Below are 144,179 nucleotides of genomic sequence, written 5' to 3'. Positions count from 1 at the left end.
ACTGTAAAATGCTGGGAATCTGAATTCATATGCCACAGGATATCTTTTGCTGTAATAGTTGATACCAAATTACTCCATCCCATTAATAATAAATAAATCTCATAAACTATGTTTTGTCAAATAACTTTTTTATTGTTTCAATAGGTTTTTATTTTGTTTGTTATAGTTATTTTGATTTTATTTTGACATAGGTTCTTGATTGTGAAATGTGTAATTGAAACTGCCCTGAAACATGAAGCATACCAGGCGTGTGTTGTCAACCAGGTGGCTGTTCTCCTGCCTCTCTCTCTCTCAGTTGTGGGATTACAGAAGTGCCCCTACCGCACATAGCCTGGTGGGTTTAAAACTGAAGTCATATTTTAGTTTCTTGCTTGGTTTTTATGAGAGTAGGAAGATTTTTCATATGTGAAAGAACTTTTATAAACAACCTTTTTATATCTTTGACAAATTTTTATGAGTTGTTTTGTAGCAAAATTTGTAAGGTGCTGACTCAGTCTCCACACTGCATTCAAAGTCTAGTTGTTATAGCTATGATATACTTGGCAAATCTGTAAATCAGTTTTATGGTCTTAAAAAATACCAAAACTAACTGAATGGAATTGTTCTGTGAATATCTAAGGGGTGCGAAGCATGTCAAATCACATTCACATCGGATATAGCCTCCAACATTTTTATATATGGTGAGGGGTGTCATTAGTGACACTGGATATTGAACTCTTGTTGAGCATATGCTCTGTTGCTGAGTTTGAATTATCAGTTGAGCCATAGAAAGTATTTTATTACTTTTCCAGTTAAAATTCTAATGGTTTTATATGTTATATTAATGAGGCATATAGACAATCAAAGAGAAAGGTACATTCCATTTCAGAGCACTTATTATTTTCATCGTGTTAAATGGTACTGATTTGTAGAGGAATATGATATGTCTTTCATTTTGTTCAAACATGTGATGGCTCTTCTAGACCCCTATATTCTATATTCAGCTAACTTTATTTTACAGCACTACAGTATTGTTTGTTATTGGTATAAATGAAGTCTTTCTGATTATCTCACCTATCTTGTTGGTGTTTTGTTTGAACAAATAAAGTTCTGATATTCATTCAACTACATTGATTCTACTTAAGAATATTTTATTGTAAATGTCTAAATTGACATTGAATGACATTGCTCAGTATTTTTAAAGTTATTTATAATTGGGTTTTGTTTATATTAATAACTTTTATTTATTTTAGGTAATTTAAATAGAATCATTTTCTTTTAAGTCTATAGCATTTTTGCAAACTGAAATTATCTGAAGGTATTTTAATCATTTTACTATGGAAAATTCCATAAGATGAAATCTTTAAACCTATCAATACATGCCATATCCATAAAAATGTTGGTTTTAGGGCTGGAGAGATGGCTTAGCAGTTAAGCGCTTGCCTGTGAAGCCTAAGGACCCCGGTTCGAGGCTCGGTTCCCCAGGTCCCACGTTAGCCAGATGCACAAGGGGGCGCACGCGTCTGGAATTCGTTTGCAGAGGCTGGAAGCCCTGGGGCGCCCATTCTCTCTCTCCCTCTATCTGTCTTTCTCTCTGTGTCTGTCGCTCTCAAATAAATAAATAAATAAATTTAAAAAAAATGTTGGTTTTAAAATAAAAATAATCTGTTAGGCACACAATATCAGTTGTGCTTTTACAATAATATAAGTATGGAATGTGAAAATACTCATGCTTACTCCTTATGAGGGTACTTCTTAGCTGTGGAATGTTAATCATATGACTTGGTTTATTTTTTTCCCAGTCTTCAGTTAGCCCTGACTGAGCTCATTATTTTTCTCACTTGGTCAGTGTTTATTTACTCATTCCTTTGTGGAAACAGCAAAGTTACTCAGCTTTCTTCTCCATCTTTTGTCAACCTTACAATGCTAACCCAGGCTTGCTCCTATGACTGAGAGGCTGGTCAAAGTAGGTGAGGTTTCTTGAGATAAAATTTTATAGCTGTGGTACATTACACATTTTATTATCAAAACCAGCCTAAATACAAACCAGTGGTGCAATAAACCTGTCTCCTTTGGTAAGAATGGTTATAATGTTGCATTTCTAATGAGAATTGGTATTAATTTTGTAATCAATTCAATGATTTTTTGCACAGGCAAATCTATGCTAAGATCCAGCTAACCACATAAAAATACAAAACTTATCAGAATAATCTTGTAAATGGAAACAAAAGGATCATTTTGCATTTAGTTGGTAGTCAATCAAAGACTTGATGGAAGCTACAGAGGCATTCTTCATGGCAAAGACAAGAGTGGTTAATATTTATGCCCAAAATAGTAAACACAGACATTAAATATACTTATAGCTATTTGCCCTCAGATGAAATTGCCTGTGAATTTCATTTACTTTAAAGCTTATTTCCCCCACTGACCTTCTTATTATATCAAACCCACATATTTAGAGAAAAATACACTTTTATAAGCACCCTGTATGTTTTTGTATTTTTCATACTCTTATTGAACTGTATTCAAAAATTCTCAAAAATCCTAATTTCTCCATTTGTTTCTTATTTAAGGAAAATTCATCACCAAGTTAAGTGCTCTTTTTTAAAAAAGCACCTTCATTTATCATCTGCCTTTACGTACATTCATGGACTGTTGGTTTACATCAATCAGCAGGTTCACATTGAACAGCTTTGCCTCTGTCAAAACAACCAGCATTATCATCTGGATCCACGAGATTTCCAGGCTCAAGCTGGGGCTTCCTCAGCATCTGTAGGTCTTTGGAAAGTCTACTGCTGAGACGATAAACATTGTGAGTCAGGTCTACTATGTTTTCCATGAGACTGATTTACTGTCAAGACATTTTTCTTCACATTTAGATCATGTCCCCCACCATTATCTTCTTGCTTTGAAGGACCTTTAGGTTCTGGTTATCAGAGGTCTCTTCCTGGTGGATTCATTTTTAGTAAATTAAGAATCATGGAGAACAATACACCAGTGCTCTTAACATCTTCATCACAACTATGTTAGGTCAGAGCCTGCTACTTTTGGAAAAGGGACATTTCTTCAAGGATAAGATTCACTCATTTAAACTAACATGGAAGTTTCTGTATGGATCTTTCTCATAATTATTTTGATGTTTATAAATGCAATTTTATTATTCAGGTCAACAAGGCTTACTTAAAAACACACACAAAAACTTTGAGGATACCAGCTACAATTTTGGGTCTACATGACACATGACATCTTCCAGTATCTCTAATATTGAACATGGCTGGCCTGTCCATATCATACAAAGCAAATTGATCTACCTCTTTCTTTTAGGCTAACTTTTTGTGGCCTTTTGTAGTGCACTTATTCTTTCCACTAATGTAGTACTATTTGGAACCAAAAGACTATATTTACTTTTCCTTTTTATAAATTTCAAAACAAAGATATTTATGAAAATTATAACAGTTATAACAATTGATTCTATACATTTGGAATGTGTAACATAATTGGATAAAAATAAAATTTAGGCTTCAGAGATTATTCAGTAGTTAAGACACTTGCCTGCAAAGCACCCTGTATGTTTTTGTATTTTTCATACTCTTATTGAACTGTATTCAAAAATTCTCAAAAATCCTAATTTCTCCATTTGTTTCTTATTTAAGGAAAATTCATCACCAAGTAGCATATGCATAGATGTTATTTCTTGAAAAATAAGACATGCAGATACACATCTACGTGTATCACAAAAATAATAAAAGCCATATATAGCAATTTCTTTTCATATACATTTATGTACAAACATAACCCTGCTCTTCAAAGTTGCCTGGACACCTTCAGGGATCGTGGCCCCGAAGATCCAGGGACCCACAATAGGCGCCTGAACAGGGACCCTCTGAGACGCACTAGGGTAGATGAGTGCTCTCCCAGAGGGACTGGGAGATATCAGCTCGCTGTGGCCTTGCCTCCTCGTTTTTGAGGGCTGACAGGTTTCTCTTTCACCTCCTTTATTTTCAGTTCGTGACATCGAGAGGGACCAGTCACCATGAACTGGCAACTGATAAATCTTGGCAGAGGCCATTCTTCTGCATTGAATTGTCAACCTACTCAGTAAAAAGCATAGTTTTTATTTTTTTTTCTCTCTCTCATCTTTGTCCTCAAAAGCATAAGGCAGATTGCAATGACATTTTAATTTGCTGATTTTCACTGTCACTTCAGAGAACAAGTTTATTTTAAATCAAGTACAAACAGCCTTAATGCAATATGACTTAAATATAGCATTCAGAAGAATGTCTAAAAATGAATGACGGAAGGAAGAATAGCTATAAATTAAAGTCACTATGGGAATTCAGAATTGTAACTGAGAGAAGCAAAGGGAAGTCACTGAATAGGAAAAAGTTCTGACAAGCAAAATATCCTCAACAAAATAATGCAAGTAAAAATATTTGACTTAAAATATGTATAGCCGGGCGTGGTGGCGCACGCCTTTAATCCCAGCACTGGGGAGGCAGAGGTAGGAGGATCACTGAGAGTTCGAGGCCACCCTGAGACTACATAGTGAATTCCAGGTCAGCCTGAGCCAGAGTGAGACCCTACCTCGAAAAACCAAAAAAAATAAATAAATAAAAATATGTATAGTTCATTTTTTTCTGAGTGAATTTATTTCAAAAATGTTATTCATAAAGTATTAAGTGGGTCTCATAATTATGTAAGAATGATAACTATTTGTTATAGTTAGCTTCTTATTGGTGGAATAAAACACCTGGCCAAAAGTATTTTTTCCCCCTTTTGGATTTAGTCTTAAAAGAACGTTCCATGATGTCAAGGGAAAGCATGGCATGAACAGAGGCTGTACAACACCTGTCTCACAGGAGTTGGAAAATAGCAGCAGGAGAGTGAGCCAATGAACACTGACAAACAGGACACCAATAATCCTCAAGGTCTACAACCCAGTGACATGCCTCAAGGTGTACCCACTGTGACACACCTCCTCCAGCAATGCTGCACTGCCAAAATGACTACTAGATGGGGTTCACAAATTCAGAATGCATGATTTTATGGGGGACATCTATTAAAACCATTGCACTATTAATACATGTCTGAGATGTAATTAATAAACTGACACATATTTAAGATTGACAGGTATTATAATTAATGTTTTATATCTACTATCCCCACATTTCATTCTTTTATAGTTCATGCTTCACATTTAGGCAATTAATTCTCTCAGGTAGTGTTGAATTTCTCTTTAAATTTAAAGGAATCTCAATATTATAAAGACATAATATTGCATGGCCAAATCAATCTTCTGTCATATAGTTTATGTAACCAGAAAACAATTGATTGAATCATGAGTCTGTTGTCCTAACAGATGACATATTCTTAAAGAGAAAAATGATCATAGTAAATCCTACAGTTTCTCTAACTAACAGGTTTTATTGTTTGGATACTTTACAAATGCCTCACAAGTAGTAGGCCTAATATATAGGGTTCAGTCTTGCTGACTTGATTGAGTGTGGCGTTACTAGATGAGAGGGAAATCATCAAATAATAGGTAGGTAATACAGTTCACAAGATTCCCAAGGAGATAATTTGTGTTCTTAATTAACATTTGGAAAAACTTAGCAGTATGTGGAGCACCAGTGAGATGCTGAACAAGGGCATTACTGACTGATAGAAATAAAAAGCTCCATGAATAATAGGGTGCTTGGAAGCAAACTTTCATCAAACCTGAAATTGAGCCTTGAAGAACATAAAACAAACAAACAAAAAAAAAACATTAAAAACACAAAAAATTAGCAAACAAATTCTAGATAATAATTCAAGATTTTCATTTAAAAATTTCTAAGCATGCAAAGAAAGCAATGTAACTCATAGCTAATAGGTAGGAGGGAAAAATCAATTAGTAGAAATTGATTAGACCAAAAATGGCAGATATGAAGAAATAAAAGGAATACATAGTCATACTGAATAGTTATTCAAGAACGCTTCATATGTCCATATGGTAGGAGAAAAGATTAAAAAACATACGTATTGACACTTTGAGACAATACACTAATTAAAACTAGATAGACTAAATGGAATCATCAGTTTAAATATTACAGAACAAAATATGAATTTAAAGAAAGGTAGCAAAAATGATACAGAAGAAAAGAAACTAATCAAAGTGTCAGGAAATTATTTAATATACTTCAGCAGTGTAACATTGAAAAAGAATAATTCTAAACACATAATGGACAGGACAAAAATGAAAACAAACTTATTTACAAGATCTATTAAATTCTCTCTAAAATAATCATGGTTATCTGATTGATCTAGGGCTGACTTCACTCTGGAAGTCCATTGGAGAATTTGCTTCTCTTTTTCAGATAGATATAGATTCTGAGGAGTGAATCAACCCATTACACCTCACCAGGGACCAAGCTGAAACCCTAGAGTAATTGGGGAAATGAGCAAGAATGCTGCTTTCTTTTTTAGCCTTGTACCAGCACAAGGGTGAAGGAGATAGACACAGAGAACACTCAACTCCTACCAAACCAGATATCCGGAGACACAGAGGCTCCCAAGACCACAGCACTGAAGCAGACCTAAAACAAACCCAACATGGCTCAGGGAAATCTGCAGAAAAGGGGGCCAAAAGATTGTTAGAGCCACATGGTGGGACATTATGCACAGAAACATTGCCTCTTAGCCATAACTGATGGCCAACCCCACAATGCATGACCACAGTTTGGCAGTGAGGAGGGTCCCTGTGAAGGGGGGAGGACAGGAAGGAGGCTAACGATTGTAGCAACATGGCTGTATACACACTGTGTACATAACCAATAATAATTTAAAAATGTCTCACAAATTATGCAAGTTTGAAGAAAAGACACACACACACACACACACACACACACACACACACACACACACACACTACAGTTCCATGTTCAACAAATTCTCCACTAGAATAAAATGAAAAAAGTTGATGAAGGAGATAGGGTGACAGATGGTTGGATATGTAAAGAGCTCCCAGCACAAGCATGGGGACCTGAGCTCAGCTCCCCAGTGCCCATGTAAAAATCTGAGTGGGTAGCGGTGCTCCTGCTGTTCCAGCACAGGGGAAGCAGAGGCCCACTGATTGCCTTGTTAATCCCAATCAGTGAGCTCTATGCTCAACAAGAGGCCCTGTCAATGAATAAGCTGGAGAATAATTGAGAAAGACATCTGACCTTGACCTCTGACACACATGTATACACATGTGCACATGTACAAACATGCACACATAGAACATGCACACATACACTCACACACATATGGAATGAATACACTAATGCACACAATATACATAGCCACAAGAACTAAGAAAAAAGAAAAGTAACAAAAAATGCATCCTTTAAAAATATTTTTATTTTTATTTATTTATTTGAAGGAGAAAGAGGGAGAGAAAGAGAGAGAGAGAGAGAGAGAGAGAGAGAGAGAGAGAGAGAGAGAGAGAAAGAGAGAGAGAGAGAATGGGCACAGTGCCTCTAGCCACTGCTAATGAATTCCAGAAACACACACACCCTTGTGCATCTGTCTAATGTGGGTTCTAGAGAATTGAACCTTGGTCCTTTGGCTTCTCAGGTAAATGCCTTAATGGCTAAGTCCTCTCTCCAGCCCAGAAAATACATTTTTTTAAAACAGGTATGTGTGCATGTATGTGTACGTGTACAATTATGTGTGAGTATATCTGTGCATGTAGCTATGTATCCATGAGTCTGCATGTGAAGGAATTGTTCCTCAAAAACTGTTCAACATTGTTTGAAGACTAATTTTTCAGTCCATTTGTGGGAAGACTTCAGATCATAGAAAGAAAATGGTAACTTTAGGATTCCTAATAGCTGTTCATACTATATATGTAACTTTCTAGTTCAGAAATAGAAGTTGAATGTAAATGTATTTTGTATTCTGTATGCATCTGTATGTAATCTAAATAAATTCTATTTTCATAGTTGAGAAAAAAATTTAAAAACTGTTCAAGTTTTTGAGATAACATCTTATATTGGCATTGAGCTTGCCAATCAGGATAGACTGGAGGGCCAGTTAGCTACATTTTTCTACCTATCTGCAACCCTCTGCTGGGATTAAAAGTGTATAAAACCATGGTAAACATTTTTTATTAGGGTTCTCACTGCAGCCAAGGCTGACCAGTTCTCTAGAGAGTCTCAAGGTGGCTTCAAACTCATGGCAATCCTCCTACCTTTGCTTACCAAGTCGTGGGACTAAAGTCATATGCCACTATGCCTGGCTTCTGTTTCCTTTTTAAGAATATTTCTTCTATTAACACTTTTAGATAAATTGCTAATTTTTTTTGGCCAATGTCAAAACATATATATTTTTTAGTTTTGTACTCAGTGAATACAGTCAAGTTGGTACCATTGTTAGCCTTCTCTCTGTCCTCCCCTCTCTACAGGGACCCTTCTTGTTGGGGTATATGGGTTGTGCACTGTGGGGTTAGCCATCTGTTATGGATAGGAGGAAATGTCTCTGTGTATCATGACCCAAAGTGTGGCTCTAATATTCTTTCCTCCCTATCTTCCACAAATTTCCTTGAACCATGTTGGATTCATTTTAGGTCTGCTACAGTGATGAGGTCTCGGGAGCTTTTGTGTCTATGGATATCTGGATTGGTAGGAGTTGATTGTTCTGTGTCTATTTCCTTCACTCTTGTGCTGGTACCAGGTTCAACAAGGAAACAGCACTCTTGCTTATTTCACTTAGTTTCAGCTGGAGGGCCTAAACCCATTAAATTCTCACTAAAAAACAGTGGTTATCCCATTTACCTTGTGCTAACTTTACTCTTAATCAGAGAATCTGCTTCTCTTTTACAGATACATGCACACCCTAAGGAGAGAGCCACCCAATCATATCTCAAATATATATTTTATCTTTGGAAAGTCTTAAGATCAGGAAATGACTTTTATAATTATTACCTTTGCTCACATTTTTCTTTAGCATTCTATTTAAAAGTGTTTTTTCCAAATATATGAAATATAAGTAAATATCATGTTACATTTATTACACTCTATACCTTATATACCTTGTTTAAAGCACAAAAATACATTGTTTCATTTACTCATTTATTAATTCATTCATTTTTTATTCCTGTCATGTAATCTTGTGATATTTTTCCTATACAACAGTATATTTCTATGTATGTATGCTGTGTGTGTTTGGATGTTGCTACACATTCAAGCACCCATTTACAAAATGGATATGTTGTGTCCAATTTCCTGACAGTAAATTTATATATATATATATATATATATATATATATATATATATATATATATATATGTTACATATATATATATATATATGTAACAGTGTACACATTGAAATTTTATTATAGACCTTTAAAGTTTAAATATTTAATTAGGAAATTTTTAGTGTATCTAGAACAATAGAAAATTAAAATAATGGTACCTTTCAAAACCATTCATCATGTATGTTAGTGAATAATTTTGGTAATATTTTAGTCCATTGATTACTCTTCTCTATTTTCTCTTCCTTATATTGTTTCTAAATGTTCAGAACTGTGTAATGTGATGGATCTAGTTGCATCCTCACTGGAAAGCAGAGCCCTGTTAGTTACAAGTGACTTGTCTGAGGGCTATATCGGCTATAAATTTATAAATTATATATTTTGGACATTAGTGTGTTCATGCAAAACTTCATATTATGTGTTTATTACTAAATATATATATAAATTACTGCTAATTTTCAAAGTTTTAGAATATACTGTACTGAAAATATTCTGTAAAAATGTTACAAACAATGCTATTCTTTTACCTATTTATATGTAAATAAAACATGAAAATTTGAACTAAGATTGGTATTTGACCATGGAAGGAAGAGGATGAGAATATGAATGTATTTGGAAGGATATATTTCTCACCTTCTATTAGGGACTGATATTTCAAGTTAAGTGCAATATATGAAACTACATACAAAAGAATGCAATGGTAGTCCTATTTGAAGTGTTTTTGAAATCTGTTACTATTCTCTCTCAACTACATAAAACTCAAATGAAGCTGTTCATGGTCGCTCACCCTTTTAATTCTAGAACATCTCTACCTATCTCAAATAAATAAATAAATAAAATATTTGTTAAAAAGCTCAAGACATTCTCTGATTTTATCATTATACATTTTTTTTTTGAGGTATGGTTTCACTGTAGCCCAGGTTGACGTGGAACTAGCTCTGCAGTCCCAGGCTGGCCTTAAATTCACAGCAATCCTCCTATGTCTGAATCTTGAATGCTGTGATAAAAGGTTTGTGTCACCTCACCACACATAGCTTTTGTTGTATAACTTGTATGTTTCTAAATATCATATAATGTTCCATAAGCATTAATTATTAATAGATCTTAATAAAAATTAAAGGAAGATAAACAGAACTTCAACCAGAAAAAAATAAAGAAAATATAAGGACATACATCAACTTGAAATATCTAGAAATCAAGATCAATAGTAAATACTTCATAACATAAACTTAGAGAAATTATATTCATTTAGGTTATGCTATATTTTATTATATAACCATTTTGGGTTTGTGAATTTAAAGAGCTTTAATATGGGTATTTTCTATCTCTTGCTAGTCTACTAGCTTTTGCTAAAGAATGAGAGCATTAAAATAATTATTCTCAATTCATTTTTTCCAGTTAAAAGCTTCCAGTTCATATGTCTGTTACATTAAAAAATAAGACCTATGTTCAATGGTCACATATAAAATGTGTTGGTAAACAAATACTTAACATTGAACTTTTCCATTATAGAGAAAAATAGCTATTTTTGAAGTGTGTGTTTCTAACATGTATAGGTATCACATATTGCTCTTAAATTTTCTTAAGAAAAACAACATAAAACCTTCACTGTATATACTATGATTACTACTTTTTCAATAATCACATTAAAATCACACTTTATGTACTTATGCATATGTCTCATGAATATGAAAGCCATACTTTCTTTCCTCAAAAAATGGGTTAAGAATAATAACATATATAGCATTTTTGTTTCTAGAGTCGTCTTAACTGTAGTATACATGAATCAGTCTCATTTACTAAGGCTATAAAAAATACCTTACAAAAGCAAGTTAAGGAAGAAAGGTTTGTTTGGTTCCACAGTTTGAGGGTACAGTCCAATGTGACAGGTAACACAAGGCTCTTAAAATAGCTCTAGGAATGATGGCAGGCACATGTGATGTCTGATCACATAGCATTCACACTCAAAGCAGATAGATCACTTGCTTTCTCTTTCATGTTCAGTTTAGGATCTTAAGCAATGGAATGGTACCACCCAAATTCAAGGTGCTCCTTCCATCATCAATTATTTCTGGAAATACTCTCATAATCACACTGGACATAAAAAAAACAACACCCCTACATGATGCTAAGTGCCATCAAGATAATGATAAAAAGTAGCCATCACAGTACATCAAGTTTTGTAATTTAAAGAAATGTATTTTCTCATGGCTCTGTATCTAGAAGATACAGAGCATTGTGGCTGTCGTCTATAGGCCTATTTGGCTTCTATGTGGCCACCATTTTATGGTTTCCCCACATAGTCCCACATAGTCTTTACTCATTGTTGTACACATCCTCAGAGTCCTTCTTCAAGACTGAACCTGTTATCCAAAGTAGGTGGTCCTCCTGGTGGTGGAGTTTATCTAAGAAAGCCCTGACAAAAAAAACAGTTCCTTCTTCCCACCTGGCTGAGGGTTCTGTATGATGGTAAGTGCCTTCACTTGCAAGTGCAAATGTTCCTGCTCAGCAATATTTCATCGACATTGGAAACAATTCTTCTCAGCCTTCCAACATGGACTGCAGACCAGAAGTTCTCCAGAAAGCCTCCAGGATTTCATTCCTGGATTTAATCAGCCACATGGACCGAACAACTGCAAGGCTCCTTTACTGTCAAGCCTGAAGACTGCAATTGTTGGACTGCCTGGACTGCTTTATGCTAATATAACAAATTTGCTTTTTTTTTTTTTTTTTACAAGGCTATATGGCTATTTTTTTTTTTTACATTTGATAAAGTATATCTCAATCCAAAGTTAATCAAAAGAGACATAGTGGGGCATTTCACATTAATAAACAATTCTTTAAGAAGAAATAATAATTATAGATATTTATACATAAAATATTTGGGCTTTCATATTGATAAAGCAAATACTAGAAGGCATAAAAGGTCTCTTAAGTCCAGACACAATAACAGCATAATTATTCCATACTAAAAACCAGCAAAGGTACTTTAGAGGTAAGTGATACCATAGACAGATTGAATATAACAGATATCTACAGAAAATTCCATTCCAGAGAATACACATTTCTTATGTTTATTATTATTAATAACAAGATGTTTCATATGGACACATCATGTGTTGGTTCCCTCTTTTCCCTCATCCCTGCCCTCATTCCACTGGGAATGCTCCTCAGGGGAATGAGGGAGAGGAACACAAGTAGGGCTTCCTTGCTGTATCTGATAATCAGTGACAGGGTGAATGAGACAGACCCTGAGGCCACTCAACACCTACCAAAGAAGAGAAGCAGAATCTCCAACGGAGAGAGAAAAGTTATCACAAAGTAGATGTGTTGACCATTGTTTTTTAGAGATAGTTTAGTGGAGAGTGTGTTCATTTTTGGATATGGTTCTGACTTGTGTCCCAGCTCCAGCTATGGGTTCTGTTCCACTAAGTAGATCAGTTAGCCAAATTGAGAGCAGTTGGTTTCCCATCATGGGTATGAGCCACTACTGTACTTGTATGAGCATCACCTCACGTTGTTTGTGGCTAAGTAAGTTAGACCATGTGTTGCTTGGGCAGATATTGGTCGTTATCCCCCACTCACTCATGTAGTGCCTTCTGGCACTAGACATGCTGTCTGGGGACTGACTCTCTTCCAGCTTACAGCCATATCATTCCATGTTACATACCAACAGTGTATGGTGTCTTCAGCAATAGGGTCTTACCACTAACCTATGGTGGCTCATCAAGCACTCTGACATAAATCTGTCTACTTTTGGGAAATGGTCTCTGTGATCAAAAGCTCATTGTGGATGATTACCACCTGCTGGTATCAGGAATTATAGGTTAGCAGTAAAGGACAGAAAATAAAATAGCATAGAATTTTGGAGTTGATTTAAGTGATATAATTTATATAACTCAGTTCTTGGAATTTGTAATGACTTAAAGTTATTCTTCTTTTTAAGCCTCATAGTAAGAGATCAAAATAATATTATATGAGTTGAGAAACAAAAGGAAGAAATACATAATCAATGAGTCTGATGATTCAGATAATATACCCCCTAAATTCCTTATCAGTGTACAGTTCACTCACTGGTCAAAACCATTGATATATATATATAAAGATACTTTCTAATAATTTCCATGTATCCTTGTATAAAAATATTCCACAACCGTCGCTTAGTTGGTTAAAGCGCCTGTCTAGTAAAAATATTCCACAAGTATTAGCTGACATGCTAGTATGGACAGGAAATTACATCATGTATCCCTGTGTGCAAATATTTCAGAAGCATTAGCTGACATGTCAATATGAGCAGTAAATTACATCATGTACTTTAGCAACTATGTTCTAAAATTGAGACATATGAAATTGCAATTCTTAATTTTTCTTTTAGGAAATGTGTGTGTGTCTAATTAAATCTATTGTATGATATTGATAGCAATTAATAGTAGATTATAGCAGGAAACAGGAAGATGTTTTCTGTTTATGTGATTTTTTCCAGAATCAGAGAAAAAAATTAGAGGAACTTCTTTGTTTATTACTAAATTTTCATGGGGAAACAAAACCACAGGAAAAAAACTCCACAAATCACTATCAATATGACTGAGGCAGAATTCCACATTCTTTCATATCAGTGATACATATAGATATCTATATGGCTGTGTGCTCTCATTTACTTCGTTACATTAATTTATATGGTGCCCTTTTATACTACCCAGTATTTGTGAATAACTAAATATTTTACATTACAAAAGCTCATAAATACCATTGTTCAGTATTTAAATCAAGCAATGTAGCAAATATGTAAATATTTATCCCTGTCATAAGGTATGACACTTCATTTGCTTTCATTTAACTTCAAATAAATACACTGAGAGTATCAGAAATAATCTGAGCCATTGTGCTCACTAGATGTAGGCTCAGCCAATACATGAACTTTGTTTCTTTTTTTATTTTTTGGGGGGGGATTTTTATTTATTTATTTGAAAGTGACAGAGAAAGAAAGAGCCAGAGAGAGAGAGAAAGGAATGGGCAGGCCAGGGCCTCCAGCCACTGCAAATGAACTCCAGACGCATGCGCCCCCTTGTGCATCTGGCTAACGTGGGTCCTAGGGAATTGAGCCTCAAACCAGGGTCCTTAGGCTTCACAGACAAGTGCTTAACCACTAAGCCATCTCTCCAGCCCTGAACTTTGTTTTTAATGGAGACTAGTTATTACAGTTAACCATCATGCTAACAGTGAGTGCCCTGTAAAATATAAACTGTCTTGCATATGGGCATTCAAGGGAAATGATTGAAATTCATATATATATGGCATATACGTGTGTGTGAGTGTGTGTGTATGTGTGCCACTGTGACAGATGCTGAAAATATGAACCTCAGAACATCAGTCTTCATTCTCCATCAAAGTCACAGTCAAGGAAGGAGTTTAAGCATGTTAACAACAAGAAATGCAATAAAATCTGAAACTTGATATGATAATAGTGGCTCTTCAGGGAATGCTGGGTAAGTGCCTAAACTTTCAGAAAATACTCCATCAAGAAAAAGTCCAGGCACTTGCATCTTTGAAACAGTATACACTATTCCTGTAGCATTAGTAGGCTTGCATCAAATACAATTCGAGAGGAAGTGGATGGTTTTGCAGGCTATTTAGGATTCTGCTGTGTTAGCTAGCTAAATACTCCAGGAAGTGTTCAGATATGGAGAGGGAAGAGGACATTTGGATGGTGATGATGAATTCTGGAGGATGGTGAGGTCAGGCACAAAAAGTGGGGGGAAAAAAAGCAAGCTTAGAATATCAATGTAATAAGTTAACTGTGAAGCTCCACTTCCCATGCTTTAAAATGTAAATCACCTTTCCCTCTGCATCAAGGTCAGCACATGAGAACATCACCCAAACAATGTCTCACCACATTCATCTCCTTCAAACTCAAGAGGCTGACCTGCTTTATATCTCACTTAGAAAGCCCTGGGATGTCTGTATTGCCTGTGCTATGAGGGCTATTTTCAGAATCTGTTATCTTTGAGAGTATGACAACCCAACAAAATTTGATGACCAGATGAAAAATGGGGTGAAATCTCCTAACCCTCGCAGAATACAAGCTTGACCATAGACATAGTAAGTCTGTATAATTTGTTCAGTATTGATTAGCTTACTTACAACAGCACCTACACCACAATATGCAGGCACTGCGGCAGCCAAGAATTAAGAGCTCTAATTAGAAGTATCCTTGACTCAGCAGTGAGCACACACAACCAAGGGAAATTAATAACGAGAGCAGTTTATTAAGACATAAGTCACTTGTTGACCTGCTTCCAAATATACTCAGGGCTAAGCCATCTAGCAAGTAACGTCCTGACAAAGCAAATCACAGCACTCTCAGGTAGTCAGTTCTAAGCAGAGCTGATTCGAAGCAAGTTCCAAATGAAACAAAGTAGCAGAAAGCTTTGTTAAGACATCATGCAATGAAGCAACTCAAGTCACAGAATTGATCCAGCTTCAATACAAACAACCTTGTAAATAAAGGAGAAAAATGTAAGAAATAATGCATGAAAATATTTTATTTTTGCCAAACTTTGTGAAAAGACAGAGAAAAAAGAATAGAAAAAACAAAATGCCAAAATGTAAAAATATGTTAAGGGACAAAGATAAATTTAAAAGGGGTGTCCGTAAGGAAAGTTCAGAATAAATAAGAACAGGAAAATGCAAAAGAGACGTACTCACAATGTGAAAATTCTCAGCAGTACCTATGATGATCTTAGTCTGTGGTGTGTAAGCAAACATGTTTGTTGTTGACACTTCTGCATTCTTGGCTTCATCAATGTTTAAAGTGAGTTTACTGTCAGTGGGAAAATCATTGAAGAAATCCTTTTTCCTAAACAGTTTTATTTATTTATTACCTTTGTTCTTTTCTCTTTAAAAAAATATTGATGTAAGAGAGCTTGCTTTTGTGAGAAAGCTTTATTTGATATTGGATTTTTTTAAAGTACAGTCTGGGTCTTTCTGCCAGTTCCTGAATCTGTTCTGACTTTCTATTGGGATGAAAGAATAATTTTGAAGACAAGTCAGATTCTCTGATATTTAAATAATAGGTTTTATTGGGTTTAAGGTATACAAAGATTATATTTATATACCTTAAGGTAAAGATACATATATGCATATTAGTTTTAGGAAAGGTCTAACTACTGATTAAACACAAACATATACCATATTTAGCACTATGTAGCATAAAAAAATGATCCCATTTTAGGAGATTAGAGATGATATAAAATAGGTCATTTAATTTCCAGTTTAAAGACAAGGGATTTAGTATTTGACTGGTCTGATTTGACAAAATTAACTATTAGCAAAATATGCTAGACAACTATGATTTGGGCTTAATTATTTTATTGATGTCATCCAGTCTGCAGCCAATGTTAATATTTCATTAATGAAAAGCTATGAAAACTGAGGGAGTATATTTTCTATGCTGTTACCTACATATAATCCATTCTGAATTTTTCTAGTCTTAGCCTTTTTCCAAATAAAACTTTAGGCCATTTTGTTAATCACATTTAAGAGCTTCATGCACAATTATTTACTGAAGTTTTCAAAAAACATTTAACTATTAAAGAATACCTTATGTCAAAAATATCAAACATCCTCATGTTTATATTGTAAACACACCAACCTGTGTATGATTGTGTGTTTTCAAGAACAAAGGTGAAAAATCTTAGCTAAATAGTTTTAAAGCTAGATGATAGATTGCCAAGGTATCACAAATATAAAATGGCACAAATATTTCGCTATTTTAAGGGGAAAAGGGTATCTGGAGGAAAACCTCAACAAACCTTCTAAACTTCAAAGAGAGTGTGGAGGTCATAGTTCTGTGAGCACAATTTCAGTTTGTAATGAGAACTGAAAATTCCAAGGGGCAAATTTTATTGTTGTTTATATTGCGATTGTTTTTGTTTATTTTGCCTTCTCTAAATTAATATTTTATTTGTTAATTTACAAGAGAGAGACAGACAGACAAAGAGGGAGAGAGAAAAAAAGAGGGCGATATGGGTGTGCCAAGGCCTCTAGACACTGCAAACAAACTCCAGATGCAATGCACCACTTTGTGCATCTTGCTTTACATGGGTACTGAGGAATCAGACCTAGGTCAGTGCTAAGCCATCTCTTTCGCTCACATTTTGCCATCTTTTGAGCGATTCAAAACGTACCACAAGGCAAGGGATGACCCAATATAGTGATTTATTCACAAATGGCAGCAGGTCAAATAAGTTGCATTTTTATCAATCTGGAAATGGCAATCCAAAATGAAAACACAAAAGAAAATGAATGATGCAATATACTTTCTTATTTAACCTTATGCAATAAGAAGAATCATGTTTCATTAACTTTATATATGTCACACTGCTCTTTGTCCCATGTTTGTACTTAATACAACAAATAATTATTTTTTTCTATGTACTTTCTATCACAGTGTTCAGTCTAGCACCTGTTTCTTTATATATGTTTAGTTGGCATGGGAGCCCCACAGGAACTTAAATTTAGTTTCTTGTCTAGATTTGCTCAAAGTCCCTTAAACTAATCAAGATTAAAACAAAGCTATTCTTTTAGCACAGAAGGAAAAATTATGTTCTTGGGATACTCTGTGGACTTCCTGACACAGCTGACATTGTTGACTTGGCTGGCTCATGGAATGTCAGATAGGTAGAAAGGTAATCTTGACTTCTCTCTAACAGTATTGCTAAAAGAATTTATCATACAAGTTATATAATGAATAAGTAATATGTCCCCTCAGCAATGTAGGAAGTCAAAATCCCACTTACTGAGGTGTAGTCAACAAAAATGGAAATGCATTGCTGAATCTCAACTTTTAGCAACCCCCCTTCACAGCCTTCAAGATAAAAACAGGTGTCTGGCTATTGGATGGATATTCAACTGTACCATGGGCTTTCTTGGGTATCAAGCCTGAAGATGGCCTAGCATGTTTCATAACCTGTCTAATTATATAAAACAATATCATATGGCCTCATAAGCACTATTTCTTTGTTTTCATTTTGAACATTTTAATAAATTATAACAATATATATAGCAAAAATGTAAAGATAAAAAATTGACAGATTATTTTTTAATTAAATGAACATACCCATTTCATAAGCTATAATATATATTTCTGTCTCTGTATCTCTTTTTCTCAAATATCTTTTGGCTTGTGGGGAGTGTTTTTTGCTAATTAATATCAAATCAAAATGCAAAAACATGAAACACTTGTGGCTTAAGACAATAATCTCAGCTTTATGGAGACCAAGACAGGAGTATTGCTGAACATTTGAGACCTAAGTTGAGAAACATAGTGAGACTGTTCCTCAATATCAAAGCATGTATTTATTATGTATAGTAAATATTAGATGATAAATAAAAATATATCATATTTACATGTGATATTATATATCTAAATATATAAACTAAATATATATTTTATACAATACATTTGAATATATATCAAAGAATTATATGAATGGACTATATAAAATTATATATACATAATCACAGATATATGTATTATGTAAACTATGTATGTAAGATAAACATTATAAATGATATAATTGTGAATATTTATATACAATTATAGATAAGTGCATATTGTATTAATTATGGACAGATATTCATAATTTTAACTGTATACTAAATATTAGAATGTGCCAATGTTATCATTGCAAGTAATTTTGCCAGTTTATCATTATTTGCATCTCAAAGCTATCTTAGTGTCCTTTCATACAACAATAGGTATTGAAATATTGTGAGAAAATTATTGCTTAAAACTAAAATTAAGTAAACCTAGAATATTATAACCAATCTTCAAGTATCTATCACTTTAATATAACCAGAAAGGTCATTAATGTTGGTTTGAAGAAATATTAGTAATCTGATGAAACCCCTATATCAAAGGTAACCAAATATCTTCTCTGATGTACTGTCAGGATTGATTTCATGAATTGTACATAAATCAGCAAACTTTGTGCAAATTTTTATACATAACAGTGAATTTTTAAATTATTGATTGAAAAATGAAGAACTAGAATGTTCATTTCAAATTCTACTTGCATTGCATATGCAGAGAATTTTGTTACATGATTTTAGTTATATGAAAGGTTTTTAAATAAAATGAAAAGTGATCAGAAAAATATATATGAGAGCAAACCTAACCTTGAGAAGTAAAGCGTGTATATATGAGCTTCTTATCCATAGGGGATCATCTCATAAGAGAATTAGTGTCTATAAATCATATAAGATACATGTAAAGCTGTTTTCGTGTTTGCTTTATTACTGGTTTATTTTTCAAAGTATTTAATGTTTCTTGCATTTTAAAATGACAGCAGTCAAGTAATTTATATAATTGTGAGGAAAAAGACACATAAATTTTAATGTTCTGAGAAAAAAAAAAATTGACCAAAACCTTACTTGATTTTAATTCCTTTAACAACAACCTGTTGTCAACATATATTGGACTACAAACATTTTTCTGTCACCCATAATACTAGAAATTGCCATTGTACATTGATTAGAGCCTTCTAATCCATACAATTGCATCACACAGTGGGACTATATGCTCTTAGTTGAAAACAAACCACTGCTAACATCCTATTAAAAGAAAATTAAGACAATTTTTAATCATATTTTTAATGTTTACATTTAATCTGTTTATGTTTTTATACATGCATATCATCTTTTTGTCTTATTCCACTTCAATATCCTCTTGATTCCCTATCTTTACCCATTTTCCTTTCATGCCTTTTCTTTGTTTTTCACCCAGAGCTAATTTTGTGTTCAGGCTTCTAGGTCTATAGACTGTTAATCACCCAGTGGGTTGGAAGAACTTGGGATCAGAGGAGAGATTTTACATGTAAAACAAACCATGAAATATTTTATTGTTAAATCAGTAATGTTTGTTTTGAATGTCCTGTTGATTGTTCTATTCCTTGAACAACTATCTATGACCCTTCTCTATTAGCAAAAATATTTTCTCATTCTATATTCTTGTATTAGTGCATGTATAAGTTGTCAATTTTCACTGTGTTTTTCTAAATATTTCTACTGTTTTCATATAATAATATTTATAGTGGTGCCATTAAATTATTAAAAGTTAAAATTTTAAAAATGTTTAAAAGTATTTACCTTTAACAACTTAATGTGTTTCCTATATGGACCACATATTTTATGCATTTTTAAGTCTATATAAAATGTTACCTTAAAATGTTTCCTATCAGTTTCTAAATTCTTTCACTGTATTACTTAAAAGCACTGGGAGTAATTACAAGTCTGCAAATACTTCAGGCTGAGAATCTAGCTTGGAGGACAAAGCACTTGTCATGCAAGCAGAAGTATTTGAGTTCAGCTTTCAAGAACCCACATAAAGCCAGGTAATTGAGCATAAGCATCTATAAACCCAACATGCTTAGGGTAAAGGGAAAAAGAGACAGGAAACTGCTAAAAGTTCATGGCCAACTCCCCTGATTAGTATCTTAAGAATAAGCAATAAGATACCTTGCCTCAAACAAGTGGGAAGATTGAGAATAACACTGAAAATCATCCTTTGAAATCCACATGGGTGGCACTTGCCACCCACTCAAACAGACATAAACACACACACACACACACACACACACACACACACACACACACACACACACACAATTACATACCAAGAAAAGAGAAAGCAATGACCAGTATATTAGTAGAGAAGAAGGGTATCATGCCACACTTATTTGTTTAATACTTTGGTATGAAGCAAAAACTGCTAACGCATATGTAAACAGATGATGAATGGAAGGATGGATGGGTAGGTATAAATGTACTGGTGACTGACATGATTATAAGTACATGTAATACTATCTAATTTTTGGTGGAAAATAGAGATCATTGTGCTTTTTCTTAAGAAGAAGTAAATGATATTATTACAAGCAAAACAATATAAAAAGAAAAAAGGGCTGGAGAGATGGTTTAGCGGTTAAGCGCTTGCCTTTGAAGCCTAAGGACCCCGGTTCGAGGCTCGGTTCCCCAGGTCCCACATTGGCCAGATGCACAAGGGGGCGCACGCGTCTGGAGTTCGTTTGCAGAGGCTGGAAGCCCTGGCACGCCCATTCTCTCTCTCTCCCTCTGTCTTTCTCTCTGTGTCTGTCGCTCTCAAATAAATAAATAAATAAATAAATAAATAAATAAATAAATAAATAAATAAATAAATTTAAATAAAAAGAAAAGAAAAAAATACGAATTCACTTACTTAGAACTTGGTGAGCTCTTGTTAATGATCATTAAAGTCTCCCAATCTGCTTTACTGTTTTAATTTAAATGTTGGATTTTCTTATTTTATTGACCTGGAGGGAAAAAATTCTACTTATTTTTGCTTTTTATATTGATTTTGTAGCTATTCTTTAAATGTTAGGTTTTATTCTGGATTATTTTACCTGGAAAGGAAGAGCAGTTCTTGGATATAGTATCTACCTTTATGGTTTCAAATGCCTTGTATGCTCTCAAATTTGTCACATTGATCTTTCAGTTCTATTAGAGGCTTCTCTACCCACTTCATTCATTTGAAGACAATCCTTTCCACTGGGGCCAAGTATCTGGTTCATATATTAAAGGAACTATATGGGATAGTTGACATTGACAAAGACATTCACAAAGCCCAGGAACAATATAATATGAATACACCATGTTTTCCCATAGGAAGGTGGAGAGGGTTTGCCAATGCCTTTGGTGAAACACTCACAACATAAAAGCCTGATTACTTATAAAATGAAAAGTGAAACTATATCACTTATATAAATACAGTGGCTGAAATTCAGGGAATGGTAGCATTCAAACATTATTTCCTCTTAACTAAGAAAGAAAATGTGTACATTTCTTCTTATAAACAATGACATAAAACAAAAAGATATTTCTACTCACAGGTGGCTTTTATTGAAGACATTTGAAAATGTTACTTATTTTACTTTTCCATTATAAACATACAAGTTGATATTTATGAGAAATTCCTAAAATTTGATTTAATTAGAATAAAACTAATATATAGTTTTTCAAGATAGGGTCTCACTCTAACCCAGGATGACCTAGAATTCACTCTGTAGTCTCTGGGAAGCCTTGAATGCCCAATAGATTCTCCTACCTATGACTCCCAAGTTCTGGGTTTAAGGTGTGTGCCACCCCACCCAGAAAAAGTATGATTTTATCAGTATGGAATGAAAAAATTTTTAAAGGAAATGGGTGCATTTAAATTTATTTATTTAAGGACTTCAAATAATATTTCGGAATACTTTCTACCTCATCAACATCACGTGTGTGCTCACACACACTCACACACACACACACACACACACACACACACACATAGTTACTATTAACATAAAGTTTCAAAATCTTAGGAATAATTAAAATGCAAACATTTTTTAGAAATTATTGTTTATGGAATTATTGAAATTCATTGTGGAAATAAGTAGCTAACTTATTTTGATCTAAATAAGTTTTCCTGGCTGAAGTCATCTTGACCAGCTTAGTCCATGAAAATATTTTCTGTAGTCACTTAAGAAGGCCTTGTAGAATATTACACCGTAAACCAACATTTTCCCCTTTTTAGTAATGGAAAGGAACCCAAAACATCACACATTCTTTGCAAGTCAGCTACAAACCCAGACCACAAATTTGTTCTTACTGATGGCTAAGATGTGAACATAGAGACTGAGACCCATGGTATAGGAATGGTTTGTAAGATGTTTTATTTTAATTAAAAAAGTGGCGGGGGGATAGATTGATGCTTTAGCGATTAAAGCATTTGCCTGAAAAGCCAAAGGACCCAGGTCCAGTTCCCCAATAATAAGCAAGTTAGCCAGATGCACAAGGGGGCACATGTGTCTAGAGTTCATTTCAGTGGCTGGATGGCCTGGAATGTGAATTCACTCACTCTGTCTCTCTCTCTCCCCTCTCTCCCCTCTCTCCTTCTTTCTTTCTGTCAAATTAGAAAAAAAAAAAAATTCTATAGTCTTGAAAGAATGAAGTTCCAATGTTTCAGTAAGGCCAAAATCTTTGATTGCAAGTAAAATCAGAGAGCAAATTACATACATACACACACATATATATATATATATATATACATACACACACACATGCATATATGTATATATGTATGTATATGTATATATATGTGTATATAGATATATGTATATATATATATATATATGTATATGTATGTGTATTTTACACACACACACACACACACACATATATATATACATACACACATACAAATAGTATTCATACATGTATGTATATATGTATATTTATATATTATGTATGCTAAATATATTGGACACTGAAAGGCCCAGGCGTGAGGCCTAGTGGAACTTCCTGACCTAGCTAAAGTTTGGTGACCTGTCTCTGGCCAGCTATGACTCAGCAATGGTTTCTGGCCTGCCACCTCCGCATGACAATTGTAATTACCATTTCAATAGTTACAGTTTACTATTGGCCCTTACCTCTTCCCCCATCCTAAAATCCCCGCCTTCATCTCCAACATGATAGAGGCACCTGCTCAGAGTAATAAAGCGAATTTTTTTCTGTGAGTTCCTGCGTCGAAAAGACTCCCGACTCACGGTGGTTTTTCTCCAGTGGCCAGGAGAGGTTTCTGAGTCGTCCAACGCTCATCATCCCCTAGGGAGGAACCAGCAGGCCTGGTTCTTCCCTCAGCACTACCTCCCTGACCAGGAACGAGCCCTGCATAAATATACATACAGGTATGTGTGCAAAATTTATATATACATATATACACACACCTATGTGTGAGTGTGTGTATGGGTGTGGGTGTAATTTTGTGGCTAGATAAAAGTTACTATGAGGTATTCTTATAAGGTACTTTTATTTTTGTTAAATGTTGAAACTTGACCTCCTGGTGAATACTTGGGAAGGGAAGATGCATGAAATGGAGAATAGTAAAGGCTAGTGCCACCCATAACCCTGGGCTTATCAACTTAAGAATGTCCTCTGTATAAGACATACATTACCCCACGGGGAAATGTTCTACTTAAAAAAATATTGTATCACATGTATGTGTTCTCAAAACTCTGTAGGAGTTGGAATATCACATGAAGTTAACAGCAATGATATTCTCTTGGATAGTCCCGATGAGAGTATGTCACTCTGACTTTCCTGGCTTCCGGTAATTTTTTTCCTTGGCTTGTTCTTATTTCTTCCATCTTCTCAGCAGTGAGGAATCATCTGATTCCATTCTAATACCTTTTGGGCTACTAGATGAAAATTAGAAAAGTCCATCCAAACAAATGAGGTGAAGTTGGAAACCCAGCTGCTGTCATCCATCAGAACAAGGAGAAATAGAATTTTGAAAAAAGACGCAATTAAAAATGCAAATGCAATTAAAGCATACAGATTTGAAGAAATTTTAGAAAACCACAATCCCTAAGCAAAGCTGTCTCAGCAAGCCTGTTTTAACACCTAGTGGTAATCTCAGCCTCCTAATCACTGGCTGACGTGACAGTGATGACACTCTATTATATCCCATTAGTAGTTTGTTTCATTTTGTTTAATGGATTAGTAGGAAATTTTCAAGTCCCTTGATAATGAGGCCTACTTACCCTATTAAATATAAATATGTAATTATCATGAACATATATGTTATTGCATGCTTTTATTCCTTTTTAAAAATAGTTTAAATAGTTTAATTTATTTGAAGAGAGAAAGAGAGTAAAAGATTATGTTTCCAGGGCTTCCTGCCACTGTAAATGGAAGAGAGACATGTGCCACTTTAGTTTCTAGCTTTACATGGGTGCTAGGAATTTAACTGGGAATGGCATGCTTTGCAAAAAAAAGTACCTTTAACCACTGTGTCATCCAGTCCAAATAAACAACATACACATGCACCATTTTGTGCATCTTCTATTATGTGGGTATTGGGAACTGAACCTGGGCTAGCAGTTTTTACAAGCAAGTACATATGCTTTTAAAAACACCCCAGTTACTAATTAATATTTCACTGTTATGATTTAGTTCTGAAATTTCCCTGTGTTGAAGGCTTATTCCCTTATATAGAAGTTGACTGTCACTATTGGATTATGAGAGGTCTGATTTCATTAAGGGTTTTTTCCATTGGTGGGTTATTATTTGCTTAGACTATTAGGAGATGAGAAAAAAATGGAACACACCTTTAATCCCAGCACTGAGAGGACAAAGGTAGAAGGATAACCATGAGTTAGAGGCCACTAAGGGAATACAGCAGGAGTTGTAGTTCTAGATTATCCTGAGATAGAGTGAAACTTTACCTCAAAACAAATTTTAAAAAGGAAAAAATAGAAAGGAGGAAAGTATGGTGGCACATGTCTTTAATTCTAGCACAGGGAGGCAGAGGTAAGATGATTGCTGTGAGTTTTAGGCCAGCCTAGAACTATAGAGTGAGTTCCAGATAAATATGGGCTAGAGCAAAATCCTACCTTTGAATAACCTCCCTCCTCCCCCAAAAAATAAGAAAAGGAAAGATAGAAATGAGGCCTACTTGGGGCAGTATGTGGGTATGAGAGGGTAGATATACTGCACTGCACAGTCCTTTTCTCTCTGCTTTCTGGCCTTATTCAATTACACTTCGCATTCTGGTGTTTTGCTTCAGTATAGACCTATAACTTTACAACCAAATATCATGCATTGAAACTGTGACTTTGTGAGCCAAAATAAACCTTTCCTTCACCCTGGTTTTCCAGATATTTTTTCACTGCTTAAAAAAAAAGCTATGTCTTGATAATCTTTTTGCCAGAACTTGTGATATAGAGAAGAATCAAGTGACTTGTTATAATGTTTTGAGGATTAGACATGATTTTTTTTTCTGGTATCTTCAAAACATATTAGGCTATTGGGGACATCCCACATTCACACTACTATATTTTGCCCATATTTCCCATAGACTCATGACAATCTCATGATGCAAATGTATTTGATCCCATTTATATGGCCCATAGTTTTCTTTAATCAACCCAGTACTATTCAAAAGTTCAAAGTCTTGGCTGGGCATGGTGGCATACACCTTTAATCCCAGCACTTGGGAGGCAGAGGTAGGTGGATCACCATGAGTTTGAGGCCACTCTTTGACTACATAGTGAGTTCCAGCTCAACCTGGACTACAGTGAGACCCTACCTCAAAACAACAACAACAACAAAAAGCTCAAATTCTAAAGTCTAATCTGAGATAAATCGCAAGTCTTTCAGCACATAATGATGGTGCAGAGTAAATACTGCAACTGCAAAACTAAGGCACAGCAGGAAAAAAATGGACCAATGAAAGATTTAAACAAGCAGGGCCTACCCTCATATCCTGCAGTTCCATGTCTGGCACCTGTGAAATTGACATAATCTCTGTGTTCCAAATTCAATCTTGTAGCTTCTTTGTTTTCTTGGGAGATCCACCTGATACAGGGAAACCAGCTCTCCTTGGTGGTTGTCCCATAGTCCTGACAGCTCCAAAATCCTGGGTCTACACTGTAATTCACAGTTCCATGCCATGATCCCATGCATTGGCCTTACAGAGTCTTCATGCAGGGACTTCAATCACACTCCCTTACCTCACCAGATGACCATCTCCAACAAACCATATTATAAATCCAATGTCCCTTGTTTACCTTCATTTTTCTTACCTTCCAAACCAATCTTACTTCCAGGTGGCCTATGGGACCAAGTTGTTAATATAGGAAGGGAAGGAAACTGATCTTCAACACCTTACTTTAGGTACTCTCCTTTCAAAGGAAGGGTACCAGCACTCTTTAAGCACTTTCCTTCTAAGAAGACTTGGGCCAGTCTCCATGGTGGTCATCTCTCCAACATTTGCAGCTAAGCTGGGATTTATTCTTTTGCCTAAATCCTTATTTCTGGGTATGCCAAGCTAAAATCATTCATATCTTTCTGCTCTATGTTTCACCTAATACAAAAGTTCATTACTTTAAATTATGATTTTGCCTTAGCTCTCAAGACATAGGAAAAAACCACTCAGCCTTTCTCATAAACTGCCTATAGTACAGTCCACACAAAGTGCTTCTTCCTTTCATATACCAACCCACCATAGTCCAGTTTTAATCAATATTTATTAGACAATCTAATACCAATGTCTAATTTGAGTTCCTTGGGATATCAAGATAATTACTGGTAAAAATTAATCATGTTTTCTCAAATGCTTATTTTGTTTTGATTCATATATAACCTATTAATAATTTCACAAGAAAAAAATATTATAACACAATCATAATTTTCCTCTACATAGTCATATGACTCCCCTTTTCAATAAATTTAGATTTTTTTTAACCTATGCTCAATTCCACTAATCCTTTAATCTACAGCAATATACATATTGCCATAACTTCTTCATGTTATACAAATACTAAGCAAACTATGAATTTTGATAATAGTGCTAATTTTTTCCATTTATTTCTTTACCCCCTCCTGAAAGACCATGACTATCTCCATGTCAGGGTGCATTGTATTTATTTTTCTTATTCTATTTCTAGAGGTTATGTTATTGTATCCACACATAAACTAAATTTTTATAAAATATTTTAAATATATTATTTTAATATTTGTGCACTTATAGTACATCAAAATAGACTTGATGACTGACTTGGTGTGATGTATCTCAAAATACAGACTAAAATTACTCTGTACAATTATTCTTCAGGGAAGCATCAGTTTATATGAAACAAATGGTTTTCATGTTTAAATATGATTAATTGAATTAACAAAACTTACATGATTAATAGCTCATCTTCTAGGTTTTTGGTGTTTTATAATGGAGCTATTTACATTTCTTTGGCCATTATATATTAATTGGTTTAATTAAATATTTCAAATACAAAATACTTTTATAATTTAATTAACCATACATTAATTTTACTAGTAATATTTTTTTGCTTTTCCAAAATGATCTGACACATTTTGTTATTAAAACTCATAATCCTCATTATACTTTGCAATATGTTTTTATTACTTCTTTGTGCAAAAAATTCTTTTGATTTGTGTATCAGTTATGCTTCCTATTCATGTGTTTTTGTATTTTTGGTCTTAGACAAAGCCTTCCTTTCATCACACGTCAATTTTCACATAGGATATAGGAGTAGTAAAATGTGATTTTATATATTACTATATTGACATCAATAATAATTTAATATAGTTTCCCTTGGCTAACATTTAAAGTATAAGGCTATATTTTACTTCTATATCATCTATTCAATTTATCAGAATGTTTAAAATTGAAATAATATTTAGAATCATAGAAATTCACTATATTAGTAAATAAACAAATACATTTTATTAATAAATAAACACATTAAATATATGGTGCAAGGGAAAATGGGAATTGATGTCACTTCAATATTTAAAAAAATATTTTATTTAGTTATTTATTAGAGGGAGGATAGAGGGTGAGAGAGAATGGTTGCTCCAGGGCCTCTAGCAGCTGCCAATGAACTCCAGACACATGCATCACTCTGTGTATCCGGCTTTATGTGGGTCCCTGGGAATGGAACCTGGTTCCCTTGGCTCTGCAGGCAAGTGCCTTAAGTGCTAAGCTATCTCTGCAGCCCAACTTCAATAATTTTATTGAAAAATTTGTAAGCCACATTAGAAGAATGATCTAGTGCATGAGAAGAACAGCTTGTTGCTGCCTCTGACTTTGTTTTTGTCTAGTTTATAATTTAAATTGGTCACATTATGAGCCACAAAGGTTCCCTGTTCTTTTTCATGAAATATATATATATATATATATATATATATATATATATATATATATATATTAGAAATAGTGCCTTATGTTTTGACTGCTGGCATTGAATAAATCAGGATGTCTACCATGTACAAACTGAAATGATGTTTTTTTTATCTTTTGAATTTATTCAAACAGTTGCTTCAGGCAACAGATATATAGAATCTTACTAATGCTTTAACACAGAGAAGGTTCTTACCTCAATTCTTTTCTTAAGCCTGCATATCCTTTTATTTATTTAACAGAAGGACTGATCCCTGTTTCCCTCAGCATTTTACCTCAATTTAGTAGTATCTAACATAGTTCCATCGCAGATGGACATTTGCCTGAGATTGCACTGTTCCTAATTTCACTTTGCTTATTCTGCACAGTCACTAGAAACATTCAATCTGCCATTAGTCCCTTCTGTTTGAATCTAGGAATTACTGCATAATAACTGTAACTGTAGCACATTAGAGATTTCTGACTTACCCAAATCTATACTCTTCCAAATTTGTTTGCAAATTAGACACATCAATGTGGAGAAAATTTTTCATCGTGGCACTTGGATTAAACTCACAGAAAAGGGGCCAGGCTTGTTGGGGCATTCCTTTAATCCTAACCCTCTTTGTCTGTCAAATTAATAAATAAAACTGAAATTTTAAAAAATAATGCTTTATTAAGCTGAGCATGGTGGCTCACACCTTTAGTCCTAGCACTGAGTGGGCAAGGTAAGAAGATTGATCTGAATTTGAAGCCACAGTAGGACTACATAGTGAATGCTAGCTCAGCCTGGGCTACAGAGAGACTCTACCTTGAAAAATAAATGCTTTTATAAATGGAGTTGTGTTTACTACCATAAAAGAAATTTTAGAAGAAAATACTCATGAGTATGAAAACAGAAATAAGTTCTGATTGCATGCAACATTCAAATTAAAATCTCAAAATAATGAAATTTCAATGTTTGAATGTTTTCTCCCAAAATGTGTGCAGATACATATTGTGAAGAATTATTCATCTAAACATTTAGACACAAATAAAGAAAATATATGAAGAAAACAAATATAGTGAAATTAAATTATTTATTTACAAGCAGCAAAACATGATACATTATGATATATGATGTATAGATATAGATGATAAATAGATACATACATACATACATAGAGGGATGATAGATAATAAATGATAGATGATAGATAGGGAATGGGACCACCAGAGTCTGTAGCCACTGGTAACAAACTCCTGATATATATACCACTTTGGGCATCTGGCTTTTTGTGCCTACTGGGGAGTCAAATCTGGGTCCTTAAGTATTGTAGGCAAGCAGCTTAACCATCTCACAAGCCCCTGAAATCAAATTTAAGTATGTAGATTAGAGCATTCTCTTTCTCAGTTTATATCTCTCACCTCCATATCTTTCTTCTCATACACAAAAATGCTCTTAATTTAAACATTAATCTTTGAGACCACCTTAAATATACCTCAGAAGATATTTGGGAATAGCAAGTAGCCTGCAAGAAAGAAATTAGTTCAAGAATCTTTTTGTTTCTGTTTTTCAGAAGTTTTACAAAATTATTCTTTCCATGCTTTTCAACATTCCTTCCAGAATCTTAGTGGGATGCCTTCGCTAATTTGGCTGTCACTCAAAATGAAACTCTTCTCTGGATTGTGATGGATGCTTGTGGATGGAGGCCATGGAAGCCAAAGCAGGAACAAAACAGCTATTTAGAGGAACCAGATCCTGTATACTGCCCACATTCCAGAAGATGATTCTTTGTCAAGTGTGATTTAACTTAAAAAGACATCAAAATAATCTGTACATCTTTATTTTTCTTTTCAGACATACAGTAGATATGTTCGATTATTATGCTTCTATCCTTTCAGCGCAGCAGTATCTAAAACTATATGAATGCGTCAAGAATCTGTATGAATTGGAAGACTTCCTAGTGTGTTCCAAAGTTAAAACTGTATGATCTAACTGTAAATAATGATTACTTCTTAATGATTGTTGTGGTCTGAATGTTAAATGTCCAATAGTTCATGTGTTTGCATATTTGATCCTTAAATAATGGTGACATTTGAGGAGGCTGGGGAACTTGTTTTGTGGTAGGGCCTACATAGACATACTGTGTTGTTATGGACAGGCATTGAAGATTATAGTCAAACCCTGTTTGTGAGTCAAGATGTCTGCTCTTCCTGCTCATCTAGGATTGAACAAGCAGGGCTGCATACTCTCACAACCTTGTAGCCAGCAGCAGCGGCCACCATCCCTGCCCTGCCTTGGTGGGCTGTGTATACTCTGAACTACTAGGCAATGTGTGTCACTGCATGGAAAAAAGCAACTTATACAGCCACAGACTATAGAGGGATTGCCTGTGGTCTCAGCATACAGAATGCATATACAAACTGCACCTGTAAATAAAAATTTAATAAAGTAAGAAAATGAATAGAGTCTAATTTATTTTAAACTTCACAACATAATTATTGTTTTAAGGTCTCTGTGTTGTCTCCATAAAGAAGACAGTCGTAATAGTTAGTATTGTGATCTCACAATAGAACCCACAGAAAAATAAAATTTAATTTTAAGTACATGAGTGTGTAGGATAATATGTTTATACATAACCAAAAATGTAGTTATGGTTTCTGAAGTATTCTTAAAACTTGAAACATTTTGTCAAATATTTCCATGTTTGACTTTAATTTATTAAGAAACACAAGATTTTTTTTCACAACATCATGTTTTTTTTTTTAATTTTTATTTGTTTACTTATTTTCAAGCAGAGAAAGAATTAGTTCTTTATATATCTTAGAATTTTATAACAGCTAGGGTTTAGTCAGATAAAGATATTAATCAGTTTGTCATGTATGGGTAAAATATTTATGCAAACATACAGACACAGTAAAATAAAAGAAAATGAAAGGGATTATTTTACCTTTTCTGATAAATGTTGTGATAGCAAATTTAGGGTTCTATTTAGCTAACTGATGTGACTTGTATGTCATCAGAGTAATTTTTGAAAGAAATAGTTATTTCTAATTTAATTAAGTTTAATTAAGTTCATCACAGTTTTAATTTCAGAGCATGTGTTAATTTTTAGACAATTATATCAATTTTATAAACATTAAATTAAATGGAAATTATCTGTAACATGTTTTTTCATTCTATAGCAACTTTAGCTCGATCCCCTACAAAATGAATGAAAACTTCTCAGAATGCTTTCTCTGTGACACTTTAGGAAATGTGCTAGATCAGAGAAAAAATTTGTTTATATAAGTATCTTGATATGGACATGTCAATCTCAAAATGCTTTATAATAATTTATTATATTTCTTTAAGAGGAAAATGAATAAATTTTCTCACTATTTTTTGTATTTTTAAATTTTGTAGTCTTAACTGTTGTGTTTTTTCAATTGTGGATTCTTAAATTTATTGGTGAATTGACAATATTTTAATTAAAAATAAAATTAGCTTAGAAACAACCACAAATATTTAAAATCCAATGTGCATATTTGTTAGTAAATACATTTGACACTCTGTTACTATACTAACTTTAAGTGAATCATGCATAACTTTGCATACGATGATATGATTTATTATTTTCATGAATGCTTGTTTCTTAAATTTCATTTTCAAAAATTTTATGTAAAGCAGATATTGTCTAATCTACTTTATAGATCCTTATTACAGGGAGGTTTTTTTTCTTCTGTCATCAAGAAACATCTCTTCATGAGAGTCCTAACAGCTTCCAAAAATCTACATCTGATCTCTTAAATATTTCCATATTCTGTTTCAAACGTTTAGCATCTGTGGCCATAATTAACAATTATTTTCTCATAGTGACATGTTTTTATGTCATTAACATTTATCTATTATATTTTCTCCGCCCATTAATGTGTCAAATTTGTTACACTCATTTCAAATGTCTTTTGGTTATGCGCTAATATAAAAGTGAATTTTCCTCTTTATGTTATTAGCTTTACTCCTATTTTTTGTCCTTATCAAATCTACATTCTATTAGCATTTGATCTAAGACAAAGTATTTCCAATGTGAGTATTTATCCTGCAATCATATACAGAAAAAACAGTACTCATTCACTCAGACTGTGACAACCAAAATTCCTTTCACTTACTTCTTGGGGAATTTGTCTTATTCCTTAAACATTTGATTAAGACTTTCATATTTCAGGATAATTCACTCAATTTTATTTTAACTGGCTCTAGCTCCTCCATCAGATTATAGTATTTTTTTATTTTAATTTTATGTCATTTACTTATAAATTAACTCTGCCTTAAGAGTCATCATTCTGTAATTAATTGGGCTTGCTTTGCCTGCTGGCCTGCTTGAGTTTAGGCTCCACTGGCCCATCTGCCCAACACAAACACACCACCCATCTCCAGTTGTGCAAGCTTAGCCTGCCCTGCCTATTTGCCTACTTAGTGCTCCGACCGCCAGCTCTCCATGTGTGAGCTCAGGCCCATTCCACCTGCCCAAGCGAACTCAGGCTTACTTTGCCTGTCTGCCCATACCAGCTCAGGCACAATCCCCTGCCTGTCTGTGCTGCTCTTTGCCTACCAGTGCCCTCTTGAGTGGGAGCTCAGACTGCTTCTGTGTTCCAGTGTCCCACCACATGCGAGTTTAGGCTGATTCAGTGCTTGGTGCTTCAAAGACCCTCCACATGCAAGCTCAGACTGCTTTAGCACATCACCATGTGAGAGCTCAGTCAACTTTGGTGCCCCTGCCACGCAGGAGCTCAGACTGTTTCAGCATCCAGCTTCAGTCTGCTTCAGCTTCCTCCTGTGTGTGAGCTCAGGCTGATCCACCCACCCACGTGTAAGCTCAGGACCACTCTGCCCATTTACTTGCCTGCTGGCCAGCTCAGGTCAGCTTCCCCAAGAGGCACCACTTCCCCTGCCCATCAAAACCACAGTCCTACTCTCCCTGCCCATACACTGTGATGGGCAGACCACAGCACAAAAGAAATAACATGAAAAATCAAATTCAAGTAAATCCAGTAAGATCACCCAGTCCTACAATGAACATCTCTAATCAAAACATAGATAAGACATTAGAATCAGAATAACAAAATGAAACTATGAGCAATGCAATTCTGACCAAGCTCCTGGTAAAACTTGCATAAAAGCAAAGACGGACTGTTAATCCTGTGGATGCTGCCATCACTAGAGTAGACCTAATCAATAAGGAAATGGAAGGAGTTCAAAGACAGTTAAGAGATATGAAGGGCAGTGAAAAAAAGAGGACCTCAAAAATCAGCTGGTGATGCTAAATGAAGATATAAAGAAATGCAAAGATGAATTCCAAGAAGCATCAAGAAAATCAGAAAATTATGTGAAAAGAGAGCTTGACAGAGGGATGGAAATTATACATAAATAAGTAGTAGAAAATGCAAACTTCATTGAAAAGGTCCAAAACTCTCTAGAAGCTCTCAAGAATAGAGTCAGCCATGTGGAGGATAGTAATATTGATCTGGAAGACAAGACAGAAGAAACAGTGCAAGAGTTCAAAAGTTTCAGTAAGTTTAAATTTTTCTGTGAACAGAACACGAGGGAACTGTGGGATATCCTTAAATGTCCTAATATCCAGATGATGGAAATACCAGAAAGGGAAGAAATTCAGACCAAAGGCATGGGGAAATTATTTAATAAAATAATCAAAGAAAACTTCCCCACTCTCTCAAAAGAAAGGCCCATCAAGATACAAGAAGCTAACAGAACTCCAAACATATTGGACCAAAGTAGAAACTCTCCAAGATATATTGTCATTAAGACACTAAATATTGACACCAAAGAGAAAATCCTAAAAGCAACTAGGGAAAAACAGCACATCATTTTTATAGGTTACCCCATCAGAATTACTTCAGACTTCTCAATGGAAGCCCTGAAACCCAGAAGGGCCTGGTATGAAACATTGAAAGTCTAAGAACCTATGGCTTCAAACACAAACTATTTTACCTAGCAAAAGTATCCTTCATAATAGATGGTGAAAGAAAAACTTTCCATGACAAAACTCAGCTTTACAATTATAAGAACATAAAACCAAACTTTCAGAGAGCATTTCAGAAAATTCTCCACCCAGAAGAATCAAATAATCAACTTCAAAAGCCTACAAGAAGCAGATCACAATAACCAAACTCAGAGAAGGCACAAAAAACTTCAAAGTCCATGGAAACACCAAACCACATGTACCAATACAATATGGCAGGGATCAACACACACCTCACAGTCATTTACCCTAAATATTAATGTCCTTAAGTTACCCATCAAGAGACAGAAGCTAAGAGGATGGACCAGAAAATTAGACCCCTCAATCTGTTGTCTTTAATAAACCCATCTCACCACTAAAGTCAGACACCTCCTAAGGATGAAAGGGTGGAAAACAATATTCCAAGCAAACAGGAATAAGAAACAAGCAGGCTTAGCTATATTAATATTGGATAAAATAGAGTTACAACCAAAAATAATCAAAAAAGACAAAGAAGTCCACTTCATACTTATCAAGGGAACGATCCATCAAGAGGATATCACATTCATAAATATGTATGCACCGAACACAGGAGCACCACAGTTCATAACAATAAAACAGAACCATCAACACCATCTTAGCTGGGGAATCCAATACACTATTATCAGTAATAGACAGATCATTTAAACAAACTCAAAAAGGAAGCAAGAGAGTTCAACAAAACATAGATCACTTAGACCTAATGGACATCTATAGAATATCCCATCTTAAATCCACATACTACACATTCTTCTCAGCACCCATGGAACATTCTCTAAAATAGATCATATACTGGGTCACAAAGCCTGCCTCCATATATTTAGGAAGATTTGCATAATTCCCTGCATGATGTCAGATCACAATGCCATATTGCTAGAAATTAACAACAAAAGACCCACCAAGAATCGAATCAGTTCAATGGCTAGAAACTGAGCAGCATATTTTTAAACAATAAAGGATAGTAGAAGAAATATAAAATGATGTTGTGAATTTCTAGAAATGAATGATGATGAGAACACATCATACCAAAATTTATGGGACAGAATGAATGTGGGCATCAGGGGAAAATTCATAGCACTAAGTGACTTCATAACAAAGACAGAGGGATACCAAATCAATAACCTAACCATCCTCCAAAAGGCACTGGAAAAGCAAGAAAAAAATCCAACCCAAAAAGCTCCAGAAGAAAAGAAATAATTAAGATCATAGCAGAAATTAGTGAACTGGAAACTAAGAAAGCTATTAAGAAAATTGACAAAACAAAGAGCTGGTTCTTAGGAAAAACAAAAAGATTGTAAAACCCCTGACCAATTTTATCAAGCAAAAAGAAAGCAACACTTCAAATTAACAAAATTCAAAATGAAAAAGGAGAGATCACAACAGACATAAGTGCAATTGGGAGAATCATAAGAGCCTTATTTCAATATACAGATTTAATGCAATTACAATTAAAATCCCAGCATTGTTCTTCAGAGGTAGAAAATATGATCTCAAACTTCATATGGAAATGCAGAAGGCCTCAGATATCGAAGCAAATCCTCAGCAAAAGAAATACCTCTGGAGGCATCACCATACATGATCTAAAGCTATATTATGAACCATAGTAATAAAAACAACATGGTACTATCACAAAAACAGGAGTATAGACCAATGGAATAGAATTGAGGATGGGGACTTTGGGTCAAGCAACTCTAGCTACTGGGTATTTGACAAAGGCCCTAACAATATAGGCTGGAAAAAAGACAGCATCTTCAACAAATGGTGCTGAACAAACAGGATAACCATATGCAGGAAACTGAAACTCAATTCACACATCTTGCCATGCACAACACTCAAGTCCAAATGGATCAAAGACCTCAATTTAAGACCAGAAACTTAGCTACTATTGGAAGAAAATATAGTAGGAACTTTCTATAATATAGGAATGGAAAAAAAAAAGACTTCCTGAATAAAGCCCCAGTAGCACAGGATCTTAAACAGCCAGTCAACCAATGGGATCACATGAAATGAGGAGTTTCTTCACAGACAAATATACAATAAGCAAAGCCAATGGATTACCCACAGAATGGGAGAAAATATGTGCTGAATATCCAACTGACATAGGCCTAATGTCTAGAGTCTACAAAGAACTCAAAAACCTAAACAATAAAAAGATAGACAACCCACTCACAAAATGGGGCAAAGAGCTGGACAGGCAGTTTACAAAGGAAGAAATGCAAATGGCAAAAACACACTTAAGAAAATGTTCATCATCTCTAATCATCAGGGAAATGCAAATTAAAACAACAATGAGATTCCACCTTACCCCAATAAGGATAGCAAATGAAAATAAATGCTGTCAAGGATGTGGAGAACCCTCATCCACATTTGGTGGGAATGTAAGATGGTACAACCGCTTTGGAAAGCAATATGGAGACCCCTACAACAGATGACTATAGAGGTACCAAGAGACCCAATTATTCCTGTACTATGCCTATACCCTAAAACCTTTAAACCTCAGTCCAGAGGGATTTGCTCAACCATGTTTATAGTGGCTCAATTCATAATAGCTACCAGCTGTAATCAACCCAGATGTCTATCACTAGAAGAATGAATAACTAAGATGTGGTATAACTACACAATGGAATTCTACATAACAGTAAGAAAAAAATGACACAATGAAATTTGAAGGAAAGTGGTTGAACCTGGAACAGATCATTCTCAGTGAAGTTACCTAATGATAGCAAGATAATCGCTGCATAGTATTACTCATCTACAGCACCTAACCTGAATCTACCCAAGATGCTGACATACCCAGCAAGCAGCCAATAGGGTGGGTGGGGAGGGAGAGGAAGACAAGGGAGGGGATATGGTACACAAATCTAGACCCAAACAGCAATAGTACCATAAAATTCTACATCGTAAAAGGCAGATAAAATGGTTGAACCTTCACCAGGCCCTTACAGGGAACACCTGAGTCACAGGGCACTGGATAGGGTACAATGAAGACTGACATTAATCTTCTACAGGTTCACTCTCTCTCTTCTCTGTAACTCTTTTATATTAGTTATCCTTTTCTTCCTTCACTTAGTTGGCACTGACCTGTAACTCCAAGTACCAGCAGGCAGCTATCATCCACAATGAGCTTTTGATCAGAGAGACCTACAATGTTTCCTAAAAGAATGATAGATTTCTGTCAGAGTACTTGATGATCCACCAAAGTTTAGTGGTAAAACCCTACTACTGAAAACAATATATGCAATTGACATGTAAAATGGATTGACATGGCTGGAAGCTAGAAGAGAGTCAGTCCCCAGACAGACAGCGCATCTATTGCCAGAAGTTGCTACATGGGCGACTGGGGGAAAATGAACAATATCTCTTCAAGCAACTCATGGTCAAACCTTTTTAGCAGCAAATAACGTGTCATTATGCAAATACAAGTGCAATAGTGGCACACAGCCATGGTGGGAAACCAACTGATCTTGACTTGGCTAACTGATCAGCTCAGTGGAACTTGACCCATAGCTGGAGCTGGGAAAGAAGTCAAAACCATATCCAAAAATGAGCTTTTTCTTCCTTATCTAGATGCCACCAATCATGGGCTATAAGAGGGCCTACACCTATTAAACACTCTATTCAAAAATAAGGGTTATCTCATTTGTCTGGTGCTAACTTTACTCTCCATTGGAGAATCTGCTTCTCTTTTTCAGATAGATGCAGACCCTAAGGAGAGAACCACCTCATCATACATCAGAAGGGCCCCAACTGAAGCTAAGAATAATTGGCAAAATAAGCAAGGTTGCTGTTTTCTAGGTGATCCAGGTACCAGCACAAGGGTGAAGGAAATTGACACAGAGAACAATAAACTCCTACCAATCAGATATCCAGAGACACAGAGGCTCCCAACACCTCATTACTGAAGCAGACCCAAAATGAACCCAACATGGCTCAGGGAAATTTTGTGGAAGAGGGGGTGGAAAGAATGTCAGAGCCACACATTGGGCCATGATAGGCAGAGACATTTCTCCTACCCATAACTGTGGGCTAACTCCACAATGCACGACCCATATATCTCAACAAGGAGGGGCCAGGGGTAGGACATGAACGAGCCTAACAATGGCACCAACTTGACTGTGTTCACTGAGTACAAAACTAATTAATAAAATAAATATATAAATAGGAAAAAGAAAACTAGGTGGAACTGAAACAGCAAGCTGGCACTAAGAAAAAAAGCAGTATCATTCATAAAAAAATTACAGTAAATCAAGACACCCCAAAAGCCACTTAGAACAGGAGACATACTTGTCATAATTGATATCTAATTGAAATTAATGCCAATATATACATTACTTTAAAATATATAGAAATATAATAAACACATATTAAACGAGAAATATAAAAGTGTAGGGACATTGCATGACTGAAAAAATAGAACACAGATATGCCTGATAAATATTAACACAAAAGTAGTCTAGCCCTCAAAAGAGACAGAAATGCTTTCAAGGTAACAAAAAGTGTTGGCAGGCAAAAGGAAAATAATTTAATACTTCTAAAACTTCCAAATCAAATCAAAATGTAACATATAATAACATATACCATGAATGTGTACAAATATCCATATAAAGAATTAATATGTTCAGAAATAATGAACAAAATAATAATTAGGTTAGCACATAGAGATGGAAATTTGGTGACAAATATTCCTTGTATCTGAATAGCAAGTATTCATAATATCATTGTTACATGAGTAATTTCTAAACTATACATATTATGAATATATACAGGATATTATTCTCAGATAATTGGGGCATATATATTTTCTCTCTAAACAAAATTATAGGACTTATTAACAAATATTACCAAATTAAAATAAAAGTATTCTCAATATGAATTGCTATAATTAACATATTAATATTAAATTTAAAAATTAATAATTAAAGCAAAGTATAAAGCCAGAAAGACATAATAATTTTTTTATGATGAAAGAGCAAACTTTTATTCTAAAAATGAGAAAATTTAAATTGGACCTAAGGTGACAATAAAAAATCACCAGAGTATGACTGAAAAATATGAAACATTAGCACAGTTTGGAATATTTTTAGACCTAAGGTGAACCCAACATGGCTCAGGGAAATTTGCAGAAGAAGCAGCCAAAAGTATGCTAGAGCCACATATTGGATCATGACACATAGAGACATTTCCTCCTACCCAAAACTAAAGGCTAACCCCACAATGCACGACCCATATGCTCCAACAAATAGGGTTCCTGTGGAGGGGGGGGGGACAGGGAGGAGGCTAAAAATGGTGCCACTTGACTGTATTCACTGACTACCAAAAAAAAAAAAAAAAAAATTCCAGGCACATGCACCACCTTGTGCATCCGGCTTTCACAGGTACTGGAGAATCAAACTTGAGCCCTTAGGCTTTGTAGGCAAATGGCTTAACCACTAATCCATCTCTCCAGCCCAAGAATAACTCGAATTTTTAATACTAATAATACATAATTTTGGTTAGGATGTGGAGAAAGGAGACTATTCAGTAAGTGTAAAGTGATGAGAGTGCAAAATATATTTCAGAAAACTTGAAAAAATGGCAGTTTCTTACAAAATTAAATATATTCTTAAAATTTGAAAAAAATAATAAAAAACAAGCCAAAATAACAAATAAATAAATAAATAATTTAATCAGTTGTCTGCTATATCTTTTATTTTTTTAATGAAACAGAGCAGGTGTGAGACATTTATCTTTTTATCATATGTAACCTCTAAGCAGAGACAAAAAGCTGTAAAAAAAAACAACAACCCTAAAATCCATACATTTAATGATAAAATTGAAAGCAAATGATATGATGATTTGATTTATTAATTCTATCAAGCAAGTTGGAAGTAACAAAGGCCAGGCAACATTCAACATCCCTTCAATCCAATCTACACAAGCATCCCATATTTTTCTTCAGATAAAACTAGCATATCATGAAGTAATGGCAAGTAACAGGACTAGTGAAGGAAATAAACACTATGGACCCTAAGCTTTGTATAATGTCAAGAAGTAGCAAAGCACTGCTAACTATGAAAACAAATACATCACTGTATACGTCAAAGAGAGTACTAGCCAAATAGGGGAGCTCACTGTGCAGGACTGGAGCCAGTTGAACAACACCCTGCTCCCAACTGTAAAAATAATTGTCTTGAATCCATACTTACAAGAAATGATTGAATAAACAGATGGACGCAAAAACAGAAAAGCAAATAAATCTCCCATGAGGAAGAATTGATAATTGTTAGTGCAGACTCTCCACCCTCAATGGCAGGTAGCATAATTTCCCACATTTAAAGTGTGGCCTGTGTCTAGAGCTGTTTTTTCAAAAAGAATATCTTGCCAAGCAAGTGTAACTGTGCAAGGTTAATTTGGATACAATCCAGTTCAGTCAGGCCACAGGGCCTGAGTCACCAGTTACAAGTCATGCATACATCTCAGGAACAGTGAGAAAGATAGGGACTTTACCTTTCTGGTCTTCTTCCTGTAATCTCAAGTCGAAACATATATATATATATATATATATATATATATATATATATATATATATATATATATATATATAAAGTATCTGATAAACAGCACTAAAAGAGGATTTTTCAATTTTATCTCAATAGCATCCCTAAAAATATCAAGTTAACCAGAAATAGTCAAAAGAAATCTAAGGCAACATGGTTACAAAGAATACCAGGTACAGAATGTAATAGAAGAATTGAAAAGGACATTAGGGTGAGATTAGAAATCTCAGTGGTGGCTGGAGGGATAGCTTAGTGGTTAAGGTGATTACCTGCAAAGCCAAAGGACCCAGATTTGATTCCCCATGTAAGTCAGATGTACAAGGTGGCACATGTGTTTGGAGTTTGTTTACAGTGGCTGAAAACTCTAGTTCACCCATTTTCCTTTCTTTCTCTCTGCCTCTTTCTCTCTCTCAAATTAATTAAAAAAATTTAAAAGAACTCAGTGAACTCTACATATTAGTTACTAATTATATAAAAATATTTGTCTATTAGGTATAAAAATAAGCCATACTGATGGAAAATTTTGACTGTGGAAACCATGTATCTATGTGTTAACTACATTTCTCTATAAGTCTGAGACTATTCTAAAGAGTAAATCTGATTTAAATACTTGCCCAAGTAAGATTTCCATTTTCTTTTTCTTTCCTTTTCCTTTTCTTCTTTTTTTTTTTTTCAAAGTAGGGTCTCACTCTAGCCCAGGCTGACCTGGAACTCACTATGTAGTCTCAAGGTGGCCTCAAACTCATGACAATCTTCCTACCTTTGCCTCCCAATTGCTAGGATTAAATGTGCGAGCCATCACACCTGGAAAAGGCTTCCATATTATTTTATTTATCTTTATTTTTTAATATTTTAATAAACTATTTTGAGAAAGATAATATGGGCATACCAAGAACAAATAAACAACAGATGCATATATTACTTTTATATGGTACTGGGGAAATGAAACTCAAGTAAGCAGGTATTGCAAGCAAGTGACTTTAATGACTGAACCATCTTCCCCCAGACCTCTTTTACTGTTTTTAACTTTTATTTTAGTGTAGAACTTCATGATGGAAGAATACATTTGAAAATCTTGTAGCATTTCTAAACTTGACATATTCAGATTTAAAAATGGGTTGTGAAGAAGGATTGTATAACTCAGAGATATATGACTGACAGAAGTGCAAGAAATTAATTTATCATGTGACTTTCAGATCAATCTTTTGACAAAAAGACACCATGATTTTATAATTCCCTTTCCCAAGTAAACATATGGCTTCAAATATCCTTTTAAAATAGCATCCACACTTGTGTGTCTGGCTTCTTAAGGCTTGTCCTTTTATGATTCGTATCTCAAACCAGTTTCTTATATCTTACATCACAGACTTTTTCAAATGAAGCTGTCTACTCATACTTCCATAAAGAAAAAAAAAAGTACATAGAAAGGAAAACCTTTCGGGCTGGAGAGATGGCTTAGCGGTTAAGCGCTTGCCTGTGAAGCCTAAGGACCCTGGTTCAAGGCTCGGTTCCCCAGGTCCCACGTTAGCCAGATGCACAAGGGGGCGCACGCCTCTGGAGGTTCGTTTGCAGAGACTGGAAGCCCTGGCGCGCCCATTCTCTCTCTCTCTCCCTCTACCTGTCTTTCTCTCTGTGTCTGTCACTCTCAAATAAATAAATAAATAAAAATATTAAAAAAAAAAAGAAAGGAAAACCTTTCAACAGAAAGTTTGTCTGCTTTATAAACTTTTAGTAGGGTAATTTTTTAAATGTATGCTCTCTTTTTTATTAGTTATGTACACAGTGTGCATACAGCCATGTTGGTACCATCATGAGCCTCCTCCCTGTCCTCTCCCCTCCACAGGGACCCTTTTCATTGGGGAAAGTGAGTCATGCATTGTGGGGTTAGCCATCAGTTATGGGTAGGATCCAACATTTGGTGAGTCATCAAGTACTCTGACAGAAATCTCTCTTCTTTTGGGAAACCTTGTAGGCCTCTCTGATAAATAGCTCACTGTGGATGTTAACTACATGCTAGTTCTGGGAGTTATAGGCCAGCACCAAGGAAAAGAAGGAAGAAATGATAGTTAATATAAAAGAGATAGAGAGAAGGAGAGAGAGAGAGAGAAGATTAAGGTTAGTCTTCATCATACCTTCTCCAAGGCCCTGTGATTCAGGTGTTCCCTTTAAGGGCCTGATGAAGGTTCAACCATTTAGTCTGTCTTTTAGGATGTAGAATTTTATGGTACCATTGCCATTTGGGTCTAGTTTTGTGTCCCTCACCCCACCCTTATCCTCCCCTCCCACCCCACCCTCTCTGTTGTCCAATCCTGAAGATGCTTGCTTATTAGGTATGCCAACATCTTGGGCAGATTCAGACAATAAAAGAGTATTTATATCCTAACCTGAATCTACACTCTTTTATTGTTGACATTCTGCCCGTTTTTTATGGCCCAAGACAGAATACACAGATAATCTCATGAGTTTTCTCATAGTATTAACTTTTGATAGTATTAATTTAGAATTCAATTTCTTCCTGCTTAAGTCCACATTTCTTCTCATTGTGTCATTATTTTGTACTATTTCAAAATTTATTAATTTTGAGTTATATCTCACATAGGTAACAGAGGAGTTAAGCTTACAGCATTTTACTAATGAAAATTAAAAGGATACAGTGGAAAAAACAATATCTGTGAAATTTAGTTCTGAGAGACATGGACTTGGGAGACTTTAGCACTATCAGGAACAAATAAGTTGGATCATGAAGACTTGGGTGAAGAGTGCTAGGTGGATATTACTGGTTAGAAAGGTGAGATTTGACAATAAGGAGAGCACTGGCAGTTGAGAAGGTAGACCCAACAGGGCCAAGGTTCATATTAATTAATTAATTTATTTATTAATTTTAATTTATTTATTTATTAGACAGAGGCACTCTAGGCACTTCAAATGAACTCCAGATGCATACACTGCCTTGTGCATCTGGCCTACTTGGGTACTGGGGAACTGAACCTGGGTCCATAGTCTTAGCAGACAAGCACCTTAGTGACTAAGCCATCTATCTAGTCCAAATGTCCAGATTTTAGTAAACACCACTCAGTTCACAGTTCAAAGGAATTTACTTGAAAGCCCAAAATACAGACTGATGTTTGTATACTTTTCTAAATCTGTACAAACATGAAATTTATAGAGTTCACAGTCATGTTTCTGTGTTGCTAGATTTGCATAAAGTATTATGAATATGTATAGATTTCTAGCTTTTGAAAATATGTGTAAAATGCAAATGTTATAAATGTTTGCATTTTAAATACTTGATGTGTCCATTTGCCCCTATCTGCCACCATTAGTATCATCCATCTTCAGAACAACTTCATCTTGAATAAATTTTTTCCCATTAAACAATAATTCATTTTCCCTTCTTTCATCTTCTGGCAATTGTTATTTATCACAATGTTCCAGGAATTTGACCTTTGTATCTGGTTTATTACCTTAAGCCCAAGAACTTCAAAATTTTTCTTGAGGTATGCATTACACATTCATTCCTTTCAAGGCTAACTAATATGTCATCATATACTATGTTTATCCATTCTCTGGTCACTGGACTTTGAGGTACCAGATTGCTAGGATTATAAGCAAGTGCCCCTAAACCCTTCTCTGTTGTCTAATTTTTATGAATCTTTCATCTCTTCTGATAGGTAATATGGTATAAAATTTGTTGTCCATGAAATTATTTTATGTGCATATCTAGGATATCCAATACAACTTAGAGACTACACTGCCTTTTACCCCATTGAATAGTCATGGAAACTTTATGTAAGTACCTTGAATCGGGGTCATTTATAAGCTCTGTATACTGTGTCACTTTTCTATGTTTGCATTGATTCAAGGATCATATTTTTTTAAAATATGTTATTTATTTATTTATTTATTTATTTGAGAGAGAGAGAGAGAGAGAGAGAGAGAGAGAGAGAGAGAGAGAGAGAGGAATATAGAGAAAGGGAGAGAGAGAGAGAGAGAATGGGTGTGCCAGGACCTCCAGCCACTGCAAACGAACTCCAGATACGTGCACCTCCTTGTGCATCTGGCTAACATGCGTCCTGGGGTATCAAACAGGGTTCCTTTGTCTTTGCAGGCCAATGCCTTAACTACAAAGCCATTTCTCAAGCCTGAGAAACATATTTTCTAATCATAGCATTGAAATAAAATTTGAAATAAAATGTGAAACATCTCTAACTTAATTATTTGTATAGTTTATTTGCTTTTAGATATTTTGCATTTTCTCCTTGATATTCTACATTCATAAGTGATACTAATCTTTACCATTTACTTACCAACAATTAATATATTTGTCTTATATTTTTAGCTATTGTGTACCTGATAGCATAGATTTATAGTTACTTTATGAATAATGAATTTTATTTTATATTCTATAAGGTATAGTGGAGTTATTACTGCAAATCAAAATAGTACAAATTTTCTTAATCCCATGTATTTATCCATATTAAATATTGCTAAGTCTTATGACTTGATATCCCCATTTTTTATCCTTTCATTTTTAAACAGAGGGACTTTTCTTGCCATAGATATAAATGTTGAACATGAAAAATAATCACTTGTTTATTCAGGCATGAAATTGTTATTTGGAATTAAATGATACAACCAATTGATAGTGAAGTTAGAACAACCTTATCTTGTTTTAAATATATATGGTATAATTTAATATATACTTTCTGTGTACTTAAATCGTTAGGTTTTTGTGCCACTACTACATGGATGTGAAAAAGCATCTACATAAAAACATAGATTGAATGTATTTTTTAAAAAATTGATATGCACACATATTAAAATAGATATGCATTGTTGCAGTCACGTTTGCATTGCTCATAGAAATCACCCAATCAAGGGTAGCTTCTGGAAAATGAGGTTTATTTTGTCTCACAGGCTCAAGGGGAAGCTCCATGATGGCATGAGCAGAGGGTGGACATCACCCCCTGGCCAACATGAGGTGGACAATAGCAACAGGAGAGTGTGCCAAACACTGGCAAGTGGGAACTGGCTATAACACCCCTAAGCCCACCCCCAGCAATACGTCATCTTTAGGAGGCTTTAATTTCCAAACTACATCAGCTGGGAACATAGCATTCAGAACAACTAAGTTTATGGGGCACACCTGAATCAAACCACCACATTCCGTCCCTGGCCCCCACAAACTGATATCCATATATGATATAAAATACAATGCATTCAGTCCAACTTTAAAAGCATCCATAGTTTCTATCAATCCAAATGATGTTCAAACATCCCCATAGTTCAAGGTCTTTTAACTGAGCCATAATATCAAAAAGGCCATAATAGCACAGAATTAACATTCACACTGCAAAAGATAGCACTGGGCATAGCAGAGAAATATTCAGCCAATACATGATCTAAAACAACAGGGCAGACATCAAACTCTGTAGCTTCAACTCCAACAACTCTCGTTAGTGACATATCTCCAAGTATGATAATTCTAACCAGCAACAAGTCTCTAGCATTCCAATACTTCCCCTCCAGCTAGGCTACTCACATTCCAGGAAAACTTCATTGGACCAGCAGCTCCTTAGCAGCCATCTTGTGGTCCAGCATCTCCACTGGGTCTCCACTGCAATCCACAGTTCATCCTCATGGTTCCATGGGGTCTCCATGCAGGCAACCAGCAAACCTGCTTCACACTGCCCATGGCCATTTCCAAAACACAAGACTGTGTTGCAAGCTCAATGACACTGTTTCCTGCATTTCTTATACTCCACAATACCAGGCAAGGTGCCAATTTGCTAATCGAGGGGAAATAAAACAGACTTTGAAGAACAGGACATTCCTTGAGCACTTCAAAAGAATCTACATTCTTCCTGTTGGCCTAGTGCAGGTCAGCTGGCCCAAGTCTCAAAGGTAGTAATATCTCCATTGCAGCTGAATGGGCAGCAGTTCACCCCATTTTTTTTTTTTTGTGCCATGTCCCTCTGCTCACATCAGTTCATTTTTATGTAAAGTAACCCTGCTCAACCTCTCAGGACATGGGCATAAGAGCAAGCTTCTCACATAAACTGCCAGCTCGTTCCAAGCAAAGCTCTTTCTCACCCTCATAAGACAAACCTCACAGTCCATAGTTCTTACTGAATTCAGGTCTCTCAACTCTGACCAGAATCGTCCATCAAGCTGTACTTACAGCACTTCAAGTGGTCTCTTAGGCCAAGGTTTCCAATCCTTCCACATTCCTCTTGAAAATAAGTTCCAAAAGGCCAAAGCCACACAGTCGGGTGTCTAGCAGCAATCCCACTCCTTGGTACCACTTTACTATTGCAGTCAGGTTCGCATTGCTGGTAGAAATCACCCAACCAAGAGTGGCTTCTGGGAAAAAGAGGTTTATTTTGGCTTACAGGCTGGCGAGGAAGTTCCATGATGGCAGAGGAAACGATGGCATGAGCAGAGGGTGGACATCACACCCTGGCCAACATAAGGTGGACAATAGCAACAGGAGACTGTGCCAAACACTGGCAAAGCAAAACTGTCTATAACACCCATAAGCCTACCCCCAACAACACTCCACATCCAGGAGGCTTTAATTTCCAATTTCCATCAGCTGGGAACCTAGCATTCAGAACAACCAAGTTTATGGGGGACACCTGAATCAAACAACTACATATGAAGATTTGTTTAAAAATATACATGACAAGGTTGGAGAGATGGCTTAGCAGTTAAGGCATTTGTCTACAAAGCCAAAGGACCCAGGTTCAACTCCCCAGGACCCACATAAGTCAAATGCACAAGGGAGGGCTCATGTATCTGGAGTTCATATGCAGTGACTTGTGGCCCTGGCACACCCATTCTCTCTCTCTCTCTCCCTCTCTCTCTCTCTCTCTCTCTCCCTATCTACATATATATATATATATATATATATATATGAAATAAATAAAAATAATTTAAAAATGTACATGACAGTCTTCTTCACTCAATCAATGAGTTAATTTTTAGAATATAAGTAAAATAGCACTTCCTCAAAATCTATTCTACAAGGGGGATATAAATTATCTATAAGACTACTATTTAAATAGTGATAAATATTTATTAATGAACAAATTGACTTGACAGTAAGTGCTTGTTTGTATGTTAAATTCATCCCAAGAAATGTGTATCAGATTTTACCATCCACTCCATATTTAAATTTTAGTGCTGTTTTTCATAAAAAATGATAAGATATGAAAATATGATCCTATGTCACCATTTCCTTGAAATTCTCATTATATATGCACTTGTGAATAAAAGATCTCTAAGTTTTTGTTCCAGCTGAACAGGATGGTTGAGATTGCATGTGTGTCACTGATTATTTGTGAAATGTTCTATTGCTAATGAAATAAAATGCCACCTTGGCTGTCTTCCAAAGCCGCATATTCAGAAGCACCTATTATGCCCAATATTGACAAGGCAGGAAGTACACTTGAACTTACCCTCAAGGAACAAGGAAGGAAAATTCTCATAGCTGTACAATACTCTAATGAGCTGCTGAACTCCATGCTGACTCTAGTTACTACCAGAATTAGAAACAAGACATCACTTACCTCTGTTAAGGAAAAAAAATGCTGAAAACTGTCAGCAACTATGTCTGCCTGACTTGTCAAGCACATTTATAAGTAGAAAATGTATCAATTACCCATAATAAAGTAATATAATGATGTTCTTGACAGAAGTATTTGTTTATGTTATGCCCACTATTTTAGTTCTATTTTTCTTTGCATATTTACTGTACTATATTTAATATAAATTATCACAATGCTTTTGAATACACACACATGCACACGTGTTCTCTCTTTCTCTCACACACACAAATGTATGAAATGCATGAATAGGCCAGAGGTCTCTGTCTGCCTTACTCAATTGCTTTCTACCTTTTTCTCGCTCACCCCAGAGCTCACTGATATGTTTAGACAAATTAACCAGCAACCCTAAGGACTCCTCCTAATCATGCGTTTCCAGCACTGAAATCACAGCACACACCGCCAAGCTTTGCATTTTATGTGGGTTCTTGTGCTTTGTGCCCAAGTCCTCATGCCTTCGTGGCTAGTCCTATATTCACTGAGCAATCTTGCCAACTCCATCACAGTATCTTAAGTATGAAATTTAACTGAAGTTTTAGAATTACTTTATTTTTGTGTTTTATTTATTTATTTGCAAGAAGAGAAAGACAAAGAGGAGACAGAGAGAAAGAGATTGAATGTGAATGCCAAGGCCTCTAGCCACTGCAAAAAAAAAAAAAAAAACCAAAAAACAAAAACAAAACAAAACAAAAAAAACTCCAGACACATGTGCCACTTTGTACATCTGGCTTTACGTGGGTACTGGGGAATCAAACCTGGGTCTTAGGTTTTTCAGGGAAGCACCTTAACCACTGAGCCATCTCTCCAGCCCATATTTTTTCTTTCTTTTTTTCTATTTTACTTAATTATTTTTTAGTTATTTATTTACAAGCAGAGAGCTATAGTGAGAAGAAAGACAGAGGGAGAGAGAAAATGGGCTGAAGTTATTAGAATTTAAAGGAACTTATTTCTTGCTCTTTCACTGCATTGTTTGTATATATATGAAAACAAGACTAAGGATTACATTTCACAGAGATTTTAAAGTACAGGAGTGTTTTTGTCATTACATGTGTGTGTTCTTCTAGCATTTATTTGTTCAAAGATATGTTCTCAGGGTGTAAGACCTTTAAGAGGTAACTGGATTATGCGGACAGGTCTCTCAGGTAGAATTAGTGCCCATATGAGACAAGCCAGGAGAATACATGCTTCTGGTGATTTATATTTCTGTTGTGAAGTGTCAGTGAACTGCAGTCACCTGCCAGCCAGGAAGAATCTCAAACAGAAACCAGCTGTGCAGGCCCCTTAGCCGAGCACTTTCTCACTTCCAGAATTGGCAGGCATGGTCAATCAAATCAGTACCCACTTTGAATATTTGTTGTTTAAATTATCCATAGCAAGTATGTGGTGATTTCATTATATAAGGCAAATTTGCTAGAACTTTTTGGTTTGAAGTATAAAATATTTTGTGTGGCTGTAATTTATGGACCTGTTTGTGCACTAATGTATTTACCTTGTAAGTGCATTATTTTCTTGAGACAGTAACCAGGAGCTGACATTTTTTCTTTTTTGTCAAGGTGGGCTGACCAATGATCATAAGATTACTAGTTGCCTAAGGCTTTTTAAAATAAAAATTATTGTGAATTCAAGCCTCAACAAACTCCATCTATTATATCTTGCTGTTCTATATGTCCATTACAGCATGGCTCAGTTCTTTGTTCAGAAATTCACAAGTCTAAATTCATGGTAACAATTTGTTTTTTATCTCATTTGAGGTTCACAACCTGTTTCCAGTCCATTGTTATGGCTTAGGGTTTAATTGTGTACCTACAGAGTTCATGGTTCATAGGATGGTGGTATTGGGAGAAGACAGGAATTTTAAGAGTTGAATCTAAGTAGGATGTGCGTAAAACCTTGAGTGTGGTACATTCAATAGGAATAATGTGGATCATCTGGTGTCCTTCAGAAGTTCTGTAAGAAAAGTTGTTGTGAAAACTCAAATCCTTGTATCTCTGACTTCCTGTTTCAAGATGTTCTGTTTCTCCTCCTGTCTTATTGTCTATTTGATATGGAAAAATCTTCAAACATGTACCATGCCATTTACCCTTTTCAGTATCTAAACAACACCCCTTTTCATTGTCCCAGACATTTTATAATAATTAAGTTAGCCAGATGATGCATTTACTTATAGAGACTAATTTACTCAAATCAGAGGTTTCAGCCTTGGGGGTGAAATATATATAATTTTTTTTTTTTGAGGTAGGGTCTCACTCTAACCCAGGCTGTCCTGGAATTCATTATGTAGTCTCAGAGTAGCTTCAACCTCACAGCAATTCTCCTATCACTGCCTCAAATGTGCTGTGATTAAAGGTATACACCAACATGCTCAGCTTGAGGTATACATAACCAATTTCAGTACTGACTATGCCATCATATTGTTAATTCATAATCAATTCAAGAAGATTATTCAATATTAATTGAGGTTCTTTGTAGAATTATGCCTGTCATAATAGTCATGCATCTTGGCTTTTAACATATTTAAATGAAAATTAAATGATATAGAAAATATGTTTTTCTTAATAATGACTGGCATTTAATTTCATAATATTTATCTAGTGTGATTTAGAGAGTAAAAAGCTAGAGAGTATGAATTTTTTTTCTTTTTTTCTTTTATATAATCTCTTCACTTGCTCTTCCCTTAAATCAGTGAGTAATCAGCCTTTCTTGACTATGGCAAACACCTGAGTTGGTTAATATTGGTAAAGAATAATTTTGACTTACAACTTTAGTGGTTTTAATCTATGGGCAAGTGACCTGTAGCTTTTCAAACTGTGGTAAGGCATTATAGTGGGAACACAATGCAAAGAAGTGCTGGTGCTGGCCTTAGGATTTAGGAAGTACAAAGAGAAAACAGGGGCCTGAATCCCAATATTCACTTCAAGGACAAATCCCCAGTGATAAAACTTCCTTCCCATCAGCCCTCATATCCTACATGTTCCATCACCTCCTAACAGCCTTGCTAAATACAAGATCCTGTGGTGCTGATCTAATATCCAAAGGAAAGGACCCAATGTTCTCCCTCTCTCATATCTTCAGGTCTTTCTACTCCAGTTTATTGTTGTTTGTGGTCATATTTAACCTTTGCAGAAATGTAATTCTTGACCTTCTTAGTTTGCAAGTACGTTCAACTATTTCATATTAAACCGTTTTAGAAGACATGACCAGTTATGGGATTTTTGTTTTTTGTTTTTTGTTTTTTGTTTTTGTTTTCCAAGGTAGGGTCTCACTCTAGCTCAGGCTGACCTGGAATTCACTATGTAATCTCAGGGTGGCTTCAAACTCACAGTGATCCTCCTATCTCTGTCTCCTGAGTGATGGGATTAAAGGCATGCACGACCATGCCTGCCTCTGTGATATGGTTTTTGACTGAGCTGATAGACATTTTATTTCCTGTATTCCACATTGAGAGTTATTAGTTTTTTATTACTACATATACAAGCACAGAAAATATCTTGCATCTACTATGTCATAAGGAATATTCATTATTCTGGTTGACTTATTATAGTCCATGTTACAATTAAGATGAAATCCTTTTTTCATAATATGGCAAAATATTGCAAGGCTTCTTTAAAAGGGAAGTGATATCACAATATCAAATTTAATAAGTAAGCAACAAAAAATTATGTTTATTTTCTGCATTATCATTGAGATTTATATTATTTATAAGGCAAGGAAAAGGATATTTAGTGACAATTGATAGTTATTATAAAACAACTTTGAAAACTAGTTTACAATGCATAATAAAGCTAAGTTTATAATTGATTTGTTCCTATTTATAAATGCATCAATAATTTTGTGCTTAAAATATCAGTTATAAATATATTTATTTAAATCGATGCAATGGTTTAAGTATCAAAAGTGTATGTTAACTAGCATTTTAAGCAGCAAATCTGTTAGCAATACACACATACCAAAAATGCCATAAGTGATGTGTGTCTTCAAAGAACCTGGTGCTTCTTTGAATAAAAGTCCTGTCTCAGAAGACCTGGAAAGACCATGATTTTGTTGCAGAATAAGTACCACAGGAAGATTAGCTGTTAGCTTGTTCCTATAAGTGTGTATAGAAAACCTTAAAACCCATTCTCCAACCTAATGCACACAGTGTAAATTTCCATACAATAACCATTTACATGTTCCTGTTAAGCAATTAAAAATCTGATCAGTATTTAATGGGTGACAAAGTGATCAAAATTTAGAGCACACTGAGAATGTGTTTCCAAAAGTAGCATAGATAAACACTGTTGGGACCAAAATCTTTTTTATTTTTTTTCATCTGTTTTTGAGGTAGTATCTCACTTTGTAGTCCACAGTGATCTGGAATTCATTGTATCGCCAAAGATAGACGTGATTTCATGGCAAACCTCTTGCCCTAATATCCCACATGGTGAAAGGTATCCACCATGTCTGGCTATGAAAAAAGTCTTTAAGAGATACAATTATCCAAAGAAACATATTAAACAGAGACAGAGCAAGAGAGGGAGAGATTTTAGGAATTATCTCACACAATTTGTAAAATTAAAGACTCAGGAAACCAGTAATGATAAACTCTACAAGTCAAGCAGGCAGGTTGGACTCTTAGGAAAGAGTTGCAATCTGCAGGTAGAATTTCTCTGAGTAGGTCAGTTTTATATTATTAATGTCTTTGACTGGAGAAAGTTTACCCATAATGTGGGAAGTTATTTCCTTTATTAAATTTTAAATATAATGGTATTGAAGATCATGTTAAATCATTCAAATTAATATTTGGCTAAGTATCTGATCACTGTGAGACAGGAAAATTAAAATACAAAATTAAATATGGCATGGAGCATTAAATATTCAGGGGAAGTACATAGGTAAATACTAATGCTCCTGTGGGGATTAATGAAGAAGCTGTGTTTAGAAGCTAAGGCAGCTGGCTTTGCTCATCCAGCATAGGATTATTTCAACACGTCTTTCTTCCTAAATACAGGGTAGGGCTTTCTTTTTAAAAATGAGAGGTATACTTTTATTCAGCAAGGTCTATATTTTGTAGGTAAAATGAAATAAAATTGTATATCTATGTAACCAAAGGTTAAGCAGAACAAAAATGCCCTTACAAGTCAGCAAGTCATAGAAGAGCATTTAGAAGTTACCATGTGTTATGAAACACACTGCTCATGGTGTTGTCACGTCAGAAGTAGAACTCCTAAGCATCATGCTGACAAACATTTTATCTAATTTATTCCTAAATTTGGGAACTATGGTCATCACATACTGTCAAGAAATGGCTATATGTTTAACTAATACCCAAACATGTACTATGTTGTATTTGATAATTGCACATATCAGAGAAAGAAATGTTTACATGATAGAGAAGTGATAGAATCACTTATGTGTTTGAGTCAAAATGTTGAGCATATAATATTGCCTAACATGGATTATGTAAAGTTAAAAAATAAATAAAGGAGGCAGGTTTATTGGAAAACATACTTATTTAATTTATAGAGATTACTGAGCATGAAGGAAATATGATGCCATTCAAGGTGTTATACTTTACTAAAGTCTGTTTTAAGTAATTATAAATACAAAGGTAAATAGTTTAACAAGGTTTCTGTAGGTGAACCTGCGGAAGGATCATTAACGCGAGAGCGGTGACATCTGGCGCCCACCCGCCAAGTCCAGAGAATGGGGCTGGCGGGTCAGGTCTGTCAGCTGTCCAGCGTTGTTGCGCATGCAGCGGTCGGGCCGGCGCATGGAGTCGGGCAAGGAGAGAGCATTGAGGTAATTTCAGCTGCTGTCAGTTTAAAAAACAATGCATATATGAGTACTAATGGTAATATAGTTTGTGCTAATATTGAGTGAAATTTTAAGATAGTGAAAACATATAAATAAATCCAGGTTGGAATAAATGCAGAATTTTTTTTATATTTGTCTGATAATAAGAAGAAAGGAAACAAAGTTAATTCCCATAGTTTATTTTCCTTTTTTTTAAAAAAAAATTAAGAACAAGCTTTGTATGGATACTTCATATGTTGGTACCAACTTTTCTTTCCTCCCTGCTCCCATTCCACTAGGTGACCCTCTTTAGTGGGGTTGCAGGTATTCCCCAAAGGGTCCTGGGTTATGCATTGAGGGAGCAGCAGTCAGTTGCTAGGAGGAGGCAATGCCACTGGGCATGACATTCCAAACTGTGGCTCTTACAATATTTCTGCCATCTCTTTCATAAATGTCCCTGGGCCCTGGGTACATGTTTTAAGTCTACTTCACTGATGAGCTCCTAGGAGCCTTTGGATTTCTATTTTTGTATGTGTTGAGTAGCCTAAGGGTCTGTCTCTGACATGCTGGCACTGATTGCCAGGTACAAAAAGTTCATCTTCCCAATTCCTCTAGAGTTTCTCCTGGGCCAGGGCTCAGATGTCATGGGTGGTTATCTTCTCTGGCCTTGCAAACTTCTGAAAAATAAAAACGGATTCTCCAATGTACTGTGAACTCAACATAGGTTAAGTTGGATAAGCATTATTAATTTATGGAGATTTTGATATAAGTAGCCCCTCTTTTAGCCAAAGACTATGGAGGGGTTGACATTGGAGAACATAAACTTTGTCTCCATTGAGTGGATCTCTTAGCCAATCAGAAGGCCACTGGTAAGCCACCAAGGCTGTGTGCTAGCATTGCACTGGTATGAGCTTCTTGTCAAGCTGAATACTTCAGTTCTCTATCCAATTATTTGAGTGAGTTTTTTGACAATTACATTGTTTACTTTTGTTTGTTTGTTTGTAGATTCTAGATATTTAGGCTTCTGTTTTTCATTTGATCATGTCTTCATGAAACTTAATCATCTGGTTATTGAGATCCTCTAGTTGTTGTCTCACCTTCAATTCATTTATTGCTCTTTTGAGGTCTCTCTGTGTTTGTTCAATTAAGTTAAGCCTAGTGACAAAACCTGTGTGCTCTAAGAGATGATTCTGCTCAATTTCATTTGTGTCATTCTTGGTTTGGGGGATGACTTGCTTCAAGTTCAGTAGATCAGGATCACTATCTTGTTGTGTTTTCATTTTGAGATTCAATTTCAGTTGTATTTTCTATGTTTTCATTGGAGCTTTCCATTGTGGAGTCTATTATTTCTCTACATTTGGGGACCTAGGGGCAGTTTTATCTGGAAGGCAAAGTAAGAGGCCTGCTTCTGCAGCACACACGCAGGGTTCACACCTCCACAATCCAGGAGTATGGGTACTGAGGCCAGGGAACTAGGAGGTGGGGAATAAACCAAGAGTTCTCTTCTACTCTCTCTGCATGGATCCTGAAGTTGGGGACCCAGATGCAGGTCAGTCAGGAAGGCAGAGTGAATTGCCTACTTATTCAGCACACAGACAGAATCTAGGCCACCCTAAGCCAACCAACATCAGTGGTACCAAGACCAGGGAATTAGGAGGTGGAGAACAAACTGCGAGCTCTGGCCTACTCACTGTACATGTACCCCCATAGTTTATTTATATAATTTTCCCTACATGTAACAAACACAGAAGTATATTTCTCACAAGGTACCGCCATTTTTAACAAAGTGACAATGTTAATGATAACTTACATCTATGAGATAGTCTAGGTTGAATTAAGTAGCAAGCACAAGAAATTTTAGCACTTAAATAATGATTGACATCAAGAGAAACAAAAGCTGAAAGTAACAAAACACTTGAAAAATATGGGTGAATAATATGGCAACTTATGATAATAAATATGTGATATATTTATGAAAGCATTGCTTTATAAGAACTCAGTCAATCATTAGTATCTTAAGAAGAAAGACAGGCAATAAACCATTTTCAGTATGCATCCTGTATGCTGGCCCTGATATTTATCTCATAAAAATATTCAGATTCTTAAGTGTGGGCTAAATGTAGGGACTTCTATCTACTGATGTAACACAGTTGTCCAAACATAATACTGGACTTCAAGTCTGAAAATTCCTGTGGTGTCACCTTAGGGCACATTCTCTCAGATAATGTTCTCTGAGAGAGGATTATGGTCATAGTTGTGAGGTGCCCTATACAAAGGATTTCACTAGTGGCAGGCTGAAGGCTTCAACTAATACCTTGGAGAAGCTAATTACTACACCCAAACATATGATGGACTTTGAAGTAGGTCCATCTGTAATCATACCTTCAGGTGACTACACAACCATGACACCATCTTAATTGCAACTGCCTTCGAATCTCTTCCCACAAACAACAAGGCTTCAGTTTTCCCTCATAACAAAACTATTTTCTATTGTCTTGAGCCAGTATATCTTATCTTATAATTAATCAGCTATGTGAGTAAAACTCTACCAGCTAATTAAATTAAGAAGAAATAGCAGAGGATGAAGCAAAGTCATAATATGAGTATAGTAGACATTTACAGATAGAACAGTTTATGATGGTGGTGTAAATATTTGATGCCTGCATTGCAAGAAAGGTTATCAGGCACTGCCATTATAACTAAGATGTCAAGTCTAGTACTGCAATGGGGTTAGGTGGAGGGAACTACCTAACATCTGCTTCTGAATGCACCACAGCATAGAGCATTCAGAGGCACCTTAGATGCGTGTTTGTCATGGGTATTTCATTAGCATCTTGGGGAAACTTAAGAGCTAATTCCTCACTGTAGGAGACACACAGTTTGGAAAGAAGATGAAAGACCTGTGTTGCAGCTTCTTCCTCTCTGTGCTCACCAGCCACAAGGAAAGGATTGTTGTTTCTCTTGGCTTAGTATAAATCCACATATGCTTTTATGAAGAAATCATTCTGGAAAAGGCTGATATTGGAGTTTCTCCTCCAGCTACTTCTTCACTTTTGAGGGCTAATTTCACTTAAGAACTCTTACTTATAGCTATAGATCAATATCATGCCTCAGATAACTTCTTTAAAGGCTTGTATGTGACCTTTCTTCCCTGAAATCTGTTTGTTTTGAGGCCACTTTGGCAATAGTCACACTTTTTTAAAGTGTGTCTCTATTCATGCACTAAGCAAATACATGCTGTAAAGGTTTAAAGAATGTTCTTATTTCTGGAAAGATAGGACTTAATTGGAAATTTCTAAAACATTCCCGGATTTGACATGAATCTCATCATCCCCCCTTCCACAATGGAATGTTTGACTGTGGGAGGTCATTTACTACAACTTATTAAATGTAAGGAAAAAGTTCTTTTTATTTCAAAGTAACTCAAGGTCATATATGGAGAGTTTTATTGGCATACTATGACAAGCCATGATGGAGTTGGAAATAACATGTATACACACTACAGAGCAAACTTTGGCAGCTTGAGGGGGCCACAGATTATTGCAAATCACCATATTTCTAGAGGCTTTAGCAGAAGGACCCATGGACAGAGAGAGTGTGAAAATGCTTGTGCTTCATTATGAGCTTTACTCCTGTCTTGAGAGGAAGCACATCCAAAAGTCCAATAAGGTGAGGCCTGAAGCTTGAGATGAACTGGTTACATCAGCGCAATCATAGGTGATATTATGAAAAGCAATTTCTTTTTCTAGGGCCAAGGTTTCTATGTGCCAGTTGGTTCATCACAGTTATGCATTAGAAATTTCTAGCTCTTCATTAACTTCTATTTAAGAAGAGAACTCTCTTACTGCTAATTTTCTCAGTTTCTCTGGCTCATATCTATCATTTTACTTTACCTTTGATATTAACTTACCTATAGTCATCAGCAACTATTTTTTCTAAAACATAGTGCTTAAATTTCATTAATTTTGGCTGATGGACCAGCTGCCACAATACAGCTCAACCTGTAAGAGGGCCAATAAATCTGAAATTTCATAGTACAATACTGGCAGGGTATATTCTGCTGTATTCAAGTATGCCTTATTTATATATCTTTTCCAGGGACTACAAAATAATTATCAGAAAATAATCTGCCGACTCCAGTTTACTGTCAATTGTTCCTAACTTGAATGATACAGGATTTTAGAAAGGTCATATTGATATAGTTACTGGTTTCCAATTTCTCAACCATTCAAATCAGTGTTCCCTTCTCATGAGCATCCAAGTTGACCTAATATGAACTTCAGACATAGCATTACAATTTATATTATATTATAAATTTATTTTATGTCAATATGTATTTTTCATATTAGACTAAATATAGCAGGACCATTAAGTAATTTCCCATAGGAGAGAAAACAAATTCATTCTCAGACATGCTCTTCATGCTTTATGATGAATGTTCCTTAAATGATAAAGCACAAAAATTAATATGAAATGCAATAATAGTAATTAACATTATAGAGATAGACCAAAATATGGACATTTTATTTAATGTGGACAAATAGTAATATTGTAGAAGAAACCTGAAGGCAAAACAAAATGTCCCCTGAGAAGTCACTTTTCCCAGGGAAAGTCTGGACATGTTCTGAGGTAAAAAAAAAAGTAATCCTGAACGCATGCTCTACAAATGCAAAGGAACCAATCCATGATTTTCTGGCTTAGCAAGCAAATGGAATATGAAAGAGTGCATGCCTTCATTATAAACTTTGAGCAAGTGACTAGTGATGATCTGATTTACCTTTTAAAAATAACTTTTGCCTGAGAAAAAAGGCAGGTACACTGGACAATGTATTTCAATTTTTAATGTAAATTTAAAATTTTTGAAAGCCACTGATTTACATAATTCAATGAAGTTCCATACCTACAACAGAATAACTTATGGTATAATGTTACATTTACAAAAATTTAACAATTTAAGTTACTATGGCAAGTTTTGGGGACAGATGAAATTAGATATGTTTGTGACCTGAAGTAAATTATTTAAAATATTTGAGTCTTCATTATTCTACTTGAAAAATTAGGTGAGAATTATTGGGCTGTAGGGACAGTTTAGTGGTTAAGGTGCTTGCCTGCAAAGCCTAACAACCCAAGTTCAGTTCCTCAGTGTCCACATAAAGCTAGATGCACAAGGTCATGTATCTGGAGTTTGTTTATAGGAGCTGAAGGCCCTGGCATGCCCATCCCATCTGTCTTACTTCTCTCTCTTTTTCCTTGCAAATAAATAGGGAAATATTTTAAAAATGAATTATCTTCTAAATTTCCATAAATCTTTGGGTTATGCTCATTGTACCTCATCCAGAAGTAGAATACATAAATGTCTCTTGTTATCATGATGTATCTCAGTGTGCTGGATGAAAGAGATTTGACAATGATTTTGAACTTAATTTTGAAGGCCTTTGTTAAGAGTCACAGACCTCTACATTCCTTAGCTGATTTTAATTCCGGATAATCAGACATAAATTATTCATGGTAGGATATATAGTCAGATATAAGAAAATGCATACAAGGACAAGGGAAAAATGCAACCATATGGCTGGTCAGGAATTGAGATATTTATCTCATTACCAGAAGAGAAAATCTGTCTGTTCATGTCCATGTAATACCATTATGTAAAATAAAGTTAATCTCTTCATCCTTGCAAGAAATTAATGAATGTGTTATAAGACAACTCAAGGTAACTCAGTTCCAAAATTATTTTCAAGTGTCGTAACTATTTAACTGAGGGAAACCAGTTTGGTTTTGCTTCAATTAGCCTGTTAAATGCCCGTAGTTTGTACTTTACTTTGCTTCTATTGACATCAACTCAGACTTGTAACTCACAGTTTTGTATCTCTGTGTCCTCCTTTGTGTCTGTGCTGAGGATGCAACCTCTTCCCTCACTGCGCCATTGTTCTTTTCCATGCCATTGATTTTCCCCTGTGGATCTAATTGGGCTTAAGCTTGCTCATGTTCATTTGTTTTCTGTTTGCCACTAGTAACCCTGGTGATGCAGTCTTGTTCTCAAAATAGAACATTTACTGAAGACTTATTGTTAGAGACACAAGTAAAGAAATGATGCATTTCAAATATAAGCAAGCCAGGGAGAGTAGGACAGAGGATAGGAAAGGAAGGGAGGGGGAAGGACGCAGAAAATTTTAAAACAGAGCAGGAAACTTGCAAAGATTTGGCTATAGCCTATTGTTTAAATATGGCACTTAATTGTAAAATAAAAGAAAGAGAATAGCAGGTGGTAGCTAGTGGATAATTTTGGAATCTGAAATAAATTTTGCAGTATACCTTATGTCAGATATTATAATATTTTATGTAGCAATCATAGTAATTAATAAACTAAAATAATTTCAAAATTTCACTCTAAAAATATCCTTTGCAGGTTGGAGAGATGGTTCAGTGATAAAGGGACTTGACTACAAAACATAATGATCCAGATTCAATCCCCCAGTACCCACCTAAAGCTATATGGACATTGGTGCATGCATCTTGGGTTTATTTGAAGTGGCACTATGCACTGGTACACTCATTCTCTTTCTGCATTTATATTTGTTTATATCTCTATCTCTGCTTGCAAATAAATAAATAAAATATTTTTAAAAGTCCTTTGCAAGAGCTAGAGTGATGGCTTAGCAGTTAAGACACTTGCTTGTGAAACCTAAGGACCCAGGTTCAATTCACCAGTGCCCACGTAAGCCAGATGCAGAAGGTGGCACATGCATGTAGTTTGTTTACAGTGCCTTGAGACTATGGCATGACTATACTCTGTCTTTATCTCTCACTGTCTCACTCTCTGTCTCTCAAACAAACAAACAAACAAATAAATAAATTTAAAAGATGCCCTGCAAAAGCCATGCCTAATGTTGTTAGTGAATGTGAAAACACCTTTGTTTATTTCTTTGTGTGTGCATGTATGTGTTGGTGTGTGTGTGTGCACACACGTGTTTGCATGCACACATCTACATGTCGTGGCATATAACCCATAGAGGAGAACATTTCATAATATTTTTACTATAGTGCTATGGCATCACTAAGTTAATATTTATTTGATTGGATGATTCATTAAATGTTCAACAGATTCCAAATGTATATCATTATGTGGTTAGAGGAACACTGCCTGAAAGCTTTACTATAGAATCCTAGTCTAACAATTTGGCTCACCAACATGCCCTATGACCAGTTGCATTTGAGTATATATGTCTTTCTTTAAGTTTAATAAAACATAAAATGTTCACATTACTTAAAAAGTCATTTTGAAAGATTACAAGGTTATTTCCAATATTTACTAGTCAAAGAAAATAATATCAGAAGTCATTTTTAAAGAAGACTATCATGACAATGAAAATAATTTCAGTAGGTTTCATATCAAAGGACTAATTTTCTTTTAGTAGCTATTCGTGAGGTGAGAAGAATCCTTCTACGCCACAAAATTCCACGGTTACTGAGTTTTGTGTAGAGAAGAACACAGAGTGGCTGCCAGCAGGTTATCTAGCTAAATTCTGGTATGATGAGAACAGAGACTGCTACCTTACCATCCTTGCTCATGTTGATTGACTACCCTGCTTTATTATTGGTATGTGTGTGTGAGTTTGTGTGTGTGTGAAAGAGAGAAATGTTCTTTTCATGGGACCATGTGTGCCATAGCACATGTGTGGAGGGCTTAGGACTGTTGTTGTCTCTGTCTAACTTCTTTGAGGCAGGGCATCTCTAGTTATTTTACCAGACTTGCTGGTGCATGTGCTTTAGAATTCTCCTGACATTGCTATAAGCACATTGGGATTAAGGACACATGTGCAAGTTAGGATCCTGCTGTGCATAGGTTCTAAAGACCTGAACTCTATCTAGTCAGCAGGCTTTCAGGGGTCCTGTCTTTAACCACTAAGTGATCTTCCCAGACAGATTGGGCCCCTTTTCATTGGTTGTTATGAGTCTCTGGATATTTTGTAAACCTCACTAATTTATAACTTGGTGTGGTTATGGGGTGCCTACCATGAATAAGTCTATCAAAGTCCAGTCTATTAGATCCCAGTGTAGATTCTCATTACAAATGATAAATTCTCGCAAGACATATTTAATCATTCTGATGTAGTTAGTACTTTCTTGATAGGAGGAGGGTTGGTTTCATGAGTTTCTGTCATATACTACGGTTTTTCCAGTCCTAGAGCTCATGATTATTTTTAAAGTCTCTAATGCCCCATATCTCTGAGATATTACAATCCCATTGATGATATAGTAATTATTCTATAACATGATAGCAATTATTCCTAAAAAGAGATTTAAAGATGGATACTGTAAGGAATAAGGATGCTGGGAATCCAAAGACTAAGTCAGTATAGAAAATCAGTGGTCACTGGCATAAAAAATCAGTAGACTAATATAAAGCAGATATAGTTACTATTGAAATGTGACCCATATTTTATTTAGCAAACAAAAACTAGCAGTTTCTATATTCTGAAAACCTGAACACAATAAGAGCAGCAGCATTCTGCTCCCTTGGGCTCCCATGATAAGAAATGCAAATCTTGGGCTGGAGAGATGGCTTAGCGGTTAAGCGCTTGCCTGTGAAGCCTAAGGACCCTGGTTCAAGGCTCGGTTCTCCAGGTCCCACGTTAGCCAGATGCACAAGGGGGCGCACACGTCTGGAGTTCATTTGCAGAGGCTGGAAGCCCTGGGGCGCCCATTCTCTCTCTCTTCTTCTATCTGTCTTTCTCTCTGTGTCTATCGCTCTCAAATAAATAAATTAAAAAAATTAAAAATTAAAAAAAAAGAAATGCAAATCTCCACATGGATCTGAGATGGTTAGATAATGAGGAACAGGCTGAGTGAAGGACCCAAATCAATCATGCTGTGATCTGCTGGAACTGCATTTTCTGGACTAGAGACAGGACATTGTTGATCTGATTATAGCACCTAGGTACTGAGGGAAGTAGAACTCTGAAGTAAATTCATGATGACTACAGTCCTCTCCCCATGGAGAGATTTGCATCATGAAATACCCTCATCACTGCTCTTGACACTGATCAAATAGCTGGTATCAGTATAGAAAACAAGGGTTCAATGACTCAGAACAATATACTTGTGGTATGCTTTTATTCTGACTAGGAATTTGAATTTTTTAAAAACGAGCAAAAATATTACACATCTTAATATTATCATTTATATTGGAAGCTGCATTCAGCATCACATTTTTTCAGCTGTCCAGATAATTTTGTTTTTGTACACATATTGCTGAAAACATGCCTATCGATTATCTTTTTGACACATCTGAATATGGCTTTAAATTGATATCATTACTTTTCTATAGTTGATGAATCCACATTAATAATGTGATACAAAACTTAATTAAATAAAGGATTTTTGTTAACTCCTTTATATATGTAAAATCCTATAGAATATGTACAAACTTGATATTATAATCATGTTCCTTTGACAGCATGGAAAACAGGCTTATAAGCTATTGTACTTAATTTGTCAGAAACATACTATTTCTTTATACTTTTGCCATTCACATGATATATTTGCAATAAATGAAAGCTTTAAAGATGTTTACATTGGGATACACTGTTGTTCCTTACCCATTCATTTCTGCAGTTTTACATTTAGGTACAGCATACAAATAGACCTGTTTCACACAGGAGAGGAACTGTGATCAATTATAGAAAAGAACCTGAATTGCATGGTCACTGTAATTTACTTGTGATTACCCTGAAAATGAATATGTGAATACTTGACAAGTGATTTCCAAAAGTTCTATTTTAGTAAATGTCAAGGAATTTTTTTTCCCTTTAGTATTCCTAAAATTTGGGAGTTGGTCTTAACTATATTTCTCCTAAATTACATGTTTGGTTTGGCAACAATTGTTTAGCTGAGCAGAATGAACATTCCATTAAATCCTTTTCTCTTTTACTATATTTTTATTTATGTGAATTTTCTGTTAATTTTTTTAAAGATTATTTGCCATTTTGTAGAGAAAGTTAGAACAAGAATTCTTTTTCACTTCATTGGGTTAAAAAAAAAACAAGGTTCATTGCATTCATCAGGTATTTTAGCACAAGAAAATAGGTAAAAACAAAATCATTACAAGAATGTTTATGTTTCCTAACAATGAAGAGGAGACAGAACCTTCAACACAATGATAGGACCCAATACAGAACCAGGTGTTCTCTCCTACCATGAAAGAATGGGCTGGCATATAGGAGAAGAGACCGCTACCTGTAGAAAGGGTCATGAAAGTTAAGAGACAGAGTGAGCTATACAAAATATTTGCTCTTATTCTTATTGGTATATTGCAAGACCATTTTCAATTTTCTTTTCCATTAGATGAAGATTAGATACACTATCAACATACAAGTACTCTGGAAGTTCAAATGTTAAGCAAATAACAAATAATTCTTACTGAGTTTATCCTAGGAGTGTTTAAAAACAAAACAAATGAAAGCTGCTCTCCTCCAGAACTCCTACAGGACCAGGGTAGAGAAAGCATTGTAGAACAGTAACAGTCCCACAGAACTGCTTACATCAGAATAGGCTGGGGCTCTGTATATGTTCATGTGATAGGAAACAGACACTCTTTTTTAAGAAATTGGGAGAGAAATGGGTTGACAAAATTTTCCTGCTTCCTTAAGTTCAATATGTGATATTTTTATTGTTGCTATGCCAAAAGAGTTTTAGTTGACAAGTTAATAATGGTTATCCCATTTAACTGGTGATGACTTCACTCTCCACACTCTCCACACTCTCCACTGGAGAAGCTGCTTCTGTCTTTCAGATGGGAGCTGGACCGGAGGAGATAAATGACCCAGTGCACTCCACCCCGGCCCCACCTGAAACCACAGAGGAATTGGGGAAATGAGCAAGAGTGCTGCTCTCTTAGTGAATCTGATATTAGCACAAGGGTGATGGAAATAGACACTGAGGACACTGAACACCTATCAAACGAGAGATCCAGAGGCTCCTAAGTGCCCATCACTGAAGTAGACTTTAAATGCTCCCAGCATGGCTCAGGGAATTTTGTGGAGTAGGGGTGGGGGGATTGTTAGAGCCACAAGTTGGGACATTTTGCAGAGACGTTGCCTCTCTCTCCCCAACCCATAATGCATGACAATCTCTATGGGGTTGACATAAAGAAAATATGTCCCTATCTAATAAAAGTAAATAAAATAAAATAAAAAGATTTTTAATTGTGTCTGGTCATAAAATTGTAATGCATTATTCTAAAGAAATCAAAACATGCTCAATAATTAACATGAAGAAATAGGAATCATCAGTTTAAATATGGATGCTAACATAGTAACATAATCTTAATTCTTCAAATCTGGTCATTTCCAGATACTTGTGATTCTGTAAAGAAGTATGACATTTTGTTTAGGGATCACTTATGTATATATGCAAAAATTAAATTGATGCATTTAATGTTTTACTCTCACCTCTTAATTTTAAGTTGCTTTATTTTTTTCTGCCATTGTTAGTGCAATGTTGACCAAGAATGATACCCTATTTGTTGCAGGCAACCTCACGTTGCTAGGATAAACTTATAAATCAAGCACAGTTATGGAGGAAGGGATATTTATTAGAGCTTATAGACCCAGGGGAAGTTCCATAATGGCAGGAGAACCTGGTCTGTTTTCACAAAACAAGGAGAGAGATAGAAAGAGGGAGAGAGAGAGAGAGAAAAAAAAAGAGAGAGAGAAAGAGACAGAGAGAAGCCACAAGCCAAAACCAAAAGCTACCTCACACAGCACACTTAGGAATTCCAGGCAAAGCTCAGACACTTCACATATCTTTAGAACAGAATTCCAAATTTACCTCCACATCTTAGAACTGGAACCTAGCATCCAGATCTGCCCAGTGACACCTCCTCCAGCCAGGTGGCTGCAGACCTAAATTATAAACTTTATTAAAATCCTGAAGATATTGGGGACCATCCATTCAAACTGCCACACCATTTGTTGTGGGCTTCCAGATGAGATTGGGTGCATTCAGGGTGTATGACCACAGACCCATTGTGGATTTCCAGAAGGAAGAAACTTCCACAGCTTCCAGCAAGCCTCCCTTGAGAGTTAGACAGCTAGACAATGGTTGCTAAAATGTCCCAAGACAATGGTTCTGGAGTTTGTTGTCTCCCACTGATATGGAATGGTTAAAAAACAGAAGAGAGGGGGATGGAGAGGTTGCCTGGTGGTTAAGACACTTGTCTGCAAAGTCAAAGGACCCAGGTTAAATTCCCCTGGACCCATATAAGCCAGGATCACAAGGTGGCACATGCATGTTGAGTTCGTTTCCAGTAGCTAGCAACCATGGTGTCCCTATTCTCTCTTTCTCTCTCTCTCTCCTTCTTTCTCTCTCTATCAAATAAACAAATAAGTAAATATTAATAAAAGGACAGAGAGGCTGCTGGCGCACTGGCTGTGCTGGGCCTGGGCCGTGTCCACCATCTAGTGCTCAAAGATGCCGCGAGACATAAAATTCAGCTAAACACCTTAAGCTCCTTCAAGGATGGGTACATGGTGGGTAATGTCAGCAGCCTGTAGGTGAATGAGCTAGAAGGAGCCACAGATGACACCATGATTGGGTTCAGCCTAGATCGAACAAAGAATGATGGCTTTGCTTCTTATCTGTATGAAGACATGAATTACTCTATCCTAGGGAAGAAGTCTCTGCCTGTCATCCTTCTAGTCCTGGACATCTCCAAAAGCAAGGTAAAATTCAGATCTCTGCCAGAAGCTGGTAACCTGTTACCAAAGATCATCTTCAACAAGGTTGGGAAAGTCCCTGGCCAGAGCCATGAGGGCAACACCAGCTTGCTCCCCACAGGCAGCCAGTCACAGAGACCATAAGAAAGTGAAAAGTCTGAAAGAACTGCTGTGGATACAGAGGAAGCAGGAGAGAAATCATTTTCAATTAGTAATAATGACGGGGCAGTTTCATTTCAGTTTTTCTTTAACATCAACACCAATGATCAAGAAGGCTTTTATAGTCTTTATTTCCACAAATCCACAAACAGTGACTTGCAATCCAGTGACAGGTTTTCATTCAGCCTTGATACTGCGATCACAGAGAAGAATCCTGACAGCTACCTCTCAGCAGAGGAAATCCCTCTCCCCAAATTATACATTTCTATGGCCTTTTTTTTTTTTCTTCCTTTCTGGGACCATATGGATTACCATCCTTCGAAAATGATGGAATGATCTGTTTAAAATTCACTGCTTGGGGCTGGAGAGATGGCTTAGCGGTTAAGCGCTTGCCTATGAAGCCTAAGGACCCCGGTTCGAGGCTCGGTTCCCCAGGTCCCACGTTAGCCAGATGCACAAGGGGGCGCACGCGTCTGGAGTTGGTTTGCAGAGGCTGGAAGCCCTGGCGTGCCCATTCTCTCTCTCTCCCTCTATCTGTCTTTCTCTCTGTGTCTGTCGCTCTCAAATAAATAAATAAAATTAAAAAAAAAAATTCACTGCTTGATTGCGGCCCTTCCTTTCACCAAGTGTCTTTCTTTGGTATTTCATGCAATGGACTACCACTACATCTCCTCACAGAGCTTTCCAATTGAAGGCCTTCTGAAGGGAGTGCTGCTATTTATCACCATCACACTCATTGGCACCGGCTGGGCCTTCATCAAAGACATTCTGTCCGACAAAGATAAGAAGACCTTCATGACTGTCATCCCGCTCCAGATGCTGGCAAATGTGTCTTACATCATCATAGAGTCCACCAAGGAGGGTCAAGTGAGTATGGTTTGTGGAAGGACTCTCTGTTCCTGGTTGACCTGCTGTGCTGTGGTGCTATCCTCTTCCCCATGGTGTGGTTAATCAGACATTTGCAGGAAGCCTCAGCCACAGATGGAAAAGGGGCTATTAACCTAGCAAAGCTAAAGCTTTTCAGGCATAAGTATGTCCTGATTGTATGCAACATAGACTTCACCAGGATCATTGCATTTCTTCTTAAATTTGCTGTTCCATTTCAGTGGAAGTGGCTCTACCAGCTACAGGACAAAGCAGCCACACGGGTCTTCTTTATCTTGACGGGGTATAAGTTCTGCTTGGCTTCAGATAACCCCTACCTACAACTGTCTCAGAAGGAAGATGACCTGTAAATAAAATCTTCAGTGACAACATCAGGGGTGATGGAAAATATGAAGAATGTCAAGAAGGTGACCGATGGTGCTGTAGAGCCTCGGGGTGACTGGGAAGGCACTGCGTGACAGAGCCAACTCTAAGGATACACTGTCAGAAAACTAACTTATTGTAGTCCCATTGGTGAACAAGAATGTCCCTCCAGAGAACTATGGGCACATCCCGACAGTGACACCACAGAGCTCATGGCTGGAGCAAAATCCATAGACACCTCCTCTTATGCTCCTAGGGATCCTGGGTCTGTGGCTGGCCACAGGCAGCTGAGACTGTCTCACAGGAGGACGGAAGGTGGGAAGAGAAAAGGAGAGATGTCCTAGACTTACATTGTTAGTTTGGAGTCTAGAATCTGTGCAGTGGAGCCCCTGGTGGCTGCCTTGGTCACGGGGGACAGCAGGTCAATTGCCAGTCACAGCACAAAGTACTTGCTTTGGGAAGTAGTTAGGTGTCTTATCAAGAAGGGAAAGAGAGTTTCACTATGTTTTTGGAGAACAAAAAAATAAAAGAAATATATTTTAGAAATCAAAGGCAAAACCCAATATAGTGTGTACATTGCTCTCCACAGGCTCCTGGCCCCAAGCACCACCCCAGACTTTATTCCAGCTCCTGATAGTGCCTGGGAACTGCCTGGCCAGAGGCCACCTGTACTTCCTCAAGGGATCCATTCTCAGAGAGCTGACATGTCACTGCCTGACCATGGCCGGGGAAATGGGTTTCTCCATAAGATGTGTTCTGCATTGCCTGTGGAAGGAGAGAAGGATCTTTGGGCTCCAAAGGCCTACTGGCTTGCTTGGCACCTGCTTTCCTGCCTGCCGGAGCAGTACTTCCTGACTACTACTTATGGCTTGCATCATGTTTGTATGACCAAAATCAAGGCCAAAATGGGGAATTTTAAAAATTTTCCTTAAGGAACAGCTAGGGGCAAAAAAGGTAGCTCACATTAAAACTTACATACAGGCAAATTAAATGGGAATCCTTCAGAAGCCTGCCCTGAGGCCAGGCAGGAGTTCTAAGCAAAGGAATTAAGTAGTTGGTCCCAGTATTCCAAGAGTACATAGGAAGGGAAGAAGTGGTTAAATAGCAGTTCACTCTCAGAGTGTATGGTGAGGTTTCAAAGAAACTCAGTGTAGGTGCTGCAGACCTTAGACAAAATTGTTGGTGGCTGCATGCAGGGAGTAGTGTTGGAGCTGGGTGAAAGTCATTGTCATGGAACAAGCTCAGAAGGTCCAGTGTGATGTAGGGCTTGATGGAAAGCTGCTTAATGCTAGGGGGTTTTGAGGGAGGCAGGACAAGGAGACTTGGTTCTAGAGGCCTCAGCCCAACCCTGGCCCTGGGATTATTGGCAAATCATACATGCAAGGGATGACAGTCACACTCCAGTACAGAACTCAGTCAGAAGCCATAAGTGGGTGTGGGGGCTCTAGAAGTCTTTCCTGTTGCCACATTAGTCATTGTGTCTCCCTCGCCCCCACTACTTCCACATCTAAGCCATTGGTGAGGAAGCACCTGCACTCTGTGCCATCCAGGTCCCACCAGAGTCACTGTGGCAGGAGTTCAGGGGAGCATCTGTGCACCTCCCATCTCAGGCAGAAGGGTAGGCAGGCCTGAGGGATTCATTTAATGAAACCTTGGTTTGGTTTGGTTTCTTTGCTAGAAGTTAAGTTGAGCCTATTCAATAGGAAGGAAGGTACATGGAAGATTTTTAACACTTTGTCCTGCACATAATCACAGTGACAGCACTGAGAAAATGTGCTCACGCTGTGACCCTTAGAGGGACCCAGTCGCTGTTCCCGTCAGCAGATTCTGCTGTTGACCAGGCGCTAGACTTCTGACAAGAACAGAGTGTGCTGGAGCCTTCCTTCTAGGAGGGCTCTCGGTGGAGGTGGCCTCATTTCACACGCTGGGATTTTAAGACAAGGCAGCGGGTATGTGGAAGGTGTGTGGGCCAGTGCCCAGACCACACCTACATCTGGGCTCTTGGTATGACGCTGGAGTGGCAGGTGACAAACCATCCTTCTGGAGCAGGGCACATAAGCATGCAAGATAGACCCTTGTTCTGCTGTGTTACTGCTTAGAGGTGGGAAGTCAGAGGAATGAATGTTAGAAACTTAAGTCTGGAAGGACAAGCATGGCAGGGACAAGGAGACGGTACTTCAATTTCCACCCTGTTCTTTAAATGTGTCTTCTCTGCGTGTGTCACTTAAAAGCTGTGGCCCAGTGTTCAGCTACATCCTTAGGTATGGGAGCCTGACCGGGACCCAGAGCCACGTAGTCACACCAGTAACAAACACATCCTGCAGCCTGATTTTCACAGGCCCAGGCTCTTCACAGCAGCGTTGGAGCAGGGAGCCCCTGTACTGTCTCAGGGGCTGGGCAAAAGGATGGGATGCTCATTGCATAGCCACTGGTATATTTATGGCCTGGCTTTTTATTCTTCCAGTTTATGCCTGCATGCACACAATGCCCATGTTTCTGTTGAGCATCTATATTGGACTGGAAGCGCTGCTGGCTTTGACATTTAATAAATTGTGTATTTTGCTAGAAAATTTAAAAAGAAAAAGGACAGAGGGCATGCAAAAAAGGCCATATAGGCAAAGTTCGTTAAAAAGAGAGAACTTAACTCCTCATGGTGGGAAAGGGTTACTAGTAAAAGAGTGATAGGCCAGCACTCTTTACTACAGCCACTTTAGCAGGGTTAGAAAAGTCCCAGTGTTGATTCACATGGAAATCGGGCATGAAACAGGTGGCACAGCTACTTACACCCAGAAATCACTTCGTGGTGAAGAGGTAAGATGAGATCACACCACTCAAGAGAAGAGGTCAAAATTCTAATGAGGTTGAGGAGAATCAGGAAAGCATGGGAGGAGAGAAGTAGGCAAAGCTTGTGTTCCGGACAGCGGGCATCCTGATGAGTCAGCAGCTACCAGCTGGATCGACAGGAATTTTCTTATTATTTTAGCCCCCTAACTGGCTTTATTGTCACATTACTTAGGATTTCAGGACAGATAGCTGCTTACAACTCCTAGAGTGCCTATAATCCTGACTAATCTGTCTATACACAAGCTATCTGGCTTCTTTTCTCTGTCACACTCATTGGTTTGTTTCTGTTGATTATATGCAAGCAATTTTAGGGCTGTTCCCTGAAATAGATTGATGATGAAGAAATAATGTTGGAAAGGAGATAGGAAGAAGAAATTTTCCTTGCCATAGAGTCAACTGTTTTATATCCTATGCTAAATGAACACAGAAAATGTGGACAACCAATTTAATATTTCTTTAATCCTTTTTTTTATTAAATGGTGGCAGGTACTTAAATTTTGCTATAATGTTGGGGTAGTTATATAGATTTGTGATGTATATACTTTCAAGTATATTGTGGGTACTCAATAAATATTGTTTTATTTTCGGCTTTCATTAGGCCCATTTCTAAAACTTCCCAAGAAGGGAACAGTGCATGATACATAATCCCAAGGACCTGAATTTGATACCCAGAACCCATTTTCAAAAATGAATGTGGCCACACACACTATTAACCATAGCACCATGGTACATAGAGCAAGGTTGGTGGTGTTTGTTGACAAGTCAGTAAGTTTAAACAAGAAACAGCTCTAGTTTCCTTGAGAGAGTTTATTGTAAGGAAACGAGCCAGAACAATGTCAGAAGAGCATATTTGAAATCCTCCTCTGGCTTCTATGCTATGTTAGCATCCCCACATGTGAAACAGAAACATGAGCCCTCTTATTTGATATTAGCTATGACTACGGATTAAGTCAAAGACTTCTAAAGGTAAGAAATGTTTTCTAAGCAACATGACATCCATAGATAGATATCTGACATTATTAGTCTAGTGGGTGGCATCCCTTCCCTTAAATTATATAATTACATGGTGTATTAGTCAGGGTTCTCTAGAGGAACAAAACTGCTAGAATGAATTATTTTAAAAAGAAAATTTGTTGGATTAGCTTACAGTAGTCCAATAGCAGTTGCAGGCTCGAGAATCAAGGAACCTAGCAGCTGCTCAGTTCACAGGGCCAGAGGCCTCAGCAGTCCTGACCTGGCACTGCAGATGGTGCCAAAAAGCCTGAGGCTTCCTGAGGAGCTGCTGGGTTTCGATCCATGTGGCTCTTCAGTTGACGCTGGTCTTCAGTCCGCGCTGTTCTTCAATACACGCTGGAAGGCAGCAACAGCTCAGGCAGCCAAATGGAAGGAAGGAATGGGCTCTTTTCACACAGAGCTTCCCTATATGAAGTCTCTTTCTAAGTGGGTCTGCCTGCTCTGGAGGAAAGACTTGCTCCTTTAGTTGATCCTTCCTGGAAGCAAATTTAGAGACCCACCCGAAAGGGATTTCTGTGGATTACTAAACAGATCAAGTTCACAACACCTTAACTATCACACATGGCATTTACTTAGCAAAGTAATTAATGAAGTTAAATATTATTTTTGAAACCAAGTATGTCTTTGAAATATATATATATATATAAATATTTATATAATATATATGTACATATATATTATATATGTATATATATTCCCTTCCTCCTGTAATTTTAGTTAACTCTTGTATTGTGTTTTGTAGGATAAGGTAAGAAATATCATTTGATCCATAAATAAAAAAAATAAGAGTTAAACATAACATTTGTTTGCATCAGAATCTCTCAGCAAGAAAGAGCACATTTAAATATGAAATGTGTCATAATGTCTTTTTACTTTTCTAATAGTCTCATATAAATAGACATGGACTATATTGACATATTTCACTTAGAATCATGCTTTCCTGTAATTCTTTCTAGATTTTTAGAATGGACAAAACCTCACATTGTCAAATTATACAAATTGTCCTTTTGAATCCATATGGAGAGAGTGACTCATATAGGCATACCGGCCGTGATTCCAAATGCAATCTACACATTTCTATACCTATAGCATGTAAAGGATGGAAAAGGTTTATACTTTCTTTCTCTCTCTTATATTAAGGATAAAACAGTACAGAGCTACATGAATGAATCCCTATCTCTATAAGCTTACACATGTATTTCAGTATTCTGTGTTATTAATTTCAGATACACTGGAAGTACTCAACTTTATTTACTTATTCATTTATTGGTTTATTTAGGCAAGCTCAACAGACTGGCCTCTTTTATAAGAGCAAGTGAGAGAGAGAGAAGGAATTGCTGCTCCAGGACCTCCAGCCAATAAAGGCAAGAAGTGCGCACCACCTTGTGCACATGTGCAATATTGCTCATGCATCATCTTGTGTATCTGGCTTATGTGGGATCTGGGGAGTCAGACATGGATCTTAGGCTTTGCAGGCAAGTGCCTTAACCACTAAGTGATATCTCCAGCATGAACTCAATTTTTAAAAAGATTTTCATAATTTAGAAATCATATATATGTGTGTATATATATATGTGTGTGTATATATATATATATATACATATGTATGCACATAGATATATATACATATATACACATATATATACATACATATGTACTTACATATATATACATACATATATATATACATATGTATGTACATGTGTATGTATATATATACACACATATATATGCATATAAATGCACACACATATATATACATATATATATATATATATTTATTTATTTATTTATTTCCTTCATACATTCTGTCCTTAGTCAAAAGTAGAAGTCACATTTATATTTATATCCCTGAAATGTAATGACATTGTACAAAAATATCTATGATAGTATTTGACAAATGAAAATTAAAAATAGAAAAAGTGTGCATGTACACAAATAATATTCTATTCATATATAAAACTTATATCTGCAATTAATTATAACCTCTAATACATTTCTAACTATACACATGCTCACACATGTTAAGGCAGAATGGAGAGCCATCTGTTAATTTTATCATGACCAATCAATTTCTAAGATTTTCTAAGTCCATGCCAAATTACTTTTTTATTCAGATTATCCAAACTCAAAATAGGTGCATTTCAATAATGCGCATTGTAGTATTACTCATTGTTTTCATTTATGTTATTGATATACGTGAAATAATTCCTGCCTGACAGGTTGTAGTAATGGATAAATAAAAGTGAATCACTAAAAATGATAGTGGGCTGCTTACTTAATAAAACACATGTGCACAACAGCCCATGCTATTCCCATGGTTCTACTCACCAAAACCACTTGCCTAGGTTATCATTCCGCATACACTTTCCACATGCATATAGACAGTCTGCTCTCAACAGTACATTCAGTCATCCTGGAAAATGCAGAGCCATCAAATGTCCCACAACTCAGAATTTGAGAAAGTGTGTCTTCTAGGAATACTTTGCAAGATCTTGCATGGTCTCCTATTGCATGCAAAGACCCTTTGCTCTCCTGATCTCATTCTCTGTCCTCCACTTTATTTGAGGATGGTGCGCTTCTTGACTTTCCTCTGTACACTGTCAGGTCAGCTGCTCTCTTTCCCTAGATACATTCATGACACTGGCTTCTTGAGGACTTTGTCATCTTGCTGAAATATAGACTGTTAACAACTATCTCCACCTACAGGTCCCTCTTTCTGCATGTTCTGAGTAATATTTCCCTTAGTTACAAGCACTTAGTTCTTTAGCAGTTGATGAATGGCTCAAGCTTTGTGATAGCACCTGTTGCCCTGGGCGTTGGAGGCAGAAGATAAGTAGGTTGAGTCCAGAAAGTGTGAAAACAATCTGACATCATAGCAATATTTGAACTCAGAAAAATGCAATTATTTATCCTATTTCTTGTCTATTTCCTCTTGCGACAAAATATTTTTGAGGAAAGATTTGAGTTTCTTCTACCTAAAGATATACTACCACCTATTAGAACTGAGCTTGCCTAATACATATGTTTTAAGGAACAGATGAATATCATTACCCTCATTACAAATGTTTCCTTTGTGATACTTGGGAGGGTGGACTGTCTTAAATATCACCTTCTATTCTTACCTCTAAATATTATTACTTCTAATGCAATGCTTAATTTTCTTCCCTAGTGTTTGATTTTGAAGGTTTGGCAATTATTTCTCGTGAATGTCCACCATCAGTCCATGTACCTCAGTTCTTCTCCCCAGAGATGTATAGTCACTCTCTCAACTTATTCAGAAATGATCAACAAGGCTCCAGTTCACTTTGCTAAGAGTTTCTAATGATGAAAACAATTGATCAAAGTAATAAAGTAGCCACTTGAATGCAGAATCTAGCACCACAACTTGGTATTTTAACAGCATTTTACAAGCCCCATCAACCTCAGGGTTTATTGTCTGATCTCCTTTCTAGAGTATGTAGTCTCTGGCAAATACTGAATACAAACATTTTGATTTAGTGGCTAAATGAGTAAATTACTAAATTATACTATTCAAAGTATATGTTATTAATTTCACAGTAATAATTATGCAAGTCAGAATTCCACCATTCATTGCTAATGAATCCTCTTGTATTATCATGTAATGAGTTATTCTCAGCCCTCTTTGTCATATGAATGGCTATAGCATTCACTTATGGAAGGATCACTCTTTTCCTATTGCAATAAAAAGCATCACAGAATGCTTACTCTGTATCTCTAAGAGTCCTATCCATGGACTTTGGCTGCCTCAGTTCTTAAACCTCAACAGATTACCAAACTTATTTGGTAAATTTATTGATCCATCAAATGCAAAGCATCAAACCATTCTTTCATCTCTTCTCTCTTCATCTCCAACTACCATATGTTAACCAACATATTACCTTTAATTGAAATCATAAAAGTTGTGAACACAAATAAAATCTGCTTAATAACAAACAAAATTGTATTACATGCTATAACTTTAAGAATATGAAACAGATCACTACTGTTTTACATATGTAACATACTGTTCAGCCATTGCCCTGGTTGGCATTACCACCTCTGATCATTATTTCATGCTATACATTATGATTTTGTAAAAGGTCATTATGCTTCAGGTACACATGTATTGCTTGATAAATTAATATGACTGAAAGATATAAGCTAGCTAGCTTGTTGCAGTACCTTACTATAAGAGGACACTATACAGATTGTCTTACTTGTGGAAGATGACAGTTTTCAAAGCAGATAATACAGGAAATTATGACATTATTTGTAGCTCATATCTTCTTGTTTAATATGCTATACTTTCAATAATTACTAACTAGTCTGTAATTCCTTTCATTTTTGGCTAATTTTGTGGAAAGTGTCTAAAGAAACAGGGAAGGTTAAAGTTTAACCTTATTGAAGATTTGTTACTTTTGAAATGTGTTTAAGAAAATACGTATTGAAAAATTCTCCAAAATATAGGTTTCAGAAATTTGCTCATCTTAAAATTTCATTTAACACACAACACCAGTGTTGGACCTTGAGAGGCCCAGGCGTGAGGCCTAGTGGAACTTCCTGAGCCTAGCTAAAGTTTGGTGATCTGCCTCAGGCCAGCTACGCCTAATGGCCTCCTGCCTGCTACTTCCACATAGGAGCTGGAATTCCCGTGCCGCACTTGGGCCCAATCATCTCAAAGGTTGCTGTTCACTATTGGCCCTTACCTCTCCCCCCATCCTAGAATCCTCGCCTTTGATCTCAACATTATGTAGGCAACTGTTTGTAACAATAAAGCGAGTTCCTGCTTCAACAAGACTCCTGATTCAGTGTGGTTTTCTCCAGTGACTAGGAGAGGTTCTGAGTAGACTGATGTTCATTCCTTCTTCCTCAACCCCTTGGGAGGAACCAGTGGGCCTCGTTCCCCCTCATATTTCACTGGTGAACAACAGAAAGAAGCTGACTCAGCAACACTTGAGTTACCCAGTGCATATTTGTAGTTGCCCCAAGAAATTCTCATAACACTCCAGTTTTATTAGTGACTGATAGATGAGGCTTTGGGCGGGGGGGAGGTAGAGTCAAAGCTTCCTGTATTGAAACAAACCATTTCACCATTTGTATATATGTCCACCACCATTGCAATTGATAATGTCCTCATATATTATATAAATAATGTGTATTTCAAAGAATTTAGAAGATGACAGAATTGGGTCAAATACATAGGTAAGCAAAGCTTTAAAGCATTGGCTAGTGGAGACATCTGAGGAAACAAAGCAGTCATGTCAGATGTGATGGTATTCCATCAACTCTTCCCTTATTGTTGACTTTCAGTATATTACCATCTATCTAGTGTCTCTTGGATCCTGGTTATTTTAAGCCTGTCCTGACTTTTTATTAGTTTTATTAGCTACATGATATTGCTTCAGTACTTGTCTCTAAAGCTGACATTCACCAAAATAGTTACTATCACCTGCAACACAAATTATTCCTAAACCAAAATGCTTATGGTTTCAGTGTTTTAAATTTAGGCTTCCATACACTGTATATTTAAGTCCAACATTCTTTAAATATTTAAAAACTAGTTTCTGTTCTTCCCTTCTATACTTTGCCAAAACTAAGAGAAATTATTCATAATATTAGTCATATTCACCATAGATACATAAGTAGTTCTGTATAGAAATAGAAAAAAAAAAACAGGATATCCTATGTGGTATTTTGAATAGATGATGCTTAATAGGCTTAGGAGTTTGTTAAAGCTTTAGATTTCTGGCCACCTGGCTGGAGAAGGTGTCAGGGCAAATCCTAGGATCCAGCCATAAGGTGTTACTGGGGGCAGATTTGATTTCCAGCCTAAGGTATGCAGAGTGCTTGAGCTCTGCCTGGGGGTCTTGGAGTGTATTGGCATATGGTGCTTCTGATGGTATTTCTCTCTGTGTGAACCTGTGGAAGGGGGCCAGATTCTTCTGCCCTTATGGGACTTCCCCTGGATCAGTAAGCTTCAATAAATTCTGTTCCTCCTACAAACTGTGCCTGGTTTGAAAGTTAATCCAAGGAATATGAAGCTGATTGTGACATTCTAACTCTATTAGTTTTTTCAGTATTCTACATAGGCTTAAGTGCTTTGTTTCTCATTTTTTAATGAGATTCTCCACTAACCATGTACATGCAGAGGTTGACTAGGCTAAGAGTTGTTTATTGTGTTAATGTTTGGAGCTTCAGCATCCTTGGCTTATCAAATCTAGCATTTAGGCAAGTACAGAAGAGACCTTTCATAAGGTAGCTGAAAACCCATGATGTAGTTAGATAGATAGATAGACAGACAGATAAATAGGCTGCCATAACAGCTCTACTAATTTCAATTTATGATATACAGTATTCACAGTGTTGCACATAGATAAATTTCCTGAGTTCATTATATAATTTGAGAGCAAGAATATAATACTTATAAGAAAATGAACATATGATATGACTTAACTACGATACAATAATAATATGTTTAAGGAAGTAAGCTGTTCCTTTTTTCATCAGTTTTATGAAGTGCCATGGTTATTCATGGTTAGTCAGTGCTTATTATTTATAGGTTTCTGGTTAGTTTCTGAGGTATAAAATTCAAGAGTGAGATTAGATACTCATTGTTAACTTCTAAAATACTGTATAATAATTTAAGCTTCTGAACCAGGTTTCAAGAATTTTATTCTATTTATTCTACTTTAGTTTGTTCTAACAAATATACTAACCAGGGGAAACACTATAATTTAGAAGTTTTAATAAGCCATGGGATGATCAGAAGATTAAACTTTTTGAAGAACTCTAAAAAAAATTAAAAATAGTCACCAATATCCTCTTGTTGCATGGTTCATTTGGTGAGTATAAAGTATACTTCTTTATCTCTTTTGCTTACTTTTGGATTGAAGTCTATTCTGTGAAATTAATATAGGCACCCCTTCTAGTTTCTTATTCCCAATAACTTGTAATAACTTTTCCCATCCTTCAACCTAAGGTGGTATCTATCCTTATTGGTGAGATGGATTTCCTGTAGATAGTGAATGGATGGATCCATTGATCTGATGCAGCATTTAAGCCTGTGTCTTTTGATTGGGGCATTGACACCATTGATTTTTAGAATTGTAACTGTGAGGTGCAAATTAATCCCAGTCAAGTTGGAAGCTTTGTGGAGTTTGGTATTTTATTGGACTTTATGTTTTCATTTCTGTTCAACTCATGCTTGTTACTTTTCCCTCTTGTAGACTCTAGAGTGATTGTTCATCTCTTCAGTTTGAGCTATTCTATGCAGTACTCTCTATAGGACTGGTTTTGTCTTCATATAATTATATAGCTTGTTTTTTATCATGGAAAGTTTTTCTTTCACCTCCAGTTATTAGTATGGCTCTGGCAGATTTCCCCAGGGCAAGATTTGGATTCCCTGCTACAGTGAGTTATTGATCAAGAAGACACAAAGTCCACAAAATAATATAGGCCTTTGCCAAAACACTTGGTTACTTGCAAGGCTTAAAAGGTGAGTCCCAGGCTGAAGAGATGGCTTAGCGGTTAAGTGCTTGCCTGTGAAGACTAAGGACCCCAGTTCGAGGCTCGATTATCCAGGACCCACATTAGCCAGATGCACAAGGGGGCACATGTGTCTGGAGTTCCTTTGCAGTGACTGGAAGCCATGGCACACCCATTCTCTCTCTCTCTCTCTCTCTCTCTCTCTCTCTCTCTCTCTCTCTCTCTCCCTCTTTCTCTCTGTGTCACTCTCAAATAAATACATAAAAATGAACAAAAATTTTAATAAAAGGTGAGTCCCCATTGCCCAAGAAACTACTGGGAGTGGCCACAGGATATCAATTGACCTTGCTAGACCTAAGTGGGACTCCAGTTGAGTCCTGTCTAGCAGTTATCATGATGAAAATTTCCATGACTGTGGCTAGAGAACAATTGTGAAATGACTGAATAAAAAGGTGATTCTGCTAGTTATAATATCAACCAGCCAAACAAGAAGAATATACTTGTGCAATAGTGGCATACAGCTGATGTAGGTAACTAGCTGCTCATGGATTGGACATGGGACTTGCTAAAGTCAGGAGAATTCATATCTGGTTCTAAGAACCTAGACACAGTCCCTAGACAAGGAAAACAATGGGCTCTAAAATAAACCTCCAATGTTATTTAACTAATAACATATATATATATATATATATATATATATATATATATATATATATATGTTATTATATATATATGTATGTGTATGTGTGTGTGTATATATATATATATATATATAGATAGATATATATACATATATCTATCTATCTATCTATCTATATATATATATATATATATATATATATATATATATATATGGTGCAGAATAAGTTGTATCTTACAGATGGAGAAAAATACCGAGAAGAACAAGTATACATCAGTGCATCAAGGTGAGACAGCCACCTGTGTGCCAGGAGATGTGTCATATCCATTACATCTGCCTGAGCCCAGATGTCATTACAGAGGAAACAGTGACAAGAATGGCTCCATGCCTAGTTTGAATTCCAGTTCCAAGGACATGGTGGCAGACACTTTGGTTGCTCAAACAACATCAAAACGCATATACACACCGTACAGAGCAACATTGTGAAAGATGGCCATAAAGATTGTAGGAGCCTGAGGGCAGATAGGAATAGACTGGGGCACCATGCTTTCCCCATCCCTGTGCAGACTGACACTACTTGGTCCCCACAATGAATACCAATAACACCACCACAGAAGGGGTATAAAGGTTACAAATGTTTTATAAAACGTAATAAAAACAATAACAGCAAACAAAATAAGATCAACATGAATTTATATTATACTTTGGACAATTTGGAAGGAGACATTGAGGACACTGTAATGGGCACTAGCAGTTTTCTGTGTATCTGCCTCATTTGATAGGGACTTCAATGACTATTAGCATATTTAAATTGACACTGTAGCTAAAGGATATTTAACAAATCTATTAAGATGTAACATTAGAATATTTATAATCAAGTCCTTAGGTTATGTCTGAAAGTGTGTGTTGCAGTCAGGTATGCATTGCTGGAAGAAATCATCTGACCAAGAGCAAATAGGGGAGGGGGTATTTTGGCTTACAGTTTTGAGGGGAAGCTCCATGATGGCAGAAGAAAATGACACCATGAGCAGAGGGTGGACATTATGTTTTGACCAAAATCAGGTGGGCAATGGTAGCAGGATAGTGTGCCAAGCACTGGCAAGGGGAAACTGGATTAAATACCCATAAGCAAATCCCCAACAATACACTGCCTCCAGGAGGTATTATTTCCAAAATCTCCCATCAGGTGAAAACCTAGCATTCAGAAAAAGGACACTTAAGTTTAATTTATGGGGGACACCTGAAACAAACCACCACATGCCACCCCTGGCCACCACAAACTGATAACCATCATGCTAAAAAATGCAATTTATTCAGTCCATCTTTAAAAGTCTCCATAGTGTTTGTCAATCTTAATGATGTTCAAACATTCCCATAATCCGAGATCTTTTATCTGAGGCATAATACCAAAAAAAGGAAAAACAAGTACCCCCCACACCCACAATAGCACTCACACTGAAAGAGATGGCATTGGGCATAGCAAAGAAATATTTGACTGACACAATGTTTAAAACAACCGGGACAAACATCAAATTCTGGAGCTCCAAGTCCAACAACTCTACTCAGTGACTCATCTCCAAATCCAATAATTCTAACCTTCAACAAGTCTCTGGAATTCCAGTTCTGCCCCTGTAGATAGGCTACTCACAGTGCTGAAAAACTTCGCCCAGGGCAGGCAGCTTTCCTAAGCGGCCCTCTTGTGGTCCTGGCATCTCCACTGGGTCAGTACTGCAACCCAGGGTTCATTCTCATAGCTCCATCAGGTGTCCATGCAGACACTCAGCAAACTTGCTTCATACTGCCCATTGCTATTTTCAAAACACAAAACCATGTTGCAAATTCAATGAATCTCTCTTTCCTGCATTTCTGTACTTCATAATACCAGTTAGAGTGACAATTTGTTAATAAAAGAGGGGATAAAGAAAACTTTGAAGACTGGGGCACTCCTTTAACATGCAAGCCCCTTCAAAAGACTGCATTCTTCCTATGTAGGTCAGCTTGCCCAATTTCAAAGGTTGTAATCTGTCTTACAATTGTTGACTGGGCAGAAGTTTTGGGCCAAATATTTCATGTTTTCTGTGCCATATCCCTCTGCTCTCATCAATCTGTTTCTATGCAAAACAACCCTTCACAAGTTCTGGGAATATGAGCATAACAGCAAGCCTTTCACACAAACTGCTTCTAGCCCAGTCCTGGCAAAGCTCTTTCTCACCCTCACAAACCAAACCCCATAGTCCATAGTTCTTATTGTATTTAGGTCATGCAACTCTAACCAGAATAGTCCACCAAGCTGAATTTATAGCACTGCAAGGCTTCTCTTATGCCAAGGTTTCAAATCCTTCCACATTCCTCTGAAAATCAGCTTCAATAGGCCAAAGTCACATGGCCAGGTGTCTAGCAGCAATTCCAGTCCTCTGGCACAAACTTTACTATCACAGTCAGGTTTGATTTCTGGTAGAAATCACCACAAGAAGATTGTGAGAAAAATGTAGGGTTTTTTTTTTTTTTTTGGTGGTGGGGGGGCACTTTTTTGACTTACAGACTTGAGGGGATGCTCCATGATGGCTGGGGAAAATGCCAGCATGAGCAGAGGGTGGACATCACCTCCTGGCCAACATCAGGTGACCAACAGCAACAGGAAAGTATGCCAAACACTGGCAAGGGGAATGTGGCTATAATCTCCATAAGTCTGCCCCCAATAATACACTACTTCCAGGAGGCATTAATTCCAAAATCTCCATCAACTGGGAACCTAGCATTTAGAACATCTAAATTCATACTGGACACCTGATTCAAACCACCAGTTTGTTTAAAGATGTTTTTGTTGGTTCTTAGAAACTTTCATTATCTTCAGCTAAAAATTATATGAATTATACATAAAATGGTACTATAATATTATATTGCACTGGCATCTGTATATGTTTAACAAGACATTTTTTATTATTTTATCTGCTTCTAAGTTTCTAAATATCTTTGAAGATGCATGTCCACAAAAAACAATAGACAGAGGTAATACAAATTGTATTTCTCATTTCCAGTTTAAGACTGGAGATACCATTTTCACTGTAGGTCTATGTAAGAGAGAAGTTTGCCATCATTCATAAAAGTATGGACTGGAGAAATTTTTCAGTGGTTAAGGCATTTGCCTGGAAAGCCCAATGACCTGAGTTTGATTCCTCAGTACCAATGTAAGCCAGATGCACAAAGTGGTGCATGAGTCTGGTATTTATCAGCAGTAGCTAAAGGTCCTTGTTTACCCATTCCCCCCCCCCTCTCTCTGTGTGTGTGTGTGTGTCTGTGATAAAAATTAATTTATTTTAAAAATTTAAAAATCAAGAGTAAAGTATTATATATCTTTCTCTTCCTCTACTGATAAATTTTGTGTCATCCTGAACTATGAAAAGTGAATGATGCCACAGGAAGCAACTTATTCAATTTTATGTACTCACAAGAAAAACTTTGCCAACAAAGTCAGAAGAAAAAATTATGAAATGGACAATGACATTTGTGTATTTGCTTCTGATGTTACCACTAGCTAGTATATCCAAATGTAAGTATCCTGATAAATTACTTATTAGAAGAGGCTTAGAGAATAAAGGGTACCTTTCTTAAAGTAGAAAGTTACATTTACCCTTGCCCCAAAAAGTCTGTGTATACAACTGGAAGAACTTAAGTGCATGGGTAGTATCTGCCAGTTAGATATTTTGACAGTTGTTTTGAAAAAGGTAGGTAAAAAGAAAAGCTTATTTGTGAAGTCCAGGAGGCCAACAGTCATAATTAGCTGAAGAAAGTAATTTCTATCTATGCTGTAAAGTATCCTAAATTGTATTATATCTTTGTTATTGATACTGACAATTAAGTTACATATTGCTAGATTTGCATGTGAAATAGTACAATAATTATGCATATTTCTTTTCCAATTCCACTTAGATTTTAAGGTTTAATTTTAAGTAGTAATCCTAAGTTTTTAGCATATATATTTTTTAGAGGAATGAAAGATATTGTTTAAAAGCATGATTCCAAACTTAGAATTCCCCCAGTTCGGCAAATTCATATTCAATATGAATCACATAGTCATGTACAACTTAACAAAACGTTGATTTTTATGTGAATCATAGTCTTACTTTTCATGTAAGATGGTAGGACTGACTCTTAGGTTTTATAATTATTAAAAAAATATATATATCGGGCTGGAGAGATGGCTTAGCGGTTAAGTGCTTGCCTGTGAAGACTAAGGACCCTGGTTTGAAGCTTTATTCCTCAGGACCCACATTAGCCAGATGCACAAGGGGGCGCATGCGTCTGGAGTTCGTTTGCAGTGGCTGGAGGCCCTGGCATGCCCATTCTCTCTCTCTCTCTCTCTCTCTCTCTCTCTCTCTCTCTCTCTCTCTCTCTCTCTCCCTCCCTCCTCTCCCTCCCTCCTTCCCTCCCTCTTTCTCTGTCTGTCACTCTCAAATAAATAAATAAATAATAAAAATATTAAAAATTATCTGCTTCAAAGAAATTTCTGATGAAAAATATCAAACATAAGTTAATTTCTTAATGATCTGAATTCTAGTAGTTAGCACAATAATCTTAAATGCATCTCAAATTCATTAATCATTTTCAATAATACAATTAAAGAAATTATTTCTTCAGTACTCAGTATATTAACTCATAGCTCATAGAAATTGTACATATCTGGCTATCAAAACAAGTGTCTTATGTTGAATATCATTAAAAGGAGCTATGTTATATGATCATTGCTTTTAAAATATCAAAACCAGACTTATACAATCAGAAAAATAATCCTCTGCATGCTGGTTGTGACATGGTCAGTGCCTACTGGCCTTGACTCAGACAAGCTTGTACTACCTTGTCAAGTTTCAAATAGAAAAATGAGGCAGCAAATAGTGTATCAGATACCAGAGAAAGCACTGAAACATGCAATTAATTCCAAAAATTTCCCCAAACTCCCAAATACAGCAAAAAAGCATGACTATAATGCAAGAAATATGATACTAGTATATTATTAAGTGCATACAATATAAATATAAGTGTTTCAGATGCTAAAAGTGAACAGAGAAATAAAATATATGTAAAGAGTTTTTTTCAAATAAGATAAGAATATCTAAAATCTTCTAACATTCTGTAGAATAGTCATATAACATTGGTTGACAGCAAGTTACTGAGTATTTCAAACTAGTTATTTTTCAGAAGTTGGAAAGTTAACAATATGAAGAAATTAATTTCTTGTAAAAATTATCCTAATGCAATTATAAATAATTTTTTGAAATGTAAAGCTGTTCCCCTTAAAAATATATAATTATCATATGCTAATAAAAATAAATAGATGTTAAAATAATGTGGAAAGAACTTTTTTCTTACTTTTTGTACATTTCAAATATTGATAATTTGTATACCATTAAGAATATTATTCTAAACCTAGTTTTGTAAATGTATACTTACATGACAATTTTGGGTCATTGACAAGTAAAAGCTTAATTCACTCATAGATTATAATTTCAAAAATTCATCAATCCCCATAATCAATATTTTTAATTGCACATTGATGTTTCTTCCATTTGAGACAATTTGGCATACTAAAATGATCAACATATTTTTATTTAGTAAAATACTGTTTTACCTTAAAATTTAGACCATAATTGTGGAATGTCTACTTTCTCTCTTTCTGACTCATCTCACTCTTTATGAAAGAAATTAGGACTACTTAATCTCACTAGAATTTGCACATTTCATGTAAAAGAGTTCTCTATTGTTTGAACAAAAATTGCATAGCATTTCAAAGTGATATTATATTATTATTTATACAATTACATCTGAATATAGAAAAATCATAAGACTATCCTTCATAATTGCCTCAGTATTTAATTTTATACTGTTTTAAAGTAATATAGTACACACATATAACCAAAAGGTAATGTACTTTAGATCAGAGCAATAATTGCAATATGTAATTACATTATTTATAGTTAAGAACATTAGTAAATTTATCTATATGATTATTCCATGCATTCTACTAAACATGCATTTCTTATCAGTCCATTAAGTGAAAAAATAAAAATAAATAAAATAGATAAGCCATTTTGTTTTAGACTTTGACAAAAGATCTCTAATAAGAATGCAAATGAGTCAAAGAAGTTTGTAATTCTATGTAATAATGTGATTTTTTTCCTATTTACATGAAAGTGCATTTATAAACATGATGTTTAATGTAGACATGAACTAATAAGTTAATTTTTAAAACTTGGAATAAATATTATTTGAGAAAGAATTCATGGAAGAAAATCACCTAATAATGTAATATGTTTTAATGAAAAACTATGTTTCACTACTTGAACTTCATAATAAGATGAGCATGTAGTCCTTCAAAAATATAATTTGAAAAGATAAGGACTGTAAAAGTTAGTTAAGTATTATTCACTAAGTATTACTAGGAATTTTTGGTACTAGGAATTTTTGGTACATAGTCAATTATTGATATAGCCTCTATAGATTTCAGATTTTTGTTTCTTACACTCGGAAGGCCCAGTGAAGCATCCAATTTTGCCATTTTTAAGTTAATTATTATGCAATTATGAATATTTTACATTTTTATTTTAGTTGACAAATGTCATAAAAACCTGCTGCTAGTCAATTGAATGCCATTAAAATAATGAGCTCATTTCACTCATTTACACAAAATATTAGTAAAAATTTAAAAAGTCTGAAAACAAAATCATAATCACAAAGGACCACTTGTAGGAGTTGAAAGGGAAAAAAAAAAGAATAATTCTGCTTGAATGAGGCAAATATCTATCTATAGTCACAAATTTTAAGGTGATATATATAATCACACATTTTCCCCTATATTATATCATAAGGATAAAGAGAGTGTGTGAACTATCAGTTGTTGAAAACTCAGTGCTTTATATTTTGTGGAAAAATTGAAAACCACTAAACCTACTACCATGATCTGAAGCACAAAGAACTTATATGTGATGAATGAAGATTAATCAGTCCCTTATATATACTTTGTGATATCAGTGTTCATGTAGTTTCCTTCTGTAATGCAGGTCTGGCAGATTAAAGAAAGAAAAGAAACCAATGTTAGCTGCCAGACACTTGATTTTCTTCACTAAACCAAGGAAAGCCAGAAGCAAGGTCCAAAAAAGTTTCCAAACATTTTCTTATATGAAACCTTTGGTTATGAATTTTGAGAATTTAGATAGCCTAGAGGCACTAAGCTATCTGTTGGTAGTTATCTGTATTCATTCAGACAGATGGACAGGAAGAAGGAGGTATGGGCAGAAAAAGTTACTACATCATTGAAAGAGATAGGCTAAAAATAACATTACCAATTGTTCTGAAAGGGCTCTTACCAATTATGTTTGCTGTGGGAAATGTGCTAACCCAACTATTTCTTAACATTTTTCTTGCCTGAAAATTGCAATGTAAAGAAATGGATACCCCAAGTACACATACTTTCATGAATCCCACTTGGTATGAAGCCATTGTTGATGAGGAATGAAGGTTTTGAAGTGCTTATCAAAGTCATTGTGATTATCAGTAGTGTAACTGGGTATTGAGATGGGAATGTTACTGATAGGTTCTACAACTTTTCTGTAGTCTGTAGCAAATGGCCACAGCCATATTTCATAAAACACCACATGGTGCCCCCTTTTCTCTTGATTCTATTTCAGTAAGGCACCTCTAATGTAACAGATAATACTATTTACTTTGATGTAATATGGACTGAAACCATTTTATCATTGTGATGATTGCCACATCAGTTTCACGGACCAGAATATAAAACAGGACAAAGAAAGATTGAGAGTTTATTAAGAATGAGGGGCATGAAAGTAAAAAGACATTGAATTCTTGGAAAGTGTTAAGGATGTCACCAATTTTGAAGAATAACAATGCAAAGAACTAGAGAATCCAGACATTAAAGCAAGTATTTGAACAGACATTTGAGGCAACAGAAGTAAGGCAGAGGTGGGGAAGGACAGGCTTCGTACCCAGAGGAACACAATGCACTCCAGTCATGTCTGGTGTCTCCCTAAATTCTCTTGGGAATGCTTGAGCAATATTCATCCAGTGAGATACATTTTAAGCTCAGTAATCTGGTTCCCCTGTTGGAACAGATTTTTACATTTTTACTTGTCTTGTCAATCCCTGGCTTCCTTCACATTGGTAGGTACTTCCACACCAATACTCATATTTCTTTCCTCTGAAAATGTCATTTATCTTTGTTTCTCCACACCCTATTCTCTGTCATGTGTCTTTGATTTTCAAATCAAATTGTTTAACACAAATGGATGTGTCATTAATGGAGAAATTTGCTTCCATTTTCTAGCTGAGCTAACAATGGGTATTCCCATAAAGTATATAGTATAGCATGTCATAAGGCCGTAGCTATGTAAGTACAACCAAATGAAATTCGATTTGAATATGAAAAGAAAGCCGGACCAGTGGGAAAAAATGAAATTCTACAAAAAGGCTAAATTTAATGTCTTTTTCCAGTGAGTATTTTTATAATGTTGATGTTTAATTATATAACATATATGAAGTTAAAATGCAATATCCATGAGTCATTATTCACAAATTTTGTTCTCCTAATGTATTCATTAGGCCTTGATTATATTATTTTTAATCTTTTTAATTGCTATTATTAACAACATATTTCATGTGGATACATCATTTGTTTTATTTTTATTAATTTATTTGATAAAAAGAAAGACAGGGGAGTGAACTCTAGACGTTTGCACCACCTTGTGCATCTGGCTTACATGGGTCCTGGGGAACCAACCTAGGTCCTTTGGCTTTGCAGGCAAGTGCCTTAACCACTAATCCATCTGTCCACCCTGGTACCCTCTTTTTCCATTGTCTCTGCCCGCATTCCATTGGAGACTGTCCTCAGTGGGGTTGCAGGTATGTCCTATGGGGTTGTGGTTTATGTGTTGTGGCAGCAGTAGTTAGTTATTTTGAGGGGGAGAGGGACTACCTCTGGGCATGATGTTTTAACATGTGGTTCCTACCATCTTTCTGCCCCCTCCTCTGCAAAATTTCCTGAGCCATGATGGCTGAGTTTTAAGTCCACTTCAATTAACTACATTTTGCTAAACACAGTTGGAAAATAGCCTCAAGTATGAATTATATGATTGCCTACAATCTAAATTTTCTTTCAGGCTAATCCTTTAGGTGGTCTACAGAAAATTACAATAAATAAATTCATCAAGCAAAAGGATAAAACTATAATAAATGTATCAGAATATATAACAATATTGGTTGTAATCAAAGAATGAAAAGGAAGGAGCTACAATAACATTGTATTGAATGACAAAGCCATGGTTGTAGTAATATAAAAAGTCACTTAATCTTCCAAGAACTATAAGAAAGCATATTAAAAATGTATGTGAATTTTAGTTGTGTTAAGTGAAATAAACATTATAAGTACATGACAGCTTATATGTAAACAAATCTGTAGAGTGATAATATATGAAGTACAAATAAATTATACATTTACATGTATAATTTACATACGTATACATACATATATAGATTGATAAGTATATGAAGTACATATGTAGAGATTTTATATATATATGTATATATATATATATATGTGTGTGTGTGTGTGTGTGTAAATAAAGTTTATATATATATATATATATATATATATATATATATATATATATATATGGCTATTACTCAAATGGATTAGGAGAGTTGAGAAAGAACAAGAAGAGAGGTAGACAGGGAACAACCACAAGGTAATTGAACATTATAAATGAAAAAGAAATTAAGGAATAAAAAGCAGGTCATCTAGGTATAGTAGTACATACCTTTATTTCTAGCACTCAGAAGGCTGAGGTTGGAGGATGGCTGTGAGTTTGAGGCCATACTAAGACTACATAGTGAATTCAAGGTCAGCCTTGGCTAGCACAAGACTCTACCTCAAAAGTGGGGGGGCAGAGAGATATCTTAGTGGTCTAAGCAATTGCCTATGATGCTTGAGGATCTAGGTTCATATCCCCAGTATCCATGTAAGCCAGATGCCTGGTGGTGCATGTGTCTGGAGTTTGTTTGATGTAGCTAGAGGCCCTGGTTCATCCTTTCTTTTCCCTCTGTCTTTCTCACTAATAAATAAAAATAAAATATATTTTAAAAAACAACAGCAAATCAGGCTAGTTATAGTTAAATAAACACATGAAGAGAATATACACACATTAAAAATATGTCAGAGCCAAAAAATTTAAGTCCCTATTCTGAATGTGCTCTTTAATCTACAAAGATTAGTGATGCATGAGTAATGAAATACATAGATAGATAATAGATAATAGGTGATAAATAAAGGATAGATAATCATCCACATAACACAAGATTTCAGTCAGAGATGCCCTAGCTAGTATATTTATGAACCTTTTGATAGCTTTAAGCAAATACTAATGAGATCACCTTGCTATAATTGGATAACTTTACACATAAAGTACAGTTTTATATTTTTATAATATTGCTCATATGAAGAAATTGACACCTTGCTTTCTTTTTCTTACAACTTCTCCTTAAGATTTAACCCAAAATCATTTTCTTTCATAGATTGCCATAGATTGAATGCTTATACCTCTACCACCTTCCACCCAAGTGTTCAGGTTGAAAACCTCAGTTCTCAAGACATGGTACTAGAAAGCGGATTGTGGGAGGTCCATATCTCATGACTCTGAGTGACTGAAATTAGTTACACTGCATTCCTATTTGAATTATTTCCTTGAAAACATCTTCTCTAACTCACATTCAATATAGTCTGTTTCGGTTGCTCTTCAAGAATGCCATTCGTAAGTATCAGTAGCATATATAACACACATTCTACTTTAATTTTCACATAAGTCATTCTCTAACAACCATGTGCACATTCCTGGAAGTTGAAAATATGTTTGACTCTTATCTTAGTTTTTACTCTCTGTTTAGTATATGGTATATATTATGAACTGAAGGAGCAAAGAAAAAAATCTATGCTGCACAAGGCCTACACAGCATTGGGTGCATCTTCACATCTGCATGGGTGGCAGAAATGGGCAAAAAAGAAAAAAAGCAAGTCACCAGAACATAATGGGAACATTTGGAAGTAATAAGGGTCATAGTGATATGGAGGTGGCATTACTAGGTGAAAAGTTGATTTCTTAACATACCAAAAAATATTAATTAATTAACTTTTTAAAAAAGAATTAAATTGCTTGCTCTTCCAAATAAGAAAATTGGGAGTTAAAATGTGAACAACTCTAATAGAATCTTTGTCATACACCTGGGAAGTATTGGTAATCCCTGATTATGGAATAAAGTGTCAGAGACCATGACCTGACCGCCCTAGGACAAAAGAAGAACTAACAGCCTTCATATGGCCCCTCACTGCCCTGAGGACAAAAGAGAACTAGCAGCCCTCATGCAGCCCCTCCCCCGAGAACAAACAGCTGCTCTGGGAGACATCACAAGAGAGATTCCGAGAAGATGTTCCAGAAGATTACAGCCAGGTGGCCCTACTTCCTCCTTCCTTGTGCCCCCTCCCCCTTTTTTCCCTCCTTATTGCCCTACCTGCTGACTGATTATAAAAAGGCTAAAAAATCCAACATTAAAGAGACCTTGACAAAACCTCTGCTTGGTCTCCTTCTTCTTTCCTGCCCGTTCTTTCAGGTTGCAGCCCTCCTCGACCACCCCACGTAACATTGGCCCCGCAGGTCGGGGGCAATAAAGAATTTGGAGCAATTTACTGTGAGAGCAGATTATGTGAAGAAGAAACAGTGGCTGGTTCTGAAATGTACAACTGTGTGAAGCATGAGCCCTGGAATGAGGAATACACTTATCAAAACATTCAAACACACTTGCAGACACCAAACTCAGCAATTTGTACATCTCTTTTCCTGCATGCTCAGCTACTTCTCCTCCTGAGAAAGAACATGTGAAAAAAGCATGTGAAGCAGACAAGGTTTAGGTACGGCATATGTATGTAAATCAGTTAATAGACAAACGCACAAATTTTGACATATTCCGAGTCACCTGCTATGACAAATTGTATCAATTTTATTTTGAAATATTTATTTTGCTACATGCAATGTTGGCTTACATGAGAATTAAGAATTATATTTTATAATTGCAGATATATATTAAATATTCTATTAAATAATATATCATATAAATATATTAATTATATGTAAATTTTCAAAAAACAATTTATTATGAATATTTATAAAAGCTCAATAATTTGTAATATTTATATAATGGATCATTTTTTATATTTTTATCCTATTGCTCATATGTTATTCACTTAATAAGCAAAATGTATTCAATTGAATACATATATATAACTTACCTATATAAGAGCATAATATTAAATTCAAGTAGTAAACTAAAATTTAAGTTACTTTGAATGCATTTTAAGAAATCATCCTGATATGTCAGCATTTTACTGCTTATTTGTAGGAAATTTGGCTTCCCTTAAAGACACATTCATAAAAAAAAAAAATTTAAACTTATCAAGTTCCATTTTTGTGTAGACTGGTGAGTGAAGAAAGGTGCTCTGTCTGGATATTGCTGTCATTGGGTAATAGAGAGACTGTCACTGTATGTTACTGTACAGGTTGGTCTCATGTGGATGTGAGGATGTCTTGGGATATTTATCACATTATTTTACCATAAAATCAGACTGAACTCAGGAAATCCTTGAGTAAAAATGTAAAGCAACCTTCTGTTAATCATAAATCATAATTTGTGTTCATTATGTGTGAACATAAGGTGTAGGTAAACAAATCAATTTATGAATTAGTTATTTTTCCTCTAAGTTCTCTATCATCACAGGATCTCCTTGTGTAGCTGTTATTGATCTATTTTTCAATCTGAAATCTCTCCCACCCCTCAGGATGGCTAACTCATTGAAACTGGCATCCAAATATCTAAATGATATTTCATTTACTTTTCTGTGGTGTTATACTTGATATGTTTATTTTAATGCCTGAGTATATGCAATACATATGGGCTATTTGAAATACATGTAAAGTATATATAACACATATAATTTTATTTTTTGGCTGTTTTAAATTATTTCTTTTCACTTTTTTATTTACCTGTTTTAGTCATTTCCCTATGTTAGTGATCTAATCCATAGTAAGAAGGGCTGCACCACTGAGCTTTGTTGACAGACATTTATTTATTTACTTAGTTACTTGTTTATTACCCAAGGTGATCCTCCTGCCCCAGCTTAATGTGAACACAGTTGTACTGCACCTGGTCTGCTGTTATTTTTCTCTATAACTGTATTTTCAAAAGACAGCTAGAGCTGGAGAGATGGGTCAGTGCTCTAAGGCACTTGCTTGAGAAGCCTAGTGATAGGGTTTGATTTACCAATATCCATGTGTGATGGTTAAGTTTGTGTCAAAATGATCTGTGTAGGAATCCACAGGCATTACACGTAAGTGGGTCTCTGAGGTTGCTTCCAGGAAGGATTAACTAAAGGGGGAATCCTTTCCTCAGGGTGAGCCCTTCCCCTAGAGTAGCTGGCCAGACCCTCTCTGAGGGGTGGCTTTATCTAAAGAAGCTCTGGGAAAGAAAGTAGCTCCTCCTCCCACCTGGCTGCCTGTACAGCTTGCTGCTTTCTAGTGTGGACTGAAGAGCAGCGCCAGTCTCTCCAAGACACCTCCAGGCCTTTAGTGCCAGATTGGGACTGCTGAAGCATCCTGCCTGGGGGATTGAGCAGCTACTGGTTCCTTGACTTACAGCCTGTAGTCTGCTATTGTTGGACTGCCATAAACTAATCCAATAAATTTCCTTTTGTTTATTTTTGTTTATTTATTTGAGAGCGACAGACAGAGAGAGAAAGAGGCAGAGACAGAGAGAGGAGATTGGGCGTGCCAGGGCCTCCAGCCACTGCAAACGAACTCCAGACGGGTGCGCCCCTTTGTGCATCTGGCTAACGTGGGTCCTGGGGAATCGAGCCTTTAACCGGAGTCCTTTGGCTTCACAGGCAAGCGCTTAACCGCCAAGCCATCTCTCCAGCCCTAAATTTCCTTTCAATACAATTCATTCCATTGCTTCTGTTCCTCTAGAAAACCCTGACTAATATATCATGTAAGCCAAATACACAAAGTGACACATGCCTCTGTAGTTATTTGCAATGGCAAGAGATTCTTGCCTGCCCATCCCCACCTCTCTGTGTGAGTGTTGGTGGTAGTGCTATTTTTCAACCTGTATATTGTTTTACATACTTTCTACACTAATTTACATTATAAAAGGCTGTACATATGCACACTATATTTCTGTCATTTCAAAAAAAGAGTAGATGAAAACTTATGGATTTTAAGTGATTTCAATTAAAAACTCAAAGTGAAAGTTTCCTATCTTGTACTTTTTCATAGGACAAAAGTGTTAGCATTTAATCCATACATTATTATTTACAATTCTACTTTTTAAAATTATATTAAGTTGTATTTTATAAGACTATGAAATCACAGTTTTAAAATAAAATATAGTCATAGCATTTTAATCTTGACATTTTAACATTCAACATATTTTGTTAGCTTAGACTTTAAATATTACTAATCATTCACTTGCATTATTATATTCACCTTATATATTAAATATAAGTTTTTGGATTTTTGAAGATAACTACAGGTATCTGAATTTTTACTCATTTTCTTTATGCATTTAGGGGGAATCATCTGTTAACATAAGAGAGAGAGAGAAAGGCAGAGAGAGAATGGAAACACTAATGCATCTAGCCACTGTAAACAAACCTTATATATATGGTTTACATGAGTCCTAAGGAATAGAACCTGGATCCTTTGGTTTCACAGGTAAGTGCCTTGATTACTTAGCCATCTCTCCAGCCCTCATTATACTTTTTTATGAATATTTTATTTCATCATTATTTTAAAGTTTATTTATATTACATTGTTTCATTTATTCACAATTTATAGTTGATTAATAAAATCATTTGGCTGAGTTAACTATAAGCAAAAAACATACTTTAAATGTGTTAAACTTTTCAAATATGCTGAAAATGATTATAGTTCTTTAAGTGACAATTTTTTAAATTTTTTCCATCAATATTAGATGTTTCAACCTTGTGCCTATTAAGCTAATTTCGTTATCATGTTTTTTGATCTTATACAACTTAACATTATTTTCACATACTGAAATTTATATGCCAAAGTCTCCACCTTATGATTGAAAATTCTAAATTACTTCTTTAATGTTATTTCATTTTCATTATTTCTTTTGTGTTGACATTATCTCTTATACAAATTTATGGTTGCGAATCAGCAGGTAGCTTTTCCATTTAATCTTTTAGCACCTACTATTCTCTTTATGGCTATTTCTTGCCTTAAAATTCCTTCCACATGAGCTAAATGACTAGCTTAGTTTTCTTTTAGAACTAACTCTTACATGCCCATGTTATTTGTTATTTATACAATTCTGATTTTTTTTCTTTAAAATATCAATGTTACTACTTTCTGGTACTTTTTTTTTTCATTTTTGTTGTATGAAAAATCTGGCCTCTGAGCATGCAAAGGTGTGGTTGCTACCACTGGAAAGAAAATGGTTTCTTCATGTGGATAATAAAGTAATATTATTGCTATTAACATTGCATTTTGTTCTTCCATGTATTTCTAATAGTATGATGCCTCTACTCAACACCAATAATTATCAATATGAATTGGCAATATGAGTTTTGCCTATTTTTATCATTAATGAGCTCCTTTTCCCACCCTTCTCTCTCTCTCTCTCTCTCCCTCTCTCCTCTCTCTCTCTCTCTCTCTCTCTCTCTCTCTCTCTCTCTCTCTCTCTCTTTCTCTCTCTACTCTCTCTCTCCCCCGGTTTCAAGTGATACTTTCCCAGCCATTCACATAGCTAGAGCATGGAATGAAACGATTATGGGCACAAGCAACTGTGCTGATTTGGCTTTGCAAAATTTATGAAAGAATCACATCTACTGGATCTTTTAAAAATTTTACTTTCGGGCTGGAGAGATGGCTTAGCGGTTAAGCACTTGTCTGTGAAGCCTAAGGACCCCGGTTCAAGGCTCGGTTCCCCAGGTCCCACGTTAGCTAGATGCACAAGGGGGCGCACGCATCTGGAGTTCGTTTGCAGAGGCTGGAAGCCCTGGCGCGCCCATTCTCTCTCTCTCCCTCTCTCTGTCTTTCTCTCTGTGTCTGTCGCTCTCAAATAAATAAATTTAAAAAAAATTTAAAAAAAAAATGTTTACTTTCAATCTGGAAACATGGCTTAGCATTTAAGGCACTTGTTTGCAAAGCCAAAGGACTCAGGTTTGATTCCATAGGACCCAAATAAAACCAGATGCACAAGATGTCATATGCATCTAGAGTTAGTTTGCAGTGGCTACAGGCCCATATTTTCTCACTAACTCCCTATATGCCTCTCTCTCTTTCAAATACATAAATAAAATATTAAGCAAGGCATGGTGGTGCACGTTTTTAATCCCAACACTTGGGAGGCAGAGGTAGAAAGATTGCTGTGAGTTCGAGGCTACATGGTGACTACAAAGTGAATTCCAGGTCAAGTTGGACTATAGGGAGACACTACCTCCAAAAACCAAAATAAATAAATACATAAATAAATAAATACTTGAAATGCTTACTTTCTTTAATTTACATGGGTCATATGACTGTTGATGAACAGTGCCCATGAAACCCATTTCTCTTTGATTTGGTATACTTTACTGACTGACTTTTAGAATTTGACATTTGGAATCTTCCCGTTCTATATATTTCCTATTGTAGTTAGTTTACATAGCTGGAAATTAACCCTATACTGCTTATCCTGTTTTGACCTCTAGTAATATTCTTTAAATTAACATTGACACATATCCCATAGATATAAATTTTGTGATCCTTTAACCAGTTTTTCCTTTATAGATCTAAATACTGCAGTATACTTACCCTTTTCTCTCTCTGCGCATATAAATTATAGCTACAGTTATTGTTACAGTATAATTCTTTTGAGGAACTATATAGGCCTTCTTGGAAATGTGAATTTAGATTAGAACACAGGGACTATATGATGGTTTTAGAGAAATATTTTCCAGTAAGAAACATAATTGAAAGAAACATGTCCTTGTAACTGTTACCACTGGACAGGAAAGATGTTCCACTCCTGGTTTTCCTCAATGAGAGCATGAGATGACTATTTGATGATCTCGTGGTCAACTACACTCACATTAGAAAAACCTATCAATATTATTGAATTTCTTGATACATATTGATGTTTGCAGAAAGAAACCAGCAAGCTTGTACCAGAACAATCAAGTCCAGAGTTGCTCAGATACTTGGAAATAATAACATGAGCACAGCCACATCAACATAAGTTATTATTACTTTAAAACTTGAATTTCATCCTGTTGCCAGTGTTAAAACTGGACTAATTTTCCTTAAACCCATAGCTTCACATAAAACTGACATAGGACCTTAATATAATAAGCAGCTGCGAGTACAGTCTAAGATCAATTTTATTTTCTCTTCTTGTTTTCCTCATTGCTGCCAAAGATCCGCTCATTCTGCTCCCATTGCCCCAGATAAACCCTTACTCTCTGCAGTGTTCATTAATCTAGGATGGAATAGAACTGTACATAGGCCTGATACAGATGATTTTTGTATTACTATTAGTAACAATTGTTTATCATATGATTATTAATTATTTTGGCTCTGTAAAGACACCTGCATGAATTGTCTTCAGACAGACCTTATCTTTATGTGTGCTGGACTCTCCTGGATAGAGTGAGCCCCTCCCAGGCCTGCCGGCATTGACACCCGTACAAAGCCTCCATCAGCTGGGGAGGGAACATGAGGCTTAACCAAAACCAAATGAGGTCATGGGGAACATTTAACATTCAAACATCCATGTAGAATATTTAAAAAATCATATTATACTTATGTCCATCCAATAGGTTCATTTTAAATCACAAGATATCAATCCTCATGCTATATTTAAAGACTTGCTGAGGCAGCCTTCACAATTTCCTTCTCCCTACATGCTGCTGTCGTTTTCTACATAGCTGAGCAGAGGTACATTGTGACACATAAGGATTTCGAGATTGATTTCACTTTCTATTATGTAAACAGGGTTAAAATCCCTGTGGAAGAAGGAACAATCCACAGTGATTATTAGTTATGAGTATATAAGTAAAAGAAAAAACATTTGTACTCAAAACATTTGCTACACTGTGAATGTTGGGTCACCATTTTTTGGCAAAAATGGTAAAAGACTATTTTGTTGTTGTTTTTTTGTTTGTTTTGTTTTTGTTTTTGTTTTTTTTTGGTTTTTTTTTTTTGGTTTTTCGAGGTAGGGTCTCACTGTGGTCCAGGCTGACCTGGAATTAACTCTGTCATCTCAGGGTGGCCTTGAACTCATGGCAATCCTCCTACCTCTGCCTCCCGAGTGCTGGGATTAAAGGAAGACTATTTTGTGTTTGGAGTCTGGCTTCAACATTGGCTCAAGGCAAGGTGCTTCACCTTTATTAAGGCCTAATTTACTTATGTTTTAAAAGGGATATAGCATTTTCTAATTAGATATGTTTGCAAAAAAATTAGTAGCATATTTTTCATCTTTAGTATGCATTATTATATTTAATAATTTGGGATAATACAAACACATACACCTCCTTTATAAAGGATTTTTTGTTTTGTTTTGTGGGTTTTTTTTTGTGGTAGGGTATCCCTCTAGCCCAGACTGACCTGGAATTTACTGTGTATTCTCAGGGTGCCCTCAAACTCACAGTGATCCTCGTAGTTCTTCCTACCAAGTACTGGGATTAAAGGCATGCGCCACCAGGCTTGGAGAGAAATTTTTAGTACCATGTAAGATGTAAAAATAAGTTTATATAATTTTTTTCAGAAGGCAGGGTTGCTATTGTACACATATGGACTCAGGAATTGGCACCTGAGAGAAGGGTAACAAATGGTCCTAAGGGAGCATGGGAATTTACATCTTCCAAGTAGGAAACAAAGCAAGTGCATGGGGTCAAAGAGTGGATTTGTTAAAACATAATATGACTCTAGTATGCTTTATTATTCGAAAGTATATATATATATATATATATATATATATATATATATATATATATATATAGTCACTCAACCATTTTAATTTTGAGAAATCATCAAAGTTGAGTCATTATATCTTCAATGACTTAATGTTCTTCACTTACCAACAGGCCAGTAACAGAATTATCTGATATTGTTTTCCTACTTTAATAGGAAATGCACTTTTTTAATGAATATAACTTTCCTCCTTGGAAGATGGAGGAGCCTCTGTTCAATTTATCATCTGCAATCACTGCCATATTGATTGCATGTGTAAGCCAACCAGATGCCAAACCAATTGTATCTTCCTGAAGGACATGTTGGTACCATCCTTACCTTCATCTCTATCCCCCCTTTGAAGGGACCCACCTAGTAGGGGATGCCACTTATCTCCATGGCAATTGAGGGTTGTTATGGGGTAGGCATCAGTTATGGGGAAGAGGCAATGTCTCCGTGTGTAATGTCCCAACTTGTGGCTCTAACAATCTTTTTGCCCCCTCTTCCACAAATTTCCCTGAGCATTTTAGGTTTACTTCAGTGATGGGCTCTTGGGAACCTCTGTGTCTCTGTGACTCTGTTTGGTAGGAGTTGAGTGTCATCTGTATCTATCTCCTTCACCATTTTGCTGACATCATGTTCACAGAGAAAGCAGTGCCATTGCTTTTTTATCCAATTGCTCTATGGTTTCAGCTGGGGTCCTGGTGAAGTGCAATAGGCTTCTTCTCTCCTCAGGTCCTGCATCCATCTGAAAAAGAGAAACAGATTCTCCAACAGAGAGTGAGGTCAGCACATGTTAAATGGGATAATCGTTGTTAGTCTGGAGAGAAGTTAATAGGTGTAGGCCTCCTTGTAGCCCAAGACTGGTGGGATCTTAATAATAGAGAGTGAACTTATTATCTGGATATGATTCTGACTTGATTCCTAGTTCCGGATAGGGGTTCCTTTCTACTGAGTGGCTCTGTTAGCCAATCTGAAAGTAGTTGGTTACTCACCATGGCTGTGTGCCACTATTATACTTGTGTGAGCTTCACACCAGGTTGTTTGCTTCTGAGTAGCTTAGACCTCAAGTTGCTAGGACAGATGTTGGCCACTTTCCCCCAGTAGTTCATGTAGCACCTTCTGGCACTAGACAGGCTAACTGTCTGGGGACTGGCTCTCTTCCAGATTCCAGCCAGATCTCTCCATGTTTGGTACCAATAGCATATGGCATCTTCAGCAGTAGGTCTTACCATTAAACTATGGTGGGTAGTCAAGTGTTCTGACAGAGGCATGTCTTCTTTTGGGAAACGTGAGTATCTCTGATCAACAGCTCATTGTGGGTGTTAACTACATCCTGGTACTGGGAGTTACAGGCCAGTACCAAGGGAAAAGAAAGAAAATATAAAACAGAAAGAGAGAAACAGAAGAAAATTAAAATTCTCTCACCCTCTCCAGAGCCCTTTGATTCCAATTTGCCCACCTAAGGTCCTCATAAGGGTTCAACCTTTTAGTCTTTCTTCCAGGATATAGGCTTTAATGGTACCAGTTCCATTTGGGTCCAGTTTTGTGCCATCCCACCCTTACCCTAACTTCCCTATTGCCCAGTACTCAAAATGCCTATTACGTATTTCATTGTGTTGGACTGATCCAGGTTAGGAGCCACAGATGAGAAAGACCATGTGATGACTATCTTTCTGTGATTGGGTGAGTTTGCTGAGTATGATCTGTTCCAACTTGGACCATTTTTCTCCTAATTTCATTGTGACATTTTTATCTAACTGCTGAGTAGAATCCTATTGTGTGTATACCACATATTGGTAATCCATTCATCCACTGATGGGCATCTGGGTTGACTGCAGTTCTTAGGTACTATGAATTGAGCAGCTATAAACATGATTGATCAAATATCTTTAAATTGAGGCATAGAGCTTTTACAGTAAATTGGGTCTGTTGGTAACTCTGTAGTTTACTTTTTTAGAAGCCTCCATATTGCTTTCCATGGTGATTGTACTAGCTTACATTCCCACAAAGAGTGAATGAAGGTTCCTATTTCTCCACATCCTTGCCAACATTTGTTTTTATTTGATTCTTTAATGATTGTTATACTTACTGGTGTAAAGGGGAATCTCATAGTTGTTTTAATTTGCATTTCCTTGATGGTTAGGGACATTGGACATTTTCTTAAGTGTGTGCTTATCATTCATATTTCTTCCTCTGAGAACTCCATGCTCAGTTTTCTACTCCACTTTGTCAGTGGGTTGCTTGATTTTTATTTATTTTTATTGTTTAGGTTTTTGAATTCTTTGTAGATTCTAGAAATTAGGCCTCTGTCAGTTGTATAGCCAGGAAAATTTTCTCCCATTCTATGGGTAATCTATTGGCTCTGATTATTGTATATTTGTCTGTGAGAAAAAAAAAAAAAAAAAAAAAAAACTTTTCAGCATCATGAGATCCCAACAGTTGAGAGATTGTTTAAGTTCCTGAGCTACTGGGGTTTTGTTAAAGAAGTCTTTCCCCACTCCTATATTGTACAAAGTTCCTCCTATTTTATCTTCTAGTAGCATCAGCTTCCAGTCTTATATTGAGGTCTTGATACATTTGGACTTGATTATTGTGCATGATGAGATGTGTGGGTATAGTTTCATTTTCCTGCATATAGTTATCCAGCTTATCCAGCACCATTTGTTGAAGATGGTGTTTTTTCTCCAGTCTACATTATCATGGTCTTTATTGAAGGTCAAGTAGCTATAGTTACTTGATCAAAATTCAGATCATCAATTCTGTTCCATTGGTGTATAATCCTGTTTTTATGCCAGGACCATGCTGTTTTTATAACTGTGCCTTTGTAATAATAGCTTTGTATCAGGTGTGGTCATGCCTCCAGAGGTGTTTATTTTGATGAAGATATGCTTGTATATCTGAGACCTGCTGCCATTCCATACGAATTTTTAAATTCTTTTTTCTATCTGTGTGAAGAATAATGCTTGGATTTTATTGTTATTGCATTAAATCAGCATATTGCTTTTTGAAAGATTATCATTTTCACAATGTTAATTCTGTCTATCCAGGAGCATGGGAGGTCTTCCCATCTTCTCAAGTCCTCTTCAATTTCTTCCTTGAGTGTTTTTATGTTTTCAGTAAATATAAAGTCTTTCCAAATCCTTGGTTAGTGTTATTACAAAGTACTTTTTTCATTGTTTCTGCTATTGCAAATGCAACAGTATTACTAATTTCTTTCTCTTTCTCTTTGTCCTTTGCATATAGAAAGGCTACTGAGTTTTATGTGTTGATTTTGTATCCTGATACTTTGCTGAAGGAATTAAACACCTTTAAGAGTTTTGAGTTGGAGTCTCTCAGGTCACTTAAGTACAAAATCTGTTGTCTGCAAATAGGGCTAAGTTAACTTGTTCCTTTGCAACTTGCATACCTTTTATTTCTTTGTCCTGTCTTATTGTTTGGGCTAGGATTTCTAGTACTATGTTGAAGAACAGAGGTGAGAGTGGCCACCCCTGTCTTGTTTCTGATTTCAATAGGAATTTATTAAGTCTTTCCTCATTAAGTATTATTTGGGCTCTAGGTACTTTATGTATAGCCTTTATTATGTTGAGATATGAACTACCCATGCCTATTCTCTTCAATTTTTTTGTTTTGTTTTGTTTTGGTTATTTTGGTTTTTCAAGGTAGCGTCTCATTCTAGCTCAAGATGACCTGGAATTCACTATGTAGTCCCAGGGTGGCCTTGAACTCACAGCAGTCCTTCTACCTCTGCCTCCCAAGTGCTGGGATTAAAGGTATGCACCACAAAGCCTAGCTCTTTCCGATGTTTTGATCATGAAGTGATGTAGTTTTTCAAAGGCGTTTTCTACATCTACTGAAATGATCATTTGCTTGTTATGAGTAAGCTTATTTTTGTGTTGTCTTACATTGATCTATTTCCATATGTTGACCCAACCCTGTGTTCCTGGGATAAAGCCTACTTAATTTTATTTGCATTGTTTTTCTAGAGACAAGAGTCAAACACTATGTTTACCACTCCACTGTCAAACTTTTCTGCTTTTCTACATCAACATTACAAAGTAATAACAATGACAATCAATAATATTTGCCATACATCTTTTGAACATTATGTCTAAGCACCACAGGTATCTAGGGCTACATGCCTTTAAAATAACAGAGTATTTTTTCTCACTGTGTTGGAAGTTGGAAAGTCAAAGATGAAGACAGCTTTCTCCTTAATAAGGACTTAACTTCTGGCTATTGATGGCATCTTTTGGTGTTTCCTCGCACAATGGAAAGATAGTTCCTCCTAAATTCCCTTGTGTAAAGACACTATTCCGACTTAGTAGGACAATGTTTCTGTAACAGAATCATTTCTCAGATCAGTGACTGAAGTTTAGATTTTCAATACATGAATTGGAGGGAGACATATTCCTTATCCATGCCTTAGAAGTATATCCAATGGTTCATTGTTTACTTGTTAATTATATGATAGTATTCTAGTCTGACAGTGTATTGTGTTACATTAAAAGGTTTACACTGAGATATTAGAAACAACAATCTATAGGAATTTAGAGATCTGGAAGATGCATGTAAAATTATAATATTCACCAAACACATTTTAGGTTGTGAAAATAATCACTATTCAATTTAACTGGCTTTCCAAACATTTTGGAAAACCACGTATATTTTGAAAAAGCAATAACATAAAAGCTTTCCTGTGGCCAGAATCTATCCAAAGGTCATATCTAATCTAATCATACAATTATAATCAGCACTTCTCTCCATCTAAAAGAATGGAGTTGAAAGGAACTGATTCTAGGACTTTTTTAATTGCTTAAGGGAAAATGAAAGTATATGTATGCAGATTAGATAAATAGATTTAAATTATCATAAAACATGATAATCAAACTCATACATAATCAAATGTTTGCATGGCTTATAATCAAACTCAGAGCATACATTTCTAAACAAAGACCACATAGTTATCATTCCAGACTTTAAAATTATTGTTTCTTAATTATACATGGTAGAATGTTTCATTTTTCCCCACTCTTATTTCTAATTACTCTAAAGACTAAGGCATTAAGAAATAAGACACAAATGTCTCTATAGTCTTCAGCCTTTATGATTTCATTTTACTTACCACAAGTGTATAATAACAAATATAGTAAAAGGGCTCAAATTCCTTTTTAACTTGAACAAGAAATATTAACTCTCAGCCCCCAAATAAGTATATAATAGTGTATAACTCATCCTGAGGATATAGCTGAGTTTTTAAAGCTTGTGTCTTGCAATCATTAGGACCAGAGATCAATCCACAAGACACATGCAAAATACTCAGTATGTGGGTTATATCTGTAACCCCAATGATTGAGAAGTGAAAATAGGTGACTCTCTAAAGCATGTTAGCAGCCTTCTAAAGCCTAAAGGGTATGCTTCAGGGAAGTGAGACTTCCATCCTCAAAGAAGGTGGATAATGCCTGAAGACTGATATCTGAAATGATTTTCTGGCATCTACACATACACAATAACAGGGCCATCTTTTCCATGTTCAGCTGAACTTTTTTTTTTTGACAAATTATACTCATGAGGATAATGAAAAGTAATAAAACCAGATCCATTCAAAATGAAGAGAACTGGATAGTATGAGAATATGGAGCAATGTTTACATTTATTAGGAAGCAAAAGGAAGGAACATGACTTAAAACAAAAAGAAAGGCTATCTTTAGGTGTGGGTTTGCTCTAATTTTTAATTAAATTTACCAACTAGAAAATTTACAAGTAATTTAACTGCAAGTCCTTCCTTCCCTTCTTTCATTCTTCCTTCTTTCCTTGCTTTTCTTCAATTGGGTCTTACTTTGCAATCCAGACTGGTTAAAAATTTGTAATCCTCTTGCCTTAGTTGAACCAGTGCATGCATTATACTTGTGCAGTGACACCATATTTAGCTTCCAGTATTAAGTTCTTAACACAAATTTATTGATAAATTATGATATCTAATATTCAGATAGTTATACTTATTTTTTTATAATTTTATTTTTTATAATAAATAAAGTTTTGTATGGAAATGTCATATTTTGGTACCACAATTTCCCTCCTCCCTGCAGTCAGTCCACTGAGGGCTTTCCTTAGTAGTATTTCTGGTATTCATTCATGGAGTTGTGGGTTAATAGCTGTGAGCAACAATCTGTCATTGTGGGGAGCTCAATATCTCCGGATGTCACCTCCCACCTGTGGCTCTTACAATCTTTCTGCTACCTATTCTGCAAACTTACCTGAATTATGATGGGTGTGTTTAAGTCTACGTTAGTGTAGATGTCTCAACAGCTTCTGGATTTATGCTTTAGTGCTTTTGAAGTATCCTCAGCATCAGTCTCCATCAACCTAGCCCAGACTGTCAGACTTGCAATGAAAGCAGCACTCTCGCTCATCTTGTCGGTCCTCTGCAGTTTCACATGAGACCTAGCTGCTATGTGAAGGGTGGTTCACCTCCTGACAGGGCATCAGTTATTTATTCTTGTTTGGCCTAAAGAAAAAAAAAAAAAAAAAAGGAACCAACCAAACAAGCAAGAAACACAGATTTTCCAGTGGAGAGTGTGATCAGGATAGATTATTTAAGGGATAAGCTTTAGTGTGAGCTTCTAATTGGGGTCCATATTCTTGGTATACATAAGGTTCTGACTTGATTCCTTGTTCTTGTTATGGGTTCCTTTCCACTGAGGGGATCTCAAAGTCAATCAGAGAGCCATTGGTTACCTGCCTAGACAACATAATAGCATATCTTGTGTTGTACCTATGATAAATTTAGCAGTTTTTATCACTTTGATTCCTGTCCTGTAATTTTATCTGAGTGATAGTTGTAATTATCCTTCTTCATTTTTATTCAACCTGTTTCTTCTAACTGTCAGGATCAATGGAAGGAGAAACACCACAAAATAAGTAAAAATACAGCCACACACCTGTATAATGGTCCTATGCTCAAAAAATATGTAGTAATGATTTTGAAATCATACTTGAAAATGATGAATTGGATTTGAAATGTAAAGCACATCTCACAGAAAAAGAAAGAGGTAAGCATTTAAGGCTTTATAGAATTTGAAAGTGAAAGTATATGTTTTAGATTATCTATGTGAGAATAAAGATTCATAAGTACATTGCTGCTTCACCCACATGTGCTGCCATGGACTACTCTGGCTCTTCCCTCTTGTATTTTATATCACAAATTTTCTAATTTCTCAGGTTGAATAGTCATTCTTAAGACATGCTTCCTTTAATTTTAAAATAAAATCTCATCCACAATGGAAATAAAACCACTCCAAGACCACTGCTCCTTCAAAAAAAAAAAATCAAAAACAAACAAAAAGATACAAAAAAAATCAGCTGGGTGTTGGTAGATTAATACTAGTACATGATTTCTCTCTTTAGCAAGATTAATATAGAGCCATTCCATTTTAATTTGTCACAATCTCTCTCACCATATACGTTCTTCTGTATCTTTTCTGCAGATCACAAAGAAATGGCCCTCAACTTTCCATGGCTAGACACAATTTTCAACCTGATAATGACGTGAACATTAGGCTCCTCACTTGTAGCTATGGGTTGAATGGGAAAGTCTGATCATTTCCCAGGCTAAGGACCATCAGTACCCTGTGATAGTATGATATTGGGCAGTGGTGAAAACCTGCAGTTCTGAGTCATTCACAAGGTCACAAGGGTCAATGCACCATGGACACTATGCAGTTCACATACAGCATGGCTAAGTTACCATGTTCGGAGGGTTGGGTATATTAAGTGCATTTTTGATTTATGATACTTTCAACTTACGATGAGTTTATCAATATCTAATCTCATAGGTGCTTATTTCACTGGAAAGTGTTTTTTTTTTTTTTTATTTTTCTACTGTATATTTGATTTCAAATGTCAGTTTAGACTCTGAGCATGAAGAAAGGAAGTGTGACTTTGGAGGAGCTTGTGTTTGTTCTATTGATATCATCAATCATAGTGACATGGAACAAGTCTGAACATTTATCTTAAGGCCTGTGAACCTGAGGATAACATAAAATCTCAAAGCTTCTCGAGTGGGTGGTGAGTAGGTGGTGAGAGCAACGCTGCTGACAGCAAGCCCACAAGTGATTGAAACACCAATGTAAGGTGAAGGAAACGAGAAAGGTATCCATGACCTTCCATCTGTACACAAGGGCCAGGCAATAAGACAGTAGAGGCATTGCTATGGTACTGAAATCAATTTATTGTTTCTCTTACTTAAACCAACATTATCTCTGTAAGTGTTACATAGTAACATGAGCCTTAATTAGATGACATACATGTGTATGCACACGTATGAATTCTGTCACATTTTTGTGGCACATTTTGATAAATTCTGAATATATTTTTGGAATGTAAGATGTGGTGAAGAACACAGAAATACTTAAAATATCAATGTAACAGAAAATGTTAAGCAACTACATTGTAGACTTGAATTTTTATCATTCTCATGCTGATGGAGCAACAATTTCTTAACTGGTAAAATCTAAACTCATCTGGTTGCAAAGATTGTTTAAAATCTAAATTATAATATATTATTTTCTCTGATACTTGTAAGGTTATCAGCTACCTGGTGAGATTAAAGGTTCCTGAGGTGATTTATAGACTAAGCCCTCTCTAATGAATTCAAGTACATCCACTTAGGGATTTTAAACTCTACAATGTGTCCAATTCATTAAACTCTAATAATGAATGATAATGACTTATCTACTAAGTGACAATTATATTCTGAGCAGCATGACATGTGCAACTTAGTGAATAGTTAGTTGGATGTTTCCAAATAACTCGGACTAGAACAAGTTTTATTGAAAAAATATAGTATGTTCTACTATTCAAACAAATGAAGATATAAATCTAAGAACATGATTTGTTGACACAGACATTGCTGACAGATTATGAAAAAATAAAAGAAAGTTTTAAAATATTAAATGGTAAAATATATAGTTATCTGGGAATTGTGCCACATGCTTTTAATCCTAGCACCTTGGATGCGGATGTAGGAAGATTTCTGAGTCCCAGGCTAGCCTGAAACTACATAGTGAACTCCAGGTCATTTGGGGCTAGAGGTAAACCCTACATCAAAAACCAGAAAAATAGAGCCATAGAGCCCAGGGATGTGGCACATGCCTTTAATCCCAGTACTCAGGAGGCAGAGGTAGGAGGATCACAGTGAGTTTGAGGGCACCCTGAGACTGCATAGTGAATGCCAGGTCAGCCTGGGCTAGAGTGAGAACCTACCTCAAAAAAAAAAAAAAATTGGGCTGGAGAGATGGCTTAGCGGTTAAGCGCTTGCCTGTGAAGCCTAAGGACCCCGGTTCGAGGCTCGGTTCCCCAGGTCCCACGTTAGCCAGATGCACAAGGGGGCGCACGCATCTGGAGTTCGTTTGCAGAGGCTGGAAGCCCTGGCGCGCCCATTCTCTCTCTCCCTCTATCTGTCTTTCTCTCTGTGTCTGTCGCTCTCAAATAAATAAATTAAAAAAAAATAAATTAATAAATAAAAAATAAAATAAAATGTATCATTTTGAGAGCAATGAAAATTTCAAAACTTAAATAGCTTTTACTGACAAATTCAAATTATATTCATATGATGTCATTAAATTATATTGATATTATTTTTAAAAGTAAGTGGCACTGATACATTGCATCACTAATAAGGTATAAGGAGAATTATGTCTACTTAAATATAAATCTAGGTTTGTCTCCTAGGTGATTCTATATCCTGTCAACTTAACTATCAGTATTAACCACCACACCTCAACCCCTTTTAATTTGACGCCCAAACATAAAACTTTAAAGCCAGGACCTTCTACTCCCTAATCTGCTTAAGTTCATGACCATCTCATAATGAATTAAAACTTTAAAGTCCATATAATTTTTAACAGTTACAACACAGTTTTAAAATGCAAGTGTAGCCAGGAGTGGTGGTACACACCTTTAATCCCAGCACTCCGGAGGCAGAGGCAGGAGGATCATCATGAGTTCAAGAACTTCCTGAGACTACATAGTGAATTCCAGGTCAGCGTGGTCTACAGTGGGACCCTACCTTGAAGTCCCCACTCAAAAAAATTAAAAATAATTTAAAATACAAGTGCAGTCTTCTGAGACTCGGACAATTTCTTAACTAGAAGCCCCTATAAGCATCCAAAAACAAGTTACATACTTTCAACACACAACAGCACAGAGTAAACATTCCCATTTCAAAAGGGAAGAATGAGGGCATAGTATGGAAATACCAGACCGAAATGTGACCAAAACCCAGCAAGGCAGACACCAAGTCCTACAGCTCCATGTGGGGCGTCTGCAGCTCATGGTGGAAACATCCTTCTTGCCCCTTGATTGAGCTGCCTGCAGTCCTCATAGCCTCTTTCTTGGATTGGCTCCCTTCCATGCCCTCAGGTTTCCCATGGTCCTGGTTTCACTATCATCCTGAGGTCTCTATTGTAAGTGTCCCCTTCAGGGTGTTACCTACTGGCCATACTGGTCTTACTGTAGCTAATCTGACTCTGCTCATACTGCTTGGCCTCAATAGCATTCTGGAACCTTGGCACAAGCCTCCATGAACCCGTCACTCTTGCATTTATTATGACCGTAAAACCATGTGCTAATGAGACTACCAAGCACTTCTACCAGTTCAAGATGCAACCTGCCACCTTACAGTACATTTATATTAGCCTCTGTATCTTCCAAACTAATTCTATAGAAACACTTCCCTGTGCAATTGTTTTTAAAGGAACCCCTCAACAGCCTTCTCAAGGTAAGCTTTCTCGAAACTTTCAAGTGAATTTACAGTTTTATAAGATGGAGTCTTCCATGGGCAGGGTCTTTCCCTCAGGTGGTGCCTCTCCTATTATCCCCATGCAGAGCAAGAGGTTGCTCTCTAAAAATACTAATTTAATAATTACAGCTATATCCTCAGCTCCTACTTTGATTACAACTTTCAACTCCCTTATTTCCCTGACATACAGACTATTTTTCTAATTCTTTTCCTCACTACAGACCTAGATAAGAACACTGAGCAGTATCTCTGAAACAGCCCAAATGCTATTCTGTCTTGAGATTTCTTCTGCCAAGCAAGTTAGTCTATGACTTTTGAGATTTTTAGCTTCACTGAAGTTTTCAGGATAAAGGCATGGTATAGCCAGATTCTTTGCCCACATTGCAAAAACTACCTCTAACTGATCCCCAAGCAGAATTGTTCCTTTTGAAAACCTCATAAACTGGGTCTCCACTGTCCATGTTTCTCTTAGCCTTCTGGTTTTCTGTACTCCTACCTAAATGACCTATTTAGCTACTGTCATATAATTTCAGAGCTTTTGTAGCTCAAAGTTCCAATCTCTTTCACAGTCTTCCTGAAAACCAGTCCCAAAAGCCCAAGAACCACATCACCAGCTTCATTACAGCAACATTTCTATTTCTGGGTACCAATTGTGTTTTTATTGTTGTTTTAAATTTCATTTTAATTTTTATGAGAGAGAGAAAGAGAGAGAAGGAGAATGGGCATGCCAGGACATGCAGCTACTGTAAACACACTCAACACATATGCCACCTTATGCATCTAGCTTTATTTGGGTAATGGGGAATTAAACCTGGGTCCTTTGGTTTTGCAGGCAAACACCTTAACCACTAAGCCATTTCTCCAGCCCAGTAATTATTTTTTTAGTCAACTACTTGTCTTCTTGCTATGAAAAAATACCTGACAAAATCAACTAAAGAAAGGAAATAAGATAGGAAGGATTTATGTTGGCTCAAAGTTAGATGTGATGGGAAAGTCGTGACAGCAATAGCATCACATTGTCTACACAGGAAGCAAAAGTGAATGCTGGTGCTCATCTTAATATATATATACATATATATATATATATATATATATATATATATATATATATATACACACACACACACATATTTATATATGTATATATATATATTATATTATATATATATGTATATAATATATATATATGTATGTATGTATGTATGTATGTATTCATTCTACTATTGACAACATCTATATTTACAGACAACAAACCATGGTGTTTCCCTCCCTTCCCCCTTTCCCCTTCATAACTGTGCTTTCCACCATATCCTCCTATCCCCTCCTTCTATCCATTAGTCTCTCTTTTAATTTGATGTCATCTTTTTCTCCTATTATGAGGGTCTTGTGTAGGTATTTCTAGGCACTGAGAGGTCATGGATATTGAGGAAAATTTCTGTCTGGATAGTGGTATGTAAGGAGTGGTGCCCTTCCTTTGGCTCTTATACTCTTTCTGTCACCTCTTCTGCAATGGACCCTGAGCCTTGGAGGGTGTGAGATATCTCAGTGATGGACACTCCTCCTTCTCTTCTTGTCAGCACTATGTTGCCTTTGGGGTCAACCCAGTAGTCATTGCCATCTGAAAAGAGAAGCTTCTCTAACCAGAAGTGAGAGTAACATTAATACATGAATATAACCATGAAGGGTAGTCTTTTCAGGGCAATTTGGTGAGAATAATATATGCATTTATTCAGACAAGAGCGACCTCTAAATCCTTAAGGCTCATGACCTACCCTACCATAGGCATTTGATTAGGTTTCCAGCACCAGGCATGAATTCCCACCGATAGAGTGTGCCTTCAGTCCAATTAAAGAGCAGTTGGTTTTCCCCAGAGTAGTTATGCCACTATTGCATTCGTTCAGTCATGTGGCCTGTCTGGCCAAACTTGAAACATCCAGTGTCCACTGTTTTAACCACTGATGACTTCTGTCTCCCATAAGGCATACAGTGTAGCTTTTTCCAGCTTTCAGTTGGCTGGTCTACACGGAGAAGGTTTTCTACTCAGCATCAGCTTGATTTCTCTGTGGCTTTGCCACTCAGGCATGTGAAGTCTTCAGCAATAGGATCTTACCATCTCTTTCTCATGGGAAACCAAGGGCATTGGCCACAGCCTGTAATGTTTTGGAAGCAACAGTGAGCTCCCTGGCTGTAGCAGACACTTCAGGTTCACTGAGATGAACTTTCAGACCAGGCACAGTTATGGAGGAAGGGATATTTATTGAAGCGTATGGATCCAGGGGAAGTTCCATAAATGGCAGAAGCTGGCCTGCCTTCACAGGACCAAGCAGAGAGAGAGAGAGAAATACAAGCCTAAAGCCAAAAGACACAGCACACTTCAGGAACTCCTGCTAGGCACACTTTGCATATCTTTAGATTGAAATCTGAAACCCACCACCACACCTTAAGATCCACTCAGGGACACTGACTCCAGCCAGGTGGAAGCACATGCAAACTACAAACAATAACAAAACTGAATATATTGGGGGCCATCTATTCAAACTACCACACTGGCCAACAGCTCATGAATGAAAATTTTCTGGTAACAATCTATGGCTTCTGGACGTGCCGTCACTCAAGAAAGTAGATTTTCATGTCTTATCTAGAATACCTTGAATTTTGATTGACCCTCTCCCCCACCCTTCTTTTTTTTTTAATTATTTATTTATTTATTTGAGAGTGACAGACACAGAGAGAAAGGCAGATAGAGGGAGAGAGAGAGAATGGGCGCGCCAGGGCTTCCAGCCTCTGCAAACGAACTCCAGACGCGTGCGCCCCCTTGTGCATCTGGCTGACGTGGGACCTGGGGAACCAAGCCTCGAACCGGTGTCCTTAGGCTTCACAGGCAAGTGCTTAACCGCTAAGCCATCTCTCCAGCCCTCCCCCACCCTTCTTTTATACAATCTCTTCCCCTGACCTTGCTTACACCTTCCCCCTTCTTCTTTGCTGGTAGAGTCTTTAAGGACCTTTATGTATAGAATCATATCATCTGCAAATAATGATAATTTGATTTCTTTCTTTAAATTTGTATCCCTTTTATGAGTATCTCTTGCTGTATTATTATAGCTAAGACTTCCAGTACTATATTAAATAAATGTGGGGACAGTGGACACCCTTGTCTTATTTCTGAATTTAGTGGAAAAGGTTCAGGTTTTTTCCCCATTCAATATTATGTTGGCTGTAGGTTTGTCATAAACAGCTTTTATTATGTTGAGATATGTTCCCTCTATTCCCAGTTTCTGTAATACTTTTACCTTGTACGGATGTTGTATTTTTGCCAAATACCTTTTCTGCATCTATTGAGATGATCATGTGATTTTTTTTTCTTCAGACATTTTATATGCTGTATTACATTTATTGGTTTGCATATGTTTAACTATCCCTGCGTCCCTGAGATATAGCCAACTTGGTTGAGGTGAATTATCTTTTTGATATATTCTTGTATTCTGTTAGCCAATATTTTGTCCAGATTTTTCTCATGTATGTTAATGAGGGTTGGTCTGTAATTTGCTTTTTTTGTTCTGTCTTTGTCTTGTTTTGATATGAGGGTGATCCTGGCTTCATAGGAGTTTGGTAGAATTACTACCTTTACTATTTTATGGAAAAGTTTGAGAAGCAATGGTGTTAGTTCTCCATGAAGGTCTGGTAAAATTCATCAGTGAATCCATCTGGGCCTGGGCTTTTTTTAGTTGGGAGACTTTTTATAACTGTTTGGATCTCCATGTTTTTTATGGGTCTATTTAAATGCTATATCTCATCTTGATTTAATTTGGGTAGGTCACATGAATCAAGGAAATCATCCATTTCTTTCAGATTTTCAAACTTGGAGGTAAATATATTCTTAAAGCATGTTCTTATAATTTTCTGAATGGTTTTGTTAGCTGTTATTGTGGTTTATTTTTCATCTCTAATTTTATTAATTTTTGTCTCTTCTCTGTTTCTTCTGGTCAGATTTGCTTATGGTTTATCAATCATATTTCAAAGAACCAACTCTTTGTTTCATTGATTCTTTGGATTGTTCTTTGGTACCTCTCTCATGAAGTTCTACCATAATCTTTATTATTTTTTCCTGTCCACTGATTTTTAGTTTGCCTTGTTCTTCTTTTCGCAAGGCCTTAAGGTAAAGTGTTATTTTGTTTACTTTTCATCTCTAATTTCTTATTAGAGGCACTTAGAGCTATACATTTCCCTCTTAGGACTGCCTTCATTGTGTCCCAAAGGTTTTGGTATGTTGTATTATCATCATTTCATTCTATGAATTTAATGATTTTCTTTTATGATTTCTTCAGTGACCTATTCATCCTTCAATAGTGTGCTGTTTAGTCTCCATGAATTTCTGTACGCTTTGTAGCTTTTCTTGTAGCTGGTTTGCAGCTTAGTTGAATTGCTGTCATATAGAGTGCAAGTTATTATTTAAATTTTCCTGTATTTGTAGAGATTTGCTTTGTGTCCTAATGTATGGTCTATTTTAATGAATGGTCATTGAGGCCATTGATATTAAGAGTTACTTTTGAAAGGTATGCATTTATTCATGCCATTCTTCTTATTTTGTGGTGTTTCCTGTTTTCCCTTTATTCACTTGTTTTAAATGCTATTTGAGTGTGGTTTATTTTTTCCTATTTCTTGGTGTGTGTTTTTGCTTTTCATTCAGCATGAAGAATTCCTTAACTTATTTTCTGTAGAGCTGGTTTAGTTGTCATAAACTCCCTTAGCCTGTTTTTGTTGCAAAATGTCCTTATTCTTCCATCAATTTGCATAATTAGCTGGGTAAATTAATTTTGGTTGACACTTGTTATCTTTCAGAACTTGGAATACATCATTCCAAGCCCTCCTAGCTTTTTAAGTTTGTGTTGAGTAATCTGCAGTTATTCTGATGGACTTGACTTCATATGTGACTTACTGTTTCTCTCTAACTGCTTTCAGTATATTTTCGTTGGTTTGTGTGTTTAGTAGTTTAACTATAACATGCCAAAGAGAGGCTCTTTCCAGGTTTTGTATGTTTGGTTTTCTAAAAGCTTCTTACATCTGATTTAGCATTTCTTTCCCAATGTGGGGAAAATTATCTTCTATGATTTTTGGTGAAAACACCTACTAAGCTTCTAGATTGAAATTATTCTCCTATTATACCCTCAATTCTTATGTTTGATCTTTTCATAGTGTCCCAGATATCTTGAGATTCCCACTCATCCCTTCTTATTAGCTTGTCTTTGTCTCTGTTGGACTGTATGAGGTGTACCACCTGATTTTCTAGTTTAGATATACTGTTCTCCCCTTCATCCTTTCTACTGTCCTTTCTACTTTCCACAGTGTTTATATTTGACTGACTATGTTGTTCATAGGTAAGATTTCAGCCAGGTTTTTCTTCAGTATTTCTATTTCCTTTATCATGTCTTATAATGTCTTTCTTATTTAATTAAGCTGGTTTCCTGTGTTCTCTTTCAGGAGTTCATTTTCTTCTTTAATTCCTTTGTTTTCTTTTTGATTCCTTTCATGTCTTCTTTGATATCTTTGAGTATAGGTACTGTCATGCTTTTGAAATCTTTATCAGGCATGTAATCTAAAACAGTCTTATTGGTGATCATTTCTGATGGATTTATAATTTTTGGTGGGACTATATTGTCTTGATTCTTTGTGTTTTTTGTATTATAATGTAGCAACGTTTATATACTGAACTGAATTGATGCTATATATTGTTTCAAGATATGAGAAGTTCCATATTCTCTCACCTGCAAATGTGAAATCTAGGAATGCTTGTAAGTTAATTCAGTCCATGCCTACATGGCCAAGGATATGGGAAGCCAAACCTTAAGAGCAACAATCATGACAAGAAATAATCCAGTTAAGCAGGAAGACAAAAACCAAAGGGGATGGATTCCTTTGCTCTGCAGTCTTTTCTAGATAGGCTCCCATGGGATTAACTGATCTCCATCTTCATTGTCAAAGGCAATCTACTTTACTGAGTGTTTTGATTCAAATGCTAATGCTAATCTCTTCTATGACACACACATAGAGAAATAATACTTGGCCTGTGGATCCATGGTCCATAAAGTTGGTATTAAATTAAGCAATGTAGATTCCTTTTGTGATGCATACTGCTAATGAATTGCAAACTCACTAATGATGTAGGATACTTATCAATGTATATGTACTTTTCCCTACATAGTTATTCTATTCATTCTCCTTTCAGTTTTTCTCAATTTGCTTTTTTTTTTTTTTTGCCATAGACTGAGAGAGAAAGAAAGAGGCAGATACAGAGAGAGGAAGAGAATGGGCACTCCAGGGCTTCTAGCTACTGCAAACAAATTCCAGACACATGTGTCACCTTGTGCATCTGGCTTATGTGGGTAGAGAGGAATCAAACCTGGGTCCTTAGGCTTTACATGCAAGTGCCTTAACTGCTAAACCATCACTTCATCCTAAAGCTTTACTCTTCATACACTGTTTGTCTTTATGCTCTTAACTTACCACTACAACAGTCCCAGCATATAGATTTCCTAAAACATGCATATATTTCATTTGGGTATATATTACCTATTCATTTTATTTTTCTTTGCTTTTCCAATTTTCCATTTCTTCTCAGTGCCATCTCCTTTAAGCACATGGTGAAATATATTAGTGCTCAAAATGCCTAGTACTCTTTTTTTTCTTTCTTATTATAAAGTCACATTGTCTTCCTAGAACAATTCAGCTAGGAATTGCAAAAATCCCTGGATCACAGCCTTTAGCAGCATGATACACTCAAGCATCTGATCTACTACTCACAATCTCATTTTTCATCTCTTGGGCACTGTATGATGAAACTAACACCTATTGTTTCTGCCTGTTTTTTCTCTAGCAGCACTTCAGCTACTGCCTTTTTCTGGAAAACTGGTCAACAATTTGGTTACACAAAATAATAAGCTACAAGATTTCTCATTCTTCCACAAATTATAATTTGACACAAAAGTATTTAGCAAATGTAGCTAATTGAAAGCGTATGCACTGCATTTGACTTTCCTGACCAATGACCTAGTTGTGGAGTTTCTCAGCCTTTTAATAAGAAGTGAAACTCTCTTTCCAGATGGTTTTCTTTTTGTTTTACACAAGTAGTTATAATAAATACTTTAATATTTTTAAAAGTTTCTTTAGTTTCAAGGGACCAATTATAATTCATCAGTCATATCAAATTTATTTTTTAAATATCAAAACTTTTTTTCTAAAATTGTGCCTACATTGCATTGCTTTTGGTTTTCAGTTTCTATCAAATATTTTTGAGTGTTGAGTCACAACTGGTTATAGTTATTGATTTTCCTATTAAGTGGCTTTTATTTGTCCCAGCATTATCTAACTTTATTTCAGGCTGTTCTTGTGCACACTTCATTAGGCTGCTTACATTTTATTTAATTCTATATTGCTGCTATGAATATTTATGTTTAATTATTTTAAAATACATTTTTACTTATTTTTTTGAAAGTCAGGGTGAAAGAAAGAGAATGGGAGGAACCAGGGCCATTATAATTAACAATATTGTCATTGTTGACAATGACAACAATGTATTAGCTTTGCTATGACCCAGGGGCTACGCAACATCTTAGATGAGTGCTACACCAGATCATTGAGGAATTATAGTATAAATAAGTTAGGGTGCTTACCTGTGTTTCAAAAGAGGAGGAGACATGCAACCATAATAAGTACACCAGAAATATAATATTTAGTTGTTTAAATACAAAGATGTATGGTGTGAGAAAGGAAAGTGAAATTCAACTTCTAATCAACTTCATTTTCTCTACATTAATATATGTATCTAATCATATGCAGGCCAACCTGGAGAATGTCAATGATTAAACTCCTAATACATAAATAATATTTTTCACAGTTTATAAACTGCAAATCATTCATTTAGCTTAACTTTATTGGCATCTGTGTGTTTCATACTTCCTTACCACCCAGAACAGTGGTTCACATGGGGATAGTGGTCAACAGATACTTATTGAGTAAAGAAAATTCATGACCATATTTATATTATAATCATAGAATAATTATTTATTTGTCTTTAATATTCTTCCTGGCCTTAATTCTTTGTTAAATCAATACAGAGCAAATTTGTGATTTGCATATTAATAAAATTTTATATATTACAATCTGGCCAAAAGGCAGATCTGAGACATTTTCAATTTTTTCTTCCTGTTACAAGTAAAAATATTCCAAAATCCCCTCAAGATTTTTTAAATGGCATATATTTAAGATCTCTCATCAAAATGAGTATCTTTTTATATACTGTCTATTTTATGGTGTGTTTTAGTGTAAGAGAAGCATAATTACTTGACACATGCCAAGTATTGCATAATAGGAATAGCTGCCCCTAATTTCCACTCAAGGCCACAGGCACACTCCAGGAGAATTCCATTTAACTCAATTTAGCACACTTTGATATTTATATTAGTAAATACTATAAAATTCATTAGCATGAAATGTCACATATATAATAAAGCTTTTAGATCACAATGTGTAAATGTTTAGTTGAAATGTAAAAGCAAGAAAAAAATTTGAGCACATTTCCTTACAAGCTAATGGAATAAAGAGGCAATGGATTACATTTGGGATAAGTTGTTAAGGGCATAGAAATTAAGCATTTTTTTTTTACTATAATGTATAAACAGATAAATGGTAAAAAGAGACATGATCAGTTTTAAATTTCATTATATTTTATTACTTTAAGTTCTCTAAGTAAGAAAACAGTTTCATGCCTGCTATAAGAGGTGCTTTTCCTTCCTAAACTATATATGAACCATTTCTGTTGTAATCCTAACAGCAAAAGACTATCATAGTCTCTGGAATATATCAAGATTCTCCCAGTTTGGGAAGCTTTTATTTCCAAGTGAGAGTAGGAGTCTTCCTACTTTCACTGTGAATAAACCATGCCTCTGTTTCATCTTCCCTGTTCTTATTTCAAGCAATCATAATAAAATTGGTCCGTTTTGTTGGCCTCAGTTAATCACTTGGTACATAACTTCTCAAATTCATTTTCCTCAGTCTATTGAATTATTTTTTTTAATTTTTTTAATTTATTTATTTGAGAGAGACAGACACAGAGAGAAAGACAGATAGAGGGAGAGAGGGAGAATAGGTGCGCCAGGGCTTCCAGCCTCTGCAAACGAACTCCAGACGCGTGCACCCCCTTGTGCATCTGGCTAACGTGGGACCTGGGGAACCGAGCCTCGAACCGGGGTTCTTAGGCTTCACAGGCAAGCGCTTAACCACTAAGCCATCTCTCCAGCCCTATTGAATTATTTTTAATCAAAGAGTAATTTTGTAACAAATTTTCCCATATTTAGCCTAAATAAAAGTTAACCCAACTTTTAAAAATTAGCATTGTAGCAAATACATCTATAAATATTTTGTCTTTAAGTGTTTACTATTATATGATATCTTTCAACTTTATCAACATTTGATAATTTGTTGTGTATATATAATTTTATAGAAATAGCCATATAAATTGAAGTGTATAATCCATATACTTTGAAATGAATAATTATCAAGCAAACACATTATCTTAGTATTCTACAATATTAACTGTAACGTTAAAACAGAAACTTTGATAATAATCCCTGTGACAAAAATCCCTGTGATAAAAAACAGCATGATTTTTCTCCTTTAATCTTTAGATAATTTTAAGAATCCATACTATTATTATTATATCTTATGTGAAAACACTGAAGAAGAGATTCCTGAGGCTCATGAGGAAACTTTATTGAAGATAAAATAAGGAAAGGTTTTATATTTAATCTGATATTTTAGGGGAGAGTTAGATGGCCTAAATTTCCAGGCAAATCCAGTTCTCTATGTATGAGTGCAGAATGGCTCTGTTCCAATCCTTAAGTGATTTTGCACATTTTCTGGAAGTTATATATATATATATCTTCAAATTGCACTAAAAAGAAAAAGAACAATACAGAAAACATCTTTGAAACACAATACAACTGGACATAATAGCATTTCAAATAATATGCAAACAAAATTGACTGAAGAATAAAGATCACAGGACTATTTCATACAAAGCAAGACAAAACAAAAAACTACAATGTTAACACATAATTTAAATATATGATATGATTATATATGACGAGAAACTTGTCTATTATGTAAAAGTTTATTTTAAAATTAAAATCAAGGCTAGGATGGTGGCTAAGCAGTTAAAATAACTTGCTAATAATGCTTTGCAACATGAATTCAATAACCCCCCCCCTCCCCAGCAAACCACTTAAAGACAGATGCAAGTGTTGCAAGCATCTGTGATGTGTCTATGCCTGAGACAATTGGAGGCATGGAGAATAATCTGAAGCTGTTTGGTCATCTAGTTCACTATCAGTTTGCAGTGGCAAGACACACGTGTATCTCAATGAAGGCAGAAGAGGACAGACATGTCCTGATTGTTCCTTGTTCACAGGCACGTGTGTATGCATACACATACACAAACACACACTTGTCAATAAATAAATAAAATTTAAAATTGCTAATAAAATGAAAGGTTATATAAAGTATTTATTATGTGGGAAAAAGTTCATTCTTTCTTAATAAAACAATATCAATAAATTTTGTGGAAATATTTGAGAAATCTGTGGCAAAGTGACTTACTAAGCAATCATTATGTGAGATAAACTCATAATTAAACCCCATTTAACTTCACTTATTCCTTCAATATGAGATGGTTAAAATAGTGTTTTAATAGTTATAGGAATTACATGCTACCTAACATGAACATAGTCCCTATGTTTCTTCCTTTCTAACTGATCCCAGCATTAGGGAGGTGGAGGCAGCAGGAATTTTGAGTTTGTGGCCAGTCTGTCTGTACAGGGAATTGAAGATAACTTATGCAATATAAGTTAACATATATACTCACACACACGCACACACACATACATATATGTGTGTGTGCGTGTGTGTGAAGTTAGTCCCTTATTCAAGAAACCAAAGGTAAAGGATATAACTTAGTGGTAGAGTATATGTCCAGCATACAGAAGGCTCAGGGAGTCATCCCTAGCACCATTGATTAATAAATTGAACATAACACAAACAACCACTCTAGAAATAGTGAGAAAAGAAATGTAGCATCTATTTGACCACAAATATAAAGCAAATGCACTTTGAAAACATGGTTTCTTCATGCATAAAAAAATACCTGATCAATTGTCTGTTCATAAATATTTATGATAACACTTGTTCTGAATAATGTGAAGGAAACTCAAATATTTAGACAAAGGAAATGGAAACAAAGAGGACATACATTGTGTTATTATTAATATTAAGGTAGGTTTTATTATTAATATCAATGTATTATTAGTAAAGTGAAAAAAGCATGTAAAGTAAAATCTATTAGACCATAAATTAACTAATAATAGCACAATTGTCTGAACTTATAAATCTTCCTTTTCTTTTACATTAAAAAAAATTGAATTTACATTCTCTCTTCTGAATAAAATGTTCAGCGGCATTTAACTTGACTTTAAAATGGCACATAGTTGATTAGCCCATAGTATGGTATTCTCTAAGAAATATAAAAGAGTATTTTCTATTTCACAGAATCCAACCTTACTATTATTGGTATAAGGAACTTATTTATTATTTATCATGTATCAAGAAAGTCAATTGCACATCTTTTAGTTATCCTTTGACCTTCGTATTTTTGCATTCTTTTTCAGAACCAGAAGTTTTGGTTCTTATTGTATTTAACTTGTGAGAAATTTCCTGCTTTTTTCATAATATTGATTTTTAAAACTGTCTTGTTTCTTTCTTTCTGAGCATAATAGATTTTTGCTTTCATTATAGTTTTCCTTACTTTCTTTTTTTCTCTGTTAACAACAACAATAACAACATCTCTTCTTCACTTATACTTCTCATGTCTTAATATTTGAGTCATCTTTTAAATTATTCAAAATGAATATTATCATCAATATTTATGAGTATAAAAATAAATTCCATTGGTTATATTCTCAATCCTGGAATTATATATTCATAGAGTATTTTGGTAATTTTTTAATACTTTCAGTTATTCATTTGCAAGCAGAGAGAGGTAAAAGAAACATACAAAGAAATAAAGGGCATGCCAGGGCCTCCAGCAACTGCAAACAAACTCTAGATGCATTCACAACTTTGGGCATCCAACTTTTCATGGGTACTGGGGTATCAAACCCAGGTTGTAAAGTTTTGTAGACAAGCACCTTAACCTATGAGTCATCTCTCAAGCTCCCTTTTTATTAGTCAAGTATGTTTTACATTTCTGTCTTTAAAGTATGTATTAGCATGATGTTAGATGATGCAATGATATACTCATTTTTAAAGCATTTATGCATCAATTTCTCAGTCATGAAGACTGAGCAGAGGGGTGGATTCATAGAGCATGGGAGAATTTCCTTGAGACTTGAGCTTTAATTAATACACAATTTCTAGGATTATACACACTATTTTAAAGATTGTTTTACTGAGTGATATTTGTACCAAACAAGAAAGTTTTGGCTCACAACTGAACCACAGGGCCCTGGAAAGGGTGTGATTAAGACCAACCTTTATCTTCTCCTGTTGTCTCTCTCCCTCTTCTCTCTTTCTCTCTTATATAACATACTCACTTCTTCCTTCTTTTCCTTGGTGCTGTACTGTAACTCCCAGTACCAGGATGCGGTTAACATCCACAATGAGCTGTTGATCACAGAGACCTACAAAGTTTCTCAGAAGAAGACAGATTTCTGTCAGAGTACTTGATGACCCACCAAATGTTAGTGGTAAGACCCTACTTGCCAAAGACACCATATGCTGCTGCTACAGAGCATGGAGTCATCTGGCTGGAAACTGGAAGAGAGTCAGTCCCCAGACAGTTAGCTCATCTAGTGCCAGAAGGTGCTACAAGAGGGACTGAGGACATGGCATTCCACCTCTATATACCCTTATGACAAGAGGTCAAGGTGCCAGGTGTATCTCTTGTCCACCAATCAAGCCATAGAAGTAATTCTAGGTATTGAGTTTGCTTGCTAAGCAAGTAGTCTAGTGAACTCGGTGGAATAATTTACTGGCAAATTCTAAAGTTCAACCGAGTAACATACACAATCAATAAAAATTAGCACAAAGTATGCAATTGTGGTGATTAAAAGAAACAGATAGACATATAAGGCCAAAATCCCTAAGGGTGTGTGTTGTTCTACACCCTTACTCTAGTCAGCTGGGAGGTAGTGATTTCTGTTCTGAATTTGGTTCCAGGTCAACCTGGATCTGGATTAAACCCTGCCCCAAATAATGACAGAAGCAAAACACAAAGGTCCTATATATATGAAAGCACCAATGACAATAAAATTCAACTCCCAAGTACAGGTTATTTGAAAATGGTAAAGCCAACCAAGAATATATACCCCATAACCTGCCCTCCTGACAGACAAGTAAAGAGAGATTAGCTCTTGCATGACTCTGTACCTATTTATATATCTATATCTATATCTATATCTATATCTATATCTATATCTATATCTATATCTATCTATATCTATCTATCTATCTATCTATCTATCTATCTATCTATCTATATATATATATATATATAGTCTGTCAGCCTTGTTACCTTTTGGGGTGGCTTCAACAGAAGGAACAATGGGAAGAAATACATACAACATTTCAGATTTTTTTATTCAGAATATAGTCCAGGGAACTCTTCATGCCATACCATTTTGCAGTAGCCAACAAACTAGCAGGGTATGTGTAAATAGCTATGATGGTCATATCTCAAATGATAATTACAGAAATATCCATTTATTTTAAATTTTCCATTCTAGAATGTTATTATTTCTCTCATGCAAATTTTGTTTTTCAAAATAAGATAGTGCCAATTTTTATCATGTATCATTAAATTATCAATATGTCCTAGAATTCACATTTTTACAATAGCTTGGGTAGTCAAGCATTTAAATCAGTGGCATTATTTTAACCCAAAAGATTTCCTATAGTCAAATTTGCTAATTTCAGATTTATCAGAGACTATGACAGCCTAAGTGTTTTCTCCTTGTTTTTAAAAATATTTTATTTAAATAATTTTATTTTTGCTTAAATATATAACTATGAAAATTATTTGCATTTACAGTGTTTGACATTTCAATAGATATAAACACTGTGTGATGTTTGATTCCATCTACTCAACCATTTATAGTTTCTTTTTGTCAGTATTTCTTTTAATTAGCTTACCTGTTACACTTAATATGCACAAAGCAATTGGATTTTCTAACACTGCTCACTAATAATCTGAACCTATATGAATCTAAACTTCTTAAAGCACTGGTAAAAAATTCCATATTTTTTAATGAACATACACATAAGTGAAGTAATTAAAATAATAAAGAAAATGGTTTGTCAGATTATAGGTAGATAACTTTTACTGCTAGGAACCTGTGGGTCTGAAGTTTATACTCACTTAGGTTAAATTTAATTTTTAATGTACTAACAACACTGTATTAGAAAGTTGATTTTTATTTTATATAATGAAGGTGATAGGATATACATACAAACAATAAACCAGCCTTCGTGATAACAAAAGAGTCAATGTTATTAACTATATGGTAAAAGAATCATAACATTTTGAAGTATATTACTTGAAAGGGCATTGAAACAGTATTCAAGTTGCCTATTGAATGTAGCATATCAATGCAGTATACACCTTTGCTTTTGTCATGTCATATAGGGTTTGTGTCTCAGCAAAAAGTAAGAATGCCTTACACAAATGACAAATTCCCTTAGCAAGATTTAATTTATCTAGATTTGTTCTATTTTATTTCACCAAGGTAGTAAGGGACCTCCAAACTATTTTATGAGGACAATACTTGAACAATCTTTTATTAGTAAAATCTGAACAGGGAGAATTTAAACTCTGAAAACTTTTAAAATAACAAGCAATACTCTTTAATGCCAGATCATTACATCCTAGGGAAAACTGTTTGTGTGCACAGTTATGGACAGGAAGCCCCTGTTCCAACTAAGTCTTGGCTCAGTCAACTTATGCCACTTTCTCTGCAGCCACAATCTGCAACTCTGGTTTGATTTTTCATCTGCTCTTACTAAAATGTTGCCAAGAGTTCAAGAAACAGTGTGTGGGGTCTGCAGAGGATCTAAGTGTTGTTTTGGTATATAGAAATTTTTCTGCTTGTGTTTTAGAACACAACACTGATATCAAGGTTTAAATAGACAAGTTGTGTATTTATATTTGCTCTGGAAAAATTGTTTGTGTGAGTATGTGTGTGTGTGTGTGTTTATATGTGTGTGTGTGTGTGTGTGTGTGTGTGTGTGTTTATGTGTGTGTGTGTGTGTGTGTGTGTGTGTCTGTTTCCCAGTAATAATGATGATATTTTGGCCTTCATTAGTTAATTCTTTCTTATATCCATGTGTCTCATATTTTAAAATGTGAATTATGAAGATATGTGTTAATTATTTGGGTGCCTTAAGTTCCTTGATAGTTAGAAGAAATATTTTAAAGAGATCACCTTAATTAGACTTTTCTCATCTATAAATAACATCTGTAGTTCTATAGTAGTTAAGATGTTTTCCAGCTAGAAATATCCATATCAATCCAAGAAATGAGAACAATTCTCAGCAAGGAATGAAGAACAGTATATTCCATTAAAGGAAATCCATAGATAAGATATCTCCAGTCAATAAAGCATATATGTTTGGCATGAGAGCTTGTTAAGATATGAATAAGCAAGCACTATTCTTTTAAAAGTATAAAGGGAGACACTGACAGTAGGCCTACTTGTAATTCATTCTTTCTCATCTCTGTTCACCTTCAGCCATGGTGTGCTCCTGGTTAGCAATGTTTGTAGAAATTCTCAAGGAATGACTGGCTTCTTTGGGAAACATCAATGTCTATTAAATCTTCAAAGTAATTAATGTATACTTTTATTCCTTGTAAGTGATGATTTTTAAACAGATGAAATAATTCTAAATGATATACTTTAATAGAGTTTAATGTTCAGTGATATTTTTTCCCCCTCAATACAAGTCTGGCTCTAGCTTCATGTTCATTATTTTCCCACTCTCAACTCAACTCTTCCTATACCAAAAGCAATCATGACTGCCAGGGAAAAGCAACTTTTTTTTTTTTTTTCCAAAAAGAAGTGGCAGCACTCATGGGGAGGAGGATTCACACAGTTCAAAGACTTATTAAACTGACTTCTGGCACCCTTTAGTTGAAGAACTGTATTATTTCACAGATCATGGAGAAACAGACATAACTAGTTGGTCATCCATAAAATGTATATTTATGTAGGTATTTTGTATAGCACAGTATCTTTGAAGTCAGGTATTTGTTCATTATCATGAATTTGGCTATCAGAAAGTGCCTTATGGAATGTGCTCTTCTCACTAGTCCACTGTATGTATATATGTCCACTATATGTACAGTCCACTGTACAGTATGTCAGGGACTTCGTATTAGCAAACTAATGAGTACCAAGAATAACTTCAGGAAATTATGGTCTTAGATCCTGAGATATGTAGATCTGAGAAGCATCTTATGACTAAGTGAATGGAATCCTATATATTTCATCCAGCTAGACCACTGTGACAAGACACCCATTGTCAGAGAATATCTGACAACTGCATATAGGAACTGCTGGTAACTCAGCTTCTCAGTAAGATGGACTGTGGACAACATTCATCTATAATTTTGAGTTAATTTTCCCCAAAACATATTCTTTTACCTTAATAGTTTTTTTTTCTTCATACAATGGGCCTATCATGCCTGGAACAGTCGTAAAGAATTCAGGTAACTTTTTAAATAGTAATTGGATTGTTAAAATGGGGGAATTATTTTTACATGTACATGCATAAGTAGTACTTAAAAGATTTTATAAATTATTATAGTTGAAGTAATGTAGAGAATGCTCAGTAGTTAAGTGCATGTACTATACAAGCATGAGGGCATGAGGCAGCCTGATGTCACCCTAGTAACCTAAGCAACCACATAAACATCTGGATGTGATCACCTACGTGTGGCTCTATTCCTGTTGGGAGTACAGACCAGAGAATTACTTGGGCTTTCAAAAATATGGCAAGCTCTAGAATAAGTGAGAGATTTGATCTCAAGAAAAAACTGGCAGGTGAGTGATAGAAGAGGACACCCAATATTGTCCACTGACCTCGGCAGGCACGTGGAGAGAGGCCACGTCTGCACAAGGTGCATATACCACACACATCACACCACATACGTTATGCACATATAAACAAATATCATCAATATAAATCAATTTAAATAGCTTTAATATGCATTTTAAAGTTGCAGCAAATAATGAATTGATTGCTATGCTACATTCACAACACATATTATTTTTCATACATACTTGAAAGATAATGAGATACAAAATCTTAAGGATAACTAATACTACATATAACCAAATAGATTTTAATGCCTGAAAAAACTGAAGGTACATTAGGCAGCCTTTCCTGTCTGGGATGAATATGGGAGAAGACCAGTTAAAATGTAGTATTAGTTTGGCTCATGTTTTAGAGGTCAGAGTCAGTGATTTCTTATTCCTTCCTTTTATTACAAGTGTTGAGAACGATGTAGCACCTCTCTTCTCATAAGACAGACTTAGGTCAGGCATTAGAGCTTCAGACTCTAAATGGTCACTAGAACAACCACAAGTGAGTTAGTAGTGTGGCAACAGAAGATGATTGATAGAGGTGCATACAAGGAAGAAGAATACTAAGTTAAACAAGGGTTTGTCAGAAAAGAGAGTAAAAGTAAAGCAGAAAACAAAAGTAACACAAAAGAGTTTCAAAGTTATGAGAAGTCTTGAGAAGGTAGCAGCATAGTTTAGATTACAGCTGTGTATACTCTAGGGGATGTAAATTTATTGAATTTGCATGAATTAGATTGTTTTCTTTTCTTTCCTTTTTTTAAAATGCATGTGAGGGGCTTTAATAGGTTGATGAGTTAGACAAAAGAGTGACTACTTTGTTGGCCAGCTGGCATTCTCTGCTTAGTCAGCATAAAATCAAAGAATTTTGTTTGCTTGTTTGTTTGTTTTTTTTTTTGTTTTTTTTTTGTTTTCCTTTTGGAAGTCAAGGCTTTTTGGATTTCCATTTCCTGTTGTCTTAAAAACCTCTGTGTCTATCTGCTCTATCAGAGCAAAGAGCTTATTTGCTTTTCCAGTTTGGCCCTGATGAACAGATGTCTATAAGTCTGGGACTACCTGACTCCTAATCCTTTTCATTATCACTGTGGCCTGTAGTGAAGCAGAACTCCTCCATGCAGCGGACACAGTAGAGCAGAGCTGCCTGCCTCATGGCTGTTGTTCACCAAAGAGAGTTACAAGAGAGGGCCAAGATAAACCTATGAAAAGCAAGCCCCATGGACCCACTTGTTCAGTCCACCACACTCTCCAGGGCTCTACTCATCTCCAACTGTCTACTCAAACTGTGAATTCTTCAGTACATCAAACTATTGATAAAGGCAGAGCCATCATAACACATAATCTGATCTCTGGAAACTACACTCTCTCACACACACTAGTTGAAATGTGCTTACTCATTCAACAGGTCTTTAGTCTAGTCAGGTTAAAGTTAAACATTACAATCACAAGTGGCTAAATTATAATAAACACTCATGAGTTCATTAATAAATTATATACACTGTGTTAATGTTGAGGAGTTCAAATGATGTAGGTAAAATCACTCATCAAACAAGCCTAGGAATGTACCATTAGCTAGAAATATAAGAATAAAATGAATACTCCTAGTTCTTTTCCTCTACAAATTATAGTACAATAGTTAAAATAAATTACATACATATATTTGTCACTATATATATATATATATATATATATATACACACACACACATATATATATACACATACATATATATATGTATGTATATATATATTTTTTTCATATACATCATTACAATTGTACAAAATATAGTAAAAAATATAGGCTATAGCATTTAACAGATAACCTAATCTTAATGTGTGTTTTCAAATCGTGATTCTCTATTTGAAAGTAATGACAGTACATTTGTGGGAAAGCCTAAAGGAAGAGACTTTCAGAAAGTAAAACTGTGAAAATAAGATTTGAAAGACATTATTGTTCCTTAAGTTACTATATGAATTCTGCCATGCTATCCCTAGCTTATAGTGGCTCAAATGTGAGCTAGCATAGGAATTGTAAAGATGTGGTGTGATTCTCCAGGTGAGTTCTGCAGCAGCAGGACCAAAAGCCTGGGGAAGCTCATTTCCATAAATAGAAGGTTGTAGGATACTTCTGAATTGACAGACAAATATAAATGGTAATGGAAAAGGTAAAATTTTATTTGTTGGGGAAACATGCTGAACTTATTCAATAAAGAATAGTAAAGTTGAGATCGTTTTTGAAAAAAAATGACAACATGTCATAAAACAATCCAAGCATCACACTTGATGTATTACATTCCAAGGGCTATTCCAAGCATGTATACATTCTTAGACCTATCCTTTTTGGTAAGAATTATTTCCATTTTTGACGATGAGAAAATGGGCTGAGAGAAAATGTTTAGCCTTTTATTGACTTGCTATGTCATGTATAAAATTAGTCACCAATGTAAAAGAACCCTTTATCCTCTATTATGATATATAAAGCCAAAACTACAGATCAAAATTATAAAGCATGGATTATAAATTATTGAAATGTATTCTTTAATGTTTCTTTATTAAGACCTAAAATAGAGTTGTGAGCAAGGAAATGGCTAAGAAATCTCACACTCACAAAAACATAAGGTGTTCAGTTATTCTTTTTATTCAGAAATTGAAGCTGATATGAAAAAATGAAAAGCAAGGTCTGACAACAAAGAATAGCTCAGAAATAAATAGTACAATGTGTGATAGCTATAATAACAGAATTATAAAAATGATACTGAAGTGTTTCTTGGGAGGATAGAGTGCAATTTTTGAAATGAAGAAAACAGCAAAGTTGTCACTTACTGTGGACTAACAATGGGTTGACCCCTCTGTATGAATACAAAGAAGGAAATCAATAATCAAAATAAAACTCATTATTCTGAGGTCTTCAGCTATCATTATGGACATCTTTAGCATTAAGTAAACATTGTTTGATATTAATAGCACTGTGGTATGGCTCAGTTTATTTTACTGCAGTTTTATGAAAGTCATAGGCCCTTCCATGCTATTCATGGAGGAACAAAAGATGGACAAGGCGTTGTACAGCTGGGGAAATGATTACACTTTTATGTCACTAGGGTCCTGAATACTGGGTATGATTCAAAATGAGAAACTAATTCTGTCTTTACATTGGTGTTTCCTCACAGTTTATTCACATGTTAGTGTATAACATGGAAAAATATTGTAGATTTTCAGGAAACACTGAAATATAAAGATTATATAGGATGATAAATCTTAAGATGCAAAAATTCTTTATGGAAGAAAACTTTGCTTTCTTAATGATATGCGAAATAAACAAAACAAATGAAAATAGTACAGAATCCTTTGTAGGTAGGTCAGATAGATAACTAGACAGATGATAGATAGATAGATGATAGATGAATAGATGATACATACATAGATAGACAGATGATAGATAGATAGATAGATAGATAGATAGATAGATAGATAGATAGATAGATAGATAGATAGATGACAGATAGATAGATGACAGATAGATAGATGGATGGATGGACTCTGCTTGGAAACAACAAATTCCACTGGATTACATTTCCCTAGCTATAGCTAGTTAACATTTCTCCTGACACTTGTGAGTTAAAATCAGTTGTTATTCTCCATCCACACAAAGAAAATAACAGTGAAGGAAAAATATCCAAATTATGTGTTAACTGGGCCCATAGGGAAGAATATCTATGAATTTCACAACTCTAAGTGAAGGAAGTTCTGTTTATTATCTTACATAGCAACTGTCAGAACCCTGTGATGTGGAACACTTTAGATTATTGCTGACATTTGGAAAAAAATGGAATGTGAATGAATTTCAACTAGTTAAGCAACATATCAAGTTGAAATTGCTGAGCAGCAGTCACTTATTGATAAAATAATTTAGCTATTGCAGAACATTTTTTTGTATCTAAGCTCATGGTAGTTGGGCCTTGAAAAAATTAGAATATCCAGGATGGCAATGGCATTGAACTAATAAATAGATTATATTGTCATAAGCTCTAAACATGAGAAAATATCCATTTCAATGTATGAACTCTCTGATTGGACTAACATAATATGTCTTTTTGGATTATCCGTATTCTTTTTCTCTCTTAATTGTTTCAAAAATGAGAATTTTTTTTCTTATTTATATAAGGAAAAATATTTGAAAAAACACCTTTGAGAGAGATACTAATTATGTTTAGGAATATAATTATTACAAAATTATATATAAAATAATATAATTATTTTGATGCCTGCAAAGTCAGAATATAACCATTCCTAATAACTAAGCAAGTACTTGCTTATATCATTGTTGCTAAGGGAAGTCATTCACCTGGCATTCCTTTGGTAAGGTCCAGCCATTTGTAATTCTTCCTATGAGAATTCCCTATTCAGTTCTCTGCCCTACTTTTAGAGTGGCTTGTTTGATTTTCAATTGTTTAGTTTTGGGGGTTCTTTGTAGATTCTAGATATTAGGCTTCTGTCAGTGGTATAGCTGGCAAAGATCTTCTACCATTCAGTGGGTAATGTATTGGCTCTGCTTATGGTATGTTTGTCTATGCAAAAGCCTTTTAGCTTCATGAGATCACATTCGTTGAGTGCTTTAATTTCTTGGGCCACTAGGGTTTTGTTCAGGAAGTCTTTTCCTAGTCCTATATCATGGAGCCTGCCTCCTATTTTTTCTTCTAGTATTTGAAGAGTTTAAGGTCTTATACTGAGGGCTTTAATCCATTTGAACTTGCTTTTTGTGTATGGAGAAAAGAGCGAGTTTAATTTCATTTTTCTACATACGGTCATCCAATTGGTCCAACACCATTTGTTGAAGATGCTGCCTTCATCCCAGTATACATTATTGTCACCTGCATTTAGTTTTGAATCTGGATGAGACTCTCTTTTGAGATACTCAAAAAAATTTCTCCAATAATTTTGTTGAATATGGTCTCTCTTCCTTTGGCCTAAATATACTCTCCTTCTGGTATACCTGTGATCCAGATGTTTCATCATTTTAGTGTATCCTACAGTTCCCTCTTATTCTGTTCACTTGATTGTTTGAACTTAGCAGTTTTTGGCCTCCTGAATAATTTCTTCTATCTTGTCTTCCAGGTCATATTTTCTGTCTTCCAGGTGAGTAACTCTGTTGATGAGAGGTACTAGAGAAGATTTTGTAATTTCTATTCAAATTTTGTTTTCTGTTGTGTTATTTTGCATCATGCCCATCTCTTTTTTGAGCTACAATCTCAATTCATGTTCTGATTTTCTTCATGCTTACTGGAATTCGTTCTCATGTTTGGTCATGTCTGCATTAAGACTGATCAACCTGTGTTGAAATATTTGATTTTTGGACTCTTCTTCAATTCATTCACATCTCTTCAGAGGGTTCTAACATTATCTTCAATCATCACTAAGCCTACTGTCAAAAGCTGAATGATTCAAGAGATGATTCTGTTCAGTTTCATTGGTAAGATTGTTGGTTTTTGATGGTTTGCTTCCAGTTGATCAAATTCTTTTGTTGATTCTTTTAATCAGGAACTTATTCATTTTATGTTTTAATTTTGGGAATGGAGTTCTGTAGATTTCTCTATGATTCCACTGGAGGCTTCCATTGTAAGATTAGACATCCTTTGTGGAATTCTCTCAGCTTTCTTTTGTTGGATTTTTTTGTTTGGTTGTCTACCCACTTTAGGAAAACTCTTTATTTTATTGAGGAGTAAAGAAGTTTTTGTTCTTTGGCCCATGCACCTTCTGACTCAGGTGAACAGGGAGGCTGGCACCCAGTGGCCAGTCAGGATGCCAGAGTTAAAGGCCTGATTCCACAGCTCACACAGGGACTCAACCTCCCCAAGCAAGGCACAATGGGACCTACCAGGACCAGGGAATTGGGAGGAGCCAGGAAATAGGGATATGGGCTACTCACTCTGCACTGCTGCACCTGCCCACACACAGACCTGTGCAGGGAACCCAGAACAAGGAGCTGAGAGGAGCCTGGAAACAAAGGTCTGGCCTGATCACTCTACACTTCCTCTCCCACCTGCATGCACACCATCCCACCATCTGCCCAGAAACCCAGACCAGGGAGATGGGAGGAGTTAAGAGACAAGTGTCTGGCCTACTCACTGCACTCTGCCTCACCTGTCTGTACACAGAAAGGAGCAGGGTCTTTGTGGTTTTTGACTTAAGAGTGTTTCCATAAATGTTGCACTGACATTTGGAAAGTGCCTAGAATCATTGGTTGAGTTTAATCGAAAACCTAAAAGAGAAGAATCTAAATCTTTCACTGCATATTCCTTCAAAATTTTTAATAAGTTATACATATTTTGAACATTTGATATTTGCCATCAAATATTATGAGTGTTGAAATCTCATGAGGATTTACTACATAATCTATTACTTATAAGTCACAATTTATCTTAATGAAACTTTGTCTTAATAACTTTCAATTTTGAGTTGTACATTATAGGCATTAATGCAGTAAAGGGCCATTACGCAAAATCTCATAAAATTTACTTGCAACACTCATTTTTTTTGTGTGCTTACATACAAATAAACTCTTTATGTTATATAAAAGTAGTACTGACCAAAGTAGAAAAAAAGACCCTTTAAAATAAGAAAGCGACTCATTTTGGTAAAGGGCCTTTCAAGTTGTACTGCATAAAATGGTGTATTGCCAGATCATGTGTTCAAAAACACCCTCAGTAGTCTTAGGCTATAAGTTTTTAAATGGACTGGATATGTACATGTCATTTATTGCATGCCTAGAGCTTTCCACAAACAATCACACATATTCAGAATTTTAAAAATGCTAAGCCATACTGCCTTTAGCTGTGTTTGTTTATATTTTGACATTATAGTGAGCAATTGCTATTATTTTCATTATTTTGTGATGAAAACACCATCACAAATATAAAGTATTTGACCGCAAGTTGAAAATCTGGAATTTGAATTTAGAAAATTGACATGATGACCTATCCACCAAACCAGTAGTTAGTTTCTCATTTGTATAAATTTGATGATCTCATGTTCATTTTGAAGAAATCTATTGATTTTGGCTGTTGTCATTCATTTATTTTTATAGCTTTCATGCACTAAGTCCACACATATCATGTGCTTGGTGTAATATCTTCTGTGTTTCTTTACATACAGCCACTAGCCACTATCACGGAAAACATATAGAACATTTTCTAAAGCTAAAAAAGGCTCTGTTGTCATTGTAGCAGCTAATAATGACCACTCTTTTTATTTTGATCACACAATTAGTGTTCTTATTTTGAGTTTTGCATAAATTATACTGTAGAGAATGCTCAGTTGTTTCATGTGTGAGAAATTCACCAATTTTCTGTATCATCATTTTGTGCACTATCATTCTCTGAAAGTAAGTGAGGCCTTTGACTTTTTATTATTTAATTTATTTTGGAAGTTAATTTCCACATACTTCATTTTTAATGCAAGCTTATGTCTATCATGGAATTAGGCATAGTTAGGTAGAGTTTCTGCCACTAGGCTCATCCTATACATCATTATCATCTTGCTTTAGTGAGCCACATTTATTATAATTGATGAACCATTATTAATAATTATTGTTAACTAATGTCATCTTTGAAGTATGGTTTATTGTATAGTAATGTAAATGTTGATCCTCCAGAATTCACATATCCAACACTACAGTATCATGTAGGCTGTTTTCACTGCCTAAAATATCTCCATTATTTTGAACCCCAGCCCACTCTTTCAGAATCATTTGGAACTACTGATCTTCTTACTCTCTACCTTCATCCTGTCCACAGTTGTATCATTAGAATACTCATTTGCAGCCTTCCATAGTTTCTCCCTTGCCTTAGCAATAAGCATTAAATATTCTCTATGTATTTTCATAAGATTCTTTTTATCACTGAAGACTATTCTTTTCCATTAAAGAACTAGCTATCTAACCATTTACCTACTAAAAGAGAGCTTGTTTGTTGGGTTGAAGAATGATAAGTAAAATTGCTATAAACATTTGTGGGCAATTTTTGTTGTTCCGAATTTATGTGACTTTAGGATGCTATCTAGAAACACAATACAATACATGGTAAGAATACTTTTAGCTTTGTAGTGAGTGACTAAACTGTCTTTCCAATGTGCATGCAATATTTGGCATTCTCATTAGCAAGGTATGTGTTCCATTCTGAATTGCTATCAGTGAACTGACTTGTAAGTATTATAATAGGTAGGACCTTATTATGTAGCCTATTGTACATGGCATAGCCCAATCTGGCCAATAAGTATACAGCAATCCTCCTGCTCCTGCTGGGACTATAGGAATTCATGGCCACCACAGACTTCTCATCTTTGTTTAAATTTGCTTTTACCTAATGCTGCATTATACATAGTATTTTACTATACGATTATTTCTTCTAACTTTATATCTTTTCTACTCGGTGTCTATTAAATTAGCTAGTGGTTTTAATTGGGTTATTTGCTTATATGAGTGCAACCAGCCTTGTACTAAGAAGAAGGTCAGAATTCTATGGCTTAGAAGGTGATAAACCTTAGAGGGATTCTTCTACTGTTCATTGTCTAAAAGGTATAGTTGTGCCCATCAAAAAGTCTTCTATTGGCCGCAGTGAGTTCCGCTGGGTGAAGGGGTCGGGCGCAAAGCATAGGGAGTGGGCACTTGGAGGACGGAGGAGGCTTTTCTGCTGGGTGGGGGTCCGTTTGCGAGGACAGCCGTTGGGTGCGAGGGGTGGTGGGAGAGAAGGGAGGCGGCCCGGGGAGACTGATGCCTTGAGATGGGAGCTCGGGTTTCATGGAGACGAGTCTCTATCTTCTCCGTGTGTGCTTTCCCAAATCACTTATGTGGACGGATTTATAGCAACATCACCAGCTGCTCAACTGTCATCCACAGAACTGACAGAAATGCGGAATGTCTCTTTAATAAAGAGAAAAACAGACAGTTATCATTAACACCCCAAACAGAAAAGATTGAAGTTAAGCATGTTGGGAAAACTGACCCTGGCACTGTCTTTGTGATGAATAAAAACATATCAACTCCTTACAGTTGTGTTGTGCATTTAGATCATCAATCAATTTTAAATTCCTAGATTTGAGTGAGTGGTACTGCAAGAAATCCATTTTGGCTCTTGTGGATGGACAGCCTTGGGACATGTATAAGCCCTTGACCAAGTCCTGTGAAATTAAATTTCTTACCTTCAAAGACCATGATCCAAGAGAAGTGAATAAGGCGTATTGGAGTTCTTGTGCCAGGATGATGGGCTATGTGACAGAAAGGACATTCAAAGATGAGTCAGTTTGGTCAGAGCCCCAGAAGTTCCTGTAATTGCTGGAGCCTTCTGCTATGATGTAGTTTTGGATAAGAAACTGAATGAATGGATGCCAACAAAAGATAACTTACGTTTCTTCACAAAAGATGCTCATACCTTAATTTATAAAGATCTGCCATTTGAAACTCTAGAAGTTGAAGCAAAAGTGGCATTAGAAATAGTTCAAAACAACAAGTATAAAACAGACTTCATAGAAGAGAAGTCATCTCAGAACCCTGAGAGAATAGTCAGGCTACACAGGATTGGTTACTTCATTGATGTAAGTGAAGGCCCTGTCATTCCAAGGACAAGCATTTGTTTCCAGTACGAAGTTAAAGTAGTCCACAGCTTTCAATCTGAGCAACCAAATCTTCTCAGACGATTTCAGGGGTTGTCTTTACCCACCCACTTACGAGCACATTATACAATATGGAATAAACTAGTGGAAGATCTCAGAAAATGGTAACTGAAGATCAAACTAAATCCACAGAGGAAACTGGATCTACATAAAGACTTTCTAACATTTAAATGTGTACAATAAAGTAATAAAAGTTTTATATGAAAAAAAGGCTTCTAAACAAATTGTCATTCACACTACTGATTTTGGAAAAGTCTAAAAAATATTTAAATATTTGGATTTGTTCCCCAGTAGGTAAAATTTAAACAAAATTTGTAATATTTTCCAATAACGTTCATGAATTGCATCTGTTAAATTATCTTCATGTATTCAGGTATTAGAAAATAATCCAGGTAAATGAGTATATGTCATCAAAACTTATATTTATGCAGTTATAAATACTAAAATATGAAATATATCAAAAGCAGATTTTTGTCATTTTAAAAAATATTTCCCCTGGTTCTGGTTCCCTGCATCAGATGGGGGGGGAGGCACAGCAAGCATGGAGTGAGTAGGTAGACCCCTGTTTTGCTGTTCCTCCAAACACCCTGGTCTGGCTTCCCTTCCCAGGAGGGTGCTTAGGTGGATGCAGAGTGAATAGGCCAGGCACCTGTTTCCTGCTCCTCCCAGTTCCCCTGGTCCAGGTTTCCTGCCCCAGACTGTGTGCAGACAGGCATGGTGGTATGGAGTTAGTCAGCCAGATCCCTGTTTCCTAGATCCTTCCAGTTCCCTGGTCCTGGTAAGTCCCATTGTGCCTTGCTTGGGGAGGCCTGGTCCTGTGTGGGCTGTGGAGTTAGGTGTTGGTATTCTGACTGGCAACTGGGTATCAACATCCTTGTTCACCTGAGTCAGAAGGTACATGGACAAGAGGATAAAAACTTGCTTCTTAACCAAGAAAATAAAGAGTCTCCCTAAAATGGGTATATGACAACACAAAAAAGCCAATGAAAGTCAGAAATCTAAGAGATCTCCACCAAGGATGCCTAGTCCCACAATGGGAGCCTTCAGTGAAATCATAGGGATACCAAAAGAAATGCATTTCCAAGATGAAAACACAACAACCGAGACCCTGATCAAAAGAATCACCGAACAGAATATGAAGAAACAGTGGGAACGACCAAATATCCAGATCATGGTATACCAGAAGGAGAGGAAATCCAAACCAGAAACATAGAGAACATACTTAATGTGATTATTAAAGAAATGTTTCTGAATATCTCAGAAGAGAGGCCCATTCAGATACAAGAACCTCCAAAACAACAAACAGACAAGAAAAAGAAGAAACTCTACAAGACACATCATAGTTAAAACTCTTATTAATGGAAACAAAGAGAGAGAGTTAAAGGCAGCAAGAAAGAAACAACACAAAACATACAAAAGCAATCCCATCGAAATTATGTTGGATTTCTCAATGGACACCCTAAAAGCCAGAATAGTCTGGATTGGAACACTTCAAAGTCTAAAAAACTATAGCTTCCAACTTAAGCTATTCTACCCAACATAAGGATTCCTCATAACAGATGGTGAAAGGAAAACTTTCCATGAAAAAAAAGTCAATTCTGTGATTATAAGAACACAAAGCCAAACCTACAGAGAATAATTGAGGGAATACTCCACATACAACAGTCAAACAACAAATCACAAGAGCCAATGAGAAGAATATCACAGGCTGGAGAGATGGCTTAGCAGTTAAGCGCTTGCCTCTGAAGCCTAAGGACCATGGTTTGAGGCTTGATTCCCCAGGACCCACGTTAGCCAGATGCACAAGGGGGCGCACATGTCTGGAGTTCATTTGCAGTGGCTGGATGCCCTGGTGTGCCCATTCTCTCTTCCTCTCTCTATCTGCCTCTTTCTCTCTCTGTCTGTCACTCTCAAATAAATAAATAAAAATAACAAAAAAAGAAGACTATCACAATAAACAAAAATAGACAAGGCTCAAAAAGCTACAAAACACAAGGCAGTATCAATCCCCATACAGCACCTCATCATGGCAGAGATTAATTCTAATCTTACAGTAATAACTCTAAATATTAATGGTCTTAACTCACCCATCAAAAGACAGGTTATCAGGTTGGATCAGAAAATGGGATCCTTCTATCTGTTGTCTTCAAGAAACCCACCTCACCACTGAAGAAAAATACTTCCTTGAGATGAGAGGATGGAAAATTATATTCTTAGCAAATGGAAATAAAAAAAAACAAGCAGGTGCTTCTATATGAATATCTGATAAGATGGACTTCAAACCAAAAGTAATCAAAAAGGACAAAGATGGCCACTGCATATTCATCAAGGGAATGATTCAACATGAGCACACCACAATCATAAATACATATGCACCAAACACAGGTGTACCACAGCTTATCAAAGAAAATCTTCTTGACAATAAAACAGAAATAAACACCAACACTATAAAAGTTGGAGACTTCAATACCCCACTATCATCAAATAGACAGATCATTTAAACAGAAAATCAACAGGGAAATAATAGAGCTCAATGCCATGGATCAACTAGACCTAATGGACATGTACAGAATTTTCCACTCCAATGCTACAGAATATACATTTTTCTCCAAAGCCTGATGAAACCTCTCCAAAATTGACCATATATTAGGGGATAAATCACGCCTCCATAAACTCAGGAAAATTAAAGTAACTTCCTGCATCATATCAGATCACAATGCTTTATAGCTAGAAATTAACAAGTGTGACATCAAGTACTCCATCAGGTCCTGGAGAATAAACAGCATACTTTTAAACAATGGATAGATAATAGAAGATATCAAAAAGGATATTGTAATATACCTAGAATTGAATAATAAAATGAAAACACAACCTACCAAAACTTATGGTACATAAAGAAGGCAGGCCTAAAGGAAATAGTGCTGAATGCCTTCATTACAAAGCCAGAGAGATCCCAAATTAATCACCTAACTTTCTGCCTAAAGGCACTGGAAAACAAACAAGAATCCAACCTAACAAGCTCCAAATGGAAAGAACTAATCAATATTACAGAAGAAATCAATGAATGGCAAACAACAAAAAAAATGTTAAACCAATGAAATTAATAGGTGGTTCTTTGAAAAGTAAACATGATTGACAAACCCCTGGTCAACCTAATCAAGTAAATGAAAAAAGAGAAGATGCAAATTAACAAAAACAGAAATGAAAAAGGACTTATCAAAACAGACATCAGGGGACTTCTGGTCAAGATGGCGACCGCCTAGCTGCACTACAGACAACAAGGGAAAAAAAAAGGCAAGTATTCTAGGGAAATTAAGAACTTTTTGCAAGAGGGAGGGCACACATTGGGGTAACAGAGGGAAGCACACACCCCGCGCCCCACGCCCCTGCACCCCCGCCCCCCCCCCCCGTGCCCCACGCTCCCTATCCACAGGGGGCATACGCACCCTGAGTGCCCCGTGGCATCCCGTGCCCCAGGGGCCCAGGCAGGCCCCGTGCCCCAGCGCCGCCTGCGTGCCCCGAAAACCCTGCTCGCCACCCCATGCGCCTCAAGCCCTCCCCCGTGTGCCCTGCCTACCCCCCCCCCCGTGTCCAGAGCTCCCCGCGGCGTCCCGCGGAGTCTCGCAGCGTCCTGCGCCCCGTCTTACCTCAGCATGCTCCACGCCCCTTGCACGACCCGCGACCCCCACGACACCCTCCTCCATGCGACCCGCCCCTGCCCCACACGTCCCACGAGTCCAGAGCACCCCGCGCCCACCCGAGCGCCCCCCCCAGGGCGCCCCGCTCCCCCCTACCCACGCCTCTCGTCCCCCTGCCGCAAGCGGCCCGCGCGCACCCGCGCACCCGAGCGCGCCCCTGCATGCCCCACGCACCCCCCCGTGTGCCCCGTGCCCCCCCAGCGCCCCCCTTCACCGCCTGTGCCCCGGCTTGCTTCAGCATGCCCTGCACCCCCTCTGTGCCCCACAACACCCGCGCAACCCCCGCACTCCCCCGCGCGTCCAGAGCACCCCGCGGCGCCCCGTGGCATCCTGCACCCCGGTGTGGCCCGCGCCCCCTCCTCCCCCGCACACCCCCGCGCCCCTAGCCCCCCATGCACCGCAGCATCTCACACATCCCGCGCCTCCCGCACGCTCCCCCGTGCCCCCTGCACGCCTCCTGCCCCCCCTGTACCCCCAGGGCGCCACCTGCCACACCCAACCCGCACGCCCCTCGTCCCCCCACTGCACGTGGCCTGCACGCCCCTGCGCGTCCCGAGCGCACCCCTGCATGCCGCAAGCGCCCCCCCCCCGCGCACCCCGCGACCCCCCCAGCCCCCACCACCCCACCGCGCGTCCAGAGCCCCAGCTTGCCTCAGCATGCCCTACACCCCCTCCGCACCCCACGCCCCTTGCCCTCCCCCGACCGACCAGAGCACCCAACACACCCCGCCCCTCCAGGGCACCTCACCCCGCGCTCCCTGAGCCCTGCCGCCTCCCGCACACCCCACCTTGATTGCCTGGTGCCCCGGCGCGCCCCGCTCCTCCCCCGCCACGTGCCCCACTTGCTCCATACACCCCATCGCACCCCGCGCCCCCCATCTGCCCACCTGCCCATGCACCCTCCGCATGTCCTGCGTGGCTGTGCTGTGATCGGGCACCCACCAGTCACGCCTGCCAGCCTGCTGCACTGAAGCTGAGACCTCCTACCTAGCCCTTGTTCTCTGATCCTGCAAGTAGACCAGCCACGTGGTGCTTGGTTCACAGGCCTGTGGGGGCCACCCCTGCTGTGAATAGGTGGCTGCCAGATCCCCTGCTGCTGTGCTCACATCACTTTCCGCCGGTCAGCCTCTGCTGTGTCCTGATTCCATACCCACATCATCTGCCTCTGTACTACAATTGCACATGCAGCAGGCCCACTCCCACAGCAAGAGCCACACAAGTCCACACTGAGTCACTAGCGCCAGCACAGGTGCCATCCCCTACCTGTACATCGCCACCCATCCCCCACTCCCCTGAGCTGGGAGAGCACAGACTGTTTACAGACCCCAGTGTACCCAGCCAGAGTCTGGGCACCTTCAGGGCTTGTTACCTCAGTCCCCTTTCAAGCTCAAAGGCAGGCAGCTTAGGTGCATTACTGGGTGAGAATTCAGGCAACTTTGGCGACCCTGTCAGGCTATAGATAGGCGGCTTTGGCAAGAGTGAGCAAAAACCCAGGCTGCTTGCACCTGCCCCAGGCTGCCTTTGATTCGCATTAAGCTAGATCCCAAGCTGCTCCACCCACCTACCTGCCCATACACTGACATGGGTAGACCACAACGCAAAAGAAATAACACGAAAAATAAAATGCAAGAAAATCCAGACAGATCACCCAGTCCAACAAGGATCACAACTAACCAAAACATAGAAGAGTGTTTAGGATCAGAACATCAAGTGGAAGCAATGAATAATGCAACCCTGACCAAACTACTGCTAGAACTGACAGGAAAGCTACAAAGGATAGATAATCGTATGGATGCTACCATCACTAAGTTAGAGCAATATGATAAGACACTGGAAGGAATTCAAAGAGAGCTAAGAGAGTTGAGGGGGAGTGAAAAAAAAAGAAAGAGGACGTTAAAAATCAGCTGGCCACACTAAATGAAAACATAAAGAAATGCAAGGATGATTTCCAAGAATCATCAAGAAAATCAGAAAATGAGACAAAAAGGGAGCTGGACAAAGTGATGGAAGTGATACATAGGAAAGTAGTAGAAAATGCAAACTTAATTGAACAAGTCCAAAACTCACTAGAGGCTCTCAAGAATAGAGTCAGCGAAGTGGAAGATAGAAACTCTGATCTGGAAGACAGGATGGAAGAAACAGTTCGAGAGTCCAAAAATTTCAGTAAGTTCAAAAGTTCCTGTGAACAGAACATGAGAGAATTGTGGGATACACTTAAACGTCCTAATATCAGAATCATTGGAATACCAGAAGGAGAAGAATTTCAGACCAAAGGCATGGAGAACTTATTTAACACAATAATTGAAGAAAACTTCCCCCGTCTCTTAAAAGAAAGGCCCATCAAGATTCAAGAAGCAAACAGAACTCCTAACCAACTAGAACAAAGGAGAAACTCTCCAAGACATATTATCATTAAGACTCTATACATTGACACCAAGGAAAAAATCCTAAAAGCAGCTGGGAAAAACAGCACACCACTTTCAAAGGAAACCCCATCAGAATTACTTCAGACTTCTCAATGGAAACCCTGAAAGCTAGAAGGGCGTGGAATGAAACTCTCCAAACTATAAGAAACTATGGCTTTCAACCCAAAAACTCTACCCGGCAAAAGTCTCCCTTATAATAGATGGTGAAAGGAAAACTTTCCATGACAAAACTCAGCTTTACAATTATATGAACACAAAACCAAACCTACAGAAAGTACTCCAGGAAATTCTCCAC

At 36.2% G+C, this 144,179-nt stretch overlaps 2 pseudogenes; both read left to right on the top strand.

The window, feature by feature from the left end:
- Positions 1 to 54,921: 54,921 nt before the first annotated feature.
- On the top strand, positions 54,922 to 69,165 carry LOC101608987 (annotated as a pseudogene).
- Positions 69,166 to 71,828: 2,663 nt separating this feature from the next.
- On the top strand, positions 71,829 to 137,912 carry LOC101609275 (annotated as a pseudogene).
- Positions 137,913 to 144,179: the final 6,267 nt, after the last annotated feature.

This window comes from Jaculus jaculus, chromosome 11, assembly GCF_020740685.1.
Source record: "Jaculus jaculus isolate mJacJac1 chromosome 11, mJacJac1.mat.Y.cur, whole genome shotgun sequence".
Classification (NCBI taxonomy): domain Eukaryota; kingdom Metazoa; phylum Chordata; class Mammalia; order Rodentia; family Dipodidae; genus Jaculus; species Jaculus jaculus.
This window is presented reverse-complemented; position numbering and strand designations above follow the sequence as displayed.